Raw genomic sequence first — 117,786 nt, 5'->3', positions numbered from 1 at the left:
CCGAATCAAGTATGCATCAAAACATTAGATTGCACTATATTTGCGCTAGCAACCCATGAATTACGATAAGAAATGGTTCAATGTAAACAAGGGCGGAGCTACCATGGGCCTAGGGGGCGAATGCCCCCACTGTATGGGCACACGATAAAGGATAAGATTGGGAATGAGGATATCCGAGGTAAAGTAGAAGTAGCCAAAATTGAAGGAAATATGAGAGAAAATTGGTTCCGGTGGTTTGGACATGTGCAAAGAAGGCCTACTGACGCTCCGGTTTGAAAATGTGACTACGGGACAGAGGTTCAAGGCCGAAGGGGTAGAGGAAGACCTAGGAAAACTTTGGAAGAGACCCTAAGAAAAGACTTGAGTACTTGGATCTAACGGAGGACATGACACAAAACCGAGCGCAATAGCGTTCTAGGATTCATATAGCCGACCCCACTTAGTGGGAAAAGGCTTTGTTGTTGTTGTTGTTGTTGTTATAACTGATCTGGTTCTGCAGCAGCAGAGCCCCACTGAGATTTTTCTGATTATGCAGTAGCAGAGTGGGGTCTTATTTGGTGAAAAAAAAATTAAAAAAAAAAGTAAATGAAACGGGTCGTTTCATATATGTTTTAAAAAAAAAAATATGTATAGTGGGGGACCGCTTGTCCCCACGGTCCACCCCTATTCCATCTCCGTTTCATTTTTATTTGCCTTTGACAATCAGAGAGCAGTGTGGTGCTGCTCTGCCCCCAAATTCCCAGCAACTTGAAATGGAATGGAACAGGAGCAAAGGTGTTGTTCCCAGCCAGTGTAGTGCAACCACTCCAGCCAGCCACTCTCTAGCCGACATATATATATATATATATATATATATATAGATATATTTAGGTAAAAATTTTAATTCCTAAATCTATAATCCCTAACCCTAATTAATTATTTAAGACGAATTTTTGTTTAATTGGTATAGAAATATAGAATCATATGGTAATGCACTAATATGGTTATTGATTATTGATTATTGATGAATGAAATTATGAAATTACAAATTCTATGAATATGGGTATACATTTATTCATATGATTAGTTGAATTAAATGTTTATTTGTTGAATAATTTGTATGCTCATTGGTATTGGTTAATAGAATTGTTGGTTGGATTAATTATTAGGCATATTAGTATAGTATACTCTAGGATTAAGAGTCTTAAGAATTTTATTGAGATTTTTATTCTATAAATTCTACAAATTATGTATGAACCTTATATGTTATCGGTTGTGTTTAGTAAATTCTTGAGCTTTTTAATTATGACTTTTGTTGTGATGCTGCATCAGTGATGTTGCATCTACTGATGCTGCATATGGAGTCTACTACCAAAGTGACCCCTAGGGTAAACCTCTAGGGTAAGGCTCATTGTAATCTTTAAGGTAAGGGTATGTAAATCACCTTTCCCTTGATTTATGGGAGGAGACTGATTGGGGTAATGTCTTTGTGTAAGATTTAGTTTAGGTAGGCAACACGCCTTCTTCTTTCTTGTCGGCTGCTTGCTACAGCCATCCTTCCCATCTCTTTTCCCTCTCTCTTCTCATATATACCCGGACTCACTCTTGTACAAATATACATGAAATATACATTGAAACTTTAAACTAGAAAATCTACAACTTTGTTGTTTGAGGATGCCCCCATTCACACAAATCTCTAGCTTCGTCCCTGAATGTAAAGGTTTCAAATTCCTTAAATAAAACTGAATCAGACCTCAAGAAATGGTTCAATGCCACATAAAATTTGCTTAGTATTCAACTCCTGGCCAGCGACGCTGTTATTGAAACTTCCAGGATCAGTATAAGCAAGCAAGGGTGACACGCCCCGACCCTGATATTCCCCGAATACCAGGACCGACACGTGCTGGCCGACACCCGGGGGTGACGAAAGTCATTAATTGATACAAAAACTAAGAATAAGAAATAAATAAGGGTTAGAAATTTGAAATACAATGAGTTAAAAGTTTTAGGAACGTGCTCAGAGCATACAACTAAACCTAATCACTAAAAAGAATTAAGATAAAATTTAATGAATAAATGAGTGGGTCCTACATCAAGAGGATCCGAAGATGCTGCTGCGGAAGTGTCTTGTCGCCGGGATTAGGTGCCTTGATCCTAAGTCCTGAATGAGGGCGCAAAACAAAGGTGAGTGGACCAAGTTCATATATATAATAATAAAACAGTTATCAAGGTAATAACCCCCACAGTTTAATAATGAAAACTACTAGCATAATAAGTGATAGATTTAACAAAATCCTAGCATGCCAAAAATATCTCAAAAGTCATATCGCAGAATATCATCGCGGAAATCAAAGCAATAAACGTCTCATAAATCATCTCGTAAGCGCGGTGTGCTGCTAGTAAGATCACCGAATAAATATAACTCTCGGCCCAATGCCTGCACCTAAGTCTCTGCGCTCGTAGCCAGAGATAACTACCACCCGGCCCAATGCCTCTTCATGTCCCTCAGCCCGTAGCTAGGGATTATTTCTCCCGGCCTAAATGCCAACACCAGATCCTCGCCCCAGCCGGCATAGTGTCTACTAGGTACGCACAAAATGTTACGCCTCTCGTAAATACCACTTCATAGCATAGGTTACCGATCATCGTCTACACTATAAAGAGGGGTTCAAAAACATGTTCTAGCATCCTATCGTCGTCTATCAGATAGTCTACCAGTTCATGGTTTTTATAGAAAATACGATATATTAAAATATAGCTCAATATAGGCTAACAATTAATTCCTCACCAAAACACGAGACGATAATCAATATATTAAATCAACAAGCTTCACATAAATCAAATCATAAATCTGTAGGCATGCTAATCATTTATGCAATTAAATTATCAAATCATGTAATTTTAGAAGGGGTCCACTCACAAATATTCCTTAGCAGAAGAATCGCGCGAATCAGGATTACGAATTTCCTTAATAGCAACTTTACCTAAGCACAAAAATATAATTAATAAATAAAAGGATTTTCTAAAAGATTGGGTTTGAATTAAATAAAATAGGGGATTTGGGATTGGATGGGTTTAGGGTTTAAAAGATTAATGGGTTTGGGAATGGGTTGAAAACCCCTTAACAGAAAAAGGCCCAAAGGGCCCTAATTCTAAAACAGAAAATAAATTAAAAACCTTAAAAGGTTTTTGGGTTGGGTCATGGGTCAAGGGCCACAGGCCCTAAACATAATGGCCTGAAGGCCTTTGGGTCTTTACAAAATAATTAACTAAAACTAATTAAAAAGGAAAAGGGTTGGATTGGGCTCCTTCACCACACGGGCCTAAGGCCCTTAAGCTATAGGAAACCAGCCTGGGAGGCCTGGCCTCGCCGGAGCACCACCACCGGAGCTTCACAGCTCCGGCCGACTACCACACACAACCCTAGACCTCAAATTAGGTACCAAAACAAAGAGCAAGACGAGGGGAGTGTTTCTATACCTTTCTTTCGTCGTGGAACGGCTAGAGATGGCCGGAGAGTCCCTCGGCACCCACGGCTCGCCGAAAATAGGGGTGTTTACACCCAGGTTCGATTTGTCCTAAAAACTTCCAAAAATCACGAAATAACTCCAATTAAACCTCAATCTCGCAAGAATCAAGGACGAAAAGAGAGAATTAGGGGCTTACCTAACCGGAGATTGAAAAATCTCGCTGGAGCTCATTTTCCGGTTCTCTGGGGTCGCGGGAACGAGAGGGAGAGAGAGAGAGCAGGACGAGATGATGAAGGGTGATGGGTCTTCCTCGCGTACGCGTGCGCGATGGTGTGCGTGTGTGTGTTGCGGTGCAGAGAAGAGAGAGATGAGTGAGAGCCGAGAGGGAGAGACATGAAGATAGAAACGAAGAAGAAGAAGGAATGGGGGGTTCACGGGGGAAAGAGAGAGAAGTCTCGGGGGCCAGAAAGAAAGAAAAGAGAGGGAGATCGGGGAAACATAAAAATAAAACAAGGTGGGCCCCAAGGGCTCACCAAATAAGGACTAACCCAATTTTAAAATATAAAAAGGGGTTGGGGTGTTTCAATCTACCACCCTTATAAAAAAAAATTTCGTCCTCAAAATTTAAAATAACATATTACACTGAAAAACTCGAAAATAGGGAAATTGATATATATATACGTAACGAAGGGATCAGGTATGAGTGGTTGCACAAAAGGGAAAATGCCACACCGTCGCGATCGGCTGCAATGATTCCATTTTTCGTGCCTCCAGGCTCATACCTTCTTTCCCCATCAGTGTAAAAGTAGAAAACACCAAAATAGCTTAAGGTCAAAGTGAGTACGTCACATCCCGGCCCGGGATCCACCACATCCCGGGCCCGCTCCACCACTGTAGCATGATATTGTCCGCTTTGGGCCCTGACCACACCCTCACGGTTTTGTTTCTAGGAACTCACACGAGAACTTCCCAGTGGGTCACCCATCATGGGATTGCTCTCGCGCGCTACTCGCTTAACTTCGGAGTTCCGATGGAACCCGAAGCCAGTGAGCTCCCAAAAGGCCTCATGCTAGGTAGGGATGGGAATATACATATAAGGATCACTCCCCTGGGCGATGTGGGATGTCACAATCCACCCCCCTTAAGGCCCCGACGTCCTCGTCGGCACACCACGACCAGGGTTAGGCTCTGATACCAAATTGTCACATCCCGGCCCGGGATCCACCACATCCCGGGCCCGCTCCACCACTGTAGCACGATATTGTCTGCTTTGGGCCCCGACCACGCCCTCACGGTTTTGTTTTTAGGAACTCACACGAGAACTTCCCAGTGGGTCACCCATCATGGGATTGCTCTCGCGCGCTACTCGCTTAACTTCGGAGTTCCGATGGAACCTGAAGCCAGTGAGCTCCCAAAAGGCCTCATGCTAGGTAGGGATGAGAATATACATATAAGGATCACTCCCCTGGGTGATGTGGGATGTCACAAAGGGAAACAATAAATTGAGAGTGGTGATATTCCTACCCCGGTGTCTTATTTCCCAACCCACCATTTAATGAAAATGTTAATAACATATTTATCATTTTAAAAGAAGACTCTTAAACCCCTATTTAATTCAGTATTAAAATTTTGAAAAAAAAAACAAAATATAATTTAAAATAATAAATAAATAATGGTGGGTGGGGTGTGATATATTTGGTGGAAAGAGGTTGGGAAAGATTTGGGTTAGAATCGACGGAAAGGTTGGAGGAAGAAATGAGCGTGTGCTAGATGAAGGGGAGAAACTTTAGGCCATCTCCAACCGAAGGCTGGCCAAATGGCTCGTTTGAGCCCTCCAGCCCTCCAAGATTCCCCAAGATATTAATATTTTAATGAACAGTACAGGGCCATATTTGCCTCCGTCTCCAACCGAAGGTCAAAGGGCCAAAGGGCTCGTTTTAGCCCTGTCACAAAAAACCGTCTCCAACCGAGGGCCAAAGGGCCATAGGGCCAAACATAATTTATTATTTAAAAACTACAATTTAATGTTGTATAAATGGCCTAGGAAGTTATACGAAAAAAATAGAATTGAAAAAAAATATGAAACAAATTTTGTGAAATAAAAGTTATAGGAAAAAAAATATGAAACAAAATTTGATTCATATGAAAAGGAAAAAAAAGGGGAAAAAAAGAAGTTTACATTCATTAAAAAAAAAAAAGAAGTTTAAATTCATTAAAAAAAAAAAAAAAAAAAAAGAGGCCTAATAATACAACGGCTACTAGCCGTTATATTAAAAAACATTTCAAACTATTAGTGTCGGTTATAACCGACACTAATAGTAGAACTATTAAAAAATATATATCTTTAATGCTGTCGGCTATAACCGACAGCAATAGGAAATCATTAAAAAAAATAGCCAGCCCGGGGCTGGCTGGCTGGCCGAAAGCAGCCAGTCCTCCAGCCCTCTCCGATCCCGTGGGGCCCTCCCAGATTCCAGAGCCCTCTGGCCTAGCCCTCGGTTGGAGACGGTTTTAGGGCTATTTTCGGCCCTCTGGCCCTCTGGACCCTTCGGTTGGAGATGGCCTCAATGGAGAAAAAAGAGAATTGGGTGTGAGATCTGTGGTTTTGACAAAAAAGGAGGAAGATGAGTGGTTTGGGGATCCGGGGTCTCTGTAGGGTGGCGTTAGGTGTGCAGGAGATGAAAAATGTCTAGGTCTTAGGTCATGCATTTTCTTTCATTTTTTTTCTATTTTTATTTATTTATTTATAATATTATTTAAAGATATATTAGAGTTATTTAAAAAAAAATATTATGGTTATTTTGGGAATAATGGTGGGTGGGAAAATAACATTTTACTTTTTTAATTTTCTTTGGTGGGTGGGATTATCATGTGGGTGAGAAAATAAGATACTTGGGTGAGTCTAGTAGCATTCTAAATTTAATTTAAGACTAAAAACATGAATTAGCTAACGGACAAGATTACCCTCCTAACGTTTCATAATTACCCTCCCAACCCAACTCCATTTGGTTGGCATTGTTGTAAATAAGATGAAATTGAATGACAAACTTTTGTTAGCTACAATCAAATAATTCCTCAATTTTAGAATAGATAATGTAATTCGATTTTTCTATCATCAATACCACGATGAAGGTTGATATGAAATAATGTCAAATCAAAAGTGATTAGTAACGCTATTTTTTCTATCCAAAATTTTGTCACAAGCAAATATTTTTTTTAATAAACGATATTCTCTATGCTAAGAGGTGGGGGAGTGGGCTAAGCCTCACAATGAGCTAACAATAATATGATTCAAATCCACCTTTGACGAAAATCAAATCTAAATTCGTGTTTGTCACACACAATTTTCTTTAAGAAATATTTATCGAGGCCAACTAAATTAGCGTACTACCACTAACTTGATGTTTTCACAACTAAAGAAAAGGCTTTATGTCTTGACGTATAAGATTGAAGAGGCGAGACATGCTCTTTTCTTTTGTTTCTTTTTCTGTTTGTCTTATTATCTTGTTTAGGCAACGCTTTTATTCGAACTATAAAGATGACGCTTTTGTTTCTTTTTAACTGTAAACAGAAGCACTCCACTTTATATGCAAATAACAACAAACAAACAAAGCACTCGGATTCAGACAGAGTCAGCCCACAAAGTACATTCTCTCTCTCTCTCTCTCTCTCTCTCTCTCTCTCAACCCGCTCACCACAAACCGATGTACCGCCAAACATTCTCTCTCTCTCTCTCTCCCTCTCTTCTCCCAAGCAAAACGCATCACCAACCCCACTTTGTATATGCTTTGATTTGTAAGGTTCTTGTCTTCAAACTCTCTCACATCTTCCTTCTGGACCACTCCGTATGTTGTTCTCATCACCTAATCAAAACTCTCTGCTTTATTTACTTCCTCCCCAGAATTTTCCGGGCAAGTTTATAACTTTTGGATGATATCTTCATCATCCATCATTCATCGACTGAGTTAGAGGTACCCAAATGACTGTGATTTATGTTAAATTCATTTGAGTTTCTAATTATGATTTGAGGCAATATTTGTTCACAGTTTGAGTAATTATGATGCGAGTATTTGTTAGAATTAAGTAATTAATCAGTGCTGATTCTCCAGAACTGAAGTGTTTGTGTGTTCATATATAAATGGTAGTGTGAATTTAGACTTGGAATTTGGATTTGAATTTCTGGAATCTGGAAAGCCATGGCAAGAGGCAGAGAAGACTATGAGAAGCACCCGGGTTTGCTCAAACTCTTGCAGATTCTCTCGTTCTTGGTAGTTTTTGTTGTGGGGATTGTTATAGGATTAGCAACGAGCGCCCATATTAACCGGCATTTTGGTTCACAAACTGAGATTTATTCGTTTATCAATCACTTCTCCGCCAATAAGCCGCACAAGGAGAAGAATTGTACTACTGTGCAAGTTAGTGACAAGGTTGATTGTATAAGCATGGAGACGTTTCTTCAGCCGAAGAATTTGACGCACGGTCTGTCTGATGATGAGCTCTTTTGGAGAGCTTCAATGGTGCCGCAGAAGCCAGAGTTTCCATTCGAGAGAGGGCCTAAAGTGGCTTTCATGTTTTTGACTAGAGGACCTTTGCCCTTGTTGCCATTGTGGGAGAGGTTCTTCCATGGCCATGACAAGTATTTCTCAATTTATGTCCATGTAATTCCGGGTTATGAGCTCAATGTATCTACCACCTCTCCTTTTTATCAACGCCAAATCCCCAGTCAGGTACAAGGCATGTTTTATGACATACTAATCTTTTTTCTTGTCACTGATGCTCTACTGCTTCAATATTTCTCATTGTTTCTCTTTTGGTTTGTACGATTATGTTATTGCGTACTTGTAGCTTCGTATCAATGTTGTGAGGGAGATTGGCATGAAAAAGATTATCTAAGTTTGTGGGGGAGGGAAGTGAACTGAATTTCGTGGCTATGATAATTTTATTTGGCGTGTAATCGTTTATTAGTTTTTCTTTACTTAAGAGATCAGAAACTTGTATCAAGGGAAGTAGGGTAATTATCATGGACTCTTTGGCTTGGTGTCCTGCAAGATTAATGTTTTCTGAATTTCTTTAGGGATGTTTCCTACCACCACCTAATTTAATCTCTAGATCGTTTACTTTTCTAGATCCAAGTTATCAAAGTTTTTTTTTTCTTCATTCATTATGCTGACTTAAACTTAGGTACTCATGAACTAATTTAAGGTTGCTTTATCATTTGCAGCATTTTCTAGATAGGACTTGCATTGGCCATTGTTTCTGTAGACCCGTAACATCCTCTTATATATTGAAATTTCACCGGATATGCTTGGTCATTAAGTTAGGTAACTGATTTCAGTAGCTTCTTGTAAAATCAGACGTAAGGCAATTGCTAAGTGCTGCTTAATTTGGAAGAGATACAGATCAGTAGCTTCACATGAAGTGAAATAATCATTATTGCTTTGGTGCAAAACTTCTTTTCCATAATTCGGGTCTTGCTATTTCCTCTTCATGGTCCTTACAGTAGATTTGTTGTCTGTCATCGCAACAAATCTGCTTAATTTGTTAGGCATTGTTCTTTATCATGTGCCATGTAAACTGTATTTTTTTCTTAATAAACCAAGGTTGAAGAAATTTACGCTAGATGTTTGCATATGGTGTTGTAATTCCTTCTTCTTAGCCTAAGAGAGTTGCAATGGGCGTAATGTCCATATATCAATTAGGTAGTGCTATCCGGTATTGTTAGATCACTTAGATTTTGTCTTAAACTTGTATCACGAGTGTGTTCTGAATTATCGAGTAATCTGAGATGAAAAAAAAAGACCCGAGAGGTGTGTGCATCTATCAACCGTGAAGATAGTATGGTCTACGTTCTTAATGAATTACCTAATGCTTACCCTTAAAAATTTTCTTCTCTGCAGCCTGTTTCATGGGGGACAGTAACATTGGTTGATGCAGAGAGGCGGCTTCTAGCGAATGCCTTGCTTGACTTCTCAAATGAGCGCTTTGTTCTTCTCTCTGAGAGCTGCATCCCGATCTATAATTTCCCTACTGTCTACAAGTATCTGATTGGTTCAAACCATAGCTATGTTGAGTCATACGATAATCCTGGGCGTTATGGGCGTGGGCGTTACAGCCGCGAAATGTTTCCTGATATTCAACTGTATCAGTGGAGGAAAGGGTCTCAGTGGTTTGAACTTAGCCGTGCGTTATCCGTGTATATAGTGTCGGAAACAAAGTATTACACAATCTTCAGCAAATATTGTTTGCCTGCATGCTACCCGGATGAGCATTACCTGCCTACTTACTTCAACATGTTCCATGGATGGCTGAATTCGAATAGGACTGTGACGTGGGTAGACTGGTCACTGGGAGGCCCGCACCCTGCAACGTACGGAGGAGACAATATTACGGAAGATTTCGTACGGTCTATAAGGAACAATGGAGCGCTGTGTCAGTACAATGCGGAGATGACATCCATATGTTACCTATTTGCTCGGAAGTTTGCACCAACTGCATTGGGGCCTCTGCTCGAGTTCGCCGCGTCGGTGATGGAATATTGACAATTTCCGATCTTTTCGGCACAGAATTTTGGCATCAATTTCGTCCCAAATACGAAGATGTACAGGGAGGTAGTTTTGGATAGAGAGACGTTACTGAGTTGGTTCTCTGTGTCATTGAGTTGAGAGAATGAGTTGGTTCTTAAAATAAAGGGAACTTCAGCGAAAAGTTTCTGGTATTGTTCACTTTAACGAAAAATCACATTAATCAGCAAAGTTCTTCGAAGAAGGATATCACCAATATATTATACAAAAGTTCAATTTATTGACGGCTCCAAAATCTTTTTGTCGTATGTATTTGATCTAACTGCTCTTGTTGTAATGAATAACTTAAACGGGCACTTTGGAGAAATCCTCGTATTTGGCTAGTGTTGTCGAGGTGAAATCAAACAGCAACCAATGAGCCGTTAAGTGAGATATTTGTGAAACATAGACTATAAACGTATTTTGGCTTATTTTTATTCACTTGTACGCACACAAAATTAACACACTTGATGACACACTCAAACAAAAATTGTATGTGAATCGTTGAATCAAAATTGTATATGATTCATATACCATTTGAAGCACATAAGCAATGCGAGGAAAATTGATTTCAACCGAACCAACGACACAGCACCATCTGCCGAATCGACCCCAAATTACAATGAATCCGTCGTCCCCTAGCCACCACAAGGAACCAGTTTGAAGAAGAACAATCAAACTACTAAACTGAACCGTTCACCAGGATGTTTTCACCTACCGTGCATCTTTAGGCTGTGAATCTCAATACTAATGCCGTGATTCATGGATCCAAATTTACGACATTTTCCTGAAAGATAAATTACCGAGTTCATAGTACAACTTACGCAAGTCAGAAACTATTGGCCCCTACGAATTCATCTCATATATTTAACATGCACAATACTTGATAATTGATTGGTAATTCCATTATAAGTCATGGTAATCTTCATCAACCATGCAGATGGCCGATCACAAGAATAAGTAACTTATCATATTAATCACTATAGAAAATATCAAGGAGAATTCAGTCACAAGAGCCCCTTATACACCCAATTGAACGCCTTAAGCTTGCGGCATGGAGAGACACTTAGCATAAGTTCAATGTCGCATTGGCCAACTTAAAAATCAAGACAGAAAATTGACGGCGTCTCAATCACTTGATATAAGGATCAAGCAGCTGCTACCTGTTCTGTAATTTGAGCGGGTTCTGATGGTGATTGGTCAGATCCTGTCCCTTGAGCAGGTCCTGACAGAGGGTGTTGTGGTCCTAAGCTCTGAAAATCTTCAGATGGCATGTACGAAGCTGTCACATGAGGGAGTCTGGACGGAGGGTGGTGTGGTACTGCCGTTTGGGGGGCTCCTGATGGAGTGTAATATTGTCCAGCCATTTGAGGGGATTGAGCTGTGGGGTGCTGGCTTGTAGCCATATGTGGAGGTCTTGGTGGTGATTGGTAAGTTCCAGTCATTTGATAGGGTCCAGAAGGCGGCTGATTGGTTCCAGATGGTGGCTGATAGGTTCCAGATGGTGGCTGATAGGGTCCAGAAGGCGGCTGATTGGTTCCGGATGGTGGCTTACAGGTTCCGGATGGTGGCTGATAGGTTCCGGATGGCGGCTGATAGGTTCCAGAAGGTGGCTGATTGGTTCCAGATGGTGGCTGATAGGGTCCAGAAGGCGGCTGATAGGGTCCAGAAGGCGGCTGATAGGCTCCAGATGGTGGCTGATAGGTTCCAGATGGTGGCTGATAGGGTCCAGATGGCGGCTGATAGGTTGCAGATGGTGGCTGATAGGTTCCAGATGGTTGCTGATAGGGTCCAGAAGGCGGCTGATAGGTTCCAGATGGTGGCTGATAGGGTCCAGAAGGTGGCTGATTGGTTCCAGATGGTGACTGATAGTGATAGGTTCCAGATGGTGGCTGATAGGGTCCAGATGGCGGCTGATATTGTCCAGTCATTTGGGGCGGTGCCGACGATGGACGATATTGTCCCGCCATTTGAGGCGATCTTGGTTGGAATTGCTGAGGTGGTGCCTCTCTAGGTAGTGATCGATATCCCCACCTATTTGTATTTAATACTCTCTGAATCTCTTCGCCACGCCCAGCTTCTCCAAAAACCTCATTTACAAATTGCTGCAATTCTGGAGGAACACCAATGCCATATCTCACCATCTCTTCCAGTAAATCACGGCCTGTATCAAGCACACCTTCATTGCAAACCCCCTTGATCACAGCATCATAAAAACTGGCATCTGGTTTTGGATCTTTTTCTCCCATTTTCTTCAAAATCTGTGCACAGTCTACTGCCTTCCCGTTCTTAATCAATTCATCGAACACCCTATTACCAAGACTAGCAACCACTCGCAGACCAACCTCCACCATCCTGCTAAATATCTTAAGAGCATCATCTATCCTCTCTACTTTCAAATATGCATCAATCAGAGTCCTATGAGTCGTGACATCTGGGGTCAATGACTTTGAGCACAATTCTGCAAACAGTGTCTCAGCCTCCGGTAACATCCCATTCTCACAATACCTAGCAATGATATTGTTATACCCTGCAACGTCCATAGAAAACGGCTTTGAATTCACCTTTGTCCCCACCTTCTTAAAGGTGGCAATTACCTCATCGCACTTTCCAAGCTTAAAACACTCGTTAACCATAATGTTAAATGTTTCCGAATTCACAGCCTGGAAATTTGGTGGGGTGTGATTATCCAACATCTGATCGAACAAATCCAAGGCTTCCTTCTTCTTCCCATGCTTAAGCAGTACCTCCAAGAGAACATTACAAGTTGCCGGGACCATCCTAAACTGCCTATCAAGCAAGGACTTGTATGACTCCATCGCCTCCTTCTCTTTCCCCTGGTTGAAAAACCAATCCATAAAGGTCGAATTCACAACCCCATCATAAACCAAACATCTCTCTTTAAGCTCATCAAAAAGCTCAACAGCCTTCTCCATATTCTCCAAATGTAAGAACCCCTTAATCAAATTATTAAAAACCAAAGAATCCGCTCCGTGGCCCTTATTCAACATCTCCCTCAACAAGTCCACACCCTCACCTATCCTCCCAGCATCAACCAACCCTTTAGTCAAATGCCGGTATGTCACTGGCGAGGGACTGTAGGGGCAATTTGCAATTACATGCCGATAAATCTCCAGTCCCACATCGACACGGCCCTCATCGCAATGAGTATTAATCAAATTATTATAAGATACAATGTTAGGAACAATGTTTGATTGATTGAAGAAGAAGTGGAAAAGGGCAATAGCGTCATTGTACCTCTTGGCGCGATACATTGCAGCCACAATGGCGTTGCAGGTGAAGACGGTGGGGCGAGTGTTGGAGAAAACCGAGTGGCGTGCAACCTCGGAGGCTGCGTCCAAGTCTCCGGCTCGGATGAGCGACTGGACGCGGTTGTGGAGGTTGAGGCGGGGGCCGACGAGGGCGGAGGTGGTATCAGGTAGGCGGGGAGCGTTCGGGTCCCGTGGGGGAGGGGGGCGTGAGTCCCGACGGAGGGCGTTGAGCGGGGGCTCGATGCGGAGGCGGCGCTTGCGACGTCTGCGCTCAGCAGCGGCTTCTTCGGCGGAGGAGAAAGCGAAGGTGCGCGTGGGGGTGGTGAGATGGAGAGGAATGTTTGGGTTAGAGCTTTGGAGGTGGAGGGAGGTGAGGGACTGGGTTAGGGGTAGGGTTGTTGGGGTAGAAGGGCGGCGGAGAGAGCGGAGGAGCAGGCGGTAGAATGACATGGCTGTGAGACTGTGACTGAGAGAGAGGTGAAAATGCTTAAACCCTAGCAATTTGGGAAATGAAGGTGGAAGAAGGAAGAAGGGTTTTGGTGGTTATCTGCTTTGCTCTGCCTGCGTTATGTTCCGACCCAAAAAAAAAAAAAAAAAACCTGTTTCACGTTTGGGCCAGACCAGACCATTAGACATAGACTTGTTGGGCTGGATTGGAAACTCGCCCGCTAAGCCCAGATGCTTTTTATTTTATTTTTTGGCAAAATAATATCTTTTTCCAAATTAACGCTCTTTCGAAAAGTTTTAAAAAAAAATTAAAAGCGCTTTCAAACGCCAAAACCACTTCTAAACATGTATGGAAAGAAAAAATAAAAAATTCTTATGAGTTCAAAAAAGCCCTTGAATTGCTTTCTTCATTCCAAGCACTTCAAGTCAAGCGATTCAATCGCATTTTGTCAGTTGGAATAAGATGTTTTGTTCAACGTAGCTGTGCATCTTATTAAGAATAAAATTGAAGAGTTCCACCCTCTGGCCGGGAGAGTGTTAACATGGTGGCAGACCGCCTTGCTACTCTCAGAAGTGGCAGACCACCCCCACCCCCACAACCCAACCCCCTTCATCGTATTAGGTCCCTTTTGGATGATGATGTTTTAGGTGTTTCTAGGCCTCATGCCATCTTGTGTACTCGTGGCACCGAGTACGCTACTGCAAACGCAAACTTGAAGTCGATTGAGTAGAGAGAAAAATGTACATTATTAAAACGTGATTTTTAGTTAAAAATGAACAGTACCGAAAGTGTTTTGTTAAAACTTCCAAAACCTTTTTACTGAGGTTAATATGCATAATACAGTCTACAAGCATCACATAATGCTGTGCAGAAGCCGCAAGTACACACAAGAATGGTTCCACCCAATTTTGGCCTATAGTCGAACATCAATGTACATTTTACGTCAAAAAAACCTCGTCAATCAAGCACAAGCTCATAGCAAAATTGATTGGATGTACAGTTTCATACGATCGCAACAAGATAAAAGGCAGGACAAGGGTGAACCAATCAAGGGGGAACTTTCTCCTATGCATTTCCATTCGGCATCCTTGCAACAGTTGCAGCTCTTTTCTGTAAGTCAGATTCGTAATGTTGAAAAGCCGCATCAAGTGCCTGCACCAAAATGGTCTTTGTCCATCAGTACCAGCCATCGTTAAGAAATTTCTTTTCCCGTTTCCTTTTAACTAAGATGAAAGCTTATAGATAAGTCATAAAGTCCACTGAATCATGTTACAAGAGTTTTATCAGTACAAAGTACTATACAGTTTCAAACTTAATCGGTCATCCATAACATTATTGTAAAAATCCTTAAAACATAAGAGATAGTTTCTTGGCATTAAGATTAAGATGTATTAATCCTTTCAATTAAACTGAAAATTGAAGAGAGGTATTGACCTGATGCATTGGCCGAACAAGGAGAGAAACCTGGTGCCGGAAGTCTGATTCCTTTATCTCCTGGAAAATTTCAATCGATACGTGAACAAAGTAGATCCTAAATCCTCTTCCAAAACAATTAAACCCGATTAATGTGGGGTTTAGAACATGAAGAAATCAATATTGCATATATGAAAACAGAAAAAAGAGTTTTGAGAAGATGACCAAATGACATTTTCTGTTTTTCCGAATTTCATGAAGCAGAATTAAGGTGGATGTTGAACTGCAAAGGTGGAGCACTAGCTAAGAATCTTTAGACGGTCAAAGCAGTAGATAAAAATATGCATCAAATCCTCCAATAAGAAACCAATGTCTCTCTCGTCTCCAAACCTCTTTCCATCGCTCCACTCCAATGAAGATCCACCACACACAGGTTGCCACAAACAGGCAGTTTGATATGAGATACATTCACAGAAAATCCCCAATGGATTGTCATAAAGCTATATGGCAACCAGATTTTAATAGATGACTGTGATAGCAATGAGGCAAAGAAGGCACCAGGAGCACAACTACTTTTGAGGTGAAGGAACCTCGAATTGATGAGGCAGACAACACTAGTGGGCTGTTTTCAGCACTTCTTATAAAATTACTCCACATTCCACATGAAAATTTTAAAACAGCTCAACATCAATAATGACACTATGAAGGAGTCTTTAAATAGCCCAGAAAACAAATGAGAAAAAGATAAAGTAGCAGGACTGATACCTCTAGCTGTCGATAGATTTGTGACATGGCATCCTTCAGTTTGCCTACCTGCGTGAATAATTTAGTGAAATCACAGAATAAAAATAAATTTTTTAGAACAAAGAAAACCATGTTGAAGAGATTCAAACAGTGATGTTAATGAGTAATGATTTTTATATAGCATAAAGGAAACAGAGCTAACCTTTGTAGAAAGATAAGCTGTTGTAATTGGATATGTAGACCAAAAATGCCGCAGTAATTCTTGAATGGACATCGAATGCTGGAATAAAAAACATATCCATAAAATCAAAAGAACTGTGAAGTAAACAAAACCTAATGCAACTTGATCAACTCTATGTCAATGAGAACAGAGCGGCCGTAATTAACTTTTTATATATTATTTTACTCACAAAGCAGCTAATAGTATTTAGAAAGTATACAAACAAGTTGTTATTCACTCACATGCAGCAGTTCCTCTTTCGTTTTGTTTGGCAAACTGTCCAGAATACTCTCCCGAGGATTCTTTCCGAGTTGATACTTGGTACTAGAAATATTCTGAGTCAGTCCATTAAGAACCTATACCGCAGAAATGGGCAGTAAAACTTTCTGGCAATTGAAGTATACAATTTTATAACTATACATGTCATATCTAGAAAAAAGACCTGCCACTAAGACTATATTACCATAAGAGCAATTTCTGGTGCAACAGTGGAATTTTTCAATCCAATGCTCTTAATTTTAGATATAGACTCCTTCAAGGAGCCATATGCTTCCTCAGTAGTCATGCTGCATTTTTTTTGTTCCGTTCCTATTCGTGAGTCATCCAAAGCTTTAAGTGCATTGGCTTGTTGCGTGTCAAAGTAGTCTCGAGGATCCTGTATTCAGGACACATGAAAAATCTCCTGAGTCAGAAGAAAACAATAGGAGTGTGCAACTTCTGCATTAAAACTGTTGGCCCTTTGGAAGAATTATGTCAAAGTGAACCTTAATACATAATTGAGCAACACGATGATCGCGAGGTTCTCGAAGGTCATCTATCTCATTCATCCGAGTAATCCTATCAAGTCTCTCCTGCACAGCACTCTCATCAGGCTCTGCCAAAACATCCGGCGAAAGTTAAGCACAGATCCTGACTTGCCATCAGACAAAAGAGGAAATATTGAGGGGAGGAAGCATGGACAGAAAATCCCAATGGATAAACCAAAGGGGGAAACAAAGGACAACGCTAATCCTGTCTTGACCGCATAAGTGCCTCTGCAACATTATTTGGATCTTCTAAATCCCCATCTGCAGTCAGGTTCACAAATCAAAGTTATCACTAAATTATAAATGTAAATATAGCTCAGCCGGTTCATCAAAAAACATCAAAATCACTATACTAATATACAAGTAGATAGAAGCAGCTTACAACATTTATTAATCATAGAAAAGAAAATAGAATAGATTCAGGAGAAACTCTAACCAACAGTTCTGCCTTGAAGAACAACAGCCCCTTGCCTGTTAAGGTCTTGTGATAAAGTCCTCCTGTATTGCTCATTCTGTAGTTCAGTGATGTCCTTGCTACCATCACGAAAGATCCCATGATCCTGATTTTTAAAACATATCAACCAGATCAGAAACGGTTAAAATGAAATCAACTTTATGGCATCCCTAGAGACGTTAAGCATGATAGGTCTTAAGGTCGTACCCAGTGCACAAGGCTCCCGCTTTACGCAGGGTCTGGGAGAGGTGAATGTCGGCTAGCCTTACCCCCATTTATGGAGAGGCTGCTCCCAAGTCTCGAACCCGAGACCTACCGCTCATGGGCGAAGGCACTTGCCATCGCACCAAGTGCGTATTCAGAATATAAAATACAGGAACCACTGAGGAATGTTTCTCCAATGTGCCATATCTATAACTGCAAATCATATGACAACCACCTTTAAATTTGGGGGTATCAGGAAAATTAGAAGACTGCTTTTAGTATAAGATAGAGGCTACTAGAATAAAAGACTGAAGATCGGTTTAGAAAACATACAGGAAGATGTGTATAATCATCCCCTTGGTCAGCTTCCATATCCAAAGTTGGATCAACCTGTCGAATCTGCAAAAAAATAAAGGCATAAAAATAAGAATATAAACAAATGCACTGGAAGCATCCAGGGTATACCAAAACTTTTAGGGTGAAGAAAAAAAAAATTTTAAGAGCACCTTCTGATGAGCTTCCCTTGCCAATATTTCATCCTCCTTTAAAAAAATTGCCAGTTCCTCATCCTCAGCAGCTTCTGCCGCAATTGCAGCAGCATTCTTTGTACTGTGAAGGAATTCAGCTCTGAAATATTTTGTCCAGAAGTCTTTTGCTGTCATCTGGAATTACAAACAGGAAAAGCTAGAAAAACATGATTTGGGCTAAGTAAGAAAGCAAATAGAAAACTTCTCAATTCTCAACTTATAGCTACCATGGAAAAGTGTCTGATTATGTAAGGAATTGTTTGGATATCCTCACTACCTTACTGGGCACTAGTTCAAGAAATGCCTGGTGAACAGCCGGTTTGAGAGCAAAGATCTGAAAAGGAGTGTAACAAAACTTAAGCATAAGCGCCAAAGAAAGCTTTCCAAGATGGATAACCAAACTCTCGTTCAGAGTACTTGCGTTTGTTGAAAATGAAAGAAGTATTATCTCAAAGAAGAAGTGAAACGTGGAGAAATATGCCTGATATTTAATCTCTGGAGTGAAATTAAACGTAACCTTGTTCATCTGGATAATTCCCAAAACAAAACAAAACAAAAAAATTAGTTTCCAAACCACTAAGTTGATGAGATAAAAAAGTTATGGATAAGTAAAGGAATCCTTTAACATCCACAAAATAGTTTTATTAAATGTCATCAAGGAGGTGCCAACTCTACAAGCAACCAAAGTAACTATTGGCAAGAAGAAACAAATGAATCATAAGATCAGAGAGAGTTCAATGTTCTACCCGACCGTCACTTGTAGGTTTGGTGTCCAAAATCATTGAATTTTTAAAACCAACCCGTTGTTTTGGCTTTGTATGGCTCTCTCCATCAAGCAACTTCTGCAATAAATTTTGGAAGGCAGACATGTCACAATAACAACTATACACTTTCGGCTAAAATTTGTTTCAATTGTCAGTGTAGCACTGTGGGTGGGGAGGGGAACCAACACTATGTATAGGCTTGCAGTTGAAAAGAAAAAGTAAACACAACTTTCCAAACATGATCAAGAATCTGTCTTCGTTACGGTATCTAACCTTCCTAGTTGCCCAGAACTCAGATTCTGTCAAAACACCACTGATTACAAACTGCATATGAAGTTTCTGCAGTTCACTGTGAAGAGTAAAATTAAGTGACATAAAACAGCAGTTATATGCGGAAAGCTCAGAAGCGAACAATCTAGTAACAAGAAATAGCAAGTAACCCACCTTCTCAAAACCTCAGCTCATCATAAACATAAATTACAAAACTATGCTTACTGTCCTAATTTCCACCTAGAAAACAAAGGCAAAAGAAAATAACTTGTAGACAAAACAAGGCAGCATGATAGTTGGGTATTTTTGTTCATGCAGAGTTGCTTTTGTTGGTTTTTTTTATGTTTTATTTTTCTGGTTTTTTTGGTGGACTGCTTGTACCAGGAAATGGCAGTACAGAACGCCACGGCACCAAATTGTTGGCAGAAAAGACAAGAAAGCAACCAAATGTTTGAATTCAGCAGTCTGATACTGAAAAGGGAAGGGACTGAAGCACTTTGAAAGTGGAGGCCATCCAGATTTGGTCTTTGTGTGAGTATGAGTTGTACCTATCAATGGTAGGAATCAAACTAATCAGAATCTGCATTAAACTATGTCAACATTAACTGTTATTAATTCATTTTAGGGGAATGCATATGACTAGAAAAACAGGTGGGAACTTATAATCCACGAGTTGATGGTGTGTGCTTTTGTTATTCTTCACTGGCTGTCATTAGATTTATTTCAACATTTTTCATTAAAAGTTGATTCTAGGGGAAAGTTATTACTAGTTATTACTAGGAAAACGTAAAACTTATCAACTATCATAGAAGTACATAGAGTACTAAAACGACCGGCAAACTTGATGGTGTGTATTGTCCTGATTCCTAAATAGCTATCATTAGACTTTGTCATTCACAATCTTTAGTAGTTTATTCTGGGCAAAAGTCTACGACTAGAAAAATATAATATCTACTATGGTATAAATAGAAAATAAAAACATGTGAACTTGTAGAACGGGTGTGGTATCCTGATTCTTTCCTGCTGAGAGTTGCATTAAGATGAAAGTTACAACCCAAATTATAGTTCAACCAAGAAATATTAAAAATAATACATCTCCATAAGGAAACAAAAATTGATTTTAAACTATTCCAAGGCACTACAAAATGTGAAATGCTGATGTTTTCTATCTGATAGGGAGGAGACAAAGTAACCTGTCTTCTTGCAATAGCTTCATACGGAGCTCCATTTCCGCTGCACTGAGTTGTTCATCAGGCAATGTAACTCCAACTTTTTTAGGACCAGTTTTTGCAGCTTCTGAAGCCTTAGATAGGGCATTGGCTATTCAAACACACCAAATAGCACAATCTAAGAGAAAATAATTAACTAAAACACACAAGACAAAAGTCAAATAATTTAAAAAAAATAATACAATTTAAACAAAATTTTAGTGCAACAAAGCTTGTAAGGAAAGCAGTGGCACAAAAAAACAACGGTTGGCACTAAATGTTATTTAGAATCTTGTAGATAACTGAAAAGGTAAAGGCATTAAAACACCCCTCACACGGTCACAGCTACAAGCAGTATTTGCATGGAAAACTCTCAAAATTCAACTAAAAAAGAAGTCGAATTACATCAGCAGAATGTTAGATTTGTAGACAAATGAGTAATTGAGTGGTTTCTAAAGAAATACAATGGCTACTGGCTGTCTCTTACGATGCAATCCATTCCAGTAAAGGCGGTCCACACAAGACATTTATACCAACAGCAAGCAATATAGAGCAAAAGAAGAATGTGAAAATAAGCCTTTGAACACAATCAACATAGAATTTCATACATGTTCTGGATGTGATTGGGATTTACCTACAAAATCACGGCATTCATGAAGATCGGGAAAACTTTGAAACTCAAAAATGTAACTTTTAACCTGGGGCATCACAGTTGCAGAAATCCAGTCAGGAAAGAATAAGAAGCTGGATTAGACTAGCTCTAAACTAGTGGTAGGATGTAACATAAATTACAACTAAAAGAAAACCTCACGACTGCTGCTGAGATTAAGCAAAGGTGCTTGCTTGGATCCCTCCTTAGTGTTTTTGTGACCTGAAAGTTCATGAGCAAGAATAAAAAAAGGGAATTATATATTTATAACTCGAATAGTGAGCATGTAATCCAGAGAAATTGAATGGTTGAATATCAACATTAGTAAAGAGATGGTCTTTTAGTTTGGCTTACTAAGACTTTTTCAAAGAAACAGGTGAAAATGGTAGACAAGGTGCTTACTTCAAAGAAACGAATCCGTTGCCAATAGGAGTACCTTTAATATGTCTAAACTCCACATCAAGGGTTTGGATAGACGTGGGATCGTTTGGCTTGAACACAAACTTGTTCTCAACCTGCCCAGACCAACATATTCGCCAAAACAACATTAAACAAATGCAATCCGGCAGTCGCATATTTAAGGAAGTTTGACATATAGACCCCGGAAAAAAACTTTAACTTAGCTCAAAACTTAGCAAATTTATCCTTACAACCAATGACAAAACTCATTAGTACAAACCAACTGTTGGTGCATGATTTGCAAGCTATCCACATGAACTATGTCCTTGATTGTTAAAGAAAGTTTGAACTATGTCCTTAATCCCATAAATCTTAACGATAACTGCAAATTAGCAATTGTAGAATATACAAAATGTTTGCAGAATACATTGTTCAAACACGAAAAGCAATGGAATTTAATGAGGGGAAAATGGAAGAAATAAGCAAATGTTGGGTACCATAGTTAAAACGCCGAGAATGCCAGGGTTCTTTAATCTTGCTGCATCCTTGTATTGTGCACGCTTCACCACTCGCCTCGACGACGAGGACGATGAAGAAGACATCTTCTTCTTCTTGTTCGCGATTGGTGGGCACACGATTTCTCAAAAAAATCAAAAGAATTTCGAATCGATCAATCAAAATTGTCAAAATCTAAGAAATCGGATTAGGGGTTAGAGTTGTTGTTAAGGTCTTAGGGTTGTTGCAGATATAAACGGCGCGCATTTGTACGGACCGATGGAGAGGCTCACTCTCTCCCAAGCTCCTTCCTCTTTTCTTTGTGTCTGTGTGAGCGACTGTTGTCCTATTGAAGTAGGAAGAGGAAGGTCTATTTAAGCAAACCCATTTATTTGCTAGACACACCCACCCAATACGTAAAGAACGAATCTTCGCTGCCAAGATTGGGACTTGGGCGCGTAAATGGAAGTGAAATATTTGTAGGAATTTCCGAACTTCTGGTAGTGGAAATAGTGGCAGACTTGTAATTATTGGTATTATTAGATCTCTTTTGTTATAGGTGGCAGGAGAGTCTTCAACCAAACTGTCCCTTTCGTCAGAAGCAGAGAGAGAGAGAGCAGAGACGAAGTGAGAGAGATGGTGTCGTTGGTCACCAAGAACAACCCACACAACAAAATCAAAGTTTGAAATTCAGGAGAGAGAGAGGAAGCAGAAGCAGCAGGAAGAGCTATGAAGTTGTTGAAAGGAGAGGTGGGATTTCTGATTCTCTACGCAGCTGCTTTCTACGCCTACATCATCCATCGATCCCTCCAAATCTCTCGCGGTATCATCCATTTCTTAATCTCTTTTCTTCTTCTTTTTCCTTTTGGTTATTTGTTTATTTGTTTATTTATTTATTAATTGAAAATTGAATGTCCATTTTTCTGATACGCAGATCATCATGCTAAGCTTTTCGGTTTGCGTCCTGGATGGCTCATTCCTCCTCGCCTCAATGTGGGTTTCTTCTTTCAATTTCATTCATTTCTGTTTTCTCTTTATAAATTCAGTTTTATTTCAATGATAACACTCGAAATTCTGGTTTAGATAGTTGGGACAATGATCTGCTGTTGTTAACTCTGTGTGTGTATTTGTAAATTCCGAAGCGGACTGTGACACGCTGCTGTCTTACTTCAGTGTTTTAAGTTTTTGATTCGTTGTTTTATGGTGTGGACTGTGGAGTCGGGTTTTAGGGATTAACGTTCAGCTCTTGAGTTTTGAGCTGGCTAAACATGGGAGTTTGACAAAATTTAGTGTGTTGCCCGAAGGGCTAGTGTTGCCATTCAAATGGCATGGTGTTTGAAGATATATGTGTATATGATGCACGTATGTACGTAAATTCTATTCCTTCACAATTATCATAGAAAATAATGGTTTGGAAAATAGGGGATAGGAGCAGATTAATGCTGAAAATGTGAATTAGATTGAGGCAGAAGTTATCACTAATGGAATTGTAGTGACTTAAAATGTGTATATGATGGCAGAAGTTATCATTTAAATACTAGAAACATTGCTCTGTTTCTCTATGTGACTCTTGTTCGTGTGTTGAGTTACTGCAGTGCCATGGTGTGAAAAACATTGGATGTACTGAAAACTCAAAAAACTAAACAAATTCTATTCTCTGATATACCTGTTCTTACCTGAAAAGCACCTGTCTTTTTCTGCTTAGGATGTTTCTGATGCTCAATGGAGAAACTTTCGAGGAAATTTACCAATTCTTACCGTTGTTTTCACAATGTTCACGTTGATCGCTAATTTTTTGAGGACAAGCTTTCATTTAAAAGCGAGAGGGATGTCCATTATTTGGATTTTGATTTCTTTCACATACCTAGCATATCTGCATGGAGCCTGGTATGTCTTACCTTCATAACAATACTTGGATTTTATGCTCTTTCTGAGGAGGTGCTGTTCTCTGACTTTCATTGTTTCTGCAAGCATTCTATTTGTCCTCTCAATCGCTTCAATGAATTTTCTCTTGGTAAAGGTGAGCTCCATTCATGCTTGGATGCACAATGCAATGCATTTTCTTTTAGGGAATTGTTAGTGGCACTCCAAAAATCTAAATGTGCACTTCAAACTTTATGTATTTAGAAAGAAAAATACTCTTATGAGGAGTTCACAGTTCGATTTTTGGAGTGCCAATAATAGTTCCCTTCTTTTATCACCATTATCATTAGTGTTTTTCTCTTTATATTTATGTTGAAGTATTTTCCTTCAGTTAGGTTGGTTTTCTGATATATACAGGTCCTACATGAACCTTTAGTCTTAAAGTATGTGTTATGATACATAAAAAATATTGGCCAGCTTCCAAAACAACATGATTTCATGTGAAGAATTTGTTTTGGAACATATTGAGACTGAAGAAGGTCAAAACTTGATTTCTATGTATTGTTGGCGTAGCAGTTGATAGTTTGTGCACTTTATTCCACCATATGCTTTGTGCTTCTAGGAGTTAAAAGCTCTGCATTGTCCCACATTGTGTTTCAAATGTTAACTGTTTATGCATGTGAAATTAATGGTGCAGGGTAACTTTGACAGTTAGGTTTGATGAAAATATTCTATTTTCCCCCCTAAAATTTGATTTTATAATTGCAAACTGTGTTATTGTATGCTTTATCAGATTAATCATATGGGCTACTGTTTTGAGTCTACTCGAAGAGCTCATTTTGTTTCTTTCTTTGTCAGAGTTATGCGCTACAGTTTTGAATTCTTGCCATACATTACTGGACTTGTGTTTTTGCAGATATTTGCACGAACAAAATATTTCCCTTTTGTATTATGGATTTTCAACATATTCTTTCTTCTGTGCAATCGTGTTTATGAAGGATATTCATTCTCCATAATTGGGTGAGTTTTGTTGGCTAGGCTAGGCTAGTTAGCGCTTCTTTGGGTACTTAACAAATAAATTGTGATATATCTGCTTACTGGTTCTGCATATTATTATGTAGGCAACGCTGGGCATATTTGGACAACTTTCGGGGCACCTTTAGATGGCACATTTGCTTTAACTTTGGTATTGTGCTTTCCTCATTATTGGTTTGACGGATTAATTCCAGTTATCATACTTTCATGATTATGCTTTAATTTTATATATATGACATTTCGTCAAATACTTCTATACCTATGTAGACACAAATCTATATATGCAATCCTACAAAATACCCAGATGGGTTTACCAGTATGATCTGTGAGACAGAACAAGCAGCCAACTTTCTGAGAATCGAATGACATACCAAAAGAACCCATCTCTACAGTATGAGAATCCTCTAATAGTTGAATAATCTTAGATATTAAAAGATGGACATGAAATAAGTGGCTGCTTGGAACAGCTTGGAAGTGGGTTCTCAGACTGCAGAGACAGGTTTGCATAATTACCAAATACAGCCAACTTATTTCATGATTACTGCAGCTTGGAGCAGACCCACAATGCCACAGATTGGAGCTTTGTGGATGATAGGTCAAGTGTGTGTGTGTGTAAGGAATAAGGATTGTTATATGAGAACCAAAATGGTGGATGAATATGTTTGAAACTTTGAGTCGTTTCAAGGAGTTATGGGTGTATTTGGTAATTAAGGATCTCTTCCGTGTCTGCTGGTGTAAAATTGTGGTTTTGGTGCCCCCAATTAAGTTATGAGGTAGGCAGTGGAGAGATGACTAGTTGGGAGATGAGTTCAATGTACCTATATTCTTATTTCAGTAATTGCATGAATAGAAATAAGTAAAAGCTTTCAATTGAGATAATAGGAATGGAAGTTAATAGAAAAAAAAAAGAACGGATTCACAAAGCACAATGAGTAATGCTGCAACCTGCTATTGTACATTAGTATATATTTGTGATTCTATTATATGGTGTTTTTTTCTCTAATTCTGGTTGTTTGTGACAGTTGTTTTGAGGATGATAAGCTTTGGTTATGATTACCATTGGGCACATCGTGATTCTCGTTTTGACCATAAGGTATTTGTGTTCCTTTGAGCTGTGATCTGTATGCTCTCTTCTCTGTTTGTGTCCCTCCCCCTTTTTGTCTAGTTTGTGTGCTATAAGATTATTTTGTCACCGTATCTGCATGGAAATGATGTTTCAAACCTTCCAAGGCTTCTGGTAATGGTGGTGATGCAGGACAATAGTAAGAGAAAGGAAGAAAAGAGTGATCTGGACTCACTCTCTGGCCTTTGGCAAAAACTATTGGTGTATTGGATTCTCTACAATAGAAATTAGAAAAAAAAAGTCTAGCCTCACAGCTAATACACTATAAATTCTGAAAGACACAATTCACAACACCTAATCATGTGACAATAAGAGACTTAAGGACATTTGAATGTGAGACTCCAAAACAATGGACCTAAAATACACCGTGTAATTAATACATCAAAACCTTTTCAGACCTACTCCAACCCTTGGAGTAAAACTCAAATTTTAGGTTCCAAACTTACCCCAACTTGCTCCAACCCTTGGGCCAAATATCAGTTAAAACTCAAAACTCATTTCTGGGGCAAATTTAGCCTAGAATTCCCCCCTGGGTTAGTGGGGCTGGCCCATCATATATGTATATTTTTTTAGTTTTATATTTATAAATTAATTGAATCCAACGATTAAGATCTAATTTGATCAAATCCAACGGTAAAAAAAATATCTAATGGTCCAAATTTAAATTTAACGACTAAAGTAATTAAAAAAATTATTTTATGTGTTTCATATTCTTTCGTAGTGTTTCACGAGTTTCATGGTGTCGGTTTAGTGATTTTTCAATATTTATCATAATCTAAATATTTTTAGGTTAAAATGTTCATAAAATTAAATTAGGATAATCTACATAATTTTATTTTTTTTAAAGTTACTTTAAGAAAGAAATTATCCTAAATTCATTCTTTAATAATCTTGGGCTGAATATTTAACCCAAAAGGGTTGGAGGAGAAAAACTGTTTCTGGGTTAAAACCTAAATTTTATGGGCTAAAAATTTTAGATTTTAACCCAAGGGTTGGAGATGGTCTCAGGAGATTAATTTTTTTTGTAAAATGGGTGTAGCGGAGATGAGGATGCTTCGTTGGATGTGTGGGCACACGAGAAAGGATAAGATTAGGAATGAGGATATCCGAGGTAAAGTAGGAGTAGCCGAAATTGAAGGAAAGATGAGAGAAAATCGGTTACGATGGTTTGGACATGTGCAAAGAAGGTCTACTGACGCTCCGGTTCGAAGATGTGGTTACGGGACAGAGGTTCAGGGCCGAAGGGGTAGAGGAAGACCTAGGAAAACTTTTGAAGAGACCCTAAGAAAAGACTTAGAGTACTTGGATCTAACGGAGGACATGACACAGAACCGAGCGCAATGGCGTTCTAGGATTCATATAGCCGACCCCACTTAGTGGGAAAAGGCTTTGTTGTTGTTGTTGTTGTTGTTGTTGTATGCCAAACTTGTTTGACTTCCTACGCCCCCCTATGATTGTGGCCTGAAAGAATAACGAGCATGTGTTACTTATTGCTCTAGAACTTTATGGTATTTTTCTTTCCAGCTGATTCTATGGATGAGAGTCAAGAGTGGTTATTACTTTCACATCACTCAACCCTGCATTTTTTCAATGTTCTTGCTCTGCAGCTTGCTTTTGAAGTTGACATCTTGTTAGTTTTCTGTGGTTACACTCAATGGTACTTTAACATTGTCCTTCACAGGCTTGCCAATTACCATATTAACAGCATTTAGTCTAGTATTAACAACAAATTCTTAGGCCAATTCATGTACCAGTATCCATTAACATATTTCAGCAACCCTATTTGGTTTACCGTAAACCTTTTACTGCAAATCTTGGTGATTCCTGGTTCTTTCTGATGGATTTTCACTGCTTATTCATGTACGCAGATTATTGTAAAGGATTTAATACTGTGCGCTTTATCTATTTACAAAGTGGTGATGCTTCTTGTTCTTGTATGCAGAAACACATTCAGCGCTGCAATATTTGTAAATCAGGGAAAACTTGTTATCATGTTTTACAGGTTAGCTTATTATGCATTCTACTTAAGGACAAGTTTAGTATTATACTATTATTGCATTTGATGGATCCGTAAATCAACTTTCATCCAAATGGATTTTCCATGTGTTCATAAATGTGTTTGTTATACCCAGGAGAGAGGTGTCCAGCATGACAAGTATGCCTTTACAACATACCTTGCTTATTTGGTGTATGCACCTCTTTATCTTACTGGGCCAATTGTTAGCTTCAATGCATTTGCCTCACAGGTCTGTCACTTTCAATATTCGTACTGTTTTGTTTTTTAAATAATTTGAAATATTTGGTCATTTCTGGATTGTCAAGTGCACTGGATGTGCTTCCCATATCGTTAGAGAGGATAGTCCGTACTTGTATGTTACTGCAGAGCCTCAGTATTTGACTTTATTGAAATATTTTCAGTTGGATGTTCCTCAAAATAACTTTTCAGCTAAAGACATTGCTTGGTATGGTTTGCGCTGGGTGTTCAGTCTTCTTCTGATGGAACTAATGACACATCTTTTCTATTACAATGCGTTTGCAATCAGGTGAGTCTCTAGTTAAAGGTACACCATGTACTGTGTATGTGAGCGACCAATGCATGTGTGTATTCTATCTTTTGGATACTGTATTAACTAAGTTCTCTTTTGCTGTACCTATTAGTGGCATGTGGAAAGAGTTACATCCTATGGATGTGTTTATTATTGGATATGGGGTAAGAGATGATCTTTACAGTATCAACGTCTTTGATGATTAGAATTTCAATATCTCAAGCTTTTTATATGATTGAAAGTACACTGTGAAGCAACATAATTTACTTTTCATTTGAGGCGGTAATGTAGTATTTGATTCCAGAAAATACAAAAGACACACGCACCTTAGACTCTGTGCATGGACTAAATGTTGAATAATTTGATAGTTCCTATTTATGAGAATATAAAAAATAATGAATATATCTTAAAATACATGATATTGATAAGCTTCTTTGGACAAAGAAAACCGCATGAGAGAGTTAGCTATTACTAGTTAAAAACAGTCCTCAAATTGTTATTTGTAAGAAGTTCATTTGTAATAGTATCAAACATTAAATTGTTATCTTTACATTCCTCATAGATATGATGTAAGAATTGCTTGTGTAAGTATTATCGTTCCTCACCATACTCGTACACTCTGCAGTCTGCCACAAAGTAATTTTAATGGGTCACTTTACCTGGATTTAATAATTTTTTTGGTGAAATTTTATATGACCCTTTTTTAAATTGGGTCTTTTAGTATTTTCCTTTCACTTTGTTTGGATCTCCATTCTATTTGTTAGGTGACTTCATGGATTTGTTTTGGCTTAGGTCAAGGTGATTTACTTTCTTATGATGGTGCAGGTCTTAATGTTCATGTGGCTGAAGTTTTTTCTGATATGGCGCTATTTCCGGTTCTGGTCACTGGTGTGTATATGTAAATAAATTTTTATTTCCATTTCTTCTGAACTTTGGCGTTTACTGCTGGGTTGTCCGTCTACTGTAAATTAGTTGTAAACGTGATTTGCACTGTGGTTTAACAAGCTTTAAGGATTAATATTGTTTTGCTGTGGGACAATGACTTTTCTAATTGCTGCAGATATGTGGCATTGAGGTCCCGGAGAATATGCCGAGGTGTATAAATAATTGCTACAACTTGGAAACTTTTTGGAAAAACTGGCATGCTTCCTACAACAAATGGCTTGTGAGGTGAAACTTTCAACCTGTTATGCTTTTTATTTTCTCATGTAATCCTTTTTCTATCCCTGACTTGTTTGTTTGGGAACTGAAAACAATAGGTATTTGTACATTCCTCTTGGGGGCACTCAGAGAAAGCTTCTCAATGTATGGGTTGTATTCACATTTGTTGCCATTTGGCATGATCTAGAATGGTACTTGTTGCTGCTTTTGAATTTTTCTTCTTGAATACATCTTAGCTTTCCGTCAAATGCGCGTAGAGCATTATTGAAACTTGTTCCTTACTCTATCTTAATTTCTGTCTTTGTCATTAGGAAGCTTCTTTCATGGGCATGGCTGACATGCTTATTCTTTATTCCGGAAATGATACTGAAATCAGCAACCAATGCATTTCAGGTGGCCTCTTTGTTCCTATTCTACATTTGCTGTTTTTCTTTTGTTTGGTTTAATTTATAGGAGGATGATCATTCCAATTCTCGTACCTCCCATATAGCCAATCAGTTAGCTGTTGTTGGCTTGAAGGTATTCAGTGCTGCACCCCTGAACAAGGACATCCCCTAGTTTTTAAATGGGATACTGCTGAGAATGTATACTCGGATGTTGTAGTGGATATGAGTTGTGGCATTAGAACTATAAGTGAGGTAAAAAAGAATTTTGTCAACTTGTAGCCCAACCACTCTTGTGACAGGCTCCATGCCTGCCCCTGAATTTTGGCCCATGTCCACTTTAGCCCCCAGATTTCCTTTTCTGCCGCATTGCCTCTTGAAGTCACTGGGTGTGTGTTTTTTCCCTGTTTAGAAAGCACCAAAGGTTCAAATTTTTCAGAAACTTCTTCCCCCTATTCCCCCTGTTTGGTTTAATCACGTTAGCTGATTAGGTTGAGATATATAGCACAGAATTTTGGAACATCAAGATATAGGAAAATTTCTCAAAAATCTTGTTCGGATTCATGTGTCTTTGAATATCATAGGAGTTTGAAAGACCATCTTATAGACATCAAAAAAATAGATTTGTTTTCGCTTATTATGGCCACTTGATGGAGTGAGGGAGAATATTGGTGCTCAAGGATAAGAGGTTTTCAACCCTTAGGGGAAAACATCGAGGACTTATCTTGTACTTTGAAGCTTTTGGAAGAAAATCACAAGCTTGCTCCACAACCCCTTTTGCCTTGTGATTTCTCTTGTTCTAGTTCATTCCATTAAAAGATACTTAAATATATACGAAGCTTGTTTGATGAGAAGGGGAGTGAGAGGAAGAGAAGAGGAGCATATCAACCTTTATCTTCTCTCTTTTATCTGACAAGGCATAACAATTTCGATTTTGTCATGTATTTTTTGTCAGTTTAAGAGTACACATGGTGAGTTTGTTGTTCGTGAACTTAGCGCGGTTGCTGGTGCAATCACGATCACTTGCCTCATGGTCAGTATCCTGTAATTGACTAAAGCATATACCAATCATAATTATTTTTGTATTCCTGTTGATGCTGTATTGACTTTTGATATTTGCATGTTTATAGAATGGTTCTCTGGATCTTTAAAGTAAAATCAGATGATTAAATTCCTAGTTCCACTAGGAAGGTTTTAAAAAATTACTTGAGTGAAAAGGAAGTAGTAATAAGGCCTTTTTGCTGGCTGATTGGTTTTTTGAGACTAATTTGATGATGTTTACGTATCTGAAACTCTCTACCTTGTCGGGTTTAAACATTTAGGAGTTTTTTCCTACCCTTCGGAAAAGCTGTTTGACTTTTCTCTTTTGAAAGGCTAAATGATTCAAGCTGCTTAAGGCCTTTTTACAGTGACAGTTTTTATTGAATCTTATGCGTTTAAAGAGCATAGTGTAGGCCTAACATTTTTTGTGAGGGTTCTTTTGTGCATCCCACTGGTATTAGTGTACTTAGCACTTAAAAACGTATCATGTTATATGAATCTGCCAAACTGATACGGTAAATCACCTTATGTGTTTACAAGAATGCATAAATGCTAACAATACGAGGATTCAATTAAAGTGCTAATCCTTCTACTGTTTATTTTTAGAATCTGCCTCCAATTTTCATTAAATCCAATGTTTATGCAGGTAGCAAACCTTGTTGGTTTTGTTATTGGACCATCTGGGATTAGTTGGTTGATTTCTCAATTCCTTAAACGAGAAGGTAATTTAAAATTTCATGTCCTCAGGTTCCTTGTTATCCTTATACAATGCTGCTTCTGAGGGACTGATGATTTTCTTTGTACAGGACTCCCCGTTTTGGCTGGCATGCTTTTGACATTTTATGTAGGGACAAAGGTAATTTCACAATGATCTGCTTATATCTATAAGGGTACAGTTTAAATATATCGCCTTTTAGAATTAGTTTCACAGAGTTAAGGCACGATGTGGATATGTTTTTAGATGAAAAATGCATAAGTTTTGTATTTTATAGTAAATTTACGATTTCTTCGCTATTAATGCCTAAATGTAGTGGAACAAATGACTAGATGTATATGTAGGCCTAGTCGTAGGAGTTCAGATATTTTCTTATATATTCTGGGCTTATATTTATCTTGTACCAAAATGATGTTTCAGGCTTTCGTTCAATTTTGTTTCTGATATAAACCCTAAACCCTGAACATTTTATAAAAACATAAGCATACAATTGTATGTATATCATGGTTGTTGTGTGTCTGCTATTTCTATGAGTGGTCTGAAGTTGCATATCTTGCAGCTTATGTTCCACATCCGTGATGCAAAGCAAAGTAGCAGCTAAATTGGCTCGCTGTAAGGTTTGATTTATTGGCCCCCGTAGCTAAATGCTGGTGTGGAAACCAAGGTCCTGAAGTTCTGAACTGGTGACAGGTTTGCCAACAATGTAATCTAATGTATGCCGGCTCACGCTAAGGACCTTGATATCACTACTGAGATCTTCTTACACGACTGGCGGATAAAGGTAATCATTCATCGCTCTACATTCTTTTGTTGTATCCAATTAGGACAGGAAGATACTATACGAACGTAGAGAAAGTTCCTACATTGTACTGATACTCTCAGCCAAAAGTTTTGAGTCCAATGTGCAACTCTAGATTTGGATACCCTAGCAAGTGCTTTCGATCGATATTGTACTAAATCCTAAACCTTTTTGTTAGTTAATTGCTTTTTAATCTTTGGATTATTTTTCTTCACTTTCGGTCTTCAAACTTTGACTCGTGTCTCATTTCCTGACTCTGTCTTAGATAGAATTCATTGTTTTCTTGTTGATTTATATTAGCCTGACAGATATGACACATAACGCGATTGTTGCTTACAGGTTACAAATCAATGAGGTTCAAAGTGAACGAAATATAAACAAGTGAAATGTTTGGGATTCAAAGAGTTGATGCGTCTAAGATTAATAAACGGAAACACACTAAACACTCGTTATACTTCTGTTTGTATTTTTCTCTCCCTCTTTCGCGAGCTTAGGCATGTCGAATTTTGCAGGGTTTATTTCCCAGAAAGCATTGCCAGGATCTTTGCCCTCTTTCATGTCCTTCCTAGTTTTGTCTACTTTGTCAAGCACTCCTTTTACTGCTATGTCAAATGCATCTTCAACTGTGTTTAATCTAGGTGCCCTTGGATCTGCATATATTACTTTCGGAATCAATCGTATGACTTCCTCTCTCATTGCCGCCACCTGATGCTTCGGAATTCGAAGCAACATCTTGTTGATGATTGCCTTTTTATCCTTGATATCGTTTTCTGATATGAACACGGAATATTTAGATGGGTCGTTGGGGAAGTGCCACAAGTACTGTGCATAAGCCGAACCCGGATGGAAGAAAACTGGAATGCAGCCTGCCAAGATGGAATCAAATGTTGATCGCCGAGTGTACGAGTCCCCCGGAGGCTGCAGGCAAAACACGGACCCTTGGAACGCCTCCATCACATTTAGGGGGTCATCACACCTAATTGCACCTTTGTAACAACCAACAAGTTTGCATTTGGACGAAGACTTGCATTGATCTATGATCAAATCCCGGATTTTGAGATCAGGTCTCGGAGCACCGGCAAAAGAGAAGAGATGCCGCCTTTTTCGCTTCCTCATTCTTCTCTGCCACTCAAACACTTCGCTGTCCTTTGAGGGATGGAAGTATGTCGGATATGGTATCGCGTGGTCATTGTTCCAACAGCTCGCCTCAATCGACAACATCGTCATGTTCTTGGTTTCCGGCAAAAGCATAAGCTTGGAACCCCAGTCAGAGTCATCGTCTGTTTTCCTCCTGAAATCCCAACCAATCCTCCCTCCGACTATGAAATGGTCTCTCCCCCACATTGTTTTCCATTCGGGTCTACGCGAAAGCCACTTCACCAATTCGAGAGGAGAAGCATCTCTCACCGACGTGTTGCAGTCCCAGAGGTATCGTCCCACATCAAGGCCGGCATAAAAGGGTACAAAAACCGCAGAGGCCAAGGACGAATCATTGGTTAAACACTGGTACTGCTTCATCCTGTTGTGGAAAATAACTCCCAAAGAAAACTGGTTTGTAGCAAACCAACCATTTCCCACTAGTTTTCCCGTAGAACTGTGAATTTTAGGACCAAGTCCCATGTTTGATAAGTGGGGGCACATATCAGTCCATTTCATAAGTGAATGGCAATTCTTGAGCAGGTCCTGGTTGAACCTCTTAGGAAGATCATAAACATAAACATACCTTCCCGAGCACGAATCAGAATCAAAACCAGCGTTTTTCTTCTCAATCTCATCAGATATTGGTTGTACTGGCGCTTTTGTCACGCGGCCGGAAGATTGTGCTTGAGCGTTAAGCGTTCCATTGAGAGGAAGAGTGGTAGTACTAGAGTTTGTGGCATTAAGCGTTCCATTGAGAGGAAGAGAGGTAGAATGAGGTCGTTGGTCGAAAATAACATTGCCAAAGTTGTTGATGAGAAAGGTGATTCCACGAGTATTATTTCTTCCCGCACTTAGATCCGAAAAGTTGAATAAAATCAATACGAAGAACGAAAGAAACGAAGTGATTAGTGCAAACCCAAGTTGTTTATGGCATTTTCCTGCAACGGATGATTTCTCCATGAAAAGCAGCTGCTGCTGCTTGTTCATCAGTGTCGAGATCATGAACACATACGTAAGAACGAGACGAGATTAACAGAAATGATGAAAAAAATTAAGGAGAGATTAGTAGTTTATGATATGATCATGATCACTCTTGTAGTCTATGAAACACAAATACGAGAGAGAAAAATAGTGTTAAGAAATGATTAAGGTAAACTAATTAAGCACTAATTCTGAGTATCTTCACAGGAAATACATGGATTATGCCATTAACGCAGACAGAGAAAAAAAAAAGAGTTGACCTGAGCTACAAGCTTTTACTTTGCACTTTTTAAGAGATATTATGCACAATATATAAAAAGATACCATATTTAAACAGATTTTAATCGAAAACTAATATGGTAGTACTAGGATTACATATTTCCATATATATTAAATTAGGATTCGGATCCTGATATTCATGATCTCCTTCCTTGAAAGCCAGCCAGTAAATAAATAAATAAATAAAAATATCATTTTATTGTTAAAAAAAAGTCATGTCTTAATTCAAAAGCATCATTTCATAGATATTTTTGCTCTTGCATTTGTGTGAGCCTATCGTATAACTTTTGGACAAAGAGACTCTCAAATTAACTATAATCAATTATTACTTCAGTGGGCTTTAGGGTTTAGGGCCAAAATTTAGAGAGAGAGAAAGTACGGCGAAGATAAGAGATGAAGAAAGGTTTCATGAGTTATACATCTAGTCTTGTGCCTTTATTTATTAAGGAAGAGAGAATAACTTGCTCTCCAAATAATACAAGGATAATAGAAAAGATCTTCTACATCCCGAAAGATTCCTAATTTACCTAAACAACAATCATACGTCCTCAAGGGAACAATCATTTTAAACGGGATTGCTACGTGGGAATTTAACACAAGAATACAATAAACCGTAAATTAATTGTTCATCAGACTTGAAATATTTGTCATCTGCTGTTTGAAATCACCAGAAAATGCTATACACTGTTTGAGATATATCATGTCAGCAAGGCTGTCGATCGAGTAAATACCAGCACTTCCGTCCAAGCTCCCCCAGCTCAGCTGGTTGGTTCTGCACCGGATAATCTGCACGCACAATCACAGCCATCCAGTACTGATTTCTGTTTTCCGATGAGTATAAGAATGGCCACCCGCCGACCTTGCGTTCTTGCATTTGGTTTGCTAATATGGTTGGCATATACATGTAGCAACCAAACACTGATAACTCCTTTTACAGCACAGGATCTTCATTGCAATACAAGATCAGCATCCTAACAAGCAGATAAGTCACACTCACTATATAAGTTGTTGCAGTGGAAGAAAATGAAACATTGAGGCTTACTTTTGGCCTCCTATTGACTTTAAAGGGACCGAGACGTTTATTGAATCCATTGTACATGCAATAAAACATATGTACAAAGAAATCAAACACACTCATGTTTTTGAATCTTTTTCTAAGGAGGTAGGGCATTACTCACCTGTGCAAATGGATAGATGGAATGAAGGGTGAACAACACCGAACATCAGCGCCAAAGCTTTTTTTGGTCAACATCGAACATCAGGCCCAAAGCTGAGCTCATCCTTCCAGCACAAAATAAGCAATCACTTATCTCCCAAACAATCTTTGCCAAGCACAGTGAAGTCGACACTCAAGCAGCAAAGGATTTGAACTTTCCCCATCTTTTTATACATCAAACATCTTTCAGTATCCCCTTCTTTATTTTGGCCTAACAAGGAATAGGATGATCAAATGTGAGATAATTTTGGAAAAACTAAGATGGTGCATTTGAGTGTACTTTTTTTTTTTATGTGGGAGATCTATCATGTCTTTGTGTACATAACATTTCTCTCTGTGTCGTATCAGGCCAGTGCCCAATTTTCTTCTATATAAACCGTTAATTGAATGGCTTTGAAACTGTAATTTGACATTCCACCTTAACTTCATGGGCACCAACATTAAACAAATCATAACATTCTAATATTTCCAATTCCCAATTTGCAGTTAAACCCTAGTGAGCAAGAAATAAGTATGCATAAATCTGTGAATATTTCATGTATCGTTAATCTAAAACATCAAATCAGCCAAAACAGTGAAATATATCAGCAATCACCACAGAGATGCCAAAATCATTCTACCAAAGTGTACAAGTTATACTTACCATTTTGAGTCAAAATCATCAATGGCAAGGTCCTCGTCCCAGAGAAACATATTGTACTTGCTGAAGAGACTGCATATTCACAGCGCAAATAAAGACTGCAAAGACTACAAATCCAGTATCATATTCTCCTGAGACATCAATAACGAGCTTTTGTAGCATTTTATTGTGTAAACGTTCAGTATTCACAATGCATAATGCTTACACAGATCTCTGGGAATATAATGTTTCAAAATCACTTCCGCTCGTAGTAGTGCTCACAGATAAAGAATTAAATACCAGAAACCAACATTTTTATGGACCATCCATTCCCTCAATCAACATTGAATATGTCTGAGGATGAAGCTGGCAACCCATTTTCTCCATGATGCTTATGAGCTCAGAGCATATATTGACAAAACCCCTCTTAAGTAAACCATCAAAGAGAACTTTCCAAGCTACTTCATCGTGATTATATTCGCAAAGAAGCAAAGTACGAAAAATTGCTTTTGCCTTCTCAGTCTTCTCTTCATCAAGAAGCCCGCATACAAGCATCGTGGAGGACTCCAGTGTCGGTAAATAACCATCCTTAATCATCGCATCCACCAAGGTTGCTGCCTCTCCATACTTTTGCAATGTACAGCAACAGTTAAGAAGAGAATTATAAATATTCTCACTTGAAGAAATTTTCCTCTCTCTCATATGACTGTATAACCTCTGGGCTACTTCCAAGCGCCTCTCTTTGCAAAGACCTACTATAAGTTTTTCATAAGTGTTGGTACTGGGTGCACAACCATGTCCAGCCATTTTTTCAAAGAGCTCTAAAGCAATGTCAAAATCCATTGTCTTCCACACATCACTAATATCAATTAAGGAGACTTTTGAGAACAAATCAATTCCCACCATATTATTATTTGTCTCTGTCAACTTTTCATTCGAAAGATGTTTGATCAGAAAGGAATATGTATAATGCGAAGGATCACAACAAGAATCAAACATGCGCTTAAGAACATCAAATGCACAATCAATTAATCTCATACGTCCATATCCATCAATTAGCAATGTGTAAGTCAACGAATCTGCTATAATTCCTTCTTCATTCATCTTCATCATCAATTTCTCTGCCTCTTCTACATTTCCTATGCCGCAATATGCATGAATAAAGGTAGTGTAAGTAAACAGGTCAGGTTGATTACCAGAACTAACCATCTGGTTTAAAAGCCTACGAGCATGGTCAAAGTCCCCTTCCTTCAACATTTGTTTAATTAGAATTGTATAAGTATGTGTTGTAGCTTTGACGCCAATACTTAACATCTTTTCCACCAGTGAAAACGCTTCCTCCAGTCTTTCTTCTTTGCACAACACATCTATCAAGGTATTGTATGTGAATGAGTTCGGCAAACAGTCTTCTGCAAGCATTCTATCAAACAAAGAATGGGCATCATCGATTTTCCCAACCTTGCAATAACCGTCAATCAAAGAAGTAAAGATCACATCATTTGACTTTATGCCTTTCTCATTGAGAGAATCAAACAGGGCATGAGCTTCTTCCAGTCTGCCCCTCTTACAGAGAGCGTCTATGAGAGAACTGTAAGACCATCGGTCAGGAACCAAACCACTTTCTTTCATCAAATTAAGCAACCTGTAAGCACTCTCAAAATGACCCATTTTACACTGCCCATGGATTAATGAGTTGTATGTATATAGGCTTGGTGAGAGTTTCCGATCAAGCATCTTACCAAGCAATGCCATTGCCTGGTGTATATTTTTCCTTTTACAAAACCCACAAATCAATTCATTGTATGTCCGAGCATTTGGATAACAATTACTCGATTCCATCAAAGCCAAAATACCAAGTGCAGCCTCAACTGCTCCCTCCTTGCAGTACCCATCAATCATTGCGTTGTACGTGACAACATTAGGAACCAACCTTTTCTGCAACATCTTGTTCAGCAAGTTTCGTGCCTCGTCAAGCTTATTTTCCTTGCACATGCTATCAATGAGCACGGTATAAGTATGAACATTTGGTTCACAACCCTTGTCCGTCATCTCTTTGAACAGATTCATAGCTTCTAATTTCCTTCCCAATTTACACAAGGCGCAAATAAGAACTGTGTATGTCCGCACAGTTGGAAAACAATCATCCTCCCCCATTTGAGAAAACAACTTTAAAGCCTCATCAATCCGATCAGCCTCGCAAAACCCATGTATCAAATTAGTATAGGAAACTTCATTTCTTTGACAACCCTTTTGCGGCATTAGCTTAAAAACCCTGTAACCACTATCCACATCCTTATTCCTACAATGCCCCAGTATCAAAGAAGTGTAGGTAAATGTATCGGGGTGGAAACCCGCCTGCCCTATCCTACTGAAATACAAGTCTGCCTCAGCCACATTACCCACTTTACAGTAAGCATTGATCATGGTATTAAAAGTATGCAGATTTGGAGAAACCATATCGTCTAACATCTCCAAATACAAAGCTTTCAAATCTTGAAGCAGGGAAAACTTAGACAATGACATAAGAAGAAAATTGTAGCACCTGAGGGTGAGCTTGAACTCGAACTCTCCAGCGCCATTCAACTCCCGCAAAAACTTGAGCACGAAAAGGGCATCTTGAGGGGAACTGGAAGCCTTAATCATGGAAATTCGGATCTTTTCAGCGACCTGGAGAAACCCATTGGGGAGGAGAATGTTGAGGAGAGAAGAGTGGCAATGGACGGTGTGCTTGTATCCGGGTTTAAGAGCTATCCAGTTGAAGAAAGCGAGGGCGGTTCGGGGGTCGAGGTTGAGAGCGAAGACGGAGGAGACATGGGAAGGGGATATGGAGGGGGCTAGTTGCTTAAGGGAAGGGTGGCGCTGCCAATTGGGGCGGGATAGAATAGCGAAGAGCTGGGAGGATAGATCGTGCGGTTCGTTGGAGAGGGGAAGAGGAGCGGCGGCGGCGGAGGAAATGGAAGAGAAGGGTTTGAGGAGGAGGAAGAGGAAGGGTTCAGGTGGGTGGCAGATGACGGCCATGGGTTTTCTCATCATCTTCTTCTTCGGGCATTGAATGAGGACCCGACCCAACTCACTTCATCGTGTACGGACCAAGAAATGGTGTTTGAGTTGCAGAGTGGGAAGAAGAAGAGGAGGAGGGAGATAAGAGTAAATAGTTGGTTTGTTTGGGTTCGTTTTGGAATTTGGAGAAATCTCTGTGAGCTCTATGAGTGGGCTTTTTGAAGGGTTTTATTTTGGGAGTTCTTGCACCGTTTGATTGAAATCAGACTGTTGAAATACTAGATAAGAAGGCTTTTTAGGGCTGGTTTAGAAGTTATTTTAAAATAATTGAGAACGTTTTTAATGGATTAATTTTGGGTGATCATCTCCCGATTCCTTCCTCCTAATTCACTAAGTTCGAGAATCCGGATCATTTGATCAAATGGCTACAAACAGATACCCATAATAACTTTAGCCGGTGGATCAATTTTCAATGGTCCGGATCTCCGGACTTGGTGGATTAGGACGAAGGGGTTCGAAGATGATCCCTTTCCAGGTTTCAAAAGCATAATAAGCACTTTCTTCTTACAAGAAGCACTTTAAGTGCTTTTTTGAAATCTGCTTGGATTTTTTGTTTCAAAAATATTTTCATTAAAAACGTTTTTAGTTATTCTAAAAACACTTCCAATTGAGCTCTTAATCAAAATAGTTCATGAGATTGACTTTACTCCTCACTCTATTCCATGACAATGAAAATCAATATAACTAGTCCTTCCATTTGTCTACCTTAAATCATTTTAGTTGTTCCGTATAAAATTGTTAATATTCTCGCTAAATTGTCACATGAACGACTAGAAATTGTCGGGGGTAAAAGGTTCCATAAAAAATGGAGGCAAGCAAAACCTTTTAGATAATAGACAATATTAATATCATTTATTTATCAATACAAACAAGTCATATTGTTGTTTGCGATGTTTCATGTAATCAAAATATTGCATAATAAGTTCATTATCAATAAAAAGAAAAAGATCTCTCTCCATCACTTAACCATGCTATCACTCACCAGCAATCTCTCATTTCGTTACACATGAGTGTTTTCACAATATTCATAATATAAAACGCTTTATCCACCAAAGCGGCCAAAACTAGTACCACAAAAACTTAAGTAAGAAACTAATACACTAACTTTTATCTTGCACACCTCCCAGTCTTCACCAAGTCCTTTAAAAATCACTAATTTCTTTTACTGATGAATACTCACTATACATTTTCATATCATAAATATAATTGCCAAGTTGAATTGGAAGATTCATGAGATCTACACGATTAAAATCTTAAAAATAAAATTGGGAGAAGCAAACTAAAATGTTCAATTTATCACATACATAACGCCACAATCCAAACACTTAGGTAATTGTTACAGATGCCAACAACGCCTAAACAACATAAACCTTTGCGTGGGCCTTAAAAACTGAAAGCCAACAAATTTTTACTTCTTACCTATGTGGGCTTCACAAACTAACCTGTCACCTGTGTGGGCTTCACAAGCAAACAGCCGAGTTTTTTCCTCTTCCTTTTACCTTGTTTTTTTCCCCTCTCTTCTTCTTTCTTTTCTCTAGGCATTTCTTCAAATTTGCGTAAAACAAATTGCAACAAACAAATTAACAGCGATGCAAGGTCAAATTGAAAAAAAGGAACTTGAGAAATAAGTTTTGGGTTAAAATTCATATTTGCTTTAAGGGTTGGAGCTAGTTGGGGGAGATTTAGAACCTAAAATTTGAGTTTTACTCAAAGGGTTGGAGTATGTCTTAGGATATATAAATTGCAAAACAAACAATAATATATATTAAAACATACTAAAAACATTGGGAATAAACATATAATGAGTATTCAACAAGCCTCTTATCTTTTGTTAAAAAAAAAATGCAAAATGAAAGTTATCTATTTTCTGACTAAGTGAGAGTTGCGACCTATGTAGGTTAGACAGACGCCTAAGCGGATCTAGGCGCACTTTATTAATTTTTAAACGTCTAGAAACTAATCAGGGTGGTAATCAGCAACCTAACGCCTAGACGGTACTAGCGAGGATTTTCAAAACAATGGTCGTGGGTGTTGAGTATGGCAGGTTGGTGCGAGCAACCGTGGGTGTTGCGCAGCCCAACAACAAACGACATTGCAAGTTTTTGTCTAGGTTCAAAGAAACCAGAGGGACATATTCTCACTCTCAAAAGTTGATTTCAACTACTAGAGGTGTGGACGCACCTCCTCTATGGCTTCATCATTGCCTAATAACATCACATGGCATAAATAATACAAAAAGACACATTAGTGTCATTTCAAAGTATAAAGTGCTAAAACTATAAAGCAACAAGGAGACATCAAGTAAAACATTGTAATCTACTGAATAATGATATGGGTCTCAGTTAAAAGAATATTTCGATAAAATCTTACGTAATTTCCCCAATAAGTTATTAGTGAAATGATGTAAACAATTTCTATTCAAATTCTATTAAACGACAATCATTTGACGAGGAAACGGGAAAAAGAAAAAAATCTAAGTGAAACCTTCAAAGTAAGTTTGACCCGACCCACGCAAATAAAAATAAAGTCAGTTAAAATATCTCTAAATGAGATGTCTCAAAATGTTCAAATCAGCATTAACAGTCATAAAAGATAGCAACAATGGTTTCCAACCGAGAAGCCAAATCCGACGTGGCATGATATGGAATGACAGCTCTCACCCTTGTCGTCAAATTTGACAGCACCTTCAAATAATTTTTTTAATTCATTATTAAATACGTTATGCTAATTTTTATTGTTTTAAAACATTTATTGTAATTAATTAGTGATTGGTGCGACCCTTCCAATCCGTCCAATTCTTCAAACTAAAAAACACCATCGCTGCAATGAAATAAACAGAATGTTGTGATCTTCCACGGATGCTCCCTTGCCACCATTGCTGCAATGAAATAAACAGGGATGATTACTCTTTTTGATGGGGCCAATCATTAACATGTTTGAGCTCTTGTTCAAGAGTTCCCTCAGTATGATTTCTGCCATGTCCGACGGGAAGCAAACCAGGCGGCGCACAGGGTTGTAGTGCAGGTCTCGGTGTTCAGCAAGAATTGATGTGGTTTGAGGAACCACCAAACTTAGTGGTAGACTTGATTCTAGAGGATAGCTCAGGTTTAGCCTAATTTTCACCATTTCTAGGATAGCCGTTGGAATTTGGACCATTAATATATGGTGGGCAGGGGCAATTATGGCTTAAATTTGCTTCATAAATGAGTTCTTGGTTAAAACTCATATTTACTCTAAGGGTTGGAGTAAGTTGGGGGATGTTTAGAAACTAAAATTTGAGTTTTACTCCAAGAGTTAGAATATGTCTTAGATATATAAATTGCAACAAAAAATAATATGTATTAAACATACTGAAAACGTGGGGAATAAACATATAATGAGTATTCATCCAAGTATTCAACAAGCCTCTTATCTTTTGTTAAAAAAAAATGTAAAATGAAAGTTATCTATTTTTTTGTTTAAGTGAGAGTGTCGACCTATGCGGGTTAGGCGGACGCCTAAGCGGATCTAAACGCACTTTATTAATTTTCAAACAATTAGAAACTAATCGGGGTGGTAGCCAGCAACCTAACGCCTAGACGGCACTAACGAGGATTTTTAAAACAATGGTAGTGGGTGTTGAGTATGGTAGGTTGGTGCGAGCAGTAGCAGGTGTTGCACAGCCCAACAACAAACGATATTGCAAGTTTTTGTCTAGGTTCAAAGAAACCAGAGGCACATATTCTCACTCTTAAAAGTTGATTTCAACTACTAGAGGTGTGGACGCACCTCCTCTATGGCTTCATCATTACCCAATAACATCACATGGCATAAATAATACAAAAAAGACACATTAGTGTCACTTCAAAGTATAAAGTGCTAAAGCTACAAAGCAATAAGGAGACATCAAGCAAAACATTGTAATCTACTGAATAATGATACGTGTCTCAGTTAAAAGAACATTTCGATAAAATCTACGCAATTTCCCCAATAAATTATTAGTGAAATGATGTAAACAATTTATATTCAAATTCTATTAAATGACTATCATTTGACGAGGAAAAGGGAAAAAAGAAAAAATCTAAGTGAAACCTTCAAAGTAAGTTCAAAGTCAAACCCGACCCACACAAAGAAAAATAAAGTCAATTAAAATATCTCTAAATGAATGTCAAAATGTTCAAATCAGTATTAAGGCAGCAACAATGGTTTTGACAGTACCTTCAAATAATTTTTTAATTCATTATTAAATACGTTATGCTAATTTTTATTGTTTTAAAACATTTATTGTAATTAATTAATGATTGGTGCGACCCTTCCAATCTGTCCAAATCTTCAAACTAAAAAACACCATCACTGCAATTAAATAAATAGAATGTTGTGATCTTCGACGAAGGCTCCCTTGCCACCATTGCTGCAATGAAATAAACGGGGAGGATTACTCTTTGCTGGGGCCAATCATTAACGATGTTTGAGCTTTTGTTCAAGAGTTCCCTCAATATGATTTCTGCCATGTCCGACGGGAAGCAAACCAGGCGACGCACAGGGTTGCAGTGCAAGTCTCGATGTTCAGCAGGAAATGATGTGGTTTGAGGAACCACCAAACTTAGTGGCAGACTTGATTCTAGAGGATAGCTCAGGTTTAGCCTAATTTTCACAATTTCCAGGATAGCACCGATGATAGGAGAAAATTTTTCATTTTGACCGGAACACACACGAGTGTGCGTGTTTTTATATAAATGGTAGAAAGTTTTATTTTGAAAGTTATTAACTTTTTAACACATATATCCCACAATTTGTATAGTGACACGTGATGTACGACTCCGTATTCCAGTCATACTGAAAAATCTCTTCGACAATAGACCTTGCGTAAGAGAAATTTTTTATTGTGATCAGAACACGGCTGGTACACCACATGTTTTCATATAAGCGGTGGAAAATTATATTTTTTAAATTATTAATTTTTTAACACACATATCTCATTATTTGTATAGTAACACGTGCTATACAATCTCGTGTTCCGATCACATTAAAAAATCTATCAATACGTAAGGCTTCTTGGTGGCACGTTGCTTCCATTCTTAATTCATATGCATTTTTGTATGTGTAAAACTTAAAATATAAGACAGAAATTATAAAAAGAAAATAATTTAATTTCACATATAGGATGGATAGTATAAATGATGTCAAAGTAACACGTAACCCAAGAGTTTACCCCACACCTTAACCACGGTTAAAAGCTAACCTAACCCTAGTTAAATAAGTCCACTGATGCTTAGACTTCATATCCTTGTCCCTTGGGGCTATCCAGCCAACATTTTATCTTCTCTCGTTTCTTCTTCTCTCTCCTCTGACTAAAAAAAAAAAAAAAAAAAAAAAAAAAATCTCTCTTCTTTCTCTCTGTGAACAATCAGAGAGTGCTTGAGGAGCTTCAATGCATCCTACCAGCTCATGATTTCAATCAATCAGGTACCTTAATTTTCTACTCTTTTTTTTTTTTTGAATTTTTTTAAATAAAAACTAGTTGTTTCATTTCTGATTGTTCTGTTTATTGTTTAGGTTAATCTGTTCTTGTCTGCATAATTAATAAATAAATATATTTGTTCTCAATTCAGTGACTTTTCAAGGTTTTTGATGGTTGATCTGTGTGCTACTGCCGTATCTTACACTCTAGGGTTCCTCTCTTATTCATTTGCAAGTATATGTAATGGATTCTATCTGGGTTTTGTTTGGTGTTTCTTGCTGTTTACCATATTTTTTAAATTTCGGTTTGATTTTTATTTCCGGGGTTTTTTTTGTTGTGTTTTAATATTTGGTTTTGCAAAATTTGGAAATGATATGTTTGGATCTGGATTGATTGATGCGTAAACAACGTTTAGATCCGAAAAGACGGCTACTCGCAATTTCTGGGTTTATATTAAATGATGAAAACGGATTAATAAGTGAATCATGTTGCTTAGATAGGTGGTATATTTGCTGTAAACCGGCGTTATAAGCTATATGTCAGTTTGTGTAAACAATAATAAAAGACCGGAAACTCGGTTCTGTCAATGCTCGTTAATAACGTGTTATTGTAAAGAAAATGAATCTGGAAGATGGTAGATCTGGAGGTGCTTGGCTCTGTTCGTTCAGCTTTAGTCCGTTCGCAGTTGCAGGGTATTACGTGTAACTTAAATTTGGTTTTTATTGCTAATACCTTTTGATTTTCGTGATGCTGGTGGATATATTTATCTTCTTTTTGTTGTTTTCTTCTTCTTTTTTTTCTCGGATATTCTTGTAGTGATGATGTCCATGTGTTGGGATTATCTTTGGTTCTTTTATTTTCTTTTTCTTTTTCATTTTGTATGTGAAAACAAGGAGTTCCGTTACGTTTCTTTGTTTGCTTGCTTGAATTAGTTGCGGGTTTGATACCCTTCTAATTTATGGTAGCAGTTTCGACTAATTTATTGTGCTACTTTTTATGTTTGTGATTAATTGTATTTATGAAATTATGTACTTTCCCTGGGTTTTACTTTCATCGAATTTAAGTCATTACTTGCTAGTTCAATGTACCTGATCTATGATCTGCTAAAATTGTGGTATTAACTGAGTTATTTGAAATTTATTTCTTTTGCAGAAAATTTGATTTTCTTTACTTTCAGGATTTATCCTTTCTTGGTGAACCTTGGCTCTCAGAAATTTTAAAGCTAATAACTGTGCACAAGATTGGAAATCTTCTACAGAGAGAGAGAAGGGCAGAGAAGTTTGGAAAAAAAGAAAAGAAAAGAAAAGAGAGAAGGGCGGAGAAGTTGACGTGGTTTGTGTCAGTGCTAAATGGGGATCTTTGAGGAGTTGGGCTTCTGTGATAATCTTGACTTTCTTTCTGCTCCATCTGGGGAAGGGGATGCAGCTCCAGAGCATGAACCAGAGGCGACAGCAGAGGAGGATTATAGTGATGAAGAAATGGATGTTGATGAGCTCGAGAAGAGGATGTGGAGAGATAGAATGCTATTGAAGAGGCTGAAAGAACAAACTAAGGGAAAGGAAGGAGTTGACAATGCAAGACAGCGTCAATCACAGGAACAAGCTCGGAGGAAGAAGATGTCACGGGCACAAGATGGAATCCTGAAATATATGCTGAAAATGATGGAAGTTTGCAAAGCTCAAGGTTTTGTTTATGGAATTATCCCTGAAAAAGGAAAACCAGTGAGTGGCGCTTCTGACAATCTGAGAGCATGGTGGAAGGAAAAAGTAAGATTTGATCGTAATGGCCCAGCTGCCATTTCTAAGTATCAGGCGGATCATTCAATCCCTGGGAAGAATGAACACTTCAGTGCGGTGGCCTCCACTCCTCACACCTTGCAGGAGCTCCAAGACACCACTCTTGGTTCACTTTTGTCAGCTTTGATGCAGCACTGCAATCCACCCCAAAGACGTTTCCCGTTGGAGAAGGGTGTTGCCCCACCTTGGTGGCCTACTGGTAATGAGGAATGGTGGCCTCAACTAAATCTGCCCAAGGATCAGGGTCCTCCCCCATACAAGAAGCCTCATGATCTGAAGAAGGCTTGGAAGGTTGGTGTTCTCACGGCTGTGATAAAGCACATGTCCCCAGATATTGCCAAGATCCGCAAGCTTGTTTGTCAGTCTAAATGTTTGCAGGACAAAATGACTGCTAAGGAGAGTGCCACTTGGCTAGCCATTTTAAACCAGGAGGAAGCTTTGGCCCGGAGGCTATATCCTGATAGATGTCCACCTCCATTTGCTGGTGGGAATGACTCTCTAGCAATCAGTGGAACTAGTGATTATGATGTCGAAGGGGTTGATGATGACGAAAATGTTGAAATAGAGGATTGCAAACCTCTTGTTAATCACTTCAACATTGGAGCCACTGGACAAAGAGAGAGGCTGGGACCTCAGATTAAGAGAGAGCTTATTGAGATCAACTCCGATTTTGGTCAAAAGAGGAAGCAGCTGGCTGAAGAGCCACAAATGATGTTAAATCAGAAGGTTTACACCTGCGAATATCTGCAGTGCCCGTATCATGATTATCGCCTAGGCTTTCTTGACATAACTGCAAGAAACAATCATCAGTTGAATTGTCCACACCGGAGTAATTCTTCACAAGTGCTTGGAATGTCAAGCTTTCAGCTTCACAATGAGACACCTGTGGGCTTCTCTCTACCCATTGCTCAACAACCTACACCAGCAAATCAACCAGTGAACCAGTCAAGTATGTTTGATGATTCGGGACTTGGAATTCAACAACCAGTGAACCAGTCAGGTAGGTTTGATGCTTCAGGACTTGGAGTTGCTGAGGATGGGCAGAAAATGATATCGGAGCTTATGTCATTCTATGATAGTAATATTCAGCAGAACAAGAACTGCAATCCTGGAAACCTTAATGTTATAGATGATCGCAATCAGCAGCAGGCGAACTATCAATTTCCAATGAATGATAACTTGTTTGGTCACGGCGTGGACATAGGACGCAACATGAACATGTCGGAACCATCCCCCATGCTTATGCTTCATCCAGGCTTTTCATCCCCGGAAGTTCAGTTTGATCAGTTGATGGCATTTGAGTCTCCATTTGGAAACAATTCCAGCGAAGATGTCGACATAAGATTTGACTCCCCCTTTCACTTGGCGCACGTTGGTTATAATGCTATGGACCCGCCGGTGAACCAAGATGCATCTCCCTGGTTCCCATGAAGTGGGCTTTCTTATGTTGACTGCTCCAGTCTACCTGTTGGAGTTACGCTGTTTAGGTGAAAGCTTCTTTCCAAGTTTAGTTGCTCTTTTTATCTTTTGGACGTGTTAGATGTTTATATGACTGATAATATGTTACATCCCAAGTCTGTGTTTAGGGGTGGCGTGGGTGGGGTGGGGATTGGTTTACACAGTTCCTGGGCAAATAGATAAGCTTCGTTATGTTTGGCTGGGTGTTTATCCGCCGGACTTGTTAGACGTTTAAAACCCTCGAGAACTTGGGGGTTTCTCGTACTGCAACTTTCTCATCTAAGTATAGGTATATATCTAGTTGCAGTATCGAGTAGAGCCAATAAAGGACCGGAAAACCCAATCTGTTGTTCCGTGCTTTTGTCGAAGTGTTGGAAACATTTTTCCGGTTGCTAAAGTCGATGTTGGCATGTGGTTTTTGTAATGTATACACACAAGACATCTATATATGTGGTGGTTTTTATATAACTAGCCGTACCTGTTGCTTGTTTCCTTGGAAGAGATTGATTTCAACTGTTCTTGCTATCAGCTCCATTTATGTTGATCTATTGCACAAAAATTCTGCAATGCACGAGTCACCAGCGTATGGGATGCCACCACTTCAATGGCCGGCTAGATTTCTGGGATCCCTTCCTCCTAATCCACTAAGTCCGGGGATTCGGACTATTAAAATTTGATTAAACGGTTAAAGTTATTATAACTTTTAAAGTTGGCTCATCAACAGAATGGTACGCATTAGTAATGGCATCCGTTAGGAAATTCGTCTCCCTAAAACACGTCCACCAAGAGATCGAGTCTAACTGTGTCAATGACAAGTTTGGAGTCACCCTGCTGCAACTTTCGCAACCGCCAACCGGTATCTAGTACCACCCAAGTTTCTAGTCCCCGCAACAATCGGAGAACCAAAATGCATCTCTAACAACGAAACCCGCGGCTGCATGATTATTTATAACATACCCATCAAAATTTATCTTCAGAAAGTTTGGAGCAGGAGGGATCCTTTAGTCATTACCAGCCTCCCGCGTGTGCGAGAGCCATTTATTATCACAGACGTTACGTGCCCCTAAAGATTTTTTTCTGTATATCATAATCACGTCATTCGGCATTGAGATGCAATCTTATATCTGCATTTTAATTGAGATAAACTAACAACAAACAGACAGCGAATTCGCAGAACAAAACAGAAGCTCTAAACCTCCTTCACTCTAAATATTATTCCGAACGGCCTTACACAGGTTATCAACAATCAATAAATCAATCGGTCTTCACACATCGAAATGAAATTTACAATGAACGGATGATACAATCACAAACACGAAAGCCGGTCCTGTCTTTCCTGCCTGGAGTACAACAATGCATTGTCTCACCAGGCACCAGCTATGCAACATTGGTGAGTCAATTTCACATCACAGCTTCCATGTCGGTCTTGAAATGTTTGTCGTCAGCTGTTTGATATGAATTTGCGTCACCACGAAAATTTATACATCGCTTGCGATATATATCCTCACAAGCTAAAGCCTAAATGTATGCACAGTTACGCTTCAGTGACTTCTGTTGTCTGCACAAGGATGGCCATCGACCTTGCATTTTGCGCGATGGATGTCCTATAAATATAATTTACGCTCGCTTCAGTTTGTTGATAGTTGATATGGGTCAACCCAACATTTATCCTCCTTTACTGCAGCACTCCATCTTTCCTTAAAGATCTGCATGTCAATAAAGGACTGCATCCTAACCTGCCAACAAATAGCATTCGCCAGATAAGTAGTTGCAAGCAATGTATATGAATTGATAAAATGTTTACATCGTCTACAAATGCGTATGGGTGTGCACGGAGGAGAAATACACGATTTTAACAGGACAGCAGTTTAAGAATGCTTACTTTAGATCGATCATTGACTTTATCCGAGGAAGATGGTGCCTGAAATTACAAATAATGAACTCACATCAGAACTCACGTTATAGGTCAATAAATAATCTAATACATTGAACGAAAAAGAAAATAGAGAAAAATATGCAGAACACACCAATGCTTTCGAGTCCCCTTTCTGAGAAGGATCCGGGCCATTAGTCACCTATGCAAGTGAACAGAAGGAAAAGAGAAAGAGGTCAGAGAATGATATGAAACGTCAAGAACATAGACGAACTTATCCTGCTAGAACAAAATAAATAATCATGTTTGAAATGTTTAGAAACTGCATATTGCATCAATCCAAGTATTTCACACTAATGATGTTGCATCTGCTATAGATGTATGGAATAACAATCAAGACAATTCTTCAACGTTACTATTTTAAATAGTTAAACGACCCAAGATGCCATGATGCTTGCCTTATTGCCATCTGAGACACCGAGCGTAGAAAGACCAAGATGAACTATATACTCTGAGTCAACCACACCAACGTTTTGTGTTCGATCTCCCTGAAACATAAAGTTCGGTTATCACAAAGTACGTGTGCACAATAACCAAGAGAATAAAAACAAAGCTACAAGGCAGGAAAATTTACTTGTGCACAATAACCAAGCTGCACATCCAGGCCCCATGCATGGACCAGATCATTCTGTAGGAATAATAAATAATCACCAGAAAGTTCCTTACAAATAGTACAAATTCTCCAAAATATTCTTTTGCGTTTAATGGTTGTTTCTACTACAAGGTATTCTGTTGTGTTTAAATTACATGGATCATTCAGCGTCACCATTAATGAAAAATTTGGCGGGCATAAATGATGAAATCTATTTTCACATACTCATCTATATAATGTCGTAAATAGTTGTACGCTACCAAAAATAAGTAAACACACTGTGAAGGTGGTTGGTATTGGTTTAGTAAGGATTATGTACCTGGATCATGTACCATACACATTGCCATGCAGATCTTGAGAATACAGGTGCCATCATTTCCACCCAACTGTTATAACAGAACATACCAAACACCCGAAAGGAAACTATTCAGAAAAGTACTTTATCCGAGTTACAACACAGAAAATAGCGGATAGGAAGTTTCTTACCCTGCACAAGGAGGAGCAGAACTATGGTCGTCACACCTTGCACTGCCTTTATACTTATGAAACCTTCTGTTGAAAAATTAGGCGAAGATGGATCAAACTCAATTCTATGTATGTTTTGATATCCCAAATTGACGAAAAGAAAATTTATAATAAGAGAAGTACAAGTTTATATAAAACCCCAAAATGGTTGCTATGCCAGAAAGCAATTGATGAAAGAAACCATAGCAACAGTAAGAGAACAGAAAGCAACAGTACAAGAACACAAAGCAAATATATATGGTTTGGCCATTCCTCTCAATTCAACCGCAGTTCTCCCTCTACAAAACTCCAAATGAAATTTATGTATACTAGATAATTACACAGAAATTGCACAATGATTACCCATCGGGCCAGTCTTGGTCTAAGCCAATGCAGGTAACCAAAATGGAGAGGTCCTACAATATCCATCCCGTCACTGAACTCATTGAATTCAACATATCACCCAACTTTAAACTAAAGAAAGTGTGCTACAATATTTAAAAGCGGTCTTATGACAATAGCTGTTACTGTACTACAGAGCACTAAGATTTGGTGCGTATTCAAGGAAATACAAATTTCTCTCTACACTGACAAGAAAACAGCCATTTCTCCTAAGGGGTTTAAATTTTATTGACTTGTTGAATGAAATAACTTAGCCTCAAGTAAACCTGATGCCTTATCTAGTATGTTGCAGCAAGAGAGTAGAAATGATACTCCTTGGTCCTATAGGGAACTGTGACAATAAATTAATCTAACGGTTCAAAGTTTCATACTCTGTCATCTACCAAGGAAGCAAAAAACAAGTCAGTAGACCATGTCAAAGATTTTAACCAATAGGGAAGGAGCAGTTAGATTAGTTAATATTAGCTTCTAGCTGTTAGTTATGGGTAGTCTGTGGGCTTTTACATGGGGCAGTAAGACAATAGTGAGCTACATATAATCCAGAATCCTACAAGTGTTTCATGGAATAAGTAAATACAGGATGAGGCCTCGTTTCAGAAGATCATTGACTTTCCTATACAATTCCTAGAGTGTTACAAAGAGTGACGTGTTGCTCAACAACTTTTCTTCGAAGAGTTTAACAATAATGCTTTTGTGTGTGTTAGCCTAGCTGAGCTGAAGTACATTACATATATAATTCAAGTAGGAAATTTAGTTTCTGAATGAAGATACGGATGGGTAAAAAGTGGAATTTTTATTAACAAAACCCCAATCAGCATTTGGCATTCTTGTTCCTCAACTTTCAAACAATGTATTTAGAGATTGGCATAACGTTTAAACCAAGGATGGAACCCAAGGACTAAGAGTCCTAAACTACATTGGTCTCTACGTATATTAGACAGTGAAGTTACCACAGGAAATCCACATTCAAGAAAATATACTACACTGACCTGTGCACTTTTGATTTCTTCACACGTGCAGTGATTGGATGATACACCTCTGACTTGTCAGGATCAAGTGCTGGCTGTGATATTTCAAGTCCCTCTTCCTGAATAATGGATACATAACTGCAGGACATGTTCCAAACACAATGCATTACGTCTCTACGTGATATCAAATCGGTTTTCTATTTTCTTATCTGTGAAACATTACTACTGAATGACTTGATTACAACATTTCATATTCCAGTTGCTACAATAGCTCTGCACCCAGTTTATAATTGAAAATAAACATATATTTTAATATTTGTGAATGGAGGGCTCTTATTTAGTTTTCATTTGGCATTTGTAAAGTGTAAACGCATGCATAGGTGCTCACAATTCCAAGATTATTCTAAAAAAATAAAAAATGCCATTGGTTACCGTTTTGGGTTAAAATTCTCAACTCCAAGGTCCTCATCCCAAAGAAAAATATATTTGTACTCGGAAACTATATCTGGATGCAGGAAACGTTTGGCGAACCACCTATGTCATCATACAATATGTTTCATTAAAATGTTATCCACAAATGTATAGAGTATTCCTGCCCAAAGGTAACTAGCTACAGTTCAAGTGACCATGTGAGAGAATAACATTTACCATTTTGTTTGATTCATCACAGACACGTGTATGGCACGATCACTCCAAGGTAAATCCCTCCATTTATCCACCGCACCATCATAATGAAAAAGCATAACAACGAAATCACTTGATAGAAACTGCAATACAACAGCAGATGTTTATCATAATATGGATAGAATATTGTAATGTGAAGGGTATGAGCCAATTATATCACTACCTTTTTGACAATTTTGTCCACTATTTCTTTCTGCCTTATTCCAACTGCAATTGCCAGCAAGCTCTTAGAAGGTTTTGAGTTTTCCTGAAACAAGAATTTTGCAAATTTTAGGCAGTATGAACACCCTAAAAGAATAAAAGAAATATATATGCGCAGAAACACATTTTATTGTATACCATTGTAGATAACAAATATTAATAGGAATGAACCAGGTGGAAGCAAGAATTTATGTCCCTAAACTAGAAATTTCAAACATTCTTATTTGTACAAAAAGTCCCAAAGAAATTTCTATGGGGCTATTATTTTCATTTCCCATCTCATGGAAAACCCTTTTCGCTCCTCTTACCCCTAACCCTCTCAATATTTTGCAGTCTATTGAGAATGATTTGCATCAAAGCAAACAGATGCAAGAGCATGTTTAATTTAATAGGACAGTAGATGCCACAAGCAATTTTGTTCAGGAAACAACCAGTCAAGCAAAACCATTTTAAGCTGGTAGATATGTAGAACAAATGCAAAAGGCATACAAAACAAATGCTAAGTTGTTTTAACTTTAAAGAATTGTTTACATTCATGCTTCTTTATTTCTTTCCCTCTCATCCCATCATTCTTCTTCATCCCTCATTTTCCCCATATCCGTCCCTCATATCTCAATCACAGAAAGTGAAAACTAAAACTAAAAAAATGAATAATTATCAATCGGGGCCTTTTATCGGAGGTTGCTAAGCAAGGTATGATGAGAGTTTGCATCTAAAACCAAGGTACGTTACCAAAATGAATGAGTAATAAGTACGTCGATAGTATACACCCGCCAATATCCTAGAGAAAAAAGGGACCTGCAACAGTTCATTTCATTTTAGAGCTATGTCTTTACATTTGAAATTACCATTTTTGTAAACAACAACCTGCATTACATTGGCGATGAAACTTATAATAAAACAATGTTCAGGACTTCAGACAGATGTCAAAGAAAACAAATTTCACTAGCTTTAGGACCATGTAAAGTTTAACAAAACATGTCAATCCAGTTAAGATGCTTCCAACATACTAATATGCTCTCGACTTAGTTAAATGATACATAAAAGACAGACGGAAGACAGGGGATAAAAAACTACTTAGCAACATGAACCCGTGCTTCTCATACAAAGGATAAGTATGCATTATCATTTATCAATTAACAAGAAAGAACTATATAGTTTCATAAATGGAATGAATCTAGTATTCAAGTAAAACTCGCCATAGCCTCGCATACATTTTTCACAGATGAACCCCATAGAGGCAGCGGTTCCAAGTCCGATGTTTTGGCAATAATTCCTTCCGGTAATGCCTCACTCCCTGAAGGTTGGCAACGATTCTGAAGATGAAAAGGAAAACAAATTCAGCAATAGAAGTAACTTCAGATGCCATAAAAAAAAAAACACACTTAATATTCCCGGTAAGATGCAAACCCTGCACGTATGAAAATTTGTATTCTGCCTATTGTAGACCACTTTCCATCTTGTTAATTTCTGCAAGAAAGATTTCCGGGACCATTTAATTGATAAAAGGTAATACAGAATCTGCAGAACAAAAGTAAAAGGTGCACACAACTTGAAGAACCAAAAAAACAGACATACTTCCTTGTACTCGTGAGCAATGGTTGCACCACCGATGAAGTAAGCCCCGCAGATCAAAGAAGCTACAAGGAAGAGACTGCAGTAGAATGACCTATTCTTCGGGTCCGACAGCGCAGCGGCCTGACAAAAACAATGAGGAAACTAGTCATAAATGTTAGTCACATTGTATCACATTTGATCCCATCAAGCCTTCATGGGGGTCGTTAGCAGATGAAGTAAGAACGAAAATAGGAGACATTTCACTGCGCAGCTATTCATAAACATTCTTCCATAATCCGAAATAAAATCGATGCAAAAGAATTCATTTCTTAGCCCAAGAAATTATTTTCAACTCTAGGCAGTTAAAAGACAAGAAACCGTAAGTTTCCCCCAAACATTGTCAATTTCAATATAGCAATACAACTCTCGCGATCCCCAGTAACTTTTCAAGTTAATGTGCTGCAAGCCTACAACTTTAATCCAAGAGAATCACAACTCCGTCTCAAAAACTCACAGTTAAGTAGAATCAAACAAGAGAGAGAGAGAGAGAGAGAGAGAGAGAGAGAGAGAGGGAGGCTTACAGGGTTGATCATTTGTGCAGCAACTTTAGGGAACTCTGAAAAGAAGAGGAAGAGGAAGAAGAAGAAGAAGAAGTTGAAAGGACAAGTTGTTTGGGTCTTGGATTTTGCAACACAAAGTCTGAAAGTAAAGAAAGGAATTGGGAAGAAAAAGATGGAGTCTTTGGACACCCAAATAAACAGTATACAGTAATATGCCAAAAGACACGCGTGCCAGCCTTATGAAGCGGTGTCGATATCCCAGAAGCAAAACACCCAGCGCCTTCACTTTTCGAATCAAAACCCAGTGAAGAAGCAGACAGAAAAGGGAGACACAGACGGAGACAGAGGACCGATAAATAAATAAATAAACAAATAAATAATTGGAATTAATTATTGTATTGGAAGAGAGGAGAAGAAGAGACAAGGAAGTGGGTATAAATTAAATTAAAATAAGAATTGTACACATGCAAGCCATGTGCATTTAAAGTTTAAAAACAATTGCGAAAATATTAAAATATAAAATAGCCGTTAAAATTTTTCTATGATTATTTTAAAACGAGAAAATGTTCGTATTTTTTATAATTGTTTCTCAATACTATTTCATTACTACAAGTTTATTTTATTTAAGATAAATATGTGGAAGAAAAAAAAATAGGCTACTGATATTATTCGGCTGTGAGCTTTTAAAAAAAAAAATTAGTAATATTATTTTGTGTTTAATTTACTATATTGTCATTATTTTATTTTTTATTTTTACAATTTCTTTACCGTTAAAATTTTGTTAATAAGTAGTTAGATATGACCATTTAGTATTACGGTCTAATATTATTTTTTTTACTTGTAAGTGAAAAGTTTCAGATTCGATTCTTACCAAGACAAATTTAAACCACATTATTACTAAACACTGTTAGACTGAGCCACTCACTCCTGTTAACAAAAAAAAGTTAGATATGAGTTTTTGTTGTTAAAAAATCTTATTAATTAATTATAAATTTGATTAAATTGAAGAAATGATGAGTGGAAAGACTTGGAAGCCGAATCGTACGCCGCGAGAAAGTGCTTTTATACGCGGGAATGTTTGCTGTGGGAAGGAAAACGCGGCACCACTTGCCAAACTTCTACTCGCTCGTCTAGCTTTACACTTCTACTCGCCTTACCTTGCCAACAAGTGTCATTCTCTTTTCTGTTTTCCCAGAATTAAAAGAAACGTGCATAAAGAATTCGATTTAGAAAGAGAATTATTATTAAAAGGAAGTCGAAGAAAAATTTGGCATTTTAGTCCAAAAAATTAAGTTAGTTGCTATAAAACTATATATTTTAACTGATACAAAATTAATTGAGAATTCACGTGTTACAGTTTTATTTTAATATAACGATATTTTAATGCTCGGAATAAGGGGAAACACCACATGTCCTTAAACAATTAGAGGACATTGGGGAAAAAAAAGAAAAAAAAAACTTTCCTCTAATTGTATAATAACATGTGGTGTTCTGTCGTCCCGTGTTTTGAAAACATTGAAAATCTTTCTGGTTGACCAACCATAATTGAGTATTGAGCTCACTATCTATAAAAATCGAACCTGAGAATAAGTGGTAGGGATTTGAGCAATCATAAACTATAGTACAAATGAAGCAAAGAAGCAATTATATTTTTGTTGGTAAGAAGTGTGAATAATGTAATTTTTTGTATCATAATTTTAGTTTGATATAAAGGAGTGAACTTGAACAAATATCACATGCTTAATAAACAAGTTAGCCAATGAATGACATGGGATCATCTTATCTACATTAACATTGAAATTGAAAACTTCATTAAGTTGGGATGACATGAAATTCTCTAAACAAAACAATTATTAATAATTATTTAGCACTATGGTCCAGTCATACACATATACATATTCAATTACAAATAAAATGTCTTAAATTTAACTTCCGTGGATGACAAGATCCACACAAAACTATTATGGTTATCATTGTCTACTTAGCTCAAATTCTCCACCCCTTAATGTAAACATATCATTTTATTTATAAAAAAACGAATACAAAACAAAAGATATTACATGAATTCCAATTGGGCATGAACCATCATCCTATGTATAACTTTTTTTTTTTTGTTTATCGAAACATTAAGGTAAACCAACTAATGATTTTAATTTGTTTTGATTATCAAATATGTGAAATCATTATCATATCTAGTGGTTTGGGACGAATTCCAAACACATGTTTCACATGCTATTTCCCAAGTTTGATTCTTAACGCATGTGAATACACGATGGTTATTAAAAGAGGTTAAAATGCTTATGTGAGTCTTCTCGATCTCGAAAAAAATGAACTGCCGAAACCAACTAATCCCTTTGCATAAATGATTATTATATCCACTCGTGGTTTTTTAATCATGGCCAACAAACACATGCCATCATTTTCGCGTTAATGCAACTTTTTAATCATGGCCTCCCCACTTCCAAATTCGACTTGTGCAATCACTTCTTGACCCAAAAATCAATCAGAGTGCTTGCTTGGAATCTATTTGGATTTTTTTTAGATGCGATATTTGTTTACACTAATTTACATTAAAGAGAAGAAAAAGAATTGAAAAGAATAACCCTAACTACTCAATCAGTCTACCACCATTCAAATCTGGTGCAGGTGCCATAACTTCATCGTTTACATCTTCAGTTGAATATCAGAGTGCGCAACGAACGAAACTAACAAAATAATAAGAATATTATTAAACAAACGAGAATGCCGGAACGACTACAAAACCCTAATAGGCTACATTGTGACTAGCTTTTTTTCTAATGAATAACAAAACACTCTATTTATAATAAACTAACCCTAACCCTAATGCTAACAGGCTATACCCAAACTAAACTTATAAGAAAACTCAAACAAAATAATACCTAAAATACTAATATATTCCAACACCCCCCATCCAACTCATGGCGGTATACGACATGAGTTTGCAAACAAGCAGATGCGGACTGAATCCATTAGGCGGACTGACAGACATGCAAACTTGACTTGACTTGATTCTTGACTTGACTGGCAAGCTGGTTCTGGTTCAAACTGGCTAGTGTTGAGAGTATGGAGAGAACCCGTCACTAAACGAACGAGATTTCCATATTTCAATTGTACCAACAAATGAACAACGTCAAAAATATTCTAGCAACTTGAGAATTCATTGCGAACGGCAACAGCAGATACCCAAACTTCAAAACAAAGACCTCATAATAGGATAACCATTTATTTTTTGTTTAAACTAACAGCAAACAATTGTTTTTCTTTTTCCTTCTCTTTTTGCTTTGTTTTTTCTATCATTTCCTTCCTTCCCATTTTTTTTTTCTTTCATGCGAACAAACAGCAGAACCTTTCTTTTTTTCTTTTTTTCTTCTGTGCAAACAAACAGCAGCAGCAAGATCCTCTCTATTTTCTTTTTTTTTTCTTGCAAACAATCAATACCAACTAACAAATCTAAAACGAAAACACAAACAACGGAAGATGACGGAAACAAAACTGATACAAACAAATTGATACCAACGAGAACGGATTGAACCCTAAGGATCGAACCCGCTCTGATACCAAGTTGAATATCAGAGTGCGCAACGAACGAGACTAACAAAATAATAAGAATATTATTAAACAAACGAGAATGCCGGAAAGACTACAAAACCCTAATAGGCTACATTGTGACTAACTTTTTTTTCTAATGAATAACAAAGCACTCTATTTATAATAAACTAACCCTAACCCTAATGCTAACAGGCTATACCCAAACTAAACTTATAAGAAAACTCAAACAAAATAATACCTAAAATACTAATATATTCCAACACCCCCACCATCATCGCTTAACTCAATTAACACAGTTTTGGATGCGCTTGCATTTTTCAAATGCTGTTCTTCTTTAATTGTAACTAAGTAAGAGTTTTTGAGTTCAAATTTTGAAGATAACGAGTTCATAACTAATTTGTTATCAACTCTTTAAACAAGGATGACCTCCCTTGTTCTCTAACCTAGTTTTATTTTTTTGAATGAGATTAAGGTGACTTGGGGTAGGTTCCGAGTCTTAGCTTTCTACCTTTCTCTCGTTGTGTTGATGTTGGTTGGTCTATGGTGGTCTTATGTAACTCTTTGGCTTCGGCCCTGATAATGCTATTTTTCAGTTTCTCAAAAAGGAAAAAAAAAGATATTGTTTAGAGATATCATTCCAATCCAACTCCTAATTTGGGTGGATATATTTATTAATTAAATAAATAAATCTAACACGTGCCAATAAAATGACTAAGAGAGAAACGAACACATATCCTTGTATTGAGAAATACTAAGGGGACTCTCTCAAAGTGGATTCTCCGTGGAATTTCTGCCACCTCACAATTTAACGTCAATTCCCATGTTAACATCATAAAACATTATGTTAAAAACATGAGGTACATAAAATTCATGGAGAGTCACACTTTTGAAAGTCTCCTTAGCATTTCTCTCATGTACTATTAGTTGAAAATAAAGGGTTTAGGATAAATAAAAAATCTCTACAATCTCACATTTCTCAAAATACTACTTCAATAATTTTATTTATTCTTCTCCATAAGGAGGTATTTATAAGATTACAAATGAGCAATACTAGAAAATAAATCAAAATAATCCTTTGTCTACAAGACAAGGAAACCTAGATCAAATCAAGTCATATCAAAACCTTAATTAAATCATATAAAATCACTAATTAAATCAAATCCTAAAATACTTTCCCTTTTATTTTCCAACACTATTGATACTAAACACTATCAAAAAGGCATAATTGTATAATCGTATCATACAAATTATTCTCGTTCTTTACACTAGAGACTGACCAATTTTCTTCTTGTACAACGCAACATGCATGCTCTTTTTATACGTGCAAGGAATTTCTTAAAATTCGGATAAACAATCAACCGGACTGATCCATAATCCAGTTTGATTATTATTTTTTTTTAAAGGAAAAGGAAATGATCCATATAATCCAGAAAACTTAACAATCTCCAGCCATTTCGGCTGGGAGGGCATTTCTGAATGACCCTTCTCTTTGACAAGTTTCCGACTCCACCAAAAAATAAAACTTGGACAAAAAGTTAGCTCTGATCGTGTGTGTATATATATACACACACGTCAAAACACAAAAAAAGCACCTGGAACTACATCGAGTAAAAACCTCTTCTTCCAGATATTCGCCAATTTGCTTGCTTCCATGCCTCGCCGAAGCTCACGAGGTCGATCTGCCCGCGCAGCTCCCCGTCGTCATGCACCAGCACGCAACCCTCCCCCTCAGCCTTGTACGTACTTGTGAAACATATATTATCGGACGTGTTTCAAACTGCTTCTTTCAAAAGCACTTCTGCTCATAAACACTTTTATTAAAAGCACTACAATTAAAAGCACATTGAAATTTTGCTTCCTAGAAAGCATTTGAAGTACTTTTCTAGAACTCAAAAGCACTTTTTAACTTTTTTTGTCAAACCTGATTAGAAGCGCTTCCAATAAAAGCACTTTATAGAGATGTATCTCCAAACGAATTTCTTCAAGTAATGAAGGAAGCCAATTTCTTCAAGTAATGAAGGAAGCGAGGTTCATCATAATTCATAGAAGTGCCACACATATCATATCAAAATCCTTCCTATATCATCTTACTCATGCATAACTGCAAAAAGTTTTCTAAATAGTTTTACATCCATAATCAAGACTTTCAAGTAATCCTCTAAAAGCGGTTTTAGTCATTTTAAAAGTACATCAGAACCGGCTGATGCAATGTTCTCCTTTCCACCTATAATTGGATTGTTATGTGTTGCCATGCAGTTTATGAAGCTCGTTGCTCTCCATCTCCAGCTCCAGCTCCGACTGGCCGTGGTGGATCTATGTTTTCAGGATTTGTTCAGGGTACGTAAGTACGTGGATAGATAATGTTTTTGTTCGTTTGGTTGCTTATAATTATTGTACATTATAAAATACAATCATTCGAATTGGTCTTGTTGCATGCAGGTATGGCTTTGGGGATTGGAGATGCCGTGGCACACAGGGCTGTGGATGCTTTGATGGGTCCTCGCCGCGTCACTATTCTAAATGAAGCTGCCGCTGCTGCTTCTCCTACTCCTGCGGTTCCTGCTCGTCCTGCTGCTGCACCAGTACTAGAAACCATGGCTAGCACTAGCAGTATCAGTGGTTCAGATGCCTGCAGTAATCACTCCAAGGCATTTCAAGATGTATGCAATCCTTTTCCTTTTATTATTTTCCCCAAGATTTATTGTGAAAGTCAGGGACTGTTTGATAATCATTTCGTTTTCACTTTTTTTTTTGAACCTGAAAACTACTTATACGATGACCTTTGGGTTTTTTATTGTGAAAGTCAGGGACTGTTTGATAATCATTTCGTTTTCACTTTTTTTTTTTTTTTTTTTTTTGGAACCTGAAAACTACTTATACGATGACCTTTGGGTTTTTTTTGGGGAAATTATTATATGAACACCTTTGTGCAGTGCATCGACGAGTTTGTAAGTGATATCAGCAAGTGTCAGTGGTACATGGATAAGCTGTACGAGTGCAAGAACAACTCCGGCATGTTGAGTGCTTAACTAAGCACTGCTTCCTGTGCCTGTCAAGATAGTGAATTAGTGGTCTATTTTTGGGGGAAGGATTTCTTTAAATAAATCTTCATATAAGTAGTAGTACCTCTTCTTATTTGAACTTGATCGAACGATGCTTGTTTCGTGTATTCATGCTCATAAATAATGATTTTTGTAACTATTTGCTGGATATATAGTGGAAGAGTTTGAGCATATGATATACTCACATATCAACTGTTAACACTGAGTTCAATAACAGTTTAAGTTTGGCGATTAAGTTTTTTTATACCGATTCCTTGAACTGTTTTCGACTATGAAAGGGAGACTGGATGGACTTATTTGTGAAGAGCCCAAAAACTAGTTGGCGTCATATTTGACAAGAAATTTTATGACTTCATGAAACTTGAATTCTTTCTTTTAACTAAAAGAGACGAGACGAGAAGGAACTGTGAGCAGGAAGAAATTCTGAACAATGCATTCAAATTCTTTGTTTACAACACAAACTGTTTCGAAATTAAGCAACACAAAATGTTTATGTTGGAATGGAACAAAATTCATATACATCGTGTTTGTTTATGATTATAATTTCCTACAGCTCTCATTTTGTGGAATCAAACCGATTGGAAGACGGCTGAGAGCAAGTTACATGAAGAGTGATTGAAATTAAACTGAATATTTTGCTTGCAAATCTATGGGTGTACAAACAAAGACAGGAGATACCTCCACAAAAATAACTATCATGGAAAAACAGACAACCTGTCTTTTTCTACTGGCTAGCTGTCTCTACATATTTTCACAAAATTCTGATCATGTACAAATTGTGTTTTACTTCTTCCGCTGTGGCGATGTTATCTCGTAATCATTTACCTAACAGTAATCCAATTTCCTGACGACTCCAAGTGATTCTCAGATATCTGCTGCCTTCTTGAAAAAGGGTTTCTACTTGGGCTGCTGGGGAACTCATCACGATCGCAGCTCTCAAATCCCTGATCTGAACAATCAGAACCCTCTTCGTAAAGTCCAATGTCTAATGTGCTCGCTGGTGAGTAGACCGCACCATTTCTTGAAAATTGCATTGAGTTTCCAGACACAAATGGATGGTTGAGCAACTCCTTAGCAGACCACCTCCTTTTGGGGTCTCTCTCCAAGCACCTTGCTAAGAAATCCAACCCTTCATCCGAAAGCTTTTGCGGGAACTGAGGCTTCTCATTGCCACAAGCAATCTTCAAAACAGCAGCAACCGGATTCCAAATCTCATTGCCCCAAGGAGGCCTCCCGGTAACCATTTCAATCACCGTGCATCCCAATGACCAGATATCCGAGGCAAAATCTAGCCCTTCGTTTCTCAAAACTTCAGGAGCCATCCACAATGGAGTCCCGCCAATACATTGCAAAGAGTGCTGCACTGAAACCCCGTCAGCCTTTGAGGCCTTTAGCCTCCTTGCGAAGCCAAAATCCGCCAACTTGACATTCCCGGAGGATCCCAAGAGCACATTGCTGCACTTGAGGTCACAATGCACAATCCCACTTTCATGAAGATACTTGAGGCCGTGAAGAATCTCCCTTGTGTACAACCGAACCACTTCTTCCTCCAACGCCCCGCCAAATATCTGCATCACATCTGACAAACTACCCCCTGCCATGTACTCCATGAACACATTAGTGCATTTCCCTTCACCATTTTCCCTCCCCATACATTTAACAACATGTGGGGAATTCGTACTCTCGAGAATCTTAACCTCGTTCTCAAGAGCCTCAGCTCCATCCCTAGACTGAGCAGATTTCACAACGAAAAGCGCTCCTGTGGCTTTGTTCATGGCCAGATGAACACTCCCATAAGAACCAGAACCGACCATTTTTCCCTTCATCCACTCACCCGGCAGAGGAGATGTGCACTGATCAGGATTCGCAGCCATTTCTTCTTTGATATTTTGAATCGGGCAAGAATACCCAACTCAAAACATGATGCTTCTGGTGCCTCTAAAAGCATGCAGAGAAAAACACCATGAATTGTATGATATCGAAGACCGATGTATTTATAGAGGATTTGAAAAAAAGGGAAAAAAAGAAAACAGGTTGATGGAAAAAAAACTTGCCAACAGTTCCAGATTGAATCAAAATCGGAAACATAAACAAAACAAGGAGTTATTTTTAGGATTAAACTGAAACTTAAATGACAGAATTACTCTCTTACTTTGATGGTAATCAGAGTTTCCAAAGAAATTAAACAAAGTGCAAGAAAAAACTATAATGATGGTAGAGCGGTTTCCCCTTCGCACGGAAAACCGCTCTAGCAGCAGGAGATTTCTCCTGAAGTTTTTACAAAGCAGAAAACTTTGATGATCTCCTTTTTCCCAGATACAAAATTATGGCCAGGAAAAGGAAATGAAAATTTGAGGAGGAATTTGGAATTTTTATGAAGTCTGATGGGGGAGGAAAAAAACGGTTGGCCATCCTAGCCTTGTGGAACGCCCTCGAGTCCTATGGGTACCTGCCACGTGGCAGAAACTACAATCTAATTCGTGTTTGCTCAGACAGAACAAAGAATGGCTATTGAGACACTGAATTTCTTGCCGTTCATTTCTCTCAAGTTCGAATTCTGTCCCTGCGGATTAATAGATTATAGTAGTTTAGAATGTCGTTTCTAAAAATAGAAACAAATAACCACTTCTAACCAAATTGGTTTTCTTAGTGAATGTCCAACATCACCGTGGTATATACATCAATTTATTACAAAATCGAGATTTGATATTGTTATATATGGGTAGAAATTTCACTCATAACCACATCCTCTTGCAAGTATAATCGAAAACAGTCTGCAAAATACTTCTTGATGAATCGTCTTCCGGCAACTTTAGAAGCCGAGCAACTTTCGAGAATCCAGCCTCGTGCCTAAACGAAGAAACTTCAGCTGCTTCTAACTCCGTCTCCTGCTTGAACAGAGGTGGTTTTGATAATGCCCACTGCATTGACCAAATGGCCAGAGGGCGCATGTAAGTTAAAGATCTGAATTCTCCGCTGGTGGTCCAAGCTTCGGGAGTCTGAAAAGAGTATCTGTTGATAAAATAATAAAGGAGTTAGGAAGCAAGAAACGGAGAGCAGATAACATATACATCAATAGGTTGAGTTAACAAGAAATTGACAGTGAGTGAGTCAACATTTAACGGATCATATCCCTTCGATGAGGTTGTCGACAATCTTCAGTATGGTTGCATCTCAGAAACTTGGAAAAGAAGTCATGTATTGGCATTTGTTTAAGCTAACACCTGACGTACACTTTACACAGATATTTTATGTCCAAACATAGCTTGCAGGTTAGCGATAATAAAGTTAACTCACCCAAGACCTTCTTTGGACCATGCAGCTTCATAGACTCCAGCCGCAGTATGAAATCCTATATCAACCATATCTTCCTGAATCATCGTTGCAGCTACAGCGTATGTAACTCCAGACCATATTTCTCTTGACTGCATTGATGACATGTCAACCTTTCCATCGGGTAGCATCCCATTAACTGCTCCTTGTCTCCCATCCTTAAACTTTTGGACATTGTAATTATAAACCATTGCCAGCGCACTCCGTGCCTTGTCTTCATCAACAATTGGCAACAGACCGGATGCTCTTGCATACCTACAAAGTAGCAAGATAGTAAGTTCTATTTCATCGCCATAACTACATAGATCAGACTGATAATTTTGTGAAAGAAATCTTTTGATTGGCATGAATAGATGACATTCAAAATATCTAAGATGTCAGTTGAGTCACAACAGACCATTGTCCGGCCAGTTGATCAGCTTGGATTGAGGAACTTGATGTTTGACCACTGTTGTCATAATTAAAGTAAGATCCATTCCATAATTTCGCATACACAGATTTTGCCTTCTGATACTTGTGCCAAAAATAAACCTCTGAACCCTTGTCACCTACTTCTCGTGCCATGGCTGATGCAGCCTGCAATGCTGCTACCCACAGCCCACCACTATATGCACCCACACCAGAGACCGACCACGTATCATAAGTCTGATCTGGGGAGCCATCACTCTCAACCATTCCATCGCCATCCTTATCAAATTGTTCCATATAAGCCATTGCAACATAAACAGCGGGCCAAACGGCTTCTGCAAATTTCTTATCACCAGTGGCAACCACATCCCTGTAGACTTGGAGAACAAACTTAGGATTCAAGTCTTTCCACCTATCCGTGTTATACAGGTTATACGCATTTACTTCAAACCAGGGGTCATGGAGGCCGATATCATGAGGAACAGCTCCAAGAACCTTTCTTTGGACCCATTTTCCATCAGATAGAAGTCTCATCTTAGAGGGGTCGTGCATCATTACTGCTGCCGCAAAGTCCCGTTGGATGCTGAGCTCAAGTTTTGGGAATAGCATGACTAGTGCAAACGAAGAGTAGAAATGGACATCGTAACTGTTCCACATATGATATTCAATTCCTTCAAGACAGAGAAATTGGCCAATGTTTTCTTCTCCCTCCTGAAGGAGATTTGTTCCAAACGCAGAGTTTGATGCTATGGGAGTGTGAACTTGCTCAAGTATTGATGTCATCCTTCCAAGAATGTCAATAGCAGTATCATTTTGTTGGGATGCGTCAATGACGCTTTTCAAACCTAATGATGACTTATCCAAGGAAAACTTCCTTTCCCCAATGCTCGATAAGCTATGGACTGGCGGTGCTCCATCTGCAAAACAAATTATATGAAAAGAAAAGATGAACTAATGTTTCAATATAATTGTCAAATTTCACCGCAAAAAAAATTCAAACTTAACAAATACCTGTCCAAACTGTGCCCCCAGAATTCAGAATGTAGAGCTCATTGAACAGAGTGACAGGGTACCTGCAGAGAACCTTGACAAATCTTAGAAATCTGACATGTACGTGAATCAGTTTAGACATCTAAACTCACCATTCAGGAAGTCTCTTGTCCTCAAGAACTGGTCTTTGCCATGCTTCAATCTGGGATTCCCAATGGTGATGCTCTATATTTCAAGGAAAATAGAACAAAAACAAAGGATGTAAGGCCACCGATTACAATCAATAGATAATATAACAAAGAAACGGTGAATTAGGGTTTCCTAGTTAAAGGAATGGGAAAGTTTCACACTCTTTCTTATGATCAGACGATAATATACTATGTGACCATTTCCTAGTTTAAAGAACACAGTAACTTGGACCAATGTTCCTTTATGATATGTTTGAATGAGGGACTTTCAAAGTCCCAAAGAACTTTAGACTTTGTTCTTGAAAAAACCAATGAACTACTCCGACACTAGAAAGCTACTTTAGAACACTAAAAATGCTTACAAAGACACTAAACAAAGGACCTTCAAGGTGTCATTTGAAAGTTCTATTAGATGTATAGCACTAATCATTTTCACAGTCCATCCAAACTAATTTAGCCGAAGTTCCATGGAACTTCAAAGTCCCTCGCACAGACGCACCCTTAGGCTTGGATGACGACTCAAGGATTCTGTAAGAGTGCATTAACCATCAAATTTACAATCTCATTGGCAAGTAGGGGGTCCAATACTAAACTAGGTGTCATGTATCATGTTTCAAATGAAGATTCTGAACTCAACTCAGCTATCCCGAAGTGGAGGAATGAATATCATCGTCGATGAAAATTATTGTCTTCTCTAATGACACAAAAATGACAAAGAACTGTCAAGTGATTTACGCTGACCACAATATGTTAAGGGGTAACGGCCCAACTTTGACTACCAAACAAATAATCTAAAAAAAATCACCAACATGAAGTTTATGAAATCAACCATTACCAAGAATAGCATCATGAGCAATATTTGCAGCTGCATCCCCAAGTCTGCCATAGAACTTAGAGTACCGCCTGTTCATAAAAAAATTGCAGCATTTAAATACTGTTCCACTGTATCATATTTTTCACCCAAGTGTTTCTCCACCCACCTGTGATACGTCTTCCCACCCATAAATTTTACTTCTGGGCAATCCCATGCCAATGAAAATGTTACAGTGCGTACTCCATCAGGTGGAACTGCCACAGACGCAGCAATGGCTGCCCCAATAGATGATCCGGGTTCGGAAGGTAATGGCGTTTCTGCAGAATTAAGACTGTCAAAGGATCCATGCTGTAACAAAAGAGGCACAAGTATCAAGTTTTATGAAGAATAAGAATAGTTCAAATATACCAAAATAAAATGGGTCTCCGACCCTTGTAAATTACTTTCTTGCGACAATCAAAATAAAGCAAGCTGAAGACACTTCTATGACATGAAAATGTTAGCATAATCTACTGACCTCTTTTATCTCACTCCACATGTTCTTAGCTGTGATACCTTTGGAGTCGCCAGAAATCACAAAGCAAGGGCACTCTGATACGTGAACACCATCAGTCTCCTGTGCTGCTATTGCAAATGTCACTGGGGGCAGCCCATTTGCAGTCCTGTATTTGCAAATAATGATTGTTACATGTAGAGAAAAATAACAAACACATCATAAATTGAGGAAACGATTCCAAGAATCTTTTTCCATCTATATCAAGAAAGGAAACTTACTTGTGATGTAGAAGTACGCCATGCACGCCATCCTTCATCCTAAAGATGTTAAATGATACTGAGAGTTAGAATAATTTGCAAGTATGGTGATAAGAAATCCTTCATAAGGGCACAAGCAGATATACATTTGTTGTTATATCAAAAGTCAAAGGTTTGATTCTCAAAAGAAAAAATTCAAAGGTTTATGTTAGAAAATCCGACGAGAAGTCAAGCTAAGGACAAGATCTTACACTGCTCTTGAATTGGAGTGATGACCAGAAAGTTCAGAAATCCCTCCAACAGAATTCTGAATGGAACATGCCAAAATAATTTCGAATTAGTTGTAATGGCTTCTCATGGGATAAGTCTTCGATTCAAGATTGCCAAGAAAACATACAAAAAGAGACGGAGAAAATATTTTAAACAAAAAGGACTTACTGCCCAAGTGAAAAGCAGTGTGACATCAGCTGCAGTCTTCCCAGAATTATATATCTGAAAAGAGAGAAAAACTAAAACTCCAATACAGCTGCGCCGGATTTTATGAAAACATATTTCTCACAGAATCATTCTTACCGTGTAAGTAAAAACTGAAACAGGTAGGCTGCTCTCCTTGTAATTATGGGGAATAAAAGGCGAAATTTGACGACAGACTATTTTGAGAGCTGGATCAGGTTCACCTGCATCAAAGAGAAAAATATGACCCATGAAGGACATAGTACCACTCAGATGTATAACATTCAATGTATGTTACCGTCGTAAACAGACCAAGCCCTTGGAAAAAGGGCATGATATGTAGAATTATCCCCGTTCAGATTCCAGTCCCAAGATCCAATCCCTGAAACTTGACTTTCTCTGTTCATGCACACAATATCAGTAAATTCTTTCATTCATTCATAGGGGTTCCTTATTATAACGAAAAGTAAACAAATTGTCTTGTTTCATGTCTAGGAACTTACTTCAGAACGTCTGGGATCCTCGGACAGAGCACAGTAGAGTATTTTTCACCATTTGTGCGGGAAACAAATACCTGGCACAGCATTTGTATCCAGTTAAACTAAGGAAAGAAACTTTTACATCATCTAAAAAAAAAAAGTGTAATAAGTTTTACATCATCTAAAAAAAAAGTGTAATAAGAAAGGCTAATGCAAACTATTTGGTTAAAATGATGATGAAATATTATCAGAAGGTTCTAGAAGGGAGAAGAGCGAAGCTAAAAGTACGTCTATTGAGATTGTATCAGACATTTATGCATCTTATAACTAAAGGAAAAACAAATGAAGGTTATGTAATGACGTACAACTATTGATTTTTGTCAAAGATTCTAAAAGAAATCATGGACTTAAATTTGCAGGTTCTTCCGCACACTTAAACTGAACAACTGTAGAGACCAACTGTAGACTCTTTTGCGAGATCATCAGTCTCTAACACATGAGGAGATGTATTCCGCTTCTGGAGTGTTGCACTGCATTAAGTACATAATTCTTCGCAAGAGGATGTGTATATTATCTAACTTCTGATTGTTGAAAGCATTAGCAAAGAAATGCCTTGAGATGGCAGGCAATAAACTTATATAATTTTCTATTTTTCTTTCTATAAGAATTGACTTACAGAAAATTGATCTGCTAAAACAGGTTTCTCTTCACATCTTCCAGGGAAGAGCTGCCACCGCTGAAAATCACCACTATAACTTCTTCCGATGCTTCCTGCCCTAAGAAAGCAAACAAAAGGATTATATACCATGTAATTGGTAACAAAAGGATTATATACTATGCAATTGGTTATACTTCTTAGTAAGATATATATACGTATAGATAGAGAGAGAGAGAGAGAGAGAGATTGATGAGTTACCCAATTCCACCAAGTGGGACACCATGATTAGATGTCAAATGGTGCTTAACAAATGGATTAATGAAGCCCTCCTGCAGATAAAATATAAACAGGTTCATCCGTGTTAGGAAGAAATTCAATTAGATGGATCCCCTAAAATAAGCAATCATCAAAGTAACTAAGCTCATTTAACATTAAGAAGATTACCCTTCCCTTAGCAGCTTCTTCTCGTAGATGACGCCATAGCCGAATACCTATTGGAGCCTACCAAAAACAAAACAAGCAATATTGTTGACAGAAACAATAAGAGAAGGTAAAGGTCAGATACTAAAATTGCAGTCAGTCATATGCTGCATCACCAAGGCCTATGACCAAAACTTTATGCGAAATATCTCCAGTCGATACGTCATTTGTTCATTTTCATATATGGTGTACTTCAAACTTCATACATACTATGTTTCAAACTTACCAAATGAATGATCTCTTTTAAATATAGATTGAATGGCAAAGGTGCGTCGCCCGTGCTGTTTAATTTTCGTTGCCATGTCAGTGATGCAGGATTCCCAGGGTCAACCTCAATCCAGATAAACAAAAGAAAGTACATATTAGAGAGCACCAAAAGGCAAAAAATTCCAAGTCTCAAACATATTTCAATGAACAGTCTTAGGTCACTTGTCAGATCTTAAGAATTACATCACACGAACTATGTTAAGTAATCGAAAACCCACTATTTTTATTAGCGAAACCAGCATTCCCCAGTGACAGATTCTAAACCTTTTCTTCAGTTTTCATATTTAAAGAGTAGAGACATTTCTTGACCAAAAAAAATGAGTAGACATAAATACAGTGGGTCTTCAATATACAATGATGCAACATTGCACTGTCACAGTTATCCGTCTCCTCTAAGATGCACAAGAAACAGCGATGCTGAAACTAAAGCCCTCTAAGACATTCAGCACAAGTTCAAAGTTACAGGCTTTTCGAAAGAATATGCAAAGTCAGTAATTAGCCAAACAAGTACCCGAAATTCATCTTTCGAAGAATATAAGCACGAGTTAAATGTCGAAACCTTTACTTGTTTCAAACAAAAAGGAAATGCTGCCAGGTTACTTCTCACATTTAAGAGTATATAATCTTGATTGAGCCTACCTTTTCAAGTGAAGAATCAGAATGCTCGTTATCTCTTTCAGCAAACTCATTCTCGAATATCTTCTTCTCAAGCATACTTCCTGTATTAAACAAAACATTACTTAATCGCGCAGAACGCAGTTACAATGTTAATTAATAATGTTCTTCCTCTTATCATTTTCCATCAGTTTACTGGGAGTTAAGAACATCAACCCAAGTATTGAAATTACAGCTACCATTTTACTCCGATAAGTTGGTAACTAAAGAGAATGCCCTTTTCCATCCTCTCATCTACCAAATAAACAAAACTACTGCATATGATTTGAGAGAATTCTCTGCAAGATTATCAAAATTATAGTGGTAACCCAGATAGTCATGCTTTGAATCACTGTAGGACTCACATTAATCACTTTGCAATGCTTATGTTGCACGGACACTCCGAAACCCCGAAATGTCAGAGTGGCAGATACCCTGACACGCCTCAAACACGCCCCAAATACGGTTTAGACTTCAGACACGGTCAAGACACGACAAGGGCTTTTTGTATATGTAAAAGAAATTTTGAGGCAATTTCGTAAATATTGAAACTTCTAAAACCTGAAGTTTTCTGACCTACTCTTTAGTCCTCTTTCTCTCCAATTAGAGGTCGTGATCTTTCCTAACGACGACAATGAAGTTGAGGAGAAAATAGAAACAGAGACTTGAGACCATTGAGACTTGAATCTTGTGTTTAACTATTATGTTTAGTGAATGAATTCGATGAACACGAGCATTTTGTCATATTATAAATTTAAAGTATTGTTTTTAATATATGTAATATTAATTATAACTAGTCATATTTTAATCCCCGTTTCGTATTCTTATTTTATGAAATATTTTCGGTATAGCTGCGTCGCACGTCAGTCCATATTTTTCCAACATATTGCTTTCTGATTCCGCAGGATTATTGACATTTACAATTCAGACAACCTTAAATTTTAAAACAAAACAACAACACACAAGTGAAACAAAACCCAATTCGCGAAACAAACAAAAATAAAAAATAAAAAAATAAAGAAATGTTGTGACCTATATTTAACTGAGATGGTGCGGCATGAAGAGGAAGAGGGTGGAGAATAGGCTTGAGGAATTACTCGTGCCTTTATTTATAGTAATAAAGATGAGAGAAACTTGTTCTCCAAGTAATACAAAATCTATTAGAAAAAATCTTCTAGATCTCAAAAGATTCCTAATCTATCTCTACATTTACGCAGTCACAATATGTATTAGAACTTATGTCACGACAAGAAGAGAAATTTTGATGATTTCACTGCATATTCATCTGATCTCACTCACCCAACAAAAATATCAACTGGTGTAAATAATTCATACCTGACAGTTATCAGACTGCAACTCCAACCAACTGGGTTCACAGAGACAGCAAACTCCCGCAGATTACAGGAGAGAGAGAGAGAGAGAGAGAGAGAGTTGGTGAATAATACTGAATGTTTTGATCATATAGAAGGCTGACCCTTTGACCGGTATGCATGTCCTTATACTTCTTTTATCCATACACTATCTAATTTTCAATTTACATTTTTCTCTTCTGTCAAGTTGGTTGGTGACACGTGTCTCCGTGTGTCGGGTTTTCTTTCTATTTTATATTATCTTCAGTTGAAGAATGTTTACTTCTGTTTGAGTGAATAACATTTTAGTGTTCTTATTAGTATTTCGGTATTCAATAATTTACCCTTTGAACTTGTAAAAATTGGTTAATTTCCCCCGATCAATTTAATTTTAGCCAATTTCTCCCTTCAATTCTCATAATTAATCAATTTACATCCTACTGTTAAATTTTTTAATTTTTCATCTATTTTTCTGTTATTCGCATGACTGCCTTTAAAGCCAAAAAAGTCATTTTCCCTGTCTTCTTCCTTTTCTTTGAACTTTCTCTTCTTCCTCCTTTTCTTCAAGCCGAGCTTTTCTCCAAGCCGAGCCGGTGCAGGTTCCACAGGTGCTCCACCGGCACGATTTTCCGGCGAACACCAAAAGAAACAGCGGGAGAGATCTGAGCTCGTTTACTTCTGGGGTGTAGTAGCTGCGTCGCTACTGGTCGAGGTCCAATTTCTCTTTGGCTTCGAGAAAGGTCGCGTACCAGACATAAAGCAAAGAGTGGCCAACACAAATCTCCCTGTGCAACATTTCCAGAAAAACGCTTTCGAAATCTTCACTGGTATCCATCTGCAAATCCACAAAGACAAGTAATTAATGTTTCATATCAATCACATTGACAAACAACCCCCTCAAAATTTTAACCCAAAAAATGTACCAAATTTGATATTTATTAACATAATCAAAGTAACTAAACAAAAACCAAAATTGAAAGTAATAAAAATAAATTGACCCATAAAAAATACACAAGCAAAATGTATGAAAAAAATGTCAGAAATTAGAAAGGGAGTGTATTAATACATACATGGAGGAACCAAATCTTGAGAAATCTGATGTCGTCCCTGTACTGAGTATTGTCCTCGGCGATGCAATCGGATAGAAGCTTGGTGAGATCCGACCCAGAATCCTTTCCGGAGTGAAAATCTTCAAGGCCTTGCTTCACGGACCTGGTTCGGTAACTAATTTCAGTAACAATTTGAAGAAATTGAAAAAATAAGAGAGCGAGAGAGAGAGTACCATCCACTCCTCAATCATGTGGCTGTCGTCTGATTCGTCGGAGTCCACGCCATCATCGGGGAGTGTGGTGATTGAAGGGCAGTCTTGGGAGTTAAAGAACTGAGATGCTTCTCTAACAGAGAAGAATCCGGGGAGTACAAAGTGTGGGTCAAAAGGAAGTAGATGGAAGGTGTAGGGAAATGACTTTTTTGCCCTTTAAAGGTAGTCATGTGGATAGCACGTGACCTACTTAACAGAAGAATAGATGGAAAATTAAAAAAAATTAACAGTATAGTGCAAATTGACTAATTATAAGAGTTGAGGAAGGAAATTGGCCAAAATTAAAGTTGAGAGGATAAATTGGTCAATCCTTACAAGTTCAAGGGGTAAATTCATGAATACATCTTTAGTGCTATACTAGTAATTGTAGACATGCATATGTTATGCATGTACTTTTAAAATATTAAAAATTATGTTTACTGAATTGACACTTTCTAACCTGGAATGTTCATGTGTCTGTTCGGAACACGATGTGCTCGCCGACACTCGAAGGGTGACGAAGCCATAAAGTATGGTTGATGTGTAAAAGTGAGAATAAATTTAAATTTTAAATAAACAAATAAGAGTGCACAACATGATTAGATGATACTAAAAAGATGAAATTTAAAAGCTAAAGCTTTTTTGTGGCAACCTTCAAACGATTTTTCGTTGCTGAAGAGGTTTCTCACATCTTTAGTGACTGCTTTTTGACAATTATTTCGTTACTAAAAGTTTATTTTATTTGGATAAAAAACGTGAAAGAGAAAATTGTGGCAATTGATATGGTTACCTAGCTGTGAGCTTTGAAATTTTTTTTTTTAAATTGTTTAATTTACTATATTGCCCCTAACTTCTATTTTGGTTTTTTTTTTTTTTAAGTTTCGTTGACATGTTAATTTTTGGTTTTTTTCCTTTCTTTTTGTTGACAAAATTTTTTTTATTAATATGTAGTTTAGATTTTGTAGATGTTTTAAGTCTTGTAATGGAAAGAGAAAACTTAGCAATGTGCTTAAATATTCTTTTGTTAATGGGAAAGTAATGTCCTTAATTAAAATTTATTTTGTTTTGTTTTGCCGCGATGTAGGAGAGTCAAGAGTGACTGGCGTCGGATCGAAGTATGGTCAGTGAGCTCCGGGAATCAAAGTGGAAGATGCGTATTTCAAAGTCCTAACTCGTACAGTAGAATTCCCCCCTTGTAGAATATCGTTGTATCAAAAGAAAATTCCGACTTGAATAATCAAGATATTACAAACTAAGAGAAGTGACTCAAGGTTTTTTTTTGTCATAGCAATGTGTTCGCTCTTTTGCATTCAGGTTCGAATCAGTTGTAGTTTAGAATGTTTGTCTTAAAAAATCAATATACTTTCATTTCTGTCAATGGGGGGCATAGAATCCCAGTGAAATCTTTATATTTTTACTCCAAAGTTTATATAGGTTAAACTGCAACAGTAATTCTCAAATGGCACTTAATTCTCGAATTTGAATCCCCTCCAAACTTTACTGTTTGAAGCCTAAAAAAAAAAAAGGTCGTACCCAGTGCACAAGGCTCCCGCTTTACGCAGGGTCTGGGAGAGGTGAATGTCGGCTAGCCTTACCCCCATTTATGGAGAGGCTGCTCCAAACCTTACTGTTTGAAGCCTAAGGATTAGGAAATTCTTATCCTTAGTTTGTGTGAAAGAGAGATCGTAGCTTTTGACTTGTGTGAGATAGACCAGCGAAATGAGTTAATGTGGACCATCAGATTCATTATGAGTGGTCCGGATTGTCTGGTTCTTGAGCTCCGGACAGTGAGGTCTCAAGAGGATCCCTTCCACATCCCCACCTTCCGCTGCATCACTTCCATGAATATACTGGTACATTCTAGTTTGCAATGAGTTCTCTCTCTTTTGCGTTTATATGCATCAAATGTTGCAGGCACCTCTCTCAATCTCAGCACCAGAGCACAAGCATCCAACTGTCATCACTCACGATTAAAACAAAACCAAGAGGTTTCTGTTTTCCAAACTGCTCTCGTCCAGAGCTCGGAAAGCTTGCAGCCAATGTTCCAGCGAATGTCAACAAATGTCTTCGGCAAATATGATATCGAAGATGAATTGGACTGCAAAAAGAAAAAGAAAAGGTACCAGTGAGACTCTGAGAGCATGATTTTAGTACTTCAGTGTCATGAGTTAAAGTTGAAAGAAATGACGACTACGTAAAAAAATAAACAATATGGAAAGGACAAATACACAAAGTAAATAATTATAGACGAGAAAACATAATGAGATAAATAGAAATCAGGATGTTTTAATCACATGGATGATGGGATCACGAAGGTTATAGATGATTGGTATCTTACCTTCCTCCCTGGGGATGTTAGGCTGATCAACCAAGAGCTGCTGGAGCGCACCCAAATTGCTGGCACTGGGAAATTGATGAACGAACATCAAGTACATAAACTTAATTCTTAAAGAAGAAAGAAATATGCGGAAATATAACCACGATAAGAAATGGCTGGCACATCTGCAGATTGCACCTAAGCTCCAAACTGTATCAAATTTATAGTAGATGTGTAACCGTAAAATAAAAGGTTATAGCACACTGGAGGTTGAAATATGGTTCAGTCTGCTAATCTCAGCACCCAAAACCCCTGCCCGGAAAAGATAGAGTCGAAGCTCAGAAAATGAGAAATTCAAGTTATAGAAACAAGTAGATAAATAAAAAAAGGGTGCCAGCAAGGGAGTAGAATCTCAAAATAGATGGCTTTTGGTATTAACAGTTCATTCTCCCTCGATGTTATACGTTAAAGAAGAATAAGAGTAAGTTGTATTACATAACACCTTCCAAACTAGAACAGACTCTCTTCACATTCGAAAGGATCAAGTTCCTAAACAATCAGGAAGGTAAAATATCAGTTACGGTCAGAAGATAAGTACTTCGCACACCTGGGTTTCAAGGTAAGTTGTGAGAGTGCTGTACCTGTAACCAATGATGACTTCAAAAGGTACCTGATAACGGAAGGGGAAAAAAGAAAAATATTCACAAACTAGGTTAACGTGATGTCGAGTGTCGACCCATATATAACTAGAAAAAAAGGTTTAGTTACATTGGTGCGTGTGTGCGTGCGCGTGGGAGTGGGCGTGTGCATATGCGTGTGTGTGCGTGCGTGTGCAGGAGAGGACCAGATACTTTTGCAAGAATTTAGATGAACTTTCTAGAACACCTAATTACCACTAAGTCGCCGAATTTATAGGAATGAAATCTGGCAATACCAGATTTGATATCTCAAAGCTAACACACAACAATTTATCATTTAAGACATATAAAAGTTGCATACTCAGAGCAATGCATGTCCTGAAGAAGCATAAGCCCATCCAAGCAATCCGCAAGACTGGGTTTTACACCAACTCGTTGCTGCAGTTGTTTTACACTCAACTGACTAGAACCACCGCCTTTTGCCATCTGCCCACCATCGCGATGAATCTTCCCGAGAGACAATACAATAACATGAAACTCTTCCCTGAAATTAATAACAGAAATTCAAAAAATTTCCCCCGTTTTCCACCTAAAAAATGCTAAATAATCATTATAAAAATTGAAATACTAATCTATAAAATGACTACAACAACAACAACAACAACAAAGCCTTTTCCCACTAAGTGGGGTCGGCTATATGAATCCTAGAACGCCATTGCGCTCGGTTTTGTGTCATGTCCTCCGTTAGATCCAAGTACTCTAAGTCTTTTCTTAAGGTCTCTTCCAAAGTCTTCCTAGGTCTTCCTCTACCCCTTCGGCCCTGAACCTCTATCCCGTAGTCACATCTTCGAACCGAAGCGTCAGTAGGCCTTCTTTGCACATGTCCAAACCCATTTTGTGTACGTGTTGATGCTTCACCGCCCAACATTCTGTGCCATACAGCATCGCCGGCCTTATTGCCGTCCTATAAAATTTTCCCTTGAGCTTTAGTGGCCTACAACGGTCACACAACACGCCGGATGCACTCTAATCTATAAAATGACTACTAACAATAATTAATATGCAAATAAGCACCGGCTGCTATGCTTTCAATTGGAATTATCATGGTTTAGGACTAAAATGGATACAATTGTAGCTCACACAAAATTAGCTACTATAAATAAATTTCAATTACAAGAAAGAAAGAGAGAAATAAAAAGAGGAAAATTACATGGTTTTCTTCATGGAGAGCAAGATGTTTTGCAACGAGTCCATTTGCTTTGCCAGTAGTGCCTCTTCAATGCTGACAACATCTTTCAAACAGCCGTAATTCTTGGAATCTTGAAGCACCTGAGAAAAAAAAACACACACACAAACAGACACAACTTGTAAATTAGCATAGCCAAATTAAGAAATGAAACCCAAGTTGTAAATTAATAAAGGCATGTTAAGAAATGGTTTTTAGTGGGGTTTGTTTGTTTGTTTAAATAATAGATAAAGAATTACTGTGGCATATGGAAAAAGCAATTGGATGAGAAGGGGGGGGGGTCGAGACCTGCAACCTCTGGACGATGGAGGAGGCGTTCCTGAACTGCGAAATCAAGCGAGACTGAAGCACGGCCCAGCTGTCCATCTCATCCCTCACCTTCCTGAACCTCTGCTGATACTTCTTCACCATGGCCTCCATCCCCACGACACCAAACTCCACAGAGAGAGCCAGAGACAGACTCAAAACAGGGTAGTCGAATCCAAACTAGGACTAAGAGGAGCTTAAATTTCACTACCACAACACAGTAATATAGCACAAGATTAGAACAGCACACCAAAAAATCACAAAACTAGCGGTAAAGCAGAATCGATTCTAAAATTAAAAGAGAACAAAAAGGAACTAGTGCAAAGTGTATGGGAAATGAACTGAAGAGTTTTCAAACTCCATTTCAGATTTAACTTTGGATGTTCGAGTACACTGCAAGTGGCAAGTGGTGGATTGCCCTAGAGATTAAGGCTTTCTTCTTTAACCCACTATGTCTCGGGTTCAAACACTCCCCCCCTTAGTGTAGATTAGAGTAGAATATCGCTTGTACTCTCAAGTAAATTGCAAGTATATTATTGCACTAATATTCTAGACAAATGCAGAAAATAGGAACTGAAGAAACATGCACAATTGAACAAACCCAATCCAATTCAAAGTATATCACAGAAACAGAGAAACCAATTCAATAAAATGCATCCAACTGAATGAATTTGACAACAAAATTCAACAAAAATTATGAAATTAACAAACTTGGAAGAAAAACAGAAAACCCAAGAAAAATATTCCAAAACAGCCAAAACCCAAGACCCACGATCAAATGAACAAAATCCAATTAAACAGAGAGGGAAAAGGACGTGGTAAAGACGAACCCTAACCTCAAGAGTGAGTTGTTGCAACACTGAAACGATAGCTAACGTGGGTTTTCAGAGTAACACTGCCTGAGCTTCGGGTTTCAGTTTTCTGAAAGACTGCACGGGTTTCTTCTCCCGTTATATAAGTTTTCCTTATTTATGGAATTAAAATATGAGATTATATAGTCAACAAACTAAGATTCGGTAAAGTATTATGAACTATTTATCTATTTTTTTACAACGGATTAAGTAAACAATTTTAATATTAATTAATTTCAATAGTAATTTATATATAAACCATGTCAATTATAAACATAAATTCGTGAATCGAATATATGTATAACTCCCCCTCAATCTTTAAGGGCCAAAGAGTTTTTAATTTTGTTTGTTACACCCAAAGGCCACCGTCTCTACTTTAGTGGTACCTCAATTAGCATCAAGAGTAAAAACTTAAGACACTGTACCAATTAAGGCATGTTCCATTTATATTGGGGTGGTCAGTGGTCCAACACGATACTCCTCAGATCCTTTTGGTGAGGATCCCGAAAGATCAATATATGATGTCAATTCATTGTATATTGTGCAATCAATTTTTATCAGATACTGTTTGTATTTAATTTTAAATAAAAATATTTAAAATGATTTCTAATCGCACGATGTATGATGAACGCATATAATTCACGAATCTCCAAAATCCTCACAAAAAGGATCCGACGAGAATCCGGATTTGTCAGTGGTAGTTCATGACTCGTTATGTGGGCTGGCATTTGCAAAGACAGTTCCCTCGTTGATTTCGATTTTGGCAACACAACTCTTTGCACCGAAGGTTGGGATCGATGTCGCATCCACAGCGAGTTTTGTTCCGTTGGTGGTGGAAATCCGATTCTTTGAATGCGGTTAATCTTATTACTGCAGGAGTGTTGGGTTGTGGAATGCAATTGTCCATGTCGTCCGTAACTTCTTGCTCTTCTACATCAACTCACTTCGCAGTTTGTGCTTCGAAGTGCCAATCAATGACGCAGCGGCCAAAAAAGATAGAAGAATGATAAGCGTCAAATCCGACATCAAAATACAATTAGATGAGTCCGGATCCTCGCCAAATCCTTTTAACGAGAATCCTGAAGATCCGTGAATTATGTCCGTTTATCGTACATCGTACAGTCAGAAATCATTTTAAATATTTTTATTTAAAAATACATAAACAGTACTTATCAAAAACTGACTGCACGATATACGATGAACGAACACAATTTACGGATCTCAGGATCCTCACTAAAAGGATCCGGAGAGGATCCTGTTGGCAATTAGATCTCATGCAAACTTGGAACTTGCAGGAAACTAGAAGATGGTTATAAAAAATAGTAGAGGAGAATAAGAGAGAGATCATAACATGCATTCGATCAAGCAAGCGAAAACCCATCACTAATCTGAAGAAAACTAGAAAAACAAAAAACAAACCAAGAATAAAAATCCTTATTCAAAAATCTAAACCCTTTACAATCAGTGTTTTTTCTTTACCACAAAATTGATATTGATATTGACCAGGCGAATTCAGTTGCGGCTACATGCTTCTATCTAGCTGCGGTTCGATGAACTTGAACGACCGGTGACTGAGACGATGGATGGGGACGCATAGGCCAGCCAAGGAGCGGAGGCGAATCTGGGGGTGATGCATCTCGACTAGGAGAGAAGAGGCTCAGTTCCACGAAGGGTACCCTAGAAGAACCCTCCTCCTTTTCCATAGTACGAAAAGAAATTGATCCACGCTTGGCTGATACATCGGAGTCTCTACAAGGGCTGATTCCAGAACTTTCCTCCATATGACTCTGGTTAGCAATGAGAGAAATGGTGTCATTCTGATCATCATTAACTCTCCTACTCTCCAAGTCCTGTAAACTCCCAAGGGCTAAAGAATCCGCAACTGGGCAGTAAACAAGCATGCATATACACACCCCAGCACAACATAAAAGTGCAAGAAACGCCAAGAAAGCAAGAACTTCAAACTGAACGTGCTCTGGTTTAGATAAAACAGAGAAACCAAGCAAAGTAACTCTTAACGGAAGGAAACTTGAAACCGAGAATATCAATGTATAAACTCTCTTCTGCAGACCTTTGTTGATGACCAATTTTAAAATCCGCCTTCCAAGCCAAAACAAGTAGGCAGTTAGAATGATGGCAAAAATCCCAAGCACGATGGTGCTCAGCAAAGGGTAAGTGCAGAAGGCAACATGATCAGTCTTGTTCACTGTACTTGTGAAGTAGTCAGGCAATTTATGTAAACTGTCTTTCTTGTGGAGTTCGGGTCCAATTAAAATAACAAAGAGCTGAAGAGCAACCAATGGGAGGCAAAAGAAAAGAATGTAACCAGCTGTTTTCCCATTCCACTTTCGGCTTAGAATTCCTGACTCCATTGTCTGCAAAGGCGCACGAAGTAGGAACACAAGGGTCAGGAATAGGCATGGTTCCGCAAACCCAAGGTTTGAGACAATGTAACACTTGCAAAGATTCTCCTGCCATTTGAAGTTAAGGGCGTTCAACACTCTCCCCTGACGTCTCAACAGACTTAAACGGACAACTTCACCAAAACCCCACCAGGTTGCAAACAAGATGAAAGTGATTCGGATAATCCAAGGGCCACTGAAATAACTCAGCTGAATAAAACCCTGATTATGAATGCGAGAGCGAAAGTAAAACAGGTAAATAATGCAGAAGAGACCAAGAAGGGTCAAGAGGGCAACTAGACATATGGTCAACACACCGAGTGTATCGGCAGCAATTCTCGTCAGGGGCATTACCCGAAGCACAGATTCCACGCATGCTATCTGCCAGCATGGATACGATGATCCTCTGGTAGTGTAAACGCTTCCTTCTCAGAATTAACGAAAACTACCAAAGCAGTTTAAATAGTAATACCAGAAGATTCTCATCGAATTCATGGATATATCTATTACTGAAGTTGATGTTTCCGAGACATTCCCTGAACAACCATATAGCACCAACACTATCTGAACAATGTTGGGCTCTTAGGTTGATATCGTGACCCACACAACTGCAACAAAGATGGAAGAAAACCATGATCACACAAGGATCTCCAAAGATTGAAAAAATATAAAAAGTTATGGTCATAATCAACAGGACTTAGATAACTTAAACTTTAATTAAACAAAAAGCTGCACCAATAAAAATTATAATTCTTATACCCAAAAGAAAAGATAAAAAGGTGACACATAACCAGCCTCATGTAAGATTGTCAAAGCATCATACGGAGAAGTGCAGAACACTTAAAGAGGAAACATGAAAACTACTTTTTACTTGGGGCAAATAATAAGGGATTACAGATTCTACGAATTTGTCAGATCTCGCAAGTACCAATTTTGCATGAAAAAATTAGTACAACAGATAATTTTCTGCATCCAGATTCCACAAATTATCAATAGCGCACACTTGACCAATGACTTGACCAAGTCAAAGTGGGCGTGCACCCGTTCAAATATCTACTCTTTGTAATAGGAGAGATCAGTAGATTCCAGATTCAAAGAGAAGCAGCAGGGGTGGAATTTACATCGTTTACGCGACATACTTCCCTCGACATTGTGAGAACTACTTTTGCGCGATTGATGTGCTTTTAAAGCGTACAAATTATCAGTCAAACAACAATACCTCTATTCTAACAAAACAGCATTTGCTCAAACGCTTATACTCCGACAAAAATCACAGGATTGCATCTCACTCTAGGACGTTACTGATATTCTATCGAGCTATATTGACGCGCAAACGAATCATAAAAAATAAAAAAAATAAAAAAACAAGATCAATCAGCAAATAAAACTCAAACCAGGAAGTATAAGGTTATTCATTTATTTAACATCCATTGTAAAAGACCCAAAAACTGGAATATACAGTTTAAATTTATAATCTAGTTTTTCTTCAATTCCTACCATTTCTCAGCAACCAAACAGTCCATAAACATTAAAATAAAATTCAAAATAAACCTTGCACAGACATTATATTCCAAATCCTTTCATGAAGATATTACAAGAAAACAAAATTGACCATAAAATAACTACACCCAGAAAAATTAGAAGAATTTAGAATACCATAAATAGGGCAGCCAAGATGATAGAAACCCCCAAATTCAAGAAACTATAGCAAGAACAAAAATTAGTACGAATTAAAGCAAAAGGGAGATCAATCGAGATCTTACAGAGGCGAGAATCGTGATCTGGTGAAGCCGAACCCAGAATTGCAGAATCGGACAAAAAAATCAGAAAACCCTAACTTGCAGAGAGAGAGGAAGAGATGGGGAGACAGAAGGAAACAGAAGGGAAGGAGGGCGAGAGAGAGAGAGAGAGAGAGAGCGCACTTTAGGGGAATAGGTGAGTGGGACTTTGTTGGTGACAGGCTGTTTCCAGCTGTGTCGTCCGAGCCTCATGGTTCGAGAACTGAATAGGCTTGCTTCGGCTTCTTCTCGAGCCTACGTGGCAGTCTCGTGGCGGCGTTTACGGTGAGGGTTTTTTTTGGAGGCAGATTGTCTGCCTCGTCTTGTTTGGATGTTCTTTTCATCTTTTTTTAATTGTACGGTCACGGTTAAATTATATTAACAATTTATATTCTTATTATTTTTTATTATATTATTTCTATAAAAAATTAATATAAATATTAACGTGATCTAAGTAACTATATAAAATAAGAATGAATAAAAATCACACCCAAACAGACGGGCAGAGAATCTGCCTCCGCTTTTTTTAATCTTTCTTTCTGTTGACGACAATGTCTTCAGGAAATTGGGCGGTAGATCTCAAGTCTCCTCTACACATTTTTTTGTCAAAAAAACGTAACACCTTTGGTTAAAGAATGAATTTATAATTTTTTTTCTTAAAATAATTTTTAAAAAAAATTATGTAGACTATTAATTTAATTATGAACATTTTAACTCAAAAATATTTAGATTCTGATAAATATTGAAAAATCACTAAATTATAAACTCATGCAACTCTACGAAAGAATATGAGATACATAAAATAATTTTTTTTGTATTCAATAAATTTATAAATATAAACCTAAAAAAATACACATATATGGTTAAGCATCCCCAAGAACTTAAGAGGAATCATGAGCTAAATTTGCCTCATAAATGAGTTTTAGGCTTTAACTCATATTTGTCTCAAGGGTTTGAGTAAGTTGAGGTAGGTTTATAACCTAAAATTTGAGTTTTACCAGTAGGTCTAATAATTTGGTTTGAACTCAATATCGATGAGAATTGAATGGAAAACCTCTTATTTACAAGTAAGAAAAATAATCATTAGACAACATTTTTTTTTTAGGTACGACGATAGATTTCAATAAGGAAAAACGTCATTAGTACAAAAAATTTCCACCACACAAGCAACTAATTGATATACTCGTCAAATTTTAAATCTAAAACGAGTTTTGGAGATTCTCAAAATAGTTAAACAAGTCATGGTAAATTGCCTAACGAGCTAAACAATAAGTAACATTATTGCTTGGCGGCATACATGGGTAAAAGTTACTCCAATAATTGTAGATATTAGATGCTATGCATCTTCCACAATAGGTCCAATGAAACACAAATTGAGTGACATATCCTTCAACGTTATAATAATCTAGATAAAGTTACTCTCGAAATTTAGATTATGTAAACCCATTTTTAACGCTAACACCAGACCTTCGATGGCAGCCAAAGCTTCAACTTGAAGCTGAGATGAGACATGGTTGTACTTTTTAACAAAGCCTGAAACAAAATGTCCATGGTCATCTCTAACCATTGCTCCTACGCCTCATAACCTAAGGTCTTCATTCCATGCCTCATCCACATTCAATTTGTGCCGGCTTCCTCCGTCTCACCTCGCCGGAGTTTCTCCTCCTCCAAAAACCTCCTGAGAATGGAAGTCGGTTTGGAAAAGTGACATGGACATTTTAAGGAGTGAGAAAATCCAAATTTCACGATAAATGCAAATGTTCATAGCACTCTCCTGCAAAGTATAAGGTTGATTTCAAAATGGTACACCATTTTTGAACACCGCTTACCAACTCATGCACAAATTTACTTTTGAGTTTTCATTTGCTCCTATAATTCCTTGTGCACAAATTATAAAGAGAACGACGTGCATCGCGAGATAAGATCAACCATTTTTAACAAGGAAATATACTCGTATATTGCTTTTAAGAGTTTATGACTCTCGATTAATGATGTATTATTATCGTCATAAGGACCCTTCTCAGCTAATACAAATACTCCCTAGGGTGAACGTGAAGGGTGTTCCATAATATGCTCTCAGTCTATTGCTTGAGTTCTAATTTCTTTACTGACTTGATTGACCGGTATCCCATTGGTAGCAAGGCTCTTTACCGTTGTTTGTTCTTGTTTACAAGTTTTCCGGAGTGTAACTCAGTTGTATACAGATGTGCGCAAATTTGGTTCAAACAATTATAATCTTTAAAGTAACAAATAAGAAGCACATAACTGAGTGCTTATTTCAAACTGCACTTCAAGTACTTTTGAAACTCAACAATATTTTTATAATTAATTTTGATGGGTCTTGTTTTTAACTATTATGTGGTGGGTCTGTATTAAGAGATGAGTTGGGGAATCCTATTTTTGTTGCACCAAAAATCTTGCCTCAACCACAATTCTGGTGGCAGAGGTGGCTGGCTACTCTCATGGATGCTTTCAAGTTTGCGTCTCGAAGGAATCTCCTAGACATTTGGGTAGAGGGTGATGTCAAAGCTGGGGTTATCAATGTAATTTTGGATAAATGCTCGATGACATGGCGCCGCAAGACTGTTATCGAGGACATTTTGGTAAAATAATCATCTTGATTGCTTGGAGACATTATTTTCCTTTGAAAACCGGACTTACATTGACTTGGGCTGGGGTTCATATTTTTATATCCAACCCAATCAAACCCGACCCGGAGACCCGCCCGAATTGTAAAAGGTTGGGTTACCCTTCCAACCCGGGCAACCAGCCCCAGTTGCAGGTTCATCCTTCAGAGAGGATCAGAGCGACTTGCAAATCGACTTATTGCTCATATCCTCCCCCATTGTTACAGTTCAGTCTCTTATTCTTCGTCGTCGTCGTCATCGTCGGAGCTTTGTTTCCTTCTTCTTTCTCGCTCTTAATTTGTGATCTGGTTTCTTTCTAAATCCCGATTTCACGGATCCCTACAGGAATTGAGATCCTCTCCGTCGCCGAGCTTTGTTTCCGGTCAAGCTCCTGTGAAATCAGTGTATACTGAGACCCACCCTTCTCCGTCGCGGGAATACTCGGCATTGCCGCCATAGCAATGGCCTAGAGACGATCAGCAATTATCAATTCGGAAAAACGATTTTACATTGTCATCGAATCTTCAGTGGCGGATCGATTGGATTTGCCAACCACTTGCACAGAACAATCAACATGACTTATGTTGCAAGCAACGAAGAGGTAAACCTTACATTGCTCAATTTGGTGAAGCAAGAGCTTAATTAGAATGATCTGTTTCCTAATTTTACAAATATTGTGTTAAATTACGATTTAGCGGGCTTCGTGCGTGCGTGCTTGTAGGGTCAGTTTTATGATGTGAGCAATGATGATGCTCAGAAAGCGGTTTTCGATTTGGGTGCATTTGTTGGGGACTTGATTGTTGAGGAGGATGCAAGCAGGTATATGCTTCTTTCGAATTTCTACATAGTTGATAAATTGAATTCACATTGTCAAATTTTGGCTAACAGCTATCGGATACTACACTAGGAATCAGTCTTCACCCATGTATGAGTAATGCCACGCACACAAACAAATTTCTAACCCATAGACACGATGACACAGACTACCATAGACACGATGACACAGACTATCATGTATGATGTATGTTGACAGGGCTGTTTTTACAAGTACTGTGATAAACATGCCTGCAGAGGAACTGTATGGAACTTTTTATTTTTATTATCTGTGTATCGAAATTAGGAGAGGTTTACGCGTGCAAAATTAAATTGATTACTTGAAATGCATGTGCGGCGCCACATGTTATGCTGAGTATGTTGATAACTAATGGAATAAATATTCTAGAATTGCAAGATATAGTTTGAGTGCATCATCTTGGTAATGATTCCATCGTAACTTTTCCTTCTCCTCTCAGCACTGATGATATATCGTTAGAAGGACTGCAACAAGAATTGGAAGAATGTAAACATGATGATGTGAGTAAGATTTAAGTTTCTATGCTATTTAATGCTCTAATACATGGTTTCATTGTATTTCTTTTAATTGGTTTTATGTTTGTTGTGATAAGAGAGAATGGTCTTTTCTCTTTGTTTTGTGAATATGGTTTGTTCTAGTGAAATGTTCTAAAATGTAATTATCCGTTTCGTTGCATGCTACTAAGGAGAAGCATATGAAATCATGACACATGTAATGCCTAGAAGTAATTTTTTCCTGGTCAGAGAATGCATATGATTTTATTTATTTTTTGAAAATAAGCTAGTTAGTTCATAAGGATTCATGTAGTTGGACTCCTATCCTATTTTTATACTTATGTTGTGTGTAGTTTGTGTAAATAGTGAATACAGTAATTTCTTTGTACTTTCTTAGCTCTAATACTTGTGATGAACTACTCAATGCATCAATATTTCTTCTATCTATCATCTGAATCTGATGTAGAAAGTTGGGAATATGTTGCCTTGTGTTGGTCACTAAAATGCATTAATCTTTTGACTATATATCATCTAATGTAGGTAGTTGCGAACATATTGTCTAAAGGCACAAAATTTCGGGAGCATACAAAGGGGGTTGAGAACAATATACGACAAGTTGAATTGGACTCGATCCAGGTTCTTGGTCACTCACATTCTCTTTACCATATTTTGTGCATTCCCTAGTTCATTTTATGTCTAAAAGATTAACTTGTAAAATAATATCTTTTTTGAGTTATGATAAGAGTTCCTTTTTACTGTTTCACTTTAGTAGCTTTGCTTGTGTGCATAATATGTGCAAAATATGTGCAAATAAGATAGTGTTAATGTTCCTGTTGAAATATGTACTTCCTTTAGCTTTGTGATTACAAAATTTACCTTGTAACAAGGTTTAATCATGGTAAACTGTTCTCGTTTTGGTTATGAAACATTTGTTATGTGTTCAAATCTTTTCAAGAGGTACTCCTTTTTCTTGGAAGATGCTGTGCAAATTTATGAAGGGTTAAAATTTTGGTTCCATCCTGTTGTGTTTTGGTGCAGTGTGAAATGATGCAGTCAAGTTTTCACAGTTTTCAGCATAAATGCTTCTTTTATGGTGCATGGTTATTAATTTTTTCTGAAAATCATTTACCCATGGCTCACATGTGCTTTCCTGCATTAATGTTATACAGATAGTGGATAGGGTTCTGGGAATAATTAATTTGATCGTTAGGATCTTCCTTTTTGCAATACTGCAGGACTATATTAAAGAAAGTGATAATCTAGTATCTCTTCATGATCAAATTCGTGATTGTGACAGCATTTTGTCACAGATGGAAACTCTTCTGAGTGGATTTCAGGTAGATTGGTCCCTTCTTTGCCGTTTTACAATCATTACATGCTTTCACCCACACAATGACTGTATCTTCTATTGCTTATATTGATGGAAAGACTTCTGACTTCTCACTTATGTTTCTGGAAAATGTATTTAACGATGACTCTTTAGCATCAACATATTTGCCCAAATAAAAACTGTCGTCCATATCAGTATTTTGAGTCATTTTAGTTATACTTGCCGCAGTAATTTAAAGGGAATGCATTAAAAATCCTTTTGTTTTTCATTTTAGTTATATTCTAAAATTCTATTTAGTGTATTCTTCTTGATTGTACAGTGTTTGAGTTTTGAAGGTGTTAAGTTAGATATACGGATTTCTTGTCCATCTTACATTTTATGTATTTATTTTTCATTTTTTTCATTAATAAAGTATGTGTTTCTTTTAAACGGTTTCTAAATTTTTATTTTATCCCACAACTATGCTCGAAAAACAATACATCATTTCAGCTGTGATAGAACTAAAAAGCACATAAACTTCAGATATTATATGCCTTTTAAATGATATTCATTTTTTTTTCCAGTTCCTTTTACTTTGGCCTATTAATTTCATATTGGGTTTCCTCATGTCTTGTTGCTTAACCTTCTATTTTTTGCATTGAGCTTTTATTTTCTTTTCAATAATTCTTTTAAAATTTTGAAACAATTGCTTTTATTAAAGGGAGTTTTAACAAAACACTCCTGGTACTGTTCACTTTTAACGAAAAACCACATCTATACCTTTCCCTGGTACTATTTCACTATACCTTTAAAAAGGGCTTTTCATTAAAAGGGAAGTTTTTTTGGATTTTTCGTTAGTTTTCCTTTTATTAAAAGCATAAGCACAAGACTGGATACCAAGGAATCATCTGAAAAAACCGCACAACATGCAATCACCCACTCTACTTTAAATAAATACAACAAAATCGTAGAACTTTAAGGGGATTGTTTGTCAATTATCCTCCCCTTTAACATATGTTATATCAATATCATTAATACTTACAAGAATCCTTGTCCAGTCAGAGATTGGTTCAATAAGTTCAGACATCAAAATTCTCCAGGAGAAGTCTATGGACATGGGTTTGAAGCTTAAGAATCGCAAGGTATCATTTGTTTGTATAAAAAGCTCTATGTTTTCACTTTTCTTGAGTTCAATTAACAACTAATCTTTTGAGTATTGATGAGGCATGCTCCTCTGTAGCTTGCTTGTTTGTGTTGTAAAATTGTTGGAATAATATCTATAGAAATTTCTTACCAGATTAGCAGATAGTATGGTATGTTATGCCCGTATATTGATTAAGGTGAAATAATGGTAGACATAGTTGGTCTGATTCTTATCCATAAGCTTCTTGTTTCTTATATAAATTACCGGTTTATGTTCACTTAACAGGTGGCGGAATCAAAATTGGCTAAGTTTGTTGAAGACATTATAGTCCCACCAAGAATGGTAGACATAATTGTTGAAGGCGAGGTATATCTTATTCCTTTAATTGTTAAATTTCTCCTTGTAATTGCAATATCATCATTTTTCACGTTTTTTCTGTTCGTGTATGATAATAAGTGCCATTATAATCTTGATAAGAATGTTTTCTCACAATCTCGACTGAATCATTTCTTAAGTGAAACTTAACATGTTCTTTAGTAGGCACATTGAATTTGTATTATGTTGTGTTGTCTTTCTTTCATTGCAGTTAACATGCTCAATGTGTCATTGTTATCCAGGTGAATGATGAATATATGAGAACTTTAGAGATTCTTAGTAAGAAGCTCAAGTTTGCAGAAATAGATCTTATGGTTAAAACTTCAAAAGCCCTAAAAGATGTTCAGCCAGAGCTTGAAAAACTTCGACAGAAAGCAGTTTCCAAGGTTGGTACCTGAGTTGCCAGATAAACTATCTGATATTGATCATCTAATTGCTTGTGTTATTGTATGTTCACGTATTGTACATGCCTGATCTATGTCAGCAGAACAGTAAATGCCTCTTAACATATACCATATAGGAGTAAATTCTAGTGTTCTTCCAACAAAATATTGGTTTTCAAATTGAGGGACCAAAATATTGGGTATAGTCTACGTGGCATCAAAATATTGGTTCTGTGAGTTTTCTGTGTGCCACACTGCCACGTCAGAAAACTAACAGAAATTTCGACGGATTTGGACAGCAGGGACTATACTGGTGTGCTGTGGTCAAATTAGGGACTCCATTGATTGATTTTCGGCGTAACAAAATGAGGGACCATTTGTGATAAAAACCCAATGTTTAATTTGATCCATCCCATTTACAAAAGATTCATAACGTATGAGCTTTCATCTGTCTACATCTATCTTTCCACAGGTGTTTGACTTCGTTGTTCAGAAGCTTTATGCATTGAGAAAACCTAAAACAAATATCCAGATCCTTCAGCAGAATGTTCTTTTGAAGTACAAGTGAGTAGTTTCTTACAGTATTCTCAGTTCTATTTGAGTTGGTTTTCATTAAAAAAAAATGTCGTACTCAGTGCACAAGGCTCCCACTTTACGCAAGGTCTGGGAGAGGTGAATGTCGGCTAGCCTTATCCCCATTTTATGGAGAGGCTGCTCCCAAGTCTCGAACCCGAGACCTACCGCTCATGGGCGAAGGCACTTGCCATCGCACCAAGTGCGACCTCTTGAGTTGGTTTTCATTAATATCACAAATTAATTTATCAGGTTCAAGTTGAATTCAGATCATTGAACCAACCCATTGACAGCCCTAGTTACAGATACTCAGGGTGGCAGCAACTATTAAGGATAATGAGTCTATTTACATGGGTTATTGGAGGATTCAGTGGGAAAAAAGTTATGTTGCTCATTATTTTGTTCCCTGAAATAATCTGATTCACTTATGAGTTTGATCGTACGAGATAAATCAGGCTATGAACTATTTGATTGTCTCATGAGTTTGAGATTAAGAGAAACTGGATCATACATTCTTAGTGTCTTTTTTATGTGTGCCCTACTATCCCTTTTCCTGGATTATATGTTGGTAGTGCTAAATGATTGTAAATGTAGTCTTCCTTGAGTTGTCGAGAGCAAGTTCTCAGTGGTGATATTGCTTCTGTATAAATACGGCGTGCACTCATGTGCCAGTAATGTGTGACACGACTAAACGTAGGTATCTGTTAGATGTGCATGCTGTTTTGGGTTTATTTTGGGTGCCAGTGCTGTTATGTGCAATCAATTTGGGATGCCACTATCATCAATTCAGGGTATAAGTACCTGTTAGATGGGCTCTGTGTCCTTTCTTTCCATGAGATATGTATAGATATTGTTATTATCAGAATGATTTTGTGTTTTTTTTTTATTGTTTATTATTGATTGATTCCAGCATGACAATGTAGGTATGTTGTTTCCTTCCTGAAGGAACATGGCAAGGAGGTATATATTGAGGTTCGTGCAGCATACATTGACACAATGAACAAGGTGAATACTTTAAAACTGATGACCTGTCTTTGAATTATGATATTGAAGAACTAGAATACTGCTAAATGAACCATAGTTTCCGGATACGGGTTCGGTTCAAGTTCGTGGTTCGATTCAGGTACAGAATTCAGTAATAACCTAAAGTACCATTCGTCAGAGGGTACACATAGACAGTATGATATTGTCAGAGGGGACACATAGACAGTATGATATTCAGTTCGATTCATTCTTAATACGTTAAAAATATAAATTAAAAATATTTATAATATACATTTTACAATAATATTTATAGTTATTGTAAACAATTATTTTTGTTTAAATTGATTATTTGTAAGCAATTATTTGTATACAAATAAAAAACAATTAATTCACTTAATTGTCTAGTCATAATAATATACATATTACATTAATATGGAACTTGGGAAGTGCTATCGGCCTCTGACTCTTTACTTCTCTAAAAAATCAATACTCCAGATGGGACCCTCAACTAACACAATAAAAATATTAAAAATTACAATTAAACTTAATATTTTATCTCTCTTCCTCTCCTTCATCGTCTTCCCTCTACCTGACAAAAACCAAAAGCACAGAGTTTCTCAAAATTCCAGTTGTTTCCATCCTCTCTTCCCAAAAATTACAGCTTTTCTGTAATCTGATTAGAAATTATAGGAGATGGTTAGATGAAACACTGAATTCACCACCGAATCCAAAAAGGACTGGTACGTCCATACCGATACGGAATTCGGACGGGATTTCACCGAATCCGGCAACTATGAGATGAACTACCATACATAAACAGGTAGTGTCACATGCTCATTGTCCATTTAGCTTAAAATGCTCTCTGTTTTCTTCTGTTATCAGTTCTGGATTAGGTGATTTTTGATGTACATTTTGTTGATCTATAACACTTTCATCAAAGCCGAAGCTGTTTATAAGCTTCACAAATGTTTAATTTCAGGCAGTATCCTACTTCATCAAAAGCTTCACAAATTTATTTTCGGTTTTCCTTTTGTCTTTTTGGCGCAACAGAAAGGTTGCTCCTTTGTGACCCAAAGGTCACGGGTTCAAGTCATGGAAACAGCCTCTTTGCAAAGCAAGGGTAAGGCTATGTACGATAGATGTTGCTCCCCCAACCCCCCACTTCCAGGTTGTAAACATTTTACAAAGCTTGTAATCTGCTAGTAAACATTTAAAAAGTGTGTAACCAGTACCCAAAAAGACAAAAAGGGTGACCCCAAGCCAACAAGACTCCCCGTTTTGTGAGGGTTGGGAGAGTAGAGAGTGGGAGTAAACATTTTACAAAGCTTGTAAAGAGGCTGTTTCCACGACTTGAGCCCATGATCTTTTGGTCACAAAGGAGCAACCTTTCCATTGTGCCAAGGCTCGCCCTCTCATTCCTTGGTACCTCATTTTAACATTTAATGTAGCTTTAGTAAAGGAGTAGGATAATTTATGCTATGAATGCTATTGTAAAGAGTAATTGATTTCTTTTCCCAAAGTTGGAAGAGCTCCCAAGTCTGAATCCACCTCTTCACATTAATAAAAAAAGGGCAAAAAGAAAATGGATAATCTATGTAGTATATTGAAGTTGAGTTATATGTTTTGCAGGTTCTCAGTGCACATTTCCGTGCTTACATTCAAGCACTTGAGAAACTACAGTTGGATATAGCAGCGTCTAGTGATTTAATTGGCGTTGAGACTAGGAACACTAGTCTCTTTTCAAGAGGAAGGGAACCACTGAAGAACCGGTCTGCTGTCTTTGCTCTTGGAGAGAGGAGAAAAGTTTTAAAGGTTTTGTTACTGCAACTAACTTGTTAATCCAATTTTAATACAAGACCATGGGAAAATGATATCTAACTGTAGCATCTTTGCGAAAAGCTTGTTTCCTTTTTTATATTTTTTTTTGTAAGAATAGTTGCCAAAAACTATTGCAACCTGTGTACTTATTAACGAGACTGTGATTATTATATTGAATGTTTCTGGATGAAGGTTACCATTTTATCCCACCATATTATGAATGTGACATTACATATTAGAACAGCCTGCAATATATGTTGAAGAATATAAAAATTACAAGATAGGCTGAAGCAACAGAGGAGCTCTAGTGTTATGTTGATCATTGTATCATGACTCATGCCTTTTTGAATGAAGAATGATCAACATTTTAAATCAGTTGCCATAATCGAATTGACTGTAACTTCTTTGGTCCTGTTGGTTATATGATATTGAATGTCTTTGATATGGAAATTGTTGGGACCTTATAATGAGTATATCTTTAATAGTTTTTGAATGCTTGGAATTGGCTTTGTCTAAAAACAGGCAACACTGTAAATGTAGTGTATTGTGACAAATTACGTCTTTAATTGCGATATTTTTATAAGGATTGTTATACTTTGTCTTATACTCCACTTTTAAATGTCCAATTGGTATAAATGTGATAGATGATGGTTTTGTAATGGCAGCTAGTCTTAGTTTTCTTATGATGCCATTTTCTTTATATATCTTGCATGTAAAACATGTCATGTTTAAATTTTTGCTATCTACCAGGAAATTGATGAACCTGCGTTGATTCCACATATAGCTGAAGCCAGCTCCATCAAGTATCCATACGAGGTCCTCTTCAGGAGCTTGCACAAGCTACTTATGGATACTGCTACTTCCGAGTACGCTAGAGTTTGCCCTGCTCCTTGATAATGATTTCTAAATTGCTAATTGAAATTTGACCAAATACTGAATTGTTTTCACAATTTTCCCCTCTTATATGCAGGTATCATTTCTGTGATGATTTCTTTGGCGAACAATCCGTATTTTATGAAATTTTTGCTGGTAAACATGACAGCTATTCCTGATTCATTCTGTTATGGTTAAACATTTGGCAATTGCATACTGATTATAACTACAAAGAGCATAAACTTCTCCCAAATTTTAAAGCATTCTACCGGTGGCTGTTAGATTCAGATGATCGATTTGGATCTTTGAAGACTCTCATTGTGCTTCTTTTTGAAAATTCAGCTTATTTTGACGACTTGTAATGCTTTTTAACGCCAGGCCCATTTTCTGTAATTGACGAACACTTCAATTCAATACTTCCAAATTGTTACGATGCTATTGGTGTAATGCTAATGATTTGCATAATACATCAGCACCAGGTAGTTATCATTCTAATGAGACCCTCAACCTGTGTTCTGTGGTGCATTTGCTTGAAGATATTCTATTTCTGATTTTTTTTTTCCTTCCTTTGCAGCTCATTATGTCTAGGCGGCGTATTCCATGCTTGGATTCATACCTTGACAAGGTGTGTGTCGTGAATTTGTCTCTATGGTAATCATATCATCTGCATTTTGCATGTAACTTGTATTCATAGATGGTTGATGATATGTAAATGTTAAAGAGAATTGCGAATTGGTAGTATTGGTTCATGTTTCCTCAAATGGATTATATTGAAACTTGAAAGCGCAGTTTGTATTGAGCTCTTATATCATAAATGCATGTAACAAGAAAGCCGTGTGATTCTGAAACATTAACAGGTCAATATTAACCTATGGCCTCGTTTGAAGATGGTGTTTGACCTGCATCTGCATTCTGCATGTGGTTACTTGTATTCTTTGATGGTTGATGATATGTAAATGTTAAAGAGAGTTACAAATTGCTAGTATTGGCTTATGTTTCTTCAAATGGATCGTATTGAAAGCACACCTTGTATTGGGTCTTATATCATAAATGCATGTAACGAAAATGCCTCTGATTTTGAAACATTAACAGGTCAATATTGCCCTATGGCCTCGCTTTAAGCTTGTGTTTGACCTGCATCTAAACAGCATGCGGAATGCAAATGTGAAGACATTGTGGGAAGATGATGTTCATCCTCACTATGTCATGAGGCGTTATGCTGAATTTACAGCTTCACTTATCCACCTCAATGTGGAATATGGAGATGGGCAGGTTAGATGTAGAAAATGAACTTAAAACTTTATGCTCATTTAAGATTCTTGATCACTTCGTGGACTTAATTATCCATCCATGATTTGCAGCTTGAATTAAATTTGGAGCGATTGAGAATGGCTATTGACGACTTACTTATCAAGCTTGCTAATTTATTTCCAAAACCAAAGCTACAAACCGTGTTTCTGATAAACAATTATGATATGACGATTGCTGTTTTGAAGGTAAACTCAGTTTCTTGTTTCTTTTTTTCTTTTGAAAATTGAAATGAACGTCAAAGGATCTATATCAACATGAAGGTGAAATTTAAGTCTCTGGCAAAATTTCTTGAACATGCTCAGTTGTATCAGTTTCATGCTTTGGTTGCTGCTGTTTCACAATTTTTGTCATTTGAATGCTAGGAAGCTGATCCAGAAGGTGGTAAAATTCAAATGCACTTCGAGGAACTTCTGAAAAGCAACACAGCATTATTTGTGGTAAGTGAGTGGTTGTGCTACCTATCTTGCAGATCGTGTTTTGGTGCAAATTCAAGATTGAATTATTAGTCTGCAAATGAAGTTTGGATTTCAGCTAAACATTTTATCTTTCTAGTTCATTTCTGATATGGTACTTCAGTCTTGCTTGTGCATTCGTTACAAGTTTTCATGAGAACATAAATAGAAGCATACGAGGAGAATGGGATAAATAACACAATTGTATAGCCTCTTTGTTCTTTCTTCCCTTTACGGTATATGGTTTTGCTTTGCTTCTTTTGTTTTAAGCTTTCACCTCTCTCCTTGCAGGAAGAACTACTACTAGAGCATTTTAGCGATTTAATCAAATTTGTTAAAACCCGAGCTTGTAAGTATTTTGGTGAAGAAATGCTGTGGCATCTTCTATCCTTCTTGTTTTGTTTGTGCCTTTGCGAGCTTCTTGTCCGCTTTTGTTTTTTTATTGTTTGTTTGCAATAAAAATTTGCTTCTTCTTCAAAAATGTACTTACCTGCAATTTTCCTTTCAGCGGAGGATCCAAGTGCTAGTTCTGAGAAGCCTATAACTGTTGCGGAGGTTGAGCCCCTCGTGAAGGACTTTGCGAGTAGATGGAAAGCTGCAATCGAACTGATGCACAAAGATGTCATAACTTCTTTCAGCAACTTCCTGTGTGGTATGGAGATCTTGAGGGCGGCGTTGACTCAGCTGTTGCTATATTACACAAGGCTCTCAGATTGCATAAAGAGGATTGTTGGTGGGTCTGCTCTCAACAAGGATCTAGTGTCCATATCGTCAATCATGTACGAAATTAGAAAATACTCGAGGACCTTCTAGGTTGTTTCGGTTCATATGGGTTACCTGCCAAGAGAAGGCTTGAGAGAAAGGGTGATTGCATGCGTGCCAACGTTGGAGGCTTCCAACAGACACAGTTTGTGTAGTGATTTTGTAGGTTTGCGTGAGATCTGAATTATACACCAAACGATTGAGCGCTGAATGAGACGGTGGTTCGGTTAGGTTCTTTTTTTATACCTCAATGAACGAGGACTTTTTGGTTTTCAATGTGCTATGCTTGCCTAAAACAAATGCAAAGACCAAGTGCCCGTTACATGATTGATTAAACTAAAAGGAAATAGACTTGAAATGTAAAGATTGAATTTGACGAAGATCATGAACATTGAGGACTTTGCTTCTATTAAAATAACGTGACGTGATCTTCACAATATTAAAATAACATGAGATTTTCGGAACTTGTCGTCTACGTGAAAGCTCGGCCTGAGAACTAGTCTTGGGGCTCAAACTTATTTGTCCCTTAAAATGGACCCACGTCGTGTACTACGGTCTGGTGATATTCCTCTTTACTTGTAAGTGAGAGATTTTACATTTAAATTTCGTGAATGGTAAATTCGATATCAAATTAGATTGTCCACCAACATGGCGTAATTGAATTCCCCATCTTCTTAGTATTGCTGCACTTAGAAAAAAAAAAAAGGACCACGTCAAAAAGGATGGGATGTCATTTTCTGAGTGCGGATTGTCCAACTAGATTACATTTAAAGTGTGGATCAAGTAGGCCCAACTATTACCACGTCATCAATATCAATTCAAATGACCCAAACCTCTTTTTTGGGAAACAAACTAACTTAACATATCCCAAAAATAATTAGGAGAATTAAAAAATATTAAAAAAACACAGCCTGGACCTTGACTAGTCCTGTCCCATTCCCTCTTCCTGTGGGACCAATAATCTTCAACAACGGGACCCACATTTCGCCACGTTGCCGACCCTCAACTCTCTACCCGTGTGGTGTCAGGCGTGCAACTCTCTCTCACTCTCTCTCTCTCTCTCTCTCTCTCTCTCTCTCTCTCTCTTCTGTATGTCTACATACTTTTGCTTTGTGTTGCTTTCTGTTTGTTCGAATGTAAATTTTAAGCACTCTCTCCCTCTCTCCCTCTCTCTCTAAAACCAACGATGTCAAATATAGCAAAGCAAAGCAAATAAAACCTACTCGGTTTCTTTCTGTTGTAGAAAACAGAGTGGGAATTGTGTCTGAGAGAGCTCTGCCTCTGTCTGTTCCGACGTCAATATCATTGGCTGGCTCATCGTAATTCCAGATCCTAAAATCTCTCTCTCTCTCTCTCCCTTTCTCTCTCTAGAATCTCCCTGTTGCTTCTCTGCCACGACCCACGTTTCAAGTCCCCAAAAGGGTAAATATTTGCAGTTCAAAGTAATAATCTTGGATGGCTTTCGTTGGAATTTACCTACTTGTTCTATTTATGGAACTAACCACATTGGCCACAGAAAATTTCGCTACTTACACACCCTCGCTCTGTTGTTCCCTTTCCGCCATTTGATTCCGTTCTGCATCGTTCTGCATTGCCTGATTCCCCAATTCACATTCTTTCTGCAGGTTTGATTCCTTCTCTCTCTAATTCCCACTGAATAAAAAAGCATTGGCCTTTTTTGAAAAAAAAGTTTCCTGCTTGGGGTTTATTTTGATTCATCGACATGTTTTCGATCTGGGTTTCTTGTAATTTGTGAATTTGGCTTTGGGGGATTCTTAATCTCAACTGGTAGTGTGAAGAAATACCCTCATTGGGTTGTTGGCATTGGTGGAGTTTTCTTGAATTTAGGGATCTGGGTTCTTTTGTGAGTTGTACTTTTATTGTTCTTGGTAGGTTTTCGTTTAGAAGCGTCAATTCGGAGATCTGGGTTCTCTCCCACTCCCATTGTCCTTGGTTGTAGAAATTTGAGTTGAACTGCTGTTCTTGCATTTCGTATTCAATAAGTAATTTGAAGGGTGTATTCATTAGATAGAAGTTGTTAATTGGAGAACTAAGTTATTGATCAGTTGATTCTGGAAGTGGTGACGCGATGCTGATCGGATTACATGCATTGGCTGCAAAAATCGCGGCCTGAGAAATGGCGTTTGGCGTTGGGAATTAGACGAATTTTGCAGTGTTCTTGTTGGAATAATAGGGGACTGCGAAGTAGAATAATGGGCTGCATTTGCTCAAAAGGAAGTTTATCCAATGAATATGTTTCTGAGAATCATCGTAGAGACAAAGAACATAAATCAAACAAGTCATCAAAACGGTCTGAAGCTGCAGTTGGGGCTGATGCAACTGCGCGGTTGATAACCAATCCTTGCAAAGAAGACAATGCAGGGTCAACTCCTATTTCATCAGATGAAGGGGAGAAGATGGTGGATGCTGAGAAACCCACAAAACCCTTCACGGAGGGCGGGGCAAGTGGGGGAAAGTTGCCGTCTGGGCTGACTAGGATAACCAGTGTAACAAATGGAGAAAGAGGAGCACAAGTTGTTGCTGGATGGCCTTCTTGGTTGACAGCAGTGGCCGGCGAAGCGATCAGTGGATGGGTGCCTCTCAAGGCAGAGTCATTTGAGAAATTGGAGAAGGTCCGTTTGTTTGCTTTAATATCTTTTAATCCTCTCGTTTAATAACATTGATATTACGAACCCTACATTTAATAATTTTCAGGTGTGAATATTTCATGTTTAGTGTAAATCTCTGATTCCTTTCGTTAAGTTTTTACAGTAAACTAAAACTTGGCATTTGTTTTGGAGTTGTGCTTTAAGTTTGTACAAAGAACATAATGTGCATTTAGTTTTGTTGTGATAGTAAGATGGATGTTTGTAGGTGTTATAAAAGACCTACTCCTACATACAGTAGTTTTTTGTTTCTAAAAGATCTATTTGCTTGCACATTCTGAGAGTAAAGTTATCATACATATAACCATCGTAAAGGGGATCATATGCACTCCTACTTTAAAAAACTAACGAAGTTAGGTACATCTGACTGGGCTATTCAGCTGCAACTATTAATGGATCTCATCTATGCTCATTTTCATTGATACCTTGTTTGTGGGAACCACATGAAACCAAGACGTTTGAAACTTGTTTGTACTCTTCTCTCTTGTTGGTGTCCTTATTAAGGACATTTTTATTTTAGTCCCTTTTCTTTTTGTAATTCTTTCTTTACTGTATATAATGCAGATTGGACAAGGAACTTACAGCAGTGTGTACAGAGCCCGTGATCTTGATTCAAACAAAATAGTTGCATTGAAGAAGGTGCGATTTGCCAATATGGATCCGGAAAGTGTGCGATTTATGGCGAGAGAAATTCTTATTTTGCGTAGGCTTGATCACCCCAACGTCATGAAGCTTGAAGGTCTGATTACATCGAAGGTTTCGGGCAGCTTATACCTGGTCTTTGAGTACATGGAGCATGATCTTGCAGGGATTGCAGCACGACCTGGAGTCAAGTTCACTGAAGCACAGGTCTTTGCCCCTTCTGATCTTATTCATTGAGACCGTAAAGAAATTGTTTTACACTTTTTAGGTGCTACAACATGCTAACTAAAAACTAACGCATCATAGCCAACTCTAGTGTATCCATGAAGTGAGAATATCTGAAACAGTAATATAAAACGAATAGAAAGACCATAACCCTGAGGAAAAAGAAATTGTTTAGCTTTTGAAGAAATATTGTTTCTTATCAAGACTGCCCTTGAATGGTCTGTTTTTAGCAATATGATCCATGCATCTAATGGTAGTTGTGTTAATTTTCATGATCTTATTTTTATCATAGTAGCAGGATGTTTGACTCATCTTTTCTTGTAGTTGATACATATTGTTTGTGCACTGGGTTGCAGATTAAATGTTACATGCAACAGCTTCTTTGTGGACTTGAGCATTGTCACAGTCATGGTATCTTGCACCGTGATATCAAGGGATCAAATCTTTTGATTGACTACCATGGCAAGCTAAAGATTGCTGACTTTGGGCTAGCAACCTTTTACAGACCCCGTCAAAAGCAGCCTCTGACAAGCCGGGTAGTAACCTTGTGGTACCGACCACCTGAACTTCTGCTTGGCTCTACAGATTATGGGGTTGCTGTGGATTTGTGGAGTGCTGGTTGTATTCTTGCAGAATTATTTGCTGGGAAGCCTATCATGCCAGGAAGAACAGAGGTATTTTCCCAGCTTCTTATCCGCACCTAGAAATATATGTGTATATATCTTTATGTCCGCTTGCTTTTTGTGTATTAGGTATGAAAAAACTCTAGAAATTCAGTTATCTTAAAATCCTAACAGCAACCTTCTTAGAATTTAGTATCGTGTGTGTGAATGTGTTATGGATACAAGAGGGGAAAATATGTGTTTGATGACTGGTTTTGCCATAATGGTCTGAAACAGGTCACAACAACTGTGTTGTTCTTTGTTTGTTTCTTCCCACCACTAATTGAAAAAGATATGTGCTGGAACTTAGAATGTAAGCATGAAGTGTAAGCATGAAGAGTTTAAAGTTTATACTACTCAGATGCAACTGTAGTTGTTCAAGAACATGAGCTTGATGTTTCGCTGATACAAACTTATTATGTAACCAGATTCTAATGAATGTCAGATGATGGATGAAAGCATACGGAAACTTTCTATAAAAATAATTTAGTAGGTTAAAACATATATGGTACATTGCATGGTTAAATCCGTTATGCTCTAGTCTACCAACATTGTATGGTTAATCCCTTATGCTTTAATCTACCAACTGTACCAGTGGAACTATCAGACATCTTATTTGACTGTGATGAGATCTCATTGTTTATTATTTACAGGTGGAGCAACTACATAAGATATTTAAACTTTGTGGCTCACCTTCTGAGGAATACTGGAAGAGATCAAAATTGCCGCATGCAACTATTTTTAAACCTACACATCCATACAAGCGATGTGTTGCTGAGACATACAAGGACTTCCCTCGATCTGCATTGGCCCTGTTAGAGGTTCTTCTAGCTGTAGAACCTGAAGGTCGGGGAACAGCTTCTTCTGCCCTTCAGAGTGAGGTAATCACGGGTTTTCTTTGCTTTTTGAAACCATGCTGTCTATTTCCATTGAATTTTGTGATCTTGTCAATTTGAAACAATTTTGGAAATTAGATCTTACCTCTGATATATTTTTAATTATTTTTGTTTCCCAGTTGTTCACATCTTTGCCTCTTCCCTGTGATCCATCAAGTTTGCCCAAGTACCCACCGAGTAAGGAGTTTGATGCCAAGCTCCGAGATGAGGAAGCTAGAAGGTGAGCTATTTCCAAATCGTATTAACTAATTTTCAGTTCGTTATGCAAGATTCGATTACAAAATTTCTTTACTGATACCACTAAAGAGTATCTATATACAGAGAGAATAATGTTCTCTTGCTAGATATTTCACATGTTATGTTGCCAAGATGTCAATATGGCACCACACATTCAAACAAGAGTCCGCCTAATTAATGACAAGACAACATTTATCATTTGTATATGTATGTGTATTTTGATTTTTGAGTCATGACCAGTTTATTTGTTTACTCATGCTTGAAAATTATTTTTCTCATCTTTAAACCAGGCGGAAAGCAGCTAGTGGTAAAGGAGGGAGTTCCAAAGACTCAAAGGCTGTGCCAGCATCAGATGCCAATGCAATACAGGTACCCTACCCTTGAACTTTTATAATTATATTATTTGTGCCTTTAATTACAAAAGTCAAATTTTTTGCGAAGAATTACTTATTTAGGTTCTGAACTTTTTTGTTGTATTTATTTTCTAATCTTGAAGCGACAAGGGCAGACTAACCCCAAAAGCATCAGTGAGAAGTACAATCCTGAAGAGGATGGTGGCTCTGGCTTTCCTATCGAGCCTCCCAAGGGAGCAGCATCAAATGCCTTCTCCCATTCTGGCCAGTCAGTGCACCCAAGCGCATTTGAATCTTTGCAATCTGGCCATTCTAAGAATGGATCTTACATGTATCGTGGAGCAGCCCAGTCGTCGAGGTTTTCTAATTCAGCTTCAGTTCGAAGTGGTTCACGATTTGATGGTATCGCAGAAAGTGCGAATCCACACTGGCCAGAGGAGCGTAAGAATGCCAGATATAACCATTTAGACAACGGGGAGTCCTCTGTGAAACATGATTGGTCACACCATCTTTTGGAAAGGCCAAAGTCTTCACATAAGAAGGATGAACAGCCATCTGGGAAGGAGTATGCAACGGTAAAGGAGTTTCATATTTTCATCTATCGCACATTTAATTTTATAATTTGACTCCGTGCAAAACAATATTCAAGTTATTATGACAATTTTTTTTGTAATAGGAACTCTCTACTGCTTTGTTTAGTGAGGTGTTTATTATTTAACATGAATATTACTAAATCATTTCCTGTTTGGCATCAGGGTTACGGTAACAAAAAGAACCGGATTCACTACTCTGGACCATTGATGCACCCTGGAGGAAACCTTGAGGAGATGCTCAAAGAGCATGAGAAACAAATACAACATGCTGTCCGCAAAGCTCGTCTAGACAAGACCAAAGCCAAGAAAGCTAACAGTGACAATGGACAAACAGAATCCCTACTTCAGCATGTAAGAAACGGCAGGTGATGATGGAAGAGAGATTTGCACTGCCTTAATTTTGAAAAGCCGGAGCTCCTTCAGATCTGCATAATTCTGATACTGAAGAAGTATTCCTTTCGGGAACTTTGACAAATCTCACCACGGAAAGATAATCTGGGACGCACGGAGCTTCTTCTGATTATGTCACACCAAATATATACGCGATTGTTGAAGGTACGCTATCAACTCAAGTACTAATCTTCACATGCTAGAATTGATTCTGAATGATTGTTAAGTTTTGCATCCGAAATCCATCAAATCCACAGGCATTGACTTACCGGAAAACTGTTTCGTTGGCAGATGGTGAGAGAAGGTCGTCGCATTGGTGTTGAGATGCAGGAGACAAGCTGTGGAAGCTGAAATTCTATCTGCTCAATCACCTCTAATACATTCTTTGTAGAGTAAAGGTTAAGTTATGTGATTAATTAGAAGGTTTTGTCATCACATTCACAATACAATGCTCTTTTCTTTTTCTTATTTTCCCCCTTTTTTGCGATGCTTTTGGCATGGAATACACAAGTGCATATAATTTAGGATAAAGTCTCCGATGTCTTCAGCTTGTTTGCCGTAGCTTTTTTTTTCACTAGGCAATATTGTAAACTATCTTAAATACAGAGATTCGAACTTGGCTGCAAGACATCGAGCATATTGCTCTTGTTAATTGCCCTAACCCACATATTCAACTTGTTTCTCTAATTAAAGCATTTAGAGACTATGAGCAAAGTACATAATATCATTCAACAAAACTCTAAGGCCATCTCCAACCGAGGGCTGACCAAATGGCTCGTTTTAGCCCTCTGGCTCTCCAAGATATTAATATTTTAATGAACAGTAATGGTTCGTTTTAGCCCTCTGATCCTCTGGTCCTTTGGCCCCTTCAAATTCCGTGGGGCCCACGAGCTCTCTGGCCTAGTTCTCGGATGAAGATGGTTTCAAGCTCTTTTCGGCCCTCTGGACCCTTCGGTTGGAGATGGCCTAAGCTTCTAGGGAACGAAACAAGCTCCATTGGTGCAATTAATAAGGATTTTTGAGTCACCTTATACCACTTAGTATTACAGTTTAGTGATAATCCTCTTCATTTGTACGTGAAAGGTATTAGGTTCGATTATTGACAAAGGCAAATTTGAACAACATTATTGCTAGCTCATTATGAGGCTTAGCTTACTCCCTCACTTAATCTAGATAATAACAATCTTTTTATGCCCCCGCCCTGATAGCTTGCGAAAGACCAAGATGCAGTGTTGTAGCTTCCGCCAAGAGCACATTAGAAGGTCCAAGCGGCTTAGCTCCAGAAATCAAGGGCTAACCAATTTGAGATCGAATAAAAAAACCTGCATCTTCATGAGATACCAATTATATTTAAAAAGGTGCCAATAATTGCCTTAAAATAAGCCATAAAGTCGAAAAAACTTAATAAAACCACAAGGCATGAGATCCACTAATGTGCCTGTTACAAATCCAATAAACAAAAACATTATATAAGGAAAGTATATTTGGCAATTTATGATTCTAATCAATTAATTTAATGAGGGTTAAATTAAAGAAAGAGTAAATGGTAAGTTTACTAATTGATTTTATTACTTTTCCTTTTCTCAAATAAATAAATAAAGGTCAAATTGGATTATTCATCCCCGTGGTCATAGGAAACTTGCATAATGACCCCCGTGGTGAAAAAACTAGGAATTAAACCCCTGTGGTCAAGAATGTTAGCAAATTTAGTCCAAAAGTAAGATTTCTGTTAAATGACTGTTAAAAGTATAGGTAAAACTGTATTTTCAGTTCCATTTGACATTTAAAATAAATAATTTTTTTTATAACAATTAACAAAAAAAATAATGCTTAATTTTTTAAATAAAAAAAAAGCCCCAATTCAATGTCAATTGGAACTGAAAATACAGTTTTACCCCAACTTTTAACAGTCCTGTAACATAAATCTTACTTTTGGACTAAATTTGCTAACATTTTAGACCACAGGGGTTTAATTCCTAGTTTTTTCACCACGGGAGTCATCATGCAAGTGTCCTATGACCACAGGGATGAACAATCCAATTTAGCCATAAATAAATGCATGAACTGATAATGGTTAGTTTGTTAAACATGTGGCACGAATCTAGATCGGAATAACGTTACATCAAGATTAAGGAGGGTAAGTAAGCACTAAGAAAACGGATCCTACCTTGTGGAGAGATTTTCAAGTCTTTCCACTTATAATGACATAAGGCGTATGAGCCATGTTCCGAACACGCTAAAACGTCTCTCCTACTTGTGTATGGTACCTTTTTGGAGTGCCTCCATGACTAAAACCTAATAATGTTACAAAGTACTGTATCAAAACTGAGGAAATTAAGCAGGCACTAAACAAATCTCCGACGAATTTAAAAATAGCTAAACAATTGAGACCTGCAACCAATCGAACTCGTAGATCTACCAACCTTAACTTGTTCCCATTGCTTCACCAACAATCCTAAACCTAGCAGCTCTTATGTCTTCATCAATTAATCATCCGAACCAACTTCCTTCCCTTCATGTTTAAGCATCCAATGCTAGTACTACAACGTAGCACCTCCTCATCAACTCAGTCCCTTTCTTCCTCCAACTCACTTACCAAATTAATCAAAACCGTTACATATATATACATTTGTGTGTGTGTCTGTATATATAGATATATATGGTTTAGGGTTCCAACCTCTCATACTGATCAAGAACACAGAAAAAAAAAAGAAAAATATAACCTGCAGCCAAAACATGAGAACCAAAACCCATCCGACTCTCAATGTTAAGCTCCTCATCCTTGGAGTTTTCCTCGCTTTTGTTGTCATCTTCGTCCTCAGGTCAAGTTTTGATTCATCACCAGCTTCGTCCGATGAAAAACCCACCATTCCGGTCAAAGAAGCCGAAGACGATAACGAAAAATCAACAAGTTGTGACTCCACAATGACTTGCAACAAGATCCCGACCTCCCTGGCGAAAGCCCTAATCCACTACACAACCTCCACCATCACCCCACAACAAACCCTAAAAGAAATCTCAGTCACATCAAAGGTCTTGGACAAGAAATCTCCATGCAACTTCCTCGTCTTCGGCCTAGGCCACGACAGCCTCATGTGGACTTCCCTCAACCACGGCGGACGCACCATTTTCCTCGAAGAAGACGAGTCGTGGATCGAGCAAATCCGGCGCCGTTTCCCCACATTGGAATCGTACCATGTCACATATGATAGCAAAGTGAACGAGGCTAACAATCTCCTGGGAGTTGGGAAGGGGCCTGAGTGCAGTGCAGTTGGTGATCCTAGGTACAGCATGTGCCAGCTGGCACTCAAGGGGCTACCCAGTGAAGTGTATGAGATCAAATGGGATTTGATCATGGTGGATGCACCCACAGGGTATCACGATGAAGCACCGGGGAGGATGAGTGCCATCTACACGGCTGGGATGATGGCCAGGAACAAAGTGGAGGGATCGACTGATGTGTTTGTGCATGATGTGAATAGGGGTGTGGAAGATAAGTTCTCCAAGGCTTTCCTTTGCGAAGGGTACATGAAAAAACAAGTAGGGAGGTTGAGGCACTTCAACATTCCTAGTCACAGGGAAGCTTCCGACAGGCCCTTTTGCCCTGAGTAAATAATTCATGTGTTTTTTTTTTTTTTTTCGGATTAAGTACCTAAAACTCTCCAATCTTCCGGCGGGATTCCAAATTAGTCTCAATATTTTCAAACATTTCAAATCTCAAATCTGCAATTACGGTGATCTGAAACATATCCTTCCCCTTCTTCCACCTCTGCAGTTGGAACAATCCTCAAATCCGAAAGTTTCGCCAACAGCCTCGCTCGTTCTTCTGCTAAATTTTTCTTGTTATCTGTTTCTTTAATCTGGTTTTTTTATTTTTTTAATAATCAGATTTGTTTTTTTCTATTGTATAATATTACTACTGAAAAACGAAAGAGGGTTTTTTATTAATCATCAGTTTTTATATTTGCAAACGGCATATCTAAATCCTAGTTTTTATATTAGTCAATTTTAGTCTAATGTTATGTTGCCATCATGCCCTCCCCTTCTAAAACAATTTCAATTAGCAATCTCCAAGCCGTGTCACCAAGATTGTTGTTTGAGTCTGCAACCTAAGTGCACTTCAGACGGTAAGAGGTTAGGGTTTCAGAAGAGTGTTTTGAGGTTTGGCCTCCATCAGGACCGATTTAATTAAGGAAACTTTGACGAAAAGATTTCGGTACTGTTTACTAAAAACCACATTTTTACTCTAAAAAGTCAATACTGGTATTATTCACTTACAACACATTTTTGTTATTTTCATTAGAACTCAAAGTTTTCAAGTCATTTTCATTAGTTTTATTTTAAGGATAGGGAATCCACGTGTTTATACAAATTATGAGATTTGTCCACGTTATTAAAAATAATATGACATAAACGCCATCCAAGTACTTAACGGTTATTCTAACTTGAGACTTAAGGGAAGTGGTATTTCCCATATGCTTGGTACTCTTTTGAAATGTGCGAAAATGTTGAGACTAATTTGAAATCACATTAAAAAGTTGAGAGTTTTAGGTAATTAATTAAAGGTTTCTATTGTTTCATATTGCATATTGTTTTTTATATTGTCTCAATTGGATTCCATCCATTTAAAGGTTTCTTTCTTTCTTTATGTTTATTTTCCGACTTTATGGGCATCCTTATATAATTTAGAGAGTCTTTATAATTGGTATCCCATTAATTTTTTCATTTATTTTAATATAACAATATATTTGCCACTTAGTACTACGGTATAGTAGTATTCTTCTTTACTTGTAAGTAAGAGATCTTAAATTCGATTATCGTCAAAGGCGAATTTGAACAACATTACAACGATTAAACTGATACAGTGGTCCAAACTAATTTTAAAGCAAAAGTTACATCCATCTGTTGAAGATATAATGTAAGTCTACAATATGCTGAAACAGAACACAATCAAACATTCCAAAATCTTAAACACAACTAAAATCTGATATTCAAAGATTCAAATACGAGACGTCACTCTCAGAAAACCTCACCCAGTTCATCAATGGAGAAGACCGATAAGTGTTATCTTCAGGCATGTAACTTAAAATTCCAGATATACTATGACGGCGGAGGGCCTTTCTGCAATCACTCTAGTTCCTTGTCAAGCAAAAGTATCATCTTCCAAGCCGGCTAAATTGTTCGTTGCCAGTGTTTGAGAGCGGAGTTATGACCTATGGAGAGAAGAAACAGAAATTAGATAACTCCGTTGATCAGAATACAAAAATCAGATGTAGTATAGCACAACGCCTTTACTATCAATATCAGCAAAAATAAGAGTTTGATCTTAATCAACAAAAATCTTGCAATGAAGAAACCAATACATATTGCATACTAATGAATAACACCAAGGATATTAGTCTCAAAACCCAGTAAAACACACAATTGCATATTCCAGACTCAAGTTGAAAATTGCACAACATAAAATCGAACTACTACCAAAATTTACATTATACTTCAAACACAAACTCATTCAGACGCACCTAACAAATGATGACCAGCAGAACAAGACTTATTTCACTAGTAACATATCTATACCAGTGCAGCATGATGTGACACATTACAAATTTCTGCTAAAAATGTTAATCAAACATATCTACACCACCGTGACAGCTAACGTGACTGAAACCCCGAATCAAAATTGCCTCCAGATAGCACACAATGTGGCACAACAAAGATCTGTAAACAGGTTTTCTTTTATTGGTTCTTCCAATCTGGTTTACGACATTACAAGGTGGGGTATGGAACAATTAAATCCCCATCTCTAGTAGAGGGTTTATCGTATATAAAGTAATTTTCTCCTTCATCCACCAGCGAATAAATGCAGCACAGGAGAATGATTGCAAAATTATAACTGAAAAAATAAAGTACAATTTGGTTGTCAATGTGTGTTTGTGTGCTTATGTAATATGCAGATGTCGAAATAAATTATGAACAATTGAAACTTGAAAGTCCTTTGTTGAGTTGAAAAAACCTGACCGGAAGTCCCTGTGTGTACATGCTTTATGTAAATTGCAGATATGTATCAAATGGTTTATAATTACCGGGTCAAGAAGATGGCAGTTGGGCTTCCAGGGGATGGCGGATTCTGCTCTATTAATTTAGCAAGTGAACCAGCTTTAGCAAGAGCATCAGGGTCGGTACCAGAAAGAACTTCTACTTCTTCAAGCTCGATTTGTCCCTGTCCCTTAGTGTCCACCTTCACTTGTCTCTTAATTAAGTCCAAGTTCTCCTGAAGGACCTCCATCTCTCCGAATGGTAGCTTCAAGTCTAAGGCATGGGGCCCAAGAGTAACTGCCTCGTCCTTCTTGAACCTCAAGAAAGGCATACAAAGCTTTTGGGTTTGTCTAAAATCTTTACTCTGACCAACTGAACAACTCTGCAAAGCCTCCAGAATTACCTTGTCTGGAGCAAAAGTGCGAGTATCACTGTCAAAGTTACTCTGTAGTATCCTCAAACACTCCGCCTTCCATCCATCAAATTGCTCATTTACATATATTAAACCAATCAACCTTTTGGTTTCTGTCGATGCTTTAACTGGATTACCCTTCTTATTGGCTTTCGTTGAGCCTGAAGTTTGCTTTTCAAGAAGCTTCCTCATTACAACAATGGAATGTTGCAAATACTTGTTGGCATTATGGAGGGTCAGATCTGGAGAATCAGACACAGGCCATCCTGCATTGACCACAAACCCTTCCTTCTTCAAAAGTTCCCTCCAGACATATTCTGCATAGTGCGGACAGATTGGAGTAATAAGACGTGTCTGCGCATCCATAAAATGCCACAGCAATTCACGGTTCATGCCCCCAGAACCACATGAAAGCCTGTACTCATCCCTAGAAGCCTGAAGATCGTAAAACCCAGTCTTGAGTGCATCTCGGAACATGTAATCCCGGTAATTCTGCTCAGTCCTGTTCACAGCAATATTTATCTCATTCAAAAAAACCCTGTCAGCATATGTAGAAGGAGGACCTATTCTCAAAGAGGATTCTGCGGCTAAAACTTCTTCCATCCATGCAATCTCTTTAGTTAGCTTTAGTATAGCAGCATTTGCAGTCTCAAATACGAAATTTGCATCATCAACACCATCTCCAGCATCAGCCAATGAGAATCGCGTGGCATCAGCAGAAAATTCCTCAATTGCCTGGCGAATGGTCCTAAAGTTCCCTGTGGACTTAGACATCTTCTCAGCATTTAGCATGATGTGCCCATTGCATCTAAAGCCACGAGGCCAGTGCTTCTTGGGCATAATTGCCGTGTGGTTGTAAATGCAGAAGGTTAAATGATTTTGGATTAGATCCTTGCCAGACACTCGAAGATCAAAAGGATACCAATACTCAAACTCCTGCTTCATCTTATTAAGGATGGATGACGACATGTTAGATGATTCAGGATATGGGCCATCACAGAAAACATACTCCCATACCTCATCAGTCATTTGTTCAGGTTGAATTGCAGATTTGCTGGGACCATACATGTCTCCATTGTGTAAAAAATGAGCAATAGTGTAATAAGCCATGTAAATAGTTGAATCAGACAACGACTCAACTAAGAACTCTTCATCCCAGGGAATACGAGTCCCAAGCCCAAAAGATCGTGAACAAGCCCACTGATTCAACCAATCCAATGTGTGTTCAAATCCATGTTTTGTCTCGTCATGATACAAATTCATGCTGGACAAGCACTCCTCCGCCAGTTGTTTCCATTCAGGTTCCCCATATGTGATGTACCATTGATCTGTGAGAGCCACAACACACTCATCACCTGATCGTGACACCACCCTCTTCTCAGGTTCACTATATACAATTGCCTCATTTGACTCTATGAGCTTGCTCCTTATCAACGGTTTCACCTCCTGGACTTTCCTTCCTTCGAATTCACCCACGATAAGTGTTCCTTCAGTGAATCCTTTCAGGTATGTCAGCCTCTTGGCTTCTGCTAGCTTCTCTTTCTCATTCTGGCTCTTGATTTTTAGATCTGCACAGACCTTTTCCGCAGCCTTATTCCCAAATTCAGGAATATCGATAATTGGAATAATCTCAAAGGGCATGACCCACTCATCCTTCACGCCATATTTTGCTCTAAGAGCAGGTTTTGCTTTTAAATCATGCAAGGCCATATAATCATCAGGAGAATCAGCAGGCACACTGGTCACAATCCCAGTACCTTTGTCTGTCAGGACAGTCAACATAGGAAGAGTGTAAATGATCGGATTGATTGTGCGTGGTGACTTCAATGGAAGGCCAATCAAATCATGACCTGTGAGATCCACTAAGCAAGTAGGTTTCTCTGGAACCCTAGAATACTTCTGATAGGCAAGATTAAGTGCTGCTCTTTGTGTTACAATAAATACCTCTGTTTCGTTGATTTCAAAGGCTCCATATTTCCCATCAGGCAATACCCATGCATTTGTCTGTCCATACATGGTCTCAGGTCTAAGTGTTGCTGCAGCAAGGAACACTTTCCTTCCCTCCAACACTTTCAGTTTAGATGGAAAAGGTGCCACCACCTCCATTTTGATGAGGGTGTATTCTTGGGGCTGAACTCCTTCACCACTTGCCCTGTCATGATCTGCACAGGGCTGCCCATCCAGTGGAGAGTAAATTGCATAACGGACATCTTTCACAATCTTGCCCATAGATTTTAGTTTCCTCATCTGCCACCTCACAAAGGCATCAAAAAATGGGTTCATGTCAGTAGTAATAAATGACCGTCTCCAGTCACATCCCAATCCAAAAGCCTTGAGGTCTTCCACTGCCAATGGAGGGAAGAATGTCAACCAATTGTATGGATCTTGGAATTTGGATATCTCGCTATCTGAGAGGCCAAAACTACGCATGATTTCCCATTGGTATACTTGTCCACCTGATTTTGATGCAGCCTTTGACTTCTTTCCCTTGAACTTGTCGGGAGGTGCTCCATTATTTGCATCTTCTGCTTCCACTTCCTGACTCCCCTGTTCTACTTCTTTTGGAAAAACTGGCGGGTTGCCAAATAGTTCAATCTCTCTCGCAAGTTTATCAGCAGACGCTTTAATGGGCATGCCAGTGCAGTGAAAACCAAAAGGCAAAAGCACATTGGCACCTCTTAACCTATGGTAAGCTGCAGCAAACTCTAGCTTGGAGAGCGAGAATGCATGTCCAAGATGCAAAAAGCCATTCATGTAAGGAAACGGGAAGTTTCCAAAGAACTTCTCCCCAGGTTCGGGGGGCTTGTCACAGGATTCAGCCCTGAAAACATCCTTCTCTTCCCACCAGCTTCGAACCTTTGTTTCAATCTCGAGAAGGTGGTCTCTCCTGGCAAAGCTCTTCCCACCACCTTCGGCCGCCATTTCAGTAATCTTACAGAAACTGTAAAAAAAAAAATGCTTTACATAACCAAACCAGCTCTTCGAAGGCATCATATCACAACAAAAAGTGCGTAAATTATCTAAATTCATATAATTTGAAGGTGAATTTAAGTTAAGATAGAAGCCTGTGATAACCACCATATATACACCATATATACACCATATATATATATATATATATATATAGGATAGTGCTATTTACACACACACATATATACACAAACACATACAATAACCACGCCAATGAATCATAAGGTCGTACCCAGTGCACAAGGCTCCCGCTTTACGCAGGGTCTGGGAGAGGTGAATGTCGGCTAGCCTTACCCCCATTTATGGAGAGGCTGCTCCCAAGTCTCGAACCCGAGACCTACCGCTCATGGGCGAAGGCACTTGCCATCGCACCAAGTGCAACCTCTACGTCAATGAATCATAGATAACCAAATTTCATCTAATTAGTAGATACTGAAAACTAAAATGGCAAATTTAATAAAAAAAAAATGGTAGCAATTACATACTGAAACTCAACACTTCCCAAATTTTAAAAATTAGAAAATATAAATAAATAAAAAACTTCACTTAACTCCTATTCAAGCTAATCAGTAAGTTAAATCGACATGATCAATTGGTAAAGAACAAATCTTTACTATTCAGTTACAGAATGCATAGATCGATAAACTCTAGTACAAATCATAAAAACAAATATTTGGAACTGAAAAAATTAGGAAAAAAATGGGCAGTGTGAAATATACCTGCGGTTCAAGATTGAAAAGGGAAGGGAATTATAGGTTAGTTTGCGCGCGCTTTCTCGAGCTTGAAGAAAAGCCAGGAGGGAGATTAGGGTTTCCTTCGTCCTCTGAGAAGAAAACGATGTGATATTAGCGGAAGAGGGAAGGAGGGAGAGAAGGAAGCAAGTTGCTGAGAAGAAGAAGATGACGCGTAAGTTAGGGTTTTGGGCACTCGGACTCTAGACGGGCCACGTGGCAAGTTTTGAGATTGGGCTTGTTTTTTCCTTCGATTCTGTGCGTGCTGTCCACGGGTTTTGAATAGGATAAAGATTTGGTTCACTTTGACAGAGCCGGATCCCTTCCTAACTCAAAGGAACTAAGCCTACTTATCAAATGATTTGGATTTTGAAATTTGATTCAACGGTTATAAATATGAAATCCTGTAAAAGCTATAATAATTGTAGTCATTTGATCAATTTTCAATGGTCCGGATCATTTGATCATTAGGCTCAATTCCTTTGGATCCGAATAGAATATGGTTCCCACTTTGGCCAAAAAGAAGACAAAAAAGATTTGGTTTACGACTATTCTGACGTCTCGGTTGAATAATATCATGTTATATATAAGTATTCTATGAGATAATATTATAGAATTAAAACGTCACGAGCTTGTGAATTCGTTGAATACAATTACTCTTGTCGTGATAGAAATTTTCATATCATGAATCATGATCTTGTGTCAACTTCTGGCATTACCTTTTGCCATTGATCTTTTTTGGAGAAGTAGAATATTCATTAATGTTTTGAACAATTAAGACCTAGTTTGGTTTTTTTTTTTATACCAAAATTGCTTCACTTTAAAGTTAAGCAGTACAAAAATATTTGTGAAAATAAAATATACGTCTTATTTTAAAAACAATGGTTACAGACAACAGCTTTTAAAAGCAGCATGTATGTTGCTTTTAAAAGTTTTTTTTTTTATGAAAAACGGAGTTGAACCTTTAGAATATTTTTAAGTCTTGTAATAAACTCCTTAATTTTAAACAATAACATTATTTATTTTTGTAGACACTGCTTGTCACATCCCCGCCTAGGGCGGACCACTTCCCAGGCCCGCTCCACCATCGTAGCACAATTTTGTCCGCTTTGGGCCCCTACTACGCCCTCACGGTTTTATTTTTGGGAACTCACGAGCAACTTCCCAGTGGGTCACCCATCATGGGAGTGACCTAGCCACCTTCTCGCTTAACTTCGAAGTTACGATGGAATCCGAAGCCAGTGAGCTCCCAAAAAGCCTCATGCTAGGTAGGGATGGGAATATACATTTAAGGATCACTCCCCTGGGCGATGTGGGATGTTACAATCCACCCCCCCCTTAGGGGCCCGACGTCCTTGTCGGCACACTACGACCAGGGTTAGGCTCTGATACCAAATTGTCACATCCCGGCCCAGGGCGGACCACTTCCCAGGCCCGCTCCACCACCGTAGCACGATATTGTCCGCTTTGGGCCCCGACTACACCCTCACGGTTTTATTTTTGAGAACTTACGAGCAACTTCCCAGTGGGTCACCCATCATGTGAGTGCTCTGGCCACCTTCTCGCTTAACTTCAAAGTTCCGATGGAACCCAAAGCCAGTGAGCTCACAAAAAACCTCATGCTAGGTAGGGATGAGAGTATACATTTAAGGATCACTCCTCTGGGCGATGTGAGATGTTACACTGCTTTTATACCCACAATACTTTTAAAATACAATTTATCAAACACTCAATTGCTTTATTTTGCAGTTGATTACTTTTAAAGAAAAATTAATAAAAATGGTTTTCAAAACTTTGCATTCTAATAAAAAAAATCATCTAATAACTTTATTTAATGATAAAAATAAATAACACATAAAATAAAAACATGTGCCCAGAGCACACGACTAATAACTTTGCATTTTAATAGTAGCACACAAAGGGTTGGATTATCGTTCAGGGCAAGAAATACCAAGGTTCTAAAAGATGCTAGGCGCTAGTCGAGCGGTGGGCTGGAGCCTAGCGCCTAGGCAGCTAGGCGGGGCTTAGGAGGGCACCTAGGCGAACTAGCCAAATTTGAGTATATCTATTATATTTCATGTAAAAAGTGTCTGCTTATACTTAAAATATATATAATTTCATCATAAACTACAAAATAGAATGACATACATATTATGAAGTATTAGAACATAATGAAAACATAGGGAACAAAAATATAATGCGTGTTCATTTAAGTATGCAACAAGTCTCTTACAGTTTATTGAAGAAAAAAAAAGTTATCTATTTTTTGTCTAAGTGAGTCGCGACCTAGGTATGGGTGCCTAGGAGGTCTAAAAGGGCACCTCAGCAAGTCTAGGTGTCATTTCTTAATTTTCAAATGCCTAGACATTAATCGGGGCAGTGACAAGCCTCCTAGTACCTAGGCGAAGCATAAGCGGGGATTTTTAGAACAATAAGAAATACTAGCAATTTCAAGATAGGTAGCCTCGGGGTTTCAAACAGGAGAATACATGGGTATCAAACCCATGTGCCTATGCTGCTCTCACTGAGCCGCCCATTTGATCATCACATCAAAGTCATTGACGTAGAAAAATTTATGTTTACATTCTATTGTTTGTTGAAAACATTGGCATTGTTATGAATGCCCACACACATATTTCCAATGCCCATGCAAAGTGAAATTGAATTTGGAAATGCATGGAGATTGTATTGTCAAAGGAAGTGCTGTAAATTTCAATGTGCAGTTAATACATTAGTTTGGAGTTGCTCTAACCTTCTCTTCCTAATATAACTAAATAAGAA

At 38.0% G+C, this 117,786-nt stretch overlaps 17 protein-coding genes and 2 long non-coding RNA genes across 35 annotated transcripts; 7 read left to right on the top strand and 12 right to left on the bottom strand.

Annotated features, from left to right (window-relative positions):
• The first annotated feature begins 7,042 nt into the window (after window positions 1-7,042).
• LOC103421406 (glycosyltransferase BC10-like) lies at window positions 7,043-10,250 on the top strand. 4 transcript variants are annotated; one of them, XM_070826615.1, is made up of 4 exons: window positions 7,043-7,249; window positions 7,351-7,420; window positions 7,595-8,176; window positions 9,347-10,250. In XM_070826615.1, the coding sequence occupies exons 3-4, from the start codon at window positions 7,646-7,648 to the stop codon at window positions 9,986-9,988; spliced, it is 1,173 nt and encodes a 390-aa protein (XP_070682716.1). In that variant the 5' UTR covers window positions 7,043-7,249; window positions 7,351-7,420; window positions 7,595-7,645; the 3' UTR covers window positions 9,989-10,250. The 4 variants fall into 4 exon arrangements, with proteins under 4 accessions (XP_070682716.1, XP_028963284.2, XP_070682717.1 ...); XM_070826616.1 differs by having other exon boundaries at window positions 7,104-7,244; XM_008359441.4 differs by lacking the exon at window positions 7,043-7,249 and having other exon boundaries at window positions 7,281-7,420.
• Window positions 10,251-10,892: 642 nt separating this feature from the next.
• LOC103445649 (pentatricopeptide repeat-containing protein At1g10270-like) lies at window positions 10,893-13,838 on the bottom strand. Its single transcript, XM_008384668.4, has one exon. The coding sequence runs from the start codon at window positions 13,729-13,731 to the stop codon at window positions 11,158-11,160; it is 2,574 nt and encodes an 857-aa protein (XP_008382890.3). The 5' UTR covers window positions 13,732-13,838; the 3' UTR covers window positions 10,893-11,157.
• Window positions 13,839-14,520: 682 nt separating this feature from the next.
• LOC103411061 (general transcription and DNA repair factor IIH subunit TFB1-3-like) lies at window positions 14,521-22,017 on the bottom strand. The gene is made up of 20 exons (XM_070826443.1): window positions 21,885-22,017; window positions 21,425-21,503; window positions 21,146-21,210; window positions 20,974-21,037; window positions 20,325-20,451; window positions 19,135-19,210; window positions 18,844-18,939; window positions 18,579-18,623; window positions 18,375-18,431; window positions 18,077-18,232; window positions 17,904-17,969; window positions 17,349-17,472; window positions 17,113-17,173; window positions 16,871-17,000; window positions 16,570-16,761; window positions 16,349-16,462; window positions 16,089-16,166; window positions 15,908-15,955; window positions 15,164-15,223; window positions 14,521-14,881 (listed from the first exon to the last, which is right to left on the bottom strand). Exons 1-20 carry the CDS (start codon window positions 21,987-21,989, stop codon window positions 14,795-14,797), a joined length of 1,830 nt encoding a protein of 609 aa, XP_070682544.1. The 5' UTR covers window positions 21,990-22,017; the 3' UTR covers window positions 14,521-14,794.
• Window positions 22,018-22,204: 187 nt separating this feature from the next.
• Window positions 22,205-33,243, top strand: LOC103441982 (membrane-bound O-acyltransferase gup1). Of its 5 annotated transcripts, none has more exons than XR_011583536.1 (21): window positions 22,205-22,705; window positions 22,817-22,875; window positions 23,588-23,769; window positions 23,854-23,902; window positions 24,662-24,765; window positions 24,867-24,931; window positions 25,803-25,873; window positions 27,846-27,905; window positions 28,036-28,149; window positions 28,322-28,446; window positions 28,562-28,613; window positions 29,275-29,337; window positions 29,510-29,619; window positions 29,709-29,801; window positions 29,922-30,003; window positions 30,949-31,026; window positions 31,681-31,756; window positions 31,841-31,890; window positions 32,309-32,366; window positions 32,440-32,530; window positions 33,061-33,243. XR_011583536.1 is itself a non-coding variant. In XM_070826614.1 (20 exons), exons 1-19 carry the CDS (start codon window positions 22,612-22,614, stop codon window positions 32,348-32,350), a joined length of 1,569 nt encoding a protein of 522 aa, XP_070682715.1. In that variant the 5' UTR covers window positions 22,205-22,611; the 3' UTR covers window positions 32,351-32,366; window positions 32,440-32,762. The 5 variants fall into 5 exon arrangements, 2 of the variants coding, with proteins under 2 accessions (XP_070682715.1, XP_008378916.3); XR_011583537.1 differs by having other exon boundaries at window positions 32,888-33,243; XR_011583535.1 differs by having other exon boundaries at window positions 32,309-32,530.
• On the bottom strand, window positions 32,987-34,675 carry LOC103442041 (probable xyloglucan galactosyltransferase GT14). Its single transcript, XM_008380780.3, has one exon. It carries the CDS (start codon window positions 34,673-34,675, stop codon window positions 32,987-32,989), a length of 1,689 nt encoding a protein of 562 aa, XP_008379002.3.
• A 677-nt stretch (window positions 34,676-35,352) lies between these two features.
• Window positions 35,353-39,968, bottom strand: LOC103411060 (pentatricopeptide repeat-containing protein At5g65560). The gene is made up of 3 exons (XM_008380712.4): window positions 36,808-39,968; window positions 36,127-36,375; window positions 35,353-35,919 (listed from the first exon to the last, which is right to left on the bottom strand). Exon 1 carries the CDS (start codon window positions 39,814-39,816, stop codon window positions 37,099-37,101), a length of 2,718 nt encoding a protein of 905 aa, XP_008378934.3. The 5' UTR covers window positions 39,817-39,968; the 3' UTR covers window positions 35,353-35,919; window positions 36,127-36,375; window positions 36,808-37,098.
• Window positions 39,969-45,105: 5,137 nt separating this feature from the next.
• LOC103421404 (ETHYLENE INSENSITIVE 3-like 1 protein) lies at window positions 45,106-49,005 on the top strand. 2 transcript variants are annotated; one of them, XM_008359435.4, is made up of 2 exons: window positions 45,106-45,288; window positions 46,436-49,005. In XM_008359435.4, exon 2 carries the CDS (start codon window positions 46,633-46,635, stop codon window positions 48,508-48,510), a length of 1,878 nt encoding a protein of 625 aa, XP_008357657.3. In that variant the 5' UTR covers window positions 45,106-45,288; window positions 46,436-46,632; the 3' UTR covers window positions 48,511-49,005.
• Window positions 49,006-49,704: 699 nt separating this feature from the next.
• On the bottom strand, window positions 49,705-56,346 carry LOC103421429 (uncharacterized). 2 transcript variants are annotated; one of them, XM_029107443.2, is made up of 15 exons: window positions 55,960-56,346; window positions 55,400-55,519; window positions 55,232-55,291; window positions 55,036-55,137; window positions 53,784-53,867; window positions 53,585-53,703; window positions 53,369-53,470; window positions 52,958-53,074; window positions 51,549-51,614; window positions 51,382-51,448; window positions 51,045-51,098; window positions 50,869-50,958; window positions 50,565-50,612; window positions 50,420-50,458; window positions 49,705-50,273 (listed from the first exon to the last, which is right to left on the bottom strand). In XM_029107443.2, exons 1-15 carry the CDS (start codon window positions 55,969-55,971, stop codon window positions 50,166-50,168), a joined length of 1,188 nt encoding a protein of 395 aa, XP_028963276.2. In that variant the 5' UTR covers window positions 55,972-56,346; the 3' UTR covers window positions 49,705-50,165. The 2 variants fall into 2 exon arrangements, with proteins under 2 accessions (XP_028963276.2, XP_028963275.2); XM_029107442.2 differs by having other exon boundaries at window positions 55,400-55,540; window positions 55,960-56,271.
• Window positions 56,347-61,159: 4,813 nt separating this feature from the next.
• Window positions 61,160-62,591, top strand: LOC103428981 (uncharacterized). Its single transcript, XM_008367117.3, has 4 exons — window positions 61,160-61,244; window positions 61,765-61,845; window positions 61,948-62,168; window positions 62,442-62,591. The coding sequence occupies exons 1-4, from the start codon at window positions 61,160-61,162 to the stop codon at window positions 62,535-62,537; spliced, it is 483 nt and encodes a 160-aa protein (XP_008365339.3). The 3' UTR covers window positions 62,538-62,591.
• A 594-nt stretch (window positions 62,592-63,185) lies between these two features.
• Window positions 63,186-64,584, bottom strand: LOC103428971 (mitogen-activated protein kinase kinase kinase 18-like). Its single transcript, XM_070826613.1, has one exon. The coding sequence runs from the start codon at window positions 64,442-64,444 to the stop codon at window positions 63,392-63,394; it is 1,053 nt and encodes a 350-aa protein (XP_070682714.1). The 5' UTR covers window positions 64,445-64,584; the 3' UTR covers window positions 63,186-63,391.
• Window positions 64,585-65,196: 612 nt separating this feature from the next.
• Window positions 65,197-73,547, bottom strand: LOC103442039 (uncharacterized). 2 transcript variants are annotated; one of them, XM_029107440.2, is made up of 20 exons: window positions 73,383-73,547; window positions 72,033-72,112; window positions 71,353-71,457; window positions 71,091-71,147; window positions 70,905-70,975; window positions 70,665-70,764; window positions 70,013-70,083; window positions 69,808-69,908; window positions 69,630-69,733; window positions 69,495-69,548; window positions 69,308-69,363; window positions 69,078-69,116; window positions 68,821-68,965; window positions 68,470-68,651; window positions 68,325-68,392; window positions 67,454-67,526; window positions 67,323-67,384; window positions 66,301-67,228; window positions 65,868-66,158; window positions 65,197-65,582 (listed from the first exon to the last, which is right to left on the bottom strand). In XM_029107440.2, exons 2-20 carry the CDS (start codon window positions 72,105-72,107, stop codon window positions 65,306-65,308), a joined length of 2,859 nt encoding a protein of 952 aa, XP_028963273.2. In that variant the 5' UTR covers window positions 72,108-72,112; window positions 73,383-73,547; the 3' UTR covers window positions 65,197-65,305. The 2 variants fall into 2 exon arrangements, with proteins under 2 accessions (XP_028963273.2, XP_028963274.2); XM_029107441.2 differs by lacking the exon at window positions 73,383-73,547 and having other exon boundaries at window positions 70,665-70,759; window positions 72,033-72,059.
• Window positions 73,548-73,780: 233 nt separating this feature from the next.
• Window positions 73,781-74,608, bottom strand: LOC139198224 (uncharacterized). The gene is made up of 2 exons (XR_011583534.1): window positions 74,467-74,608; window positions 73,781-74,231 (listed from the first exon to the last, which is right to left on the bottom strand). It is a non-coding gene; the product is annotated as an uncharacterized lncRNA (long non-coding RNA).
• Window positions 74,609-76,550: 1,942 nt separating this feature from the next.
• On the bottom strand, window positions 76,551-80,168 carry LOC103411059 (uncharacterized protein At5g43822-like). 5 transcript variants are annotated; one of them, XR_011583410.1, is made up of 7 exons: window positions 80,040-80,168; window positions 79,186-79,410; window positions 78,862-78,980; window positions 78,013-78,195; window positions 77,621-77,683; window positions 77,035-77,325; window positions 76,551-76,794 (listed from the first exon to the last, which is right to left on the bottom strand). XR_011583410.1 is itself a non-coding variant. In XM_029107438.2 (7 exons), exons 2-7 carry the CDS (start codon window positions 79,315-79,317, stop codon window positions 76,751-76,753), a joined length of 606 nt encoding a protein of 201 aa, XP_028963271.2. In that variant the 5' UTR covers window positions 79,318-79,410; window positions 80,040-80,168; the 3' UTR covers window positions 76,551-76,750. The 5 variants fall into 5 exon arrangements, 3 of the variants coding, with proteins under 3 accessions (XP_028963271.2, XP_070682274.1, XP_070682273.1); XR_011583411.1 differs by having other exon boundaries at window positions 77,035-77,562; window positions 77,655-77,683; XM_029107438.2 differs by having other exon boundaries at window positions 77,035-77,099.
• A 1,219-nt stretch (window positions 80,169-81,387) lies between these two features.
• On the bottom strand, window positions 81,388-84,381 carry LOC103441978 (uncharacterized). Its single transcript, XM_008380692.4, has 2 exons — window positions 84,220-84,381; window positions 81,388-83,064 (listed from the first exon to the last, which is right to left on the bottom strand). Exon 2 carries the CDS (start codon window positions 82,805-82,807, stop codon window positions 81,587-81,589), a length of 1,221 nt encoding a protein of 406 aa, XP_008378914.3. The 5' UTR covers window positions 82,808-83,064; window positions 84,220-84,381; the 3' UTR covers window positions 81,388-81,586.
• A 2,486-nt stretch (window positions 84,382-86,867) lies between these two features.
• LOC103441977 (vacuolar protein sorting-associated protein 52 A) lies at window positions 86,868-98,572 on the top strand. 3 transcript variants are annotated; one of them, XR_011583533.1, is made up of 20 exons: window positions 86,868-87,462; window positions 87,583-87,680; window positions 88,154-88,214; window positions 88,749-88,844; window positions 89,444-89,545; window positions 90,576-90,659; window positions 90,947-91,027; window positions 91,279-91,422; window positions 91,892-91,983; window positions 92,916-92,997; window positions 94,606-94,788; window positions 95,545-95,660; window positions 95,765-95,823; window positions 96,046-96,146; window positions 96,242-96,292; window positions 96,760-96,939; window positions 97,029-97,163; window positions 97,290-97,415; window positions 97,722-97,779; window positions 97,939-98,572. XR_011583533.1 is itself a non-coding variant. In XM_029107435.2 (20 exons), exons 1-20 carry the CDS (start codon window positions 87,436-87,438, stop codon window positions 98,241-98,243), a joined length of 2,130 nt encoding a protein of 709 aa, XP_028963268.2. In that variant the 5' UTR covers window positions 86,868-87,435; the 3' UTR covers window positions 98,244-98,572. The 3 variants fall into 3 exon arrangements, 2 of the variants coding, with proteins under 2 accessions (XP_028963268.2, XP_070682713.1); XM_029107435.2 differs by having other exon boundaries at window positions 97,341-97,415; XM_070826612.1 differs by having other exon boundaries at window positions 97,341-97,415; window positions 97,936-98,572.
• A 737-nt stretch (window positions 98,573-99,309) lies between these two features.
• Window positions 99,310-105,482, top strand: LOC103441976 (probable serine/threonine-protein kinase At1g09600). The gene is made up of 9 exons (XM_070826611.1): window positions 99,310-100,825; window positions 101,423-101,707; window positions 102,082-102,399; window positions 103,041-103,268; window positions 103,403-103,503; window positions 103,811-103,889; window positions 104,017-104,448; window positions 104,629-105,021; window positions 105,148-105,482. The coding sequence occupies exons 1-8, from the start codon at window positions 100,298-100,300 to the stop codon at window positions 104,833-104,835; spliced, it is 2,178 nt and encodes a 725-aa protein (XP_070682712.1). The 5' UTR covers window positions 99,310-100,297; the 3' UTR covers window positions 104,836-105,021; window positions 105,148-105,482.
• Window positions 105,483-105,925: 443 nt separating this feature from the next.
• LOC139198223 (uncharacterized) lies at window positions 105,926-107,198 on the bottom strand. Its single transcript, XR_011583532.1, has 2 exons — window positions 107,024-107,198; window positions 105,926-106,184 (listed from the first exon to the last, which is right to left on the bottom strand). It is a non-coding gene; the product is annotated as an uncharacterized lncRNA (long non-coding RNA).
• Window positions 107,199-107,511: 313 nt separating this feature from the next.
• LOC103428966 (glucuronoxylan 4-O-methyltransferase 1-like) lies at window positions 107,512-108,804 on the top strand. The gene has a single exon (XM_008367102.4). The coding sequence runs from the start codon at window positions 107,593-107,595 to the stop codon at window positions 108,466-108,468; it is 876 nt and encodes a 291-aa protein (XP_008365324.3). The 5' UTR covers window positions 107,512-107,592; the 3' UTR covers window positions 108,469-108,804.
• Window positions 108,805-109,670: 866 nt separating this feature from the next.
• On the bottom strand, window positions 109,671-115,252 carry LOC103428967 (leucine--tRNA ligase, cytoplasmic-like). The gene is made up of 3 exons (XM_008367103.4): window positions 114,994-115,252; window positions 110,940-114,245; window positions 109,671-110,069 (listed from the first exon to the last, which is right to left on the bottom strand). The coding sequence occupies exons 2-3, from the start codon at window positions 114,224-114,226 to the stop codon at window positions 110,063-110,065; spliced, it is 3,294 nt and encodes a 1,097-aa protein (XP_008365325.3). The 5' UTR covers window positions 114,227-114,245; window positions 114,994-115,252; the 3' UTR covers window positions 109,671-110,062.
• Between the last annotated feature and the right edge of the window lie 2,534 nt (window positions 115,253-117,786).

The sequence above is a fragment of the Malus domestica genome, chromosome 08 (genome assembly GCF_042453785.1).
Source record: "Malus domestica chromosome 08, GDT2T_hap1".
NCBI lineage: Eukaryota > Viridiplantae > Streptophyta > Magnoliopsida > Rosales > Rosaceae > Malus > Malus domestica.
The sequence above is the reverse complement of the archived record's forward strand: the minus strand, read 5'-3'. Positions and strand labels throughout refer to the sequence as shown.

Bases quoted from the DNA above. Each gene is read 5' to 3' on its own strand.
- LOC103421406 (XM_070826615.1), top strand. From the start codon at position 7,646: ATGGCAAGAGGCAGAGAAGACTATGAGAAGCACCCGGGTTTGCTCAAA. The intron at 8,177-9,346 runs GTACAAGGCATG...TCTTCTCTGCAG, and splicing joins AACGCCAAATCCCCAGTCAG to CCTGTTTCATGGGGGACAGT.
- LOC103445649 (XM_008384668.4), bottom strand. From the start codon at position 13,731: ATGTCATTCTACCGCCTGCTCCTCCGCTCTCTCCGCCGCCCTTCTACC.
- LOC103411061 (XM_070826443.1), bottom strand. From the start codon at position 21,989: ATGTCTTCTTCATCGTCCTCGTCGTCGAGGCGAGTGGTGAAGCGTGCA. The intron at 17,473-17,903 runs GTATGTTTTCTA...TTTAAAAATCAG, and splicing joins ATGATTATACACATCTTCCT to GATCATGGGATCTTTCGTGA. The intron at 16,762-16,870 runs GTTCACTTTGAC...TCCTGAATACAG, and splicing joins TTGCTCAATTATGTATTAAG to GATCCTCGAGACTACTTTGA.
- LOC103441982 (XM_070826614.1), top strand. From the start codon at position 22,612: ATGAAGTTGTTGAAAGGAGAGGTGGGATTTCTGATTCTCTACGCAGCT. The intron at 22,876-23,587 runs GTGGGTTTCTTC...TTTTCTGCTTAG, and splicing joins TCATTCCTCCTCGCCTCAAT to GATGTTTCTGATGCTCAATG. The intron at 30,004-30,948 runs GTGGCCTCTTTG...ATTTTTTGTCAG, and splicing joins CAGCAACCAATGCATTTCAG to TTTAAGAGTACACATGGTGA.
- LOC103442041 (XM_008380780.3), bottom strand. From the start codon at position 34,675: ATGAACAAGCAGCAGCAGCTGCTTTTCATGGAGAAATCATCCGTTGCA.
- LOC103411060 (XM_008380712.4), bottom strand. From the start codon at position 39,816: ATGATGAGAAAACCCATGGCCGTCATCTGCCACCCACCTGAACCCTTC.
- LOC103421404 (XM_008359435.4), top strand. From the start codon at position 46,633: ATGGGGATCTTTGAGGAGTTGGGCTTCTGTGATAATCTTGACTTTCTT.
- LOC103421429 (XM_029107442.2), bottom strand. The intron at 53,704-53,783 runs GTAGTGATATAA...GTTGTATTGCAG, and splicing joins TGGACAAAATTGTCAAAAAG to TTTCTATCAAGTGATTTCGT. The intron at 51,615-52,957 runs GTCAGTGTAGTA...ATTTTTCAACAG, and splicing joins AAGAAATCAAAAGTGCACAG to AAGGTTTCATAAGTATAAAG.
- LOC103428981 (XM_008367117.3), top strand. From the start codon at position 61,160: ATGCCTCGCCGAAGCTCACGAGGTCGATCTGCCCGCGCAGCTCCCCGT. The intron at 61,245-61,764 runs GTACGTACTTGT...GTTGCCATGCAG, and splicing joins CAACCCTCCCCCTCAGCCTT to TTTATGAAGCTCGTTGCTCT. The intron at 61,846-61,947 runs GTACGTAAGTAC...TGTTGCATGCAG, and splicing joins GTTTTCAGGATTTGTTCAGG to GTATGGCTTTGGGGATTGGA.
- LOC103428971 (XM_070826613.1), bottom strand. From the start codon at position 64,444: ATGGCTGCGAATCCTGATCAGTGCACATCTCCTCTGCCGGGTGAGTGG.
- LOC103442039 (XM_029107440.2), bottom strand. From the start codon at position 72,107: ATGCTTGAGAAGAAGATATTCGAGAATGAGTTTGCTGAAAGAGATAAC. The intron at 69,364-69,494 runs GTAAGTCCTTTT...TGTTCCATTCAG, and splicing joins CACTGCTTTTCACTTGGGCA to AATTCTGTTGGAGGGATTTC. The intron at 68,966-69,077 runs GTAAGTTTCCTT...TTGCAAATACAG, and splicing joins GGCGTACTTCTACATCACAA to GACTGCAAATGGGCTGCCCC.
- LOC103411059 (XM_029107438.2), bottom strand. From the start codon at position 79,317: ATGGAGGCCATGGTGAAGAAGTATCAGCAGAGGTTCAGGAAGGTGAGG. The intron at 78,196-78,861 runs GTAATTTTCCTC...TATTAATTTCAG, and splicing joins CTCTCCATGAAGAAAACCAT to GGAAGAGTTTCATGTTATTG. The intron at 77,684-78,012 runs GTATGCAACTTT...TTCCGTTATCAG, and splicing joins CAGGACATGCATTGCTCTGA to GTACCTTTTGAAGTCATCAT.
- LOC103441978 (XM_008380692.4), bottom strand. From the start codon at position 82,807: ATGCCCCTGACGAGAATTGCTGCCGATACACTCGGTGTGTTGACCATA.
- LOC103441977 (XM_070826612.1), top strand. From the start codon at position 87,436: ATGACTTATGTTGCAAGCAACGAAGAG. The intron at 94,789-95,544 runs GTTTTGTTACTG...GCTATCTACCAG, and splicing joins AGAGGAGAAAAGTTTTAAAG to GAAATTGATGAACCTGCGTT. The intron at 97,164-97,340 runs GTAAACTCAGTT...TTTGAATGCTAG, and splicing joins TGACGATTGCTGTTTTGAAG to GAAGCTGATCCAGAAGGTGG.
- LOC103441976 (XM_070826611.1), top strand. From the start codon at position 100,298: ATGCATTGGCTGCAAAAATCGCGGCCTGAGAAATGGCGTTTGGCGTTG. The intron at 101,708-102,081 runs GTCTTTGCCCCT...ACTGGGTTGCAG, and splicing joins TCAAGTTCACTGAAGCACAG to ATTAAATGTTACATGCAACA. The intron at 103,269-103,402 runs GTAATCACGGGT...TTTGTTTCCCAG, and splicing joins CTTCTGCCCTTCAGAGTGAG to TTGTTCACATCTTTGCCTCT.
- LOC103428966 (XM_008367102.4), top strand. From the start codon at position 107,593: ATGAGAACCAAAACCCATCCGACTCTCAATGTTAAGCTCCTCATCCTT.
- LOC103428967 (XM_008367103.4), bottom strand. From the start codon at position 114,226: ATGGCGGCCGAAGGTGGTGGGAAGAGCTTTGCCAGGAGAGACCACCTT.